This window comes from Rhipicephalus sanguineus, chromosome 1, assembly GCF_013339695.2.
Source record: "Rhipicephalus sanguineus isolate Rsan-2018 chromosome 1, BIME_Rsan_1.4, whole genome shotgun sequence".
In the NCBI taxonomy this organism is placed as follows: domain Eukaryota; kingdom Metazoa; phylum Arthropoda; class Arachnida; order Ixodida; family Ixodidae; genus Rhipicephalus; species Rhipicephalus sanguineus.
Genome location: NC_051176.1, coordinates 131213180 through 131357358, shown reverse-complemented (window position 1 = coordinate 131357358; position 144179 = coordinate 131213180). Strand labels below are relative to the sequence as shown.

Below are 144179 nucleotides of genomic sequence, written 5' to 3'. Positions count from 1 at the left end.
ATTAAATACCTATGTTATGAGCACGGAATGACGCAGTGCTGGCTTACTGATGTTTATTTGTTGTAGCTTTTTCATAATAGCTGACTGCGTAGCCCACGCAGACAAATTGAAAGAAAGAATGAACACATCACTAAAGGGTAGCCCCCCCCCCCCTGACAAACGCACAGCGATCAAAAGCGAAATTTGGTAGTAATAAATCAAGCGCTATCCTTCAACATACGAACTCACTTCGTTTCATAGGCATCACAATGTCGTGGGAGCGATAAGAAGTACTCAGTGCTGTCAGCACTTGTAAAAATCAGTGCATTTCGATAAATAAGGAGTTCCGCTGGAACATTAGAGAAATGTCGCTGGAATGTATTCAATATCAATTTTCAAACCTTAAAGCCCTTGACGTGACCCATTTTTACTCGTACACCTTGATGTCCCAGGCGCTATGTGGCAATTACACATTTGTAGGTCTCGTAAGCATGTCATCCTGAGCGAGTGCATATCGCTAGAGATCCAGGATTCCTCCAGGCTTTGGTGTATTGTAAGAAATGTCGTAGCTTGAATGAAGGCTCACCAGGTCGTTTCCAGCGCAGAGCTTCCGGATGACGCAGCTCCTATCCTTGCAGCCAAGGGTCTTCATCGCTTTGTCAAAGCTTTGGTTCGCCTGCATTACAATTGTCAATGCGGGTTACGGTCAACAACCACTTGTGAATTGAAACGGGAGTCAATCCTATCCGTTGTGAGCGCAAAACCACTACCGCGGCAAAGTGATCAATATTGACAGCATACGTGCTCGGAACCAAGGCGCTCAATTTTAACAAACAGGTGTAAAAAATATAACGTCTTTGAATCTGTATAGAACACACTATGATCAATTTCCAGCAAAATGCGTGCCTGCACGAAGCCATGTTGAACGCACCCAAGGGCCACTCCCACATGTCCGCACCCAATTATCGGGTGTTTGTTCTTAATACAGGGTCGCCCTCAGTAAAACACCGAAAATGTTTTTTTTTTTTCATTTCATGTTGTCATTATAGCATTTCTGACACACTTTTCTGCATTACTGACGTTTGCTGGCCCCTGTGCTTGCGTTTGTACAGATGCACTTAAGTGCCACCCCACAAATGTGCAAGTTGCATTTTTAGTCAACACATAATTTTTAAAAAATAATACTATGTGCGTGCTGAGTGTGACGGTATTACATAAAAGTTTTTTCCGAAGGATAATAAACAAAAGTTTGTTAATTAACTTTTGTGGCAACATTGAGGCCACTGGTTTGTATATTAAAATCGAAGGAAGTCAAGTTTTAATTATTCTTTTTTTTTCAATTTCCGAAAATCGCATCTAATTTGAGACAATTCGACATTCATACAGCATACCCGCCACGATGGTCTAGAGGTTGTGGTGCTCGACTACTGACTCAAAGGTCGCGGGGTGGAATTCCGACCATGGCGGACACATTTAGATGGAGGCAAGATGCTAGAAGCCCGTGTGCTTAGATATAGGTGCACGTTAAAGAACCCCAGGTGGTCGAAATTTCCGGAGCCCTCCACTACGGCGTCTCTCATAATCATATCGTGGTTTTGGGACGTAAAACCACAGTAATTATTATTATTACATTCAGGCAATGATGATACCGAGCGCGCATGGACTGCCGGAAAGGCAGTCCCTGTGTTACGCAAGAAGGATATGTCCAGTGACGAAAAGCACGACGAAAATTGAAACTTAAAGCACCGGCCAGACGCGGCAGGTATTGATACGACACGTTTTGCTTGGCAAGCATCTGCAGCGATATGTCGTTTCAGTATTCGCCGGGGCATGTTAATCTTCAAGCTTCGTCGTGCCCTTACGGGTGGGGCTGCCTTTTTCTTTGCTTGCCACCCACTTTCTTTTCATATTGCCTGCGATTAGCTCTGAAACTGTTTACGAATATCGAAAACTAAGGGCGACTTTCCTGATTGGATTAAAAAAAGACAAGTATTTACGATGAAACTGCCTCCGAGATAAAGAGAGAGAGAAGCAAGGAAAGACAGGGAGGTTAACCAGACGCACGTCCAGTTTGCTACCCTGCACTGGAGGAAGGGACAAAGGGGCGAAAATATAGACGGGATAAAAGAGAGAGATGGACAGAACCACGCGCAAACTTAGGGGAGCACATCAAGTCTACAGGCGTTCGCACAGACCTGTTGACATTAACTACTTCAGTAGCGCTTTCATTGCCTCCTGTGCCTTCGAGGCACATGTCCATGGTTTTATAATATAGGCTGCAGGAAATGGCCTTGACCATGGTTCTATAATATAGGCTGCAGGAAATGGCCTTGAGTCCAGTTGGTTCAGAAGCATCCGGAAGTTTGCTATGTAAACTATCACCTCTAAAATTCTAAAGCAACAGTTTGATTAATAAACTTTTAATATTTTCTCGCTGTCGTTATCAGCAGCAAAGTATGTCCGCAGCGCCTTACAATTGATTTGCAAGGCGCTGCGCTCATGGCCGCTCACACTACTTGATTCGCAGAATCACGTGCAGGTAAAAAGAAAAGAAGCAGGTGTAGTTATTCTCCATTTTCTGTTCGAAGTTTACTGCGGGAGAGAATAGATAATTGAATAAATTATATCACCTACAACCAGACCCACTTTCTGTCATGTGCCTCCCTATGCTTTGTTTCCTCCTCAGCGCATCCTCGATTCCACAAACCCTCTCACCAAAATCTCTAGAGCAGTAATTAATGCTTGAGTATAGTAGAAAGACATAACTAACACGCTCTCGATTCATGAACTATAAATGGTTCTTGTCCTACCTCAGCTGATATGTGGATTCCGATGCACTGAAGTTCAGTTTTCAGCGGTTCGTCTTGTTTCTCTGCGTGAAAGAAAATCGTGCACTGTAGTCAGTAATGTAGACACTCAAAACCTTTCAGCAAATGCTCGTTGACTTTAGCTGTATGCATGGTACGATCACATTTCACAAATCAAGCGTTGCGTGTCAACCAGAGCAGTCATTTATTTGCACATTCAACCTTTCATTTGACGTTAGGGCAAGCAAGTAACCAGAAAGTGCAATCGAGAAGCATTGATACCAGTCATTGCAAGAACAAAACATGAGCACCAGTATATCTATAAAAATACGACTTCCATCTTCATGTCGCCTTGCACCAATGCTTTATATTTGCCCGTCAGCCGGAATGAGCTTCGATGCCTCATCCGTGCGATAGCCAAAGTTAATGTCACTTTACAATGCGACCTAAGTTATCAATCACGAAAGAAAAGAAGGATTGGCTTTGTATGCAGATAGATAATCATGCATCACAACGTGTTGTTATCAGGCACTGAGAAGTCCCGTTGCTATACAAGACCCGTTCGCCCCGCACGCTTGCGAACATGCCAAACCAAGCATACTCACTGCAAAGCTCCAAGTGGTGAGCAAAGCTCACAGTGGCGACAGTGGCGAGCAGGGCGCAGATCAGAAACGCCTTCATGGTTGTTCTCTGGATCTTCGCTAGATGGACACGACTGAATCAGAAAGGCTGAATGCAGCGAGTGGTGCGGAGGGTCGATGCGGGCGAACCTTTTAAACCGGCGGTCATAAGAACCCCGCCCTCGTTCAGCCACAACCCCCAGACCAGCCTCCAGCCACGACAGACGTCGCGCGAGCAACAAGTAAAACACGAAAACGAGGTTCCTTCGATTCTATTGGTCAGACATGGCGTCAGACACGAGGTACACGTATGACCCGTCACGCTGCCAACAAACATCCTTCCGCTCTTATTGACGCAACCCGCGTATGAACCAGCATGCGCCGCATCTAAAAACTGCCGCCGCACGTGAGGAACCCAAGGACACGAATCACCCGCCACCAAAAGACGCGCGCGCATTTTCCCACTGTCTGCAATGCTGGTGTTACGCGGCGCCGTGAAATTAACCTCGCGTCGTTCCTTCCTCTTTGTATACAGGGCGAATCACGCCTTAGTCCGAGTACGGGCTGCGTAGGTTCTCTGAGCGCTGCGTTGATCATAACATGGGCCCTTTGCAGCGACGTTATTACCTTGGTCTTGTTGCTTTTATTAAGCGTGCTTCCCTGTTTTTTCACGCTTCTTAGAAACGTATTTCAATGTGTCCAACGTCGTTAACTTCCACGCGCTGCTGACCGATACCGCGCAATGTTTCTACGGCGTCACTGGCATTCGGCTCTCTCTGCTCACGATCAGCTTGCAAAGATTGAGCTAAGCTAGCCAGCGTTAACATTTTTTTAGGCTAGCCGACATGCGCTATAGGAGATCATGCCCTATTAGCCGCGGCCTGCGTTTGTTTCCAGTTAATTTTCGCCACTTGCATTTTTTGGTCGCTGGTGCATTCTTGTAAACACAGAATCATTTGTGGATTAACGGTATAGTGGCGCAAGTGTGCGCGCTGCATAACAAACTCAATCCTGTTATTAACCGTGTTTAGACAGCATTGTTGAAGGGGACTTGACACGGTCAGCCTACAATTCACGGTTTTCAGCGAAAAAATATAAGTAGAGGGTCTATTTTGCCTATGCATGTATGAAAAATGCACTGCACTAGAATGTTTCAGTACAAAATAATCCCTAGGATTCGCCGGCTATAAACCCCGCCCACTGCCGGCTAAAGCCATTTTGTCATGGAGCGTGTGACGTCAGGCTCTGCATGGATCGGAGCCGTCGTCTGGTACCAAAATTTCAGCCGTTGCAAATCATTTAATTTCATTGCCTAGCTGAAGAACACTGAAATGGCTCGATTGTACGCACAGAGTGCCAGGGAACAAATTCGTTAGCCGGAATGTAGACGCTCGCAAGCAAGTAGCTTGTTACGTCACGGTTCGCGAGTGCGCCAGTGTTGTCCGACCCTTAAGCCGCTCCCGTGTTACAAAAATATTATTAATACATTGAGTGCTCGACCGAATGCGCCAAAAAATCGCCAGCTTGCTCGGAATGCACAAAGATTAATCCACACAACACATATGATGACCGCAAATTGGGTGTCATGGCTCCTTTAACCATGTTTCCCTTTACTGCAGTTATACTTCGTCATATTTACCGTGTCCGAGTTAGATAAGTAGAAATGTGAAATCATATTCTTAGTCCGAAAAGCAGGTGACACGTGAATGTAAAACTTTTTCTTTATTTTTACAGTACGTATTCAGAGTGGCTTAGGAGATGAAGATTGCTCAGCAAAGTACATGCAACGTGCAAACATGCAACGCTATTGTTTTTTTTTTTCAAGGGCGCAGCTGTCTACAGCATAAAGTTACGGTAAACGTGAATTGCGTGATTGTAACAGCATCAGTTGTCGTACACAGCAACGTCACTTGACTATAGGCGCCCGTATAACTTCGTCATGCATTAAATACCAGCGTAATGCTTAAAGTATGGAACAAAAAAAAAACATCCATTGTCGTTGTGCTTGTTGGAATATCAAAAAGCGTTTTTTGTTGCATGTACGCAGGTATGCTGCTTGCTTTGGTTGTTGTTCCTGCAGCCAACAATGAACCTTTACTCGGAGAACCTGTTGATGAAGTTGTCATATATTCTTTAAAAAAATTGTGTAGCAATTTTAATAGGAAAACAGGCACACGGATGAACCGTTTTCCCCGGCACGTTTACCAACAGTCATAGCTATCCCTAATGCTCGGCCATCAGCCAATACTAAAGGGATTGGGGTATTGACATATTCATTCCAACAATTTGTGAATGTAGTAAGCTTTAAATGCAAATGCGCGCTGCTAAATTAGAATCCTGGTGCTCAGCCTCGTATACTGAGAGGTCGACATCTGGCCCCTTCTTCGGCATGTACCAGTCAACAGTTGCTAATTAGTCTGATATATATATATATATATATATATATATATATATATATATATATATATATATATATATATATATATATATATATATATATATATATATATATATATATATATATATATATATATATTTATATATATATATATATCACGATGGGGCATCATATGGTGACGTCATCACGTAATTTTTTTTTTGGGGGGGGGGGGGCATCACTCGTCCCCGTCGCCGCCGACGCCGACCGTCAATTTTCGCGTTTGGTGAGGCATCTGAGGCATTTCGCCTTAATAACTGTAGAAATCATAGGTCCGCTCGCAGCCGCGTATAGATTATAGGTGGTTAGAAATGATAGCCAAATGGTCTAGAACAGACTAAATTATTTTGCATGGACCAGCCCTATGACCCTATGGCTTTAGTTATTCGGGCGATTTCTTATTTTGCATCAATATTTATAATAACTTAAAGCACTGAGAAACCAGCTTGGTATAATTGTTTCTTTCGTTCCGTTTTTGTTTTTCCTTTTTGCACCATGGGAAGTCGAAGCTGTAAAATAGATTAACAATGCGTGCAGCGTAATAAGTGTAGTGGAATAAAATAACTGCAGCTGCACGTCCAAAATTTACCTACGTATAGCTAATGTTCACGCGTTTGTTTGTGTATCGCGCCTGACGTAGCACAACTGTACATGTATATACCCATAGGCATGCGCAGGGTTCCCCTTCAGGGAGGGCGAAAGCGGGCGATGATTCATCGCAGCGCCCCCCCCCCCTTCCTACTTAGGCAATGTATGGGGAAGACTTTGCGCCCCCCCCCCCCCCCACTCTTAGGTGACAAAAAGGAACGCCTGCCCCCTGCCCCCTCCCGCCTCCCCTGCGCACGCCTATATATATACCAACCGTTCCACGCAAAGAGCAACAAGGATAACAGGAAGGAAAACACCACCACCATGTCGACCTTCTGCGCCGGAGATTATGCGATTATGCCTATGCACATGAGGAAGTTATCTTAATTTCGTAGCTCTGAAATAACTTCGTTCGCTTTTCATATGTGTCACCTTTCCGGCGTAACCGTCTCTATTTCGCTTGAATGTTCGCTATTTGTCTGCGCTGATGTTCATTATATACAGTCGTATAAATATGCCTACCCCATCCCGTCTTTATATTTTTTTTATACTCTAAACACTACCCTTGTTGTCTATGTAATCGGACGGGAGCTTTGCGAAAGTGCAATAGGCTTCATTTTAAAGAAAAAGCAAGCGCAAAGCGGCATCACATCACCAGACCCTACCACTCAACAGCGGAGCTCATCGACAAGCCGTTCTATGGTATCTTGAATACCCGCTGAAACGAAAAAAGTTAATTAAAGATGACGGCTTGGACATGCACGTTCATTCTGAAAGGGAGACCAATATGTAACTATAATTTTATGGTGATTACCATAAACTTCTCTACAAACGTGTGCTGCAATGTTGGCAGAAAAAGAAATTAATTATTTTAACTAGTTTCACTAACCGATAACCTCTTCCAACTTGTCAAGAATAAAATGTCCGCATGGCTAAGTGATTCGCCTGAACAACCGTAATATTGAGTGGACTTTGTAATGTTCTAAATAAAAAAAAAGTGTACGTTCTCGAAATACTAGCTGCATGTCGAAAGCTAACCCATAAAGATGCCGTGCAACGTTTTTTAGACGGCCTGCTGTGGCACTGGAGAGTGTGTGTAGTATTGAATACTGAGAGGAACGCAAAACGAATTATAAAAAGTGTTGCGCGTAAACTGAGGTTCTTATTCTTAAAAAATCAAAACCCGAGTAGAAGACGAGAAAAAGACATTTTCTTTTGCATTTCACTCTGCCAGTGACGACACCATAGTTGTATCCAATCACTGCACGTCTCCTAATGAGGTCAGAGGTGTGCACAAAAAGTATCGAACCTGTGGTCAGCATCAATGCATTTCTTGATTAGAAGGCACAAAACCCTAATTCCCTTCAATTTAGTCTCCTCGGTAATGCACAGGTCTCTCCTAGCGTTCCCGTCATAGTTGGAAACATTTCTGTAACGCATTTTTTGATAGTGTGGTCAGCCGGCCCGTCCCATCCCATATGATGTATCCTCTTAACTCGGATCGGTCTCCTTTCAACGAAATGTTCTGCTTGGGAAACAGCCAAAAGTGACACTAAGCCATGTCAGAGGAGTAGCGAGCCTGAATGCTGTGTTTGATGCCGAAAGCCTGAATCACATGTGCAGAATGCGCGGGTGCGTTAGTAATGATGTAGCTGCGAAGTGTTAGCGGCCCACAGATCTGGTCACTTGCGGCGCACCGCATCACAAAAGAAATTGAATGTACTGATCCAATGATATCACTATCTCGTTCGCAAGTTCTCGGACTGTGAGGAGACGGAACATTATGAGTTAAACTCCGCGCCCGCTCAATGACATTCTCATCTCGGCTTCATAGTAAAAAACAGCGCGAAAACACAAGGACGAGACAGATGAAACGGGACTAGCGCTGCGCTTCATCTGTCTCGTCCTTGTGTTTTCGCGCTGTTTTTTACTATGAATGTGTACCAACAAGCTCAAGTTCGCACGCTTTTCGCCTCGGCTTGTTGAAGGCCTGCCTGAACGCGGTTCGCTGTCTACTGTTGTTCACCCATCTTTAAGGTGGTTGTGCCGCTCATTTATCCGAGACCTGCCCATGGTATAGTCACTGAAATCCTGCTGAATCTTGCCAATGGTTTCCGCTTGGGTAAAGCCAAGCTTTTGGCAAAATCTGATGTAATATCGCTGCTCATATTGTTCCGTCATTTTTCAATGTACCGGAATCCGACAGGCGCTCACTCCACGTTCTCACTCAAGGGTCATCTGCCAGAAACTGACAATTTATGCGGGCGGAAGTACGCTCGCCAAAGCGCATGAAAGTGCCCCCCCCCCCCCCCACTGCATAACTCCACCGAAGGAAACCTCCTTCATTCCTTGGTTTATCTGGGGGAAAAAAAGGAACGCTAGTTATATTTTGAACATGCCTCGTACAAATCTCGTCTCATGGTGTCCGCTGCGCATTGCACCTGCTGCCGTGCGCAAATTGTTTTCAAAATGATATTTAAAAACAGAAATCCTGCTGTATCTGGTAAGCATAAAGATTGTTTTTATGTTTTATAGCACGCAATAGTGTGGCATAGCTGGGACTACACGAATATAACGTGTGACTTGACTTGTCAAGCCAATCAGAACGCACATCCACTGGTGTCATTGTCACATGGCCAAACGTCACCTCGACTACCAAAAATCACCGCCGTGTATCGCTGCACTCGGAGAAGGTCGTTTCTCCGTTTAATTAAATTTTACCGAGGCGAAAACAGCGCGTACAGACGAGTACGAACAGACACAAGAAAAGGCACAGACACAGGCGCTGACTAACAACTGAAGTTTATTGCTCATACGCCACGAAAATAAATAGCACGTATCAACAAAAAACCAATACGAAGAGAGGCACAGCAAAAGAAGCAAGGCTTGATAGGACACTCAAAGCAGTTAGCCAGTGGGACCGTGTTTATCTAGCTCCCGATAGGAAGGCTAGCTCTTTTTCTAACAGGGCTATTGATGGGGCGCTTACGCAGTTGTCCTGTAATTTCACGATATTTTGGGCCTCCATGATTTCTCGGGTTACTTTATCGCTGGACCTGCGTAATACTTTCGTGTTGTTGAATTGGGGCGCGCATTCACAATCTCGGCAATGGATGCCCAGGTGTCCTGAAATTCGCACGGTCACATTGTATTTGTGTTCTAACAATCTCGGTATGAACAACCAACTAGCTCGAAACGTGTTATTCTAATTAAATTTTGACTATTTCGTTATCGGCGTTACTGCTTTCGAAACGTATATCCCCGCATTCCACAGTGCCATAAGAAGCGGTGAAAACAATATGCTTTATTTGTGTTGCAGAGCCCCTTCAGAGAGACGCCAATAAAAGTAATAATCATGCGTTGATTTCGGACATTATTAAATGCGAAGCATTTCTTAGCGAACTTCTGCGACTTTAAGCGTATCTATCTGTCTATCTATATAGCCGCCTACGACTTTGTGCTCTCCTGGCCGTTTCGTTAAGAGGATTTACACCAAAATTGGTATGGCGAAACATGACTTTATGACGAACATAACTGACAGGTCATAACATGAAAATCATGACATCCATGTCATGAACGACATGATTTACATGCCACTGTTTTGGTGCTCTTGCGGCCGTTTCGTTAGTTTACTATATACCAAAATTGGTATGGCGTGACAGAAGTGTATGACGAACATAAGTGACAGGTCCTAACGTGCAAATCATGACACGCATGTCATGGACAGCATGACTTACGTGCCACGCTCATGGTGCGTTGGCGGCCGTTTCGCTAGCCTGATATACACCAAAATAGGTACGTATCTCGCGACGTAACTGTGTGACGAACATAAATAGCACGAATTAACATGAAAATCATGACACGCATGTCATGTGCATCATGACTTACGTGCACATGCATGTCATGTAGGTATGATTTAGACGCCACGCTCATGGTGCACTCACGGCCATTTTGTTAACTGAATATATACCTAAATTGGTATGTTATGCCATGACAGGAGTGCCGAACATAAATAGCAGGTCACGCATCCTATATATGTAGCAGAATATATGTTTCATTACCATGGAATATACCAGATTGTAGACGCATGCATGCATGACAATCTCGCCATATATGGCGAACTAGATGTCACGGCATGAATGCTAGTTCTTCGTACTCTACAAGCCACGAGGCATTGAAAACAAAGCGTGACGAGCTTTTTCAAAACGATAATCACTGCAACATGGATTTTGGGGGCGGATCAATACATCGACTGAGAATAAAACGGTGGTTTTCGCCTTCGAGTCATCTTAGGCGAATGCGAAAGGGACCCTATGAGTTTTAGCCTGCAAATTTTTCCTTGGACATGCCGTGCCAACCCCTTGTTATCTTATCGCTAGATGTACAAGCAACTACCTTTATTTTTACAAGCACGCATGAACTGGGTTTTATGGCTCTTTGGGCTGTATAGATTAGGACAGAACGGCTCTACTTCATTAATTGGAGAAATTCCTCGTTATGTTATTCTTTATGCCGTTAACTGAGACTCTCTGGGGCTTTAATATTATACTTTTCAAACCCCCTAGCTTTGAGGATCGCAGAAAACTGTTTTAATTTCAATATCTGGCAAGGCGGAAATTAAATAAAATTTGAAATCGGACATTCAGAACATTGGGGTAAATCAGCTTTACCTGCAAACAGGTAAAAACATCTCCAAAGCATTAGCATTATTTTTTAATTCAGCAACCTCAGGTTTTGTTTGTGGTATGTTAAGCTAAGGCATGTTTCCAAACAGGTATACATAGTAATGCATTTTGCTGTATTTTCGGTTGCAATACAAGTATAGCGAGTAATTATATATATAATCACACAGCGTCACAGCTGTCTATATAAAGCGGGTGCGTGTATCTGCGACAGTTTTCAGTATACAAGATTTTCATACTTTTTTCTTAGGCATACATTTCACGCTGAGGGTTGTTTCTTGGTTACAGAGACTATTAATGAACCTGAGAATCGACTACATAAACACAAGTTTGCCACCAATAAGAGAACAATATTATCCTGTGTTGAATTCTGCTCAGCTATGCATCGTAAATTATGTCCTCGCATTACACTGAAGTAAAGAGTACAGGAAAGGAGCGTTTACGGGTTTTTATTTTTTTTTATTTCGCACATGATGCCGGCATATATTGCAGATATATCATTTTAAAAATTTTACAGATCTTACTTATACTGTGGGAATCGCTGTACGCGACGCACCTATATGACTGGCAGCAAGACAAAATACGACAGAAATTGAAGGAATGATGGAAGCTAGAAGAGACGAAATATTCTCGAACATAGGGTGTCGCTAGAGCCAACTATTCAACAAGCTGCTTTTGTCCTCAAGTTGCAGTCTCGAAGAATACAAGTCCGCTTGCCGAAACGTTGGCTCTAACGACACACCGTTTTCAAGAATTTTTCATCTCAGCAAGGCAAAACGGCATATCTGACAAGCTCCGAGCTACAGTTTTGAATAATCAACAGGCTTTCCAGCCACCACAGTAAACCTTGTAGATGAGGAGAAAGTTTTATTCAGGTGAAATTAATTCTCGGTTTTTACTTGCAAATACTACGATATGATTATGAGGCCCGCCGCATAGTGGGTCTCTTCTCAATTATTTTGACCACCTGGGAACATTTAGCGTGTATCTGTAGATATGAGTATGTATGCATGCTCTCGCATTTCACGCCCAACGAAATGGCAGCCGTGGCCTGAATTTGGTATTAAGAGTTGTTGAATCACACAACATCAAGTGCTCAAGCTTACAAAAACGCGCAACAGCGCCAAGGTGCGTACGAGAAGTCACGCGCAGCACATTTCTGCGACGAACGCGTCCCGGAACTACTATTCTCATCGTAGCCCTGGCTGTCGCCCCTCTTTCTCTTTTACACAGCGTGTTCTGAAACACGCGGCGCTCTTTACAATCAATGTCACGAGGAGGATGGCGACGACAGCGGTAAGGATGGCTAATGTTTGCCCATTTCGTTCCAGCTCCTTAAGCCTAGAGGAAACTGGCGCACGCGCTCCTCGCATGCACCCGTGCTGCGCGATGCAACACATTCAGCGATATCTCGAGATCTAGTTGGCGTTGGCACGATAAGAGAATACGTGCGATCGTGGTTTAATGAGGGCATACATTAAGTAGTTTTACAGCTCCTTGGAGAACATGCCAAAATAAGATGGCGTCCTTGCAGCTAATAAAGCAGGGTAAAGTCTGGTTTCCTATACTTAACCAGAATTTAGCAGGTGGTGTTTCCGCACGCACTTTATGGAAGTATGTCTTGGAGTATGGAGAAAAGCATTTTCCGGACTCGTACAAGCGGGTCATGCCTCGATTAAACGATGTAGACAGAGCTACGTAATGACATCTATGCGCGCTTATGTGGTTTTGTGACAGGCGACTATAATGGGGCTGCACAGTTCACTATAAACGTGCATGTGAGATTGAATTGAAGAACGCACGGTATTTTCGCAGTCCTATTTCATTCGAATCATTTGTCACCTGAGAGACACGTGCTCTTACCACGCTGATATCCGCTGTTCAACGTGTTTATCGGTCTGCCACCCTCTTAGAGGACTCGCTTCATAATTTGTCCTGAAAGGTTGCTTTGGCAGTTATGTATACATGCTTTATGCATGTAAGCTTTATATTACTATTTATACCATGGTGTGAAACAGCAAGCAACTGTGGCCTAATAGCTAAATCATCGGGCTGCAGTGCTTGGGGTACCGAGGTTCCACGATACCATCGGGCAAGTGATATAAATGTTGTCTAACTATGACCTATGTATGCGTCAAGAAAGCAGCACCCAAAAGCCACTGTCAGTCAACACTGGAGGAAGTTCAAAGAAAGCGGCGCTTTCATGTATGTGACCGAATGGGTAGAAGTGAAGGTAGGTGAGCCGATCAATAAATGAACGTGTCATAGTTGGCAGCGGACTGTTGAAGTGAATTAGCAAAAGCACGGTCTTTGGTAATTGTTCCGGATGCACTTTGTGGTTCTACCGTTTTCCTGTATCTACTCTTGAACTATATTTTCTTAGATTTTCTCGAACTACATTACGCTAGCAAAAACCTTTAGCGAGCATCCTGCAGTTTTTTTTACCCGGGCTCAGGGAACCAATGTCGGGACGTTCAGGCCTTGCCTGGTCGCCGCTTCGCGGCCCTGCTGGACGGCCTTGATTTGGTAGGCGAGCTCTGAGCTGTGCAGGCGTCGGCCCACCTCACCGAGAGAACATCGGGATGAATGCCTTGAGTACTTGCCTCACATTCCCAGAGCAGGGCTGGGCAAAGATACTTCGAAATTGTATCGCGATACAATACAAGATACTCGGACAAAAAGTATTTGACATACAGATACAAGATACTTCCGGAATAATTGTATCCGTTACGATACTTCCATATTGTATCTTAAGATACCTAAAATTTGCTATTATATATATAATAGATAAATTTTGCTATTATAGAGCTATACAATGCAGTAGCAAAGACCTATGTACAAAAGTGTTTGTTTGAAAATTTTTAACTGCGACCAACTTTGTTTACGGTCTACGGCTCTAATATCTGTTTGTATCCCGAAAGTTCTGTCTTTCTTACTCAAAGCATACTAGTTTCATTCCGAAACAACGTATTGGGATTTGTTTGGTTGCTTAACGTAACAGCTCTTTATGCGCTCCGCTGTCAGTAGTGTTTGCTTGACACTTTTGTAATTGATGGGTGTCGCTGATCTACTTGGCGACCAAGTAGCGCATTGTCATCTTTTACTTGCAAGAACGTAATTAGCAAGCCTCCGCACGATGGCGCAAACACCGATGTGCAGTCTTACCTTGTCAGAGAGCGTATTACTATTATCATAGTACCGCATCACCTGACAGGTGTGGAGCAGCAAACGCTGGTAGCGATAATTTTGCTGACGCATCGTGTAAAGACGATAACTACAAAGTCAGCGCTCACGATTCATTGAGGACATAAAACTGCAATGATATCTCATGTTGTACTGATCTGCTGGCGTAAAGCGTTCGTTAGCAACGTCTTCACTAACGTGCAATCTTTTATCATGTCCTCTCCTAGAGAGCTTGTGCCGCCCAGAAACGTCTCAGACGTATTTTAGTGGCACAAAGCGTCGCAGGATGCCACTGCTATTCACAACCATTGCCACTTCTAGCTCTACTTACCTGCTGATTTGTAACAGTAAAAAAAAAAAAAACGATTGCCGGTGACCCAAAAAAGGAAAACGGATATATCCAGGTCAAATAGCAAGGCGGTTTCGTATTAATGTGAATAAGTATACGGGGTGTTTCACGTAAGTCGAACCAAATATTTTTAAAAAATGGTTCTGCGCGACTGAATGAAACCAACGGCATATGGTTTACCGTCATGTGGCGCTCGTTATGGTATTTTTTAAATCGCGCTTAATTGGTGAATTAATAAGGCCAATTATGCCAAATTTTTAATACTCCCTTCAGAACCAAGTGCGCTTCGTCACGTCTAGAGCGCATTTAAGAACGACCGATCCAATTATTTTTTTGGCGACGTACATGTTGCGTGGTGAATATTTTATGGCTTTCAAATAGGGGTGTGCGAATATTCGAGTTTCGAATTCGAATCGAATAGTTCCCAATCGAATAATTTGATTCGGCTTTCGAATAGCTAGTATTCGAAGTTTCGAATAATTCGACAGGACGAATATCTAAAACGCGACAAAGGCTAATGGCGCAACTTGGTTAGGGTAGGGTGGCTAAAACTAACGCTAACATCGCCGTTCGTTCAACTTTCAGTGGCATCCTGGTTCAAAAGCGAGCGCATGTGGATCTTAAAGGAGATTATGTGATTTCCGCACGTAGAAAAACACATGAGAAAACTGTCAAGTCCTTCACAACTTTGCTCCCGAAATGAAGGCAAGGACTTCTTGCTTAGTTCGGTGGCATATGCCGCAAGCGCCGTAAAACGGCCTGACTTTGGCCTGCGAAACCAGGGGCGTAGCGACGGGGGGGGGAGAGGTTGGGGGTTCAACCCCCCCCCCCCCCGAAATTTTTCAATTTTACTTGCGCATATATACACGCACACATACAAACGCACGCACGAACATACATAACGTATGGTTGAACCCCCCCCCCCCCCCCGAAAAAAATTTCTGGCTACGCCCCTGTGCGAAACCCTAGGTGATTGGCTTTGCATGTAAAAATTTGTTCACGCTGGGCAGTCGCCACTGCCGCGCCGCACCACTAGTTCAGAAACTCCCATCGTTCCGGCACACAGTTAAAACGCTGCTGCGAACGGGCGCCCAAAGACTTTTGGGCCCGGAGCACCCATGGCGATGAAGCAAAACATTACAGTTGTCAGATTAGCCATGTTACGCGACCATAGGGGAAAAGAAAGACTAGCTACCGTAAATCCCTCTGTTAGGAAGTTAGGAGTGGCGCTGCTGACTGGAATGGCGCCAGCTTTTATGGGCGCCTGCGCGCCCTTGAAAGCTGAAACAAAAACCACTCCCGAACAAGTGCGCAATGAAGCTGTCAGCACGCCGTAGCGCACCTGATTTTTCCTTTGTCTTGCCGTAACTGGCGGTACACATTTCGTGTAAATATACTGTTCAATATTCGATTCGATATTCGATATTTTTGGCCACTATGCGGTATATTCGATTCGAATTCGATTCGGGATTAAATTTCACTTTTCGCACACCCCTACTTTCAAAGAAAGCCCGCGAAATGTGAAATGAAACCACGGGACTACGCTCATGCGCTACCGTACTGCAGCGCTGTCAAACGTCCTTCGAGCGAAATAGGGGCGAAGCATGTGGGGAAGGGTGTTTCAGCTCCACTAACGTGAAAACTGTCGAGGGGCCCTTGAAAGCTGAAACAAAAACCACTCCCGAACAAGTGCGCAATGAAGCTGTCAGCACGCCGTAGCGCACCTGATTTTTCCTTTGTCTTGCCGTAACTGGCGGTACACATTTCGTGTAAATATACTGTTCAATATTCGATTCGATATTCGATATTTTTGGCCACTATGCGGTACTATTCGATTCGAATTCGATTCGGGATTAAATTTCACTTTTCGCACACCCCTACTTTCAAAGAAAGCCCGCGAAATGTGAAATGAAACCACGGGACTACGCTCATGCGCTACCGTACTGCAGCGCTGTCAAACGTCCTTCGAGCGAAATAGGGGCGAAGCATGTGGGGAAGGGTGTTTCAGCTCCACTAACGTGAAAACTGTCGAGGGGCGAAGCATGCAGTGTGCGCTGGTGTTTCCCACAGCAAAATCACTGCTAATGGGCAATGAGAGACAGAACAAAGATTAGACACAGAGACCCGCAATCCGCTTTTAGTTAACGTGCACTCTGCGAATCTTTGTTGTTAAACTACGCACAAGAGAAATCTCCCACCGGCACCACATTGCAGGTCAAGATCCAGTGCCTATATATATATATATATATATATATATACGGGGTGGCTGGTGAACGGTTGTGCAGCCCAAGCAGTGAGTTTTTTTCAATCAAGAAAGCATAGGTCGGCAAACTCACTCATGAGTCGACTCACTCAGACTCACTCAGACTCAGATCGAGCCGTGAGTACGAGTAAGTAATATTTAAGTGAGTTTGAGTCCGAGTGAGTCCGGCTGAGAAAAAGTTTAGTGAGTCTGTGTCCGAGTGACTTCGGTGGAGGAAAATTTTAGTGAGTCTGAGCCCGAGTGAGCCCTAAGGGCAAAATATATTCCATGAGTGAGTCTGAGTGAGCATATTTTTTGCCGACCTATGCAAGAAACTCGCCAGCAGACGCTGCCTGCGTCGGCGTTGTCTCTCGCGGGCGCGAGCGCGTTCTCCTACCTTGCGAACTGGTAGTTCAGCGTTCATCGCACAAAGACCGTTTCCATAAGCGTGCGCAGGGTTCCCCTTCAGGGGGGGCGAAGGTTCGTCGCAGCGCCCCCCTCCCTATTATGTCAATGTATGCGGCTGCCTTTGCGCCCCTCTTCTCGCCCCCCCCTACAATGTATAGGGCTGACTTTGCGCCCCCCCCCTTCTCGCCCCCTTCCCCCCCCCCCCCCTGCGCACGCCTATGACCGTTTCCATAGTCAACGCGCGCTGTTCGCTCTCTCTCGTCACACGGCGAGTGCTGAGGCGGTGTCGCCCTCTCTTGCACTCAAGCAAATGGACCGTCCTAAGAGCAGACGACGATGCACGCCGCGACAGCAGACGGCGATGCACAATGCACGCCGACACCACGAAACCCTAAGGTGCTTCGCCCCTAATACAGGGACGTTCGGCTCTGTTTTGTCCGCCTATGCTCGAAAGTTTTGTTCAAAAATGTATGACGGACAACAGTGCACTTTTGACACAAGCTTGATGATTTGGAGACGCATATCTTAAAATCCTAGCCAACCTCAGATATAATAGCATGCATCGTAAAGTAATGAATGAACATGTCAATTTTTTGAATTTCAGTTCATTAGTCGATTACGTATTCAGATATTTTGTGCGTATATAGTGCCTGCCGCGTGTAGTAATCGAGCTCGAGGCGCCCATTGATGTTATCTGTTAAGGTGGTTTTCAAGAATACTGTGTTGTCCAAAAAAAAAAAAACTGAGGAAGCAACGCCAAATCCAGCGCACAGGCGTGATGGCGCAGTTGCTCTGTATTCGGAGCTCACATCTAAAGGCTACGTAACAAATTGGTGCATAGATTGCCTTGGTGACCTGGTGGCTATGGCGTTACGTTACTGAGCATGAGCTCACGGGATTCCATCCGGGCCGCAGCGGCTGTATTCCTTGGGGAATATAATGCAGGAACGTCCGTGTACCGTGCCTTAGGTGTGCGCTGTGCGACAAAAACTCAGCACGTGGGCCTCTTTGGCTTATCGAGAGGCAGCCGGGCGCGAATGCTTATAACCAACTGTAAACATCCGCAAACCCACGTGTATACGCCCTAGACTCTGCTGAGTGGTGCTAATCGCGTGCAGCAGTTTTGCTTCCTTGCGCGTCAGTATATCTTATCGGCTGCAGTGCAGAGTCAGTTCCTGCTCGGCTGCTGAGGCCTTCTGGCAGCCGTAAATGTTTAGTCTACCGCCTTCAACGTTTCTCTTAGCGCCGGTCATCAAAATATGACTACAGCTTGCAGCGTCCAGGGTAGTCAGTAGTTTAGGCGAATCCGAATCCACGTTTAGGTAAACGAATCAGCCAAGAGATGCATGCTTCGCGCGCCCCGCCACGGTGGTCTAGTGGTTATAGCGCTCAACTGCTGACCCGAAGGTCACGGGATCGAATCCCGGCCGCGGCGGCTGCATTTCCGATGGAGGCGAAAATGTTTGAGGCCCGTGTACTTAGATTTAGGTGCACATTAAAGGAACCCCAGGTGGTCGGAATTTCCGGAGCCCTCCACTACGGCGTCCCTCAGAATCACATCGTGGTTTTGGGTCGTTAAACCCCAGATATTAGTATGCATGCCTCGCGCGAAAGAAAGTAAAGATACTTCAGTGACAAACACATCAAAATGTTTATTTTGTCTTTTCTGCGTAAATCGCCAGCTGATGGCCAGCTCTATTCCATGTCGTATTCCGGGGGTCGAAAAAATACAGGTTACAGAAATTTTGTTTTAAAGGGTTGTACAGCCCTTAATGGCCGTCACCATGGTGGACGTCGGGGTCGCAAGCAGTGGCTGCGTCGTGGATCTCGTTGATCTGCTCGCTCTGGAAAGACATAATGTTGAGATTACTTTTTTTCATTACTGTAAAAAAGTGAACGTAGATGCAGCCATTGATCATATTGGCACCGCCCGACATGGACTAACGTATTCACATTGTACCCGACGTGGCTACGTACCCGTGACGTTCAGCAAGGTTGAGGGTTTGCATTCGACCTAAGCGGCGATATTACGGTCCAGAGCTTTGCATGGAATACTGATATACTGAGGTTTCGGAGGGTATTCGGCAATATTTTTGTACATTGACGAAATGATTCTAACTCCTGTATATCTGCGCCCCTTAGTGAACGGGTGTGAGTAAGGAATATTGCAATCGATAACTCGAACACGAGCCGAATATAATTATGGTCGGCCGCCACAACCACTGGCAGTGACATCACAGACAGACTCGGAGACAGAACGGGTTGATAGGGATTGTTCTCCATCTAACAATACAGGCTTCCATAGCTTCACAATGCCGTGTTTCGCACGCCTGTTTTGAATACTTGGCAAGTGCAAAGTTTTACATATCCTTTGTAAAACCGATGTAAAAAAACAGCCAGTCTCAGCCCTACATACCTAAATATATTGCGGTTCATCATTTGTGCAACTATTTTAACCATCGCGAGAGGATTGGCGGGTGCTTTAAAATAATCAGTGGACTACAAAGCTACCTGCCTTACCATGACTTTTCTTTCTTGTTTACTCAAACATTAATTCGCTCACTCATTGTTCACTTTGCATAACTAATAATTTCTTCAGTTACATCGCTTGTGTCCCGTCTTTATACATAGAATGATGCGGAGAAACGAAATGATTTCACGTCGCCCGTTGTGCTACTTTCCTGAGCTTTTGTTTCTACTTCTCGTGTTCTCTAATGCAGGTTGTACCGCATGGTTTCCCTTCACATTACATTGTCATTACTTGACATTTTTCAAAGGTACACCGAAGTGAAGCACTAAACCAATTCATACTGACAACATTTTCTTTGATATAATTGTGTCGTGCTCGTGAATTTCGTCGTAATAGGTCGATTAGTAAAAAAAAAATATAATGAATGTCAAAGTTCAGTTTCTTGCAGACTCGAATGCCCCTACGTCAATGTGACGTCATGGATTTCAAAAATATCTTCTTGTAATCGGGCCTGCGTCGCTTAATAACAGATCTTGAAGTTCAGTTTTTGGCTCGCTAGGATACAGTACACGCCAGATTCACCAATCAGCATTCATCTGTGCCCTCGCAGACCCTGTAAAATTATATCGCGGCAAGATATCACGGCAAGATGAGCCGATGGGGCTGCTTGAAGGCTGATTCGCCGCCCGTCCTTCGTTTCGCGTTTTTTATTTTTTCTGGCTTAGCAGGCCTCTTCGGAATTTGAATTGGCTTTTTTGCGTTCTAGTCAGGATAGTCTCGTAATGCATCTAAAACATGTTTTTTCTCTTCGTTTCCTCTTTATGATTATTCCATAATCAAACCCGAATATCGCACCGTAAATTGACGTAAGCATGTAAAGCATAAGTTCTGGTAAATGACTTCGTTACAGTGGACACGGCTGTCCCGGAATCATCGATGCTCGTCAGGTGTAGAAAGAATAGAGGTGAATGGTGGGATACGCTGACGAAGTTCCCACCATATGTGGTACGCACAAAAGCAAAAGTCATGTACTTACGGTGAAGTAAGCAGACATCGCTTGTTCCTGTATCGAAGGGGAAAACGAAAGAAAGAGAATAGAAATTGAGTCGTTTGAGGCACTTCTCGTTAACGCTTCATGAAAATCCTGGCACTACTCCGGGTTGGTTTTATTTCACGTGTACTACGTCTGCCAAACATCTGGTGGCCCAACTGGCAAAGATTTTCTTTAGTAGGTGTCTTCTGTGATAGACTGTTACAGTGTTGATGGTATCTTGTTTCGACGCCGGTGGATATATTGACGGGCGAGAGTACGAAAATGAGCCAATGATGGAAAAAGAGAAAAGCCTTACGAGAGAATTTTGCGAATATGGGCGTTACTTCAGTGGCACGAAAATTCAAAAGAATGCGAAGTTCCCGGGTAAATGAAATAAGGAAGGTATTTCGCAACACATAATACAGAAAAAGAATGGTCCAGAGCGAAGTGATTTTGTCATCGATTACTGTTTTGCCACAGCTGGAGAATGCAAGATAAGAATATGTAAGACAATTGCACATTTCATTTGGAGCAGTTTTTCATGGTTTAATCGTATCCTTCCGAGACTCATGTGAACATCATTTGGCAGAGCGTGTGCAACCGTTCTCAGTATTAACGGGGCGATTACTTAACATGCTCGCCCCAGATATGATGCCACAGCTCCATATCAAACAGAACGATATCAAGGTAGATCAACGTGGTTTTACCCTTCCCTTACCGCAAGATTTCAAGAAAACCGACAATGCCAGGACACAGTTGTGTCATCACAGCTAATGGAATAATACCCAAAATTATATAAAAATTGAGGATGCAGCGTCAATGTAAAAAGAAGATTCACTGAGAAAAGATGAACTGAAAGAAACACGTACCACGTCGCCAGTAGCACACATTTTTCGGTAGGCACAAGCACGGTTGAGGCAGTTCAGTTGCTGCACCGAAGTGTCGAAGGCTGCGTTGGTCTGTAAAAATAGTGCAGGTTTAGATGAACGAATGCAAGTCAGGCGTGACTCTGATAGCGACTGAACTAATCAAACCAGAAAATTAAGCCAAGAAAAGCATCGAATACAGTGCATGTAGCGTTTAACTGTAGTGTAATGATAATTACCTACATTTAAAAAAATTAAAGCAGACAAATAAGCACCCTTTACGTCGGTGAGATCCCAACCCACGATGTCCAAATCCGGTGCTCTACCAACTGAGCTACGATGGAGAGCGCTCCCTCGTCCACTTTGTTGGGTATTTGTGTGCCTTTTAATTCTGGGAGTGTTAGCCAGCGCCACTCGTAGCCAAGGTGGCGAGTGTGGAATACGTTTTGGGCAGGGAGCGTCTCGTAGGACGTGATCTTTGCACGAGGTAACAAAGAAACGAGTCCCTCGAAGAATTTCCCTCCTTTCGTTCATCTGGTAGTGACTTAGTAACACCGATGCGATCCAAAGCTACGCAGACAATTTTACTTACCGTCAAAAGTTTTTCGACTAGAGCACAAGTGAAAAGTTAACCTCCCGGAACTCCTCGTAGCTGTGCTGACGAAATTAAATTATGTGGTCAGTACGGCGACCAGTAGTTAATTTTTAGAAAATTATAAAGTTAGTACCAGACACCACCGAAGCTAATCCGCTCTATTACTGCGTGGACCCTTAAAATGTGAATGTGGTGGTTTATCAACTCTTAACGAACTTTTATCAAGATTTAATGTATCCTATTTAGGTAATACTTGTCTGGCATGTTGGAGCCCTTGCGTATAAGGTAAACGCTATCGATATTGATCAAACTATGTTTTAGTAAGGATACGAGGACATCTATATAGCACACTCGTGACACTTTTCTCCTGCTGTGTAGACAGTGGCGCTGCTGACAACCGGTTGCTCGCGCTCACGTAGAGCCGAATTTTATAAAACACTGCTCGTACTGAAGCAAAGCGCTAAACGTACACGCTTCCAAGGAGAATCACTAATGTGTCGATTACTGGTGAAGCTAGGTTGCCCCTATAGCTGTCTGCTGTTTTTCATTTCTACAATATGATAATTAAATTAGTGCAGAACGAGCGCAAATAATAATACTAATAATAATATCTGGGGTTTAACTTCCCAAAACCACGATATGATCATGAGAGACGCCGTAGTGGAGGGCTCCGGTAATTTTGACCACCTGGGGTTCTTTAACGTGCACCTAAATCTAAGTACACGGGCCTCAGACATTTTCGCCTCCATCGAAAATGTAGCCACCGCGGCCGGGATTCGATCCCGCGACCTTCGGGTCAGCAGTCGAGCGCCATAACCACTAGACCACCGTGGCGGGGTAAGGAGCCCAAAGCTAACCTCTTTTATTGTGACAAGGAGTGTCAACAGTAACATTTGCTAATGAGTACCGCTTGCGATGCCGAGTGTGCGATTTACTTCTAACCCGAAACTAGCGGTGTTAGTTCGATGCATGGACTTGCTTACAAGTGCGTCGTGCCGATGTAATATCGAAGCACGACATATATATATATATATATATATATATATATATATATATATATATATATATATATATGCACACACAGTCATCTATGGTACTCGACTTGGCAATATCTGGCGCCTACAATCTAAAATAGACACCACACAAATGAAAATGATATATGCACGCTTATATCTTACGCAATATTATTTTTTAAATTTTCTGTATATTGCCTTTGTGTTTGTATACATTGATCTAAGGAACCTATGGAAGATTCAATTTTTTTTGCAACTTTTATCCGCAAAATATGGGTTTATGATCGCGCTTTCAAAGAATGAAAGTGTTTAATGCAGGATATCATTGCTTATTTCTTCACTTGCAATTCATTTAAATACAACCTTGTATGAAGGTATTATATGTTATTTCTTTAATTGTCCACGGCGCTTTTGTTGCACTGCCGTGTATGTTATTCGTACTTTTCCAATAACTTCAGCGAAAAAAAAAAAAGATGGACAAGGACAAAACAGGACGACAAGGACGAGTGCTGATCGAGTTGTCTTGTTTCGTGCTTGTCTGTTTCTTCTTCTTTTTTTTTTTACTGCAGTTATTAAAAAAGATGTGCCAACACGCGCAACTCGCCACTTTAGTTGTGTTATACTTGCGTTGGGCCTCAAGTGTGTTCACACTACATTTCTGCAGCTCTTCTAGTCTGTGAGCCCTTTCCCCATTTTTGTAGTGAGAGGAAAACACGGGAAATTTCAGATGTTCAAAACCCCAGATCTTTTTTTTTTTCGTTGGATGCAGAAAGTAATTTGCGTAAATAAATGAATGAAGAGTGACCTTACCGCTGGACTAATATGCTGCTTAATGCATTCCAGTTCCGTCACCAATGCGTCGTCACTCTTCACTGCAACAACAAGAAAAGAACAGGAATAAACAAAAAATAACGTTTGTTGACAGGCAGTAACATGCCTCGAGGCGAATGGTGTTTTTATACGAAGCGAACGTTATTGTTTTGCGTTGATGCAATTAATCCACAAAAAACCAAACATCATTTCCCTTTCTGCCGGCGATGTTGCACACAAGATGCAGGAGCTTGCGCGCCATCGTTTCATTTTTGCAGATTGGGCCCTGACTCAGCCGTCAGTTTCGCTAACAGATGCGCTATCAGGCGCGCTGAACTTAGAGCACTCGATGCCAGGCATTATTTCACTGCATATTGCACGCATTCAATCAGCGAACTTGAGTATATCATAGCCCGACATACCCTTACGCGTAATGGGGATACATTGAACTATGTAGGTAATTATTTTCGTGCACACACTTCCAACGTTGTGCAAATATGAGGTATTGCTCGCAACTCCTCAACGGTCCTGCTAGGAGGCGGCCAACCGGTCTTCTTCAAAATAATCAGCGTGCAGTGTTAAAATGCAGTGACGATGACATGCATTTAGCTCTCTTTCGGCGCTGTTTGTCCCGTGCGCTGGTTGGTTCGGAGATGTCTCCACATTAAACAACGCATTCTACTGCCCATACTGTTTCGATTTTGTTGGCCACAAATGATCTGACTCGCAAGTGCCACGCGCGCTAAGAAGCAGGGACGTACGACGTGACACGTACCGCTGGCATCGCTGCCACATGGTAGGTAAGACCACCTCTGCGTGTACAAATGGCAGAGACGCTCAGTGCGGCGTGAAATGCGTTGCCTTCGGATGTTAGGTACTGAAATAAGTCATCGCATGTTTACTTTCTTATCCTCATTCATTGATAAGAACATGTCTTTTTGGGGGGCTTCTATCTTTTCTTTTTAATGCAATATGCGTGAGTATATATAGGGCACTTGCAGGCGTTTTCTAAAAATAGAGAGAATGAAAGAACTTTTTTTGTTTGTGTTCTGCAGCCTATAAAACCTTATTATAGGGTTGATACAGGTACTGCGTAGATTACAATGGCAAAAGTTGAGCGCAATTACTACAGTAGTGCGCTCAGAGAAGCGGGTTGATAAATTTAGCGTTGTGACGGTTTTCGTGTTGGCGGACACGGCACATCTACTGACCGCTACCCAGCGTGAACAAAGTTCTTCTGAAATATATGGTAAGTTGCTGACAACTGGGGTACTATGCAGGATGGCCCGAGCTTCTCGGGAACACGAGTTTGCTCCGAGCTCGCACTACGGCGGTCATGACAGGAAGACAGTGCGGAGCACGCGACAGCAGCGTTGATAAAAAATGGCTACAAGAACGAGACAGGCGTCACAAACGCATGTACGGCATTTGCGGCGGTTTTCAAAGGAACACCGCGTGCGAACGCGTCAGCACCGCCACTCAGTCAACACTTCAACAGTGCAGCGACGTCAGCGCGATTGTCGCGCTATCTTTTTGCCCACTGAACATCGCGCCTCCCACAGGCGTGTTCGTGGGCGTTTGTCCTCTTTCAGGCAAGTTCTTTCGTTCCACTGGCAGCATGGAATTTCCACTCTCGAAGGCAACAAGGGCGCACATACAGCACTCTCGTGCAGCTTGTTTTGCTTCTCTCGAACATTACAGATAATAAATGGACAGGTTACTGCTACATACATTACACGTCCGAAGATTTTCCTGCAGTAATGAATCGGTGGAAACAACGTCTCCACAAGTAAGTAAATAGTAAGATTTAATAGTAATAGTAAGAAATAGTAAATAGTAAGATTAGTAATAGTAAGATAAGTAAGTAAGTAAATAGTAAATAGTAAACGCCACCAGGGACGCTTGCTTCACGGCTGTGAGTGGTACATCGTGAGCGCAGTGAGACTGCACGCGAGACATCGTAGCCATGTGACGATATAACCTTTAGTTCTTCGTGCGTGTGCACATAGTCTGCGATTAAGCACATGGATCAATCGTGCCGCTCGCTCGCGTTGCGGCGTGAGCACTGCTCCTCGGCAAGAGCAAACGCGGCAGGCGGACCCGATCTTCGCCGCGGGCGTCTGTCAATCAAACTGACTGACGCGCGAACTCGGGTACAAACTCGTTGACTCTGAAAAGGTCCCAGTTCAACTCGTGACTGTCATAGTGCCGGTGTGCCTGTCAAGCGTTGCATGCGGTGGACGCTAAGCAGCAGCTAGCTTCTTTGCATATAAAATAATTTGGTCAGCTTGCACTACTTTTGCAAGGCTGGAGCCATCGGAGGAGCTTGTGTTCATCTAGCTTCTTCCAGCTTTTTAATGGCTTGTCTGATCGGTCTGCTTCGGAGTGAAGACCACGCCAGATCGGCCTCAATGTTGATGGTGTTAATTACCTAGGTCTTAATTAAAATGATATTGAATAGTTCTGCCTTAATTCGTAATAGATGAACTAACCGGACATTAATTAGTCAAGTATAATTAGCAATGTTCTAATTAGCGTGGATCTAATTAGCATAATCCTAATTATAACTATACAAATTAGCGTGGCCTTGGTGAGTAGGCTCCTAATTAAAGTCCTTTTAATTTGTGCACCACTAATTAGCGTCGTGATAATTAGCATTGTCTTAATTAGATCGGTCTTAGCTTTACAGGGCTTGATTATGATGATCTTAGTAAGGTGTTGCTTAATTACCTCGGTCTTAGCATGGCTTGCCTTAATTAGCTTAGTAATAGGATGTCCTGGCATAATTAGCAAGCTATGTATACCGACCAGCCAATTAGCTAATCAGTGGGGCGCATGTGCTCGGGGAGCGAGCAGACGATTAATAAGAGGACGAAAAGGGCGCGCGCCGGCCGAGCAACGCGCTAGAATGTACAGGCCGTCCATGATGATTACACACGTGGTCTCGTTGATTAGCTCTGGCCGCGGTGTTGTAAGGCGCTCGGCCGGAGCTAATCTCAGAGGCCGCTTTGCTGATTATTCTAAAGGATACTTAGTGCAGGCATCAAACGCTTGGAAAGAAATTTAAACAGCCCGTAGCTCTAAAAAATATCGTTAGTGAAAGTTTCTGACACTTTTCTTGCATGGCTGCACTTCTGCACTCAATGGAACGACAAACAAATGAAAGAAGATACCTCTGGTTTGGTGACACAACCAACTTTGTCGACCGCCCTTGACGTGACGCCGCGTTCCAACGTAACCAATGGAACGCTGCGCGTGCTGATGGGTGGATTTCACCTTTCGTACTGTTAGCTCTTTCAAAAGGGAGTGTCGCCAGAGCTCGGAAAGATTCCGAGTTTCACCAAACTCGGGCCATCCGGCATAGCACCCCTGTACTCACTTTTCATGGCACTCAAGTTAACAGAGGGAGGATTGCGAGCCAGCCGCTGCATCGTACTTGTGCAATACGCATATATTTCGTAAGTAAAAGCCTGTCTTTCGACTAAGGGAGCAAATGGAATTATACAAATGGCGCTGTTGGGCAGATATTATATGCAGGTTTAGGATCAGCACTGATCCGCGCAAGATGGGAGTCGCTGCCTTACTTACGGCAAAGCTCCTTGTGGTGGGCAGAAGTCGAAGCCACGAGAGTGACCACGAGAATGGCGGAGACGAAGACGGCCTTCATGTTGAGTGATCAGCGAGGGATAGCTTACCGCACTTCCCAGACTTGATGAGAGAGCTATACTGACGGAGCATGGCCGTGCGAATGTCTTTATATACCCACTGGACGCACGTCTGTCACACCGACGGAATAACGTAAACACTTGCGGAAGAAGGCGGAGGAAACGTGAGAAAAATATATACACAGGGGGCGCAACAATGTGCGGAAAGGGGAACGGGCCCTGATTGGCCGAGTCGTTGGGAGACACGGCGTTTGGACTCGGCGTTGGCCTCTCCCCCGGTAGCCATCACCTCGACTACCACAACGTACGTGCGATTCCTGCACGCGCTGTTGTCACAAGCCGCGCGCTCAGTCAGCATTGCGAGCTCATGGTGTTACCGAGGGAGGCTAGCCCCTGCGGGGCGCAAGTCAAGGCCGGCTTCGCACGCTCCCGGTGCGGAAAAGGACTCAGGAGTCGCCTAAAAAGTAAACGCGCCGTTGCGCGAGACGTCGCAAACTCGTGCCGGAGAGATCGTGCTGTTGACGGCTTCACTCTCTCTCTCTCTCTCACTCTCTGTCTCCGTTTTTTTTTTTTCCTACGCTACTCGTGGTCTTGTTGTCAGCTATACGCGGTTGCAGAGCAAGCAGAACAGCATAGACGTGCTGCACAAGGAAGTGCAAGCGACGGGAGAATTCTGGCCGTCGACGCTTGTAAGATGCGACAGATTACATTTTCTCGTTCCCCTGGACGGTGTAAAAAAATGCGGCTCTCCCTATCTACTTTCGTTGTCGTTTTGGTTTTAAGACGCGCGCGTCTTTGTGTGCGCGCATGGCACCTTTCTCCCGCCTTGCGCTGACCTGCAGACGAGGCTCGTAAACAGGCACATTAAATGGACTCCGGTTTGATCGTTTTAACTAACGAAATTAAGCGACCATCGATGGGCAAATGCCCGAAAATGGTGTCTCGCCAGTGCCCGTGATGTGGTGTATAAACTCCACTAACACTTCTAACGTGAAATGTCTAGGTCTGATGTCGTGCCAAGCGTAAAGTGCGAGCGGGAAAACGCTCGGTGTGTCGAAACGGTGTTTGCGATTGTTGCTCAATGAGATTTGCCTCGATTTTTATTGCTTTCATTGCACGAACGTCGACATTTGCCAAGCGAGCGAGTTTTCGCATCATATGCTTCCCTCGCAGGACAGCCGACATAGTCTTTGTAATTTTTTTTCATGAAATTCAACCTCTTTTTATCATGACGGTTGATGATATTTTGCGCATTTCGATGACATGATTTTCGTATCATATGGAAGCCGGCCCCAGAAGCAGCAGTATTATTCCGTCAAAGTTGCGATTATTCTGATGCGCAGCATCTGCTGCATCTAGGCCGTTTGCTTGTGTGTGTGTGTGTGTGTGTGTGTGTGTGTGTGTGTGTGTGTGTGTGTGTGTGTGTGTGTGTGTGTGTGTGTGTGTGTGTGTGTGTGTGTGTGTGTGTGTGTGTGTGTGTGTGTGTGTGTGTGTGTGTGTGTGTGTGTGTGTGTGTGTGTGTGTGTGTGTGTGTGTGTGTGTGTGTTTATTGCGCCATGATCGTTACTTAACCAACGCTTACGTTCTCGGCATAACAATGCGTCACTCGTCGAACAACAACGCTTAGCACTTAGAAGCTGGTCACGTTATTCTCCGGAACAGTAATTCGTGAGTCTTCAAACAAATTCGCGGTTTGTCTGTGTAATAAACCCAAGCTCCACTTCTCATGGGTTTTTGAGGATGCTGAAATGATGACATGACTAGATATGATTGTAAAGCTGAAAAAAAAAAACATGGCTGATCCCTCCGTCATAGGAATCGGTGTAACACGAAAGTGAAACGTGTGTTCACAGAAGTAGTGCTTATTGTGTAGTGATATATGAGAGCTTGTACAATGTCTATTTGTGTTTGGCAGCTATAGCACCGTTTGACGTGGATGCATCCATCTTGACAGCATGTCTCTATCGCGACGACTAACGCTCATGATCATGATTAAACCGTCGTGGTAGCTGACGGTGTGAACATATATTTGGACACAGCGAATCGTGAATCCCGCGTAAGGATGATATCAACAAGCTCATAATCAACACTGGTACCCTGTATGCACTTCTTCAAAGCGTCGTCAATTAAGGAGAGAAACGGCACGGTGTGCGCTTTCTAGTAATGGGTAGCCAACGCCTGTGCTCATGCATACATAACACACACTGCGCTCCAGCGACACGGGAGGTAGAGGTTCGTAGCCTGAGCCGCAAACGCGTGCGTCCCGCTGGCCTCTGTCTCGCAGGCGCTGCTCTCGCTCCACCAAGGCACGACATTCGCCCGTCGAAATCGCGTCCTTTCTGCAACGCATATTGCAGCAGTTTTGTTGTCGGTGCTCTCGCAATTGAAGCAGTCGGCGGCGGAGAAATCCCGTTGGTCCACGTGGAAGCTCCACTGCTCCGACGAGCCGACGCACGCTAGCACGAAGCCAAAGGCAAAGAACGTAACCAACGTAACTGCGTCAAGGGTGCCTCGGCGACGACAGCGCGGCCAGTCTACCTCTCTGGTATCGAGACGCTTTAACCATGACCTCCGATATCCGTGCAATCTCGGAGTAAGCGCTAGTAAGTGTCGATCGTGACGCATTAGTTCTTTTCACATCTCACAGACGGCGGCACCGCCCCGCTCCGCTTCGCCTACCTACACCGCCAACAGAGCACCGTGCGAAAGAGGATGTGTGAAAGATATAAGGCGCGTTCGTGGATTGCGCGTCTTCTGGCAAGTTGGTTTAGTCGGTTGAGCGTCGGGCGCTTGCCGTCGCGGCCGCAACGTCGTGGGTTCGATTCCCAGCGGGGTATCTTTTCTTGGTTTCTTTTCTTTCTCACCCGTTGGCGTCCATTTTATCAACGTCATATCCGTGACGGATGTACTTGGTGGACCCCGGCATAAAACACTTGCGTGTTAAAATTGTCTTGCGAGCAGCATTGCAACCTGGTGTCCACCAACCCGCGAAGGCGGTGGCTTTGCCCTCAATCTACCAAGGTTTTAGCCTATACTACCTACATTAGACCGGTATTAGAATACGCTAACACAGTATGGATTCTTTATACAGTCACTAACATAAAAAAAAATTGAAAATGTACAGTGGAAGGCTGCAAGATTCATCTACAACAAATATAACCACACTGATTCTCCCACAAGTATGTTAAGAAGCTGTGGCCTCCAAACAGTGGTGATTAGAAAAAAACAAGCGCTACTGATTTTTTTTTTTTGCAGCTAGTTCGCAAATATTATAAAATTGACACATCATTGTACATCCGTCCATCAGAATCCCGCGTAAGCCGGCGCGAACATTCACACACTAAAATACTACTGTTACCACGATGACACTTTCAAGCATTCATTTTGTTTGCGTTCTGACAGGGAATGGAACTGTTTAGATCCCTCGGTTACTAACGCGCATTCGTTATCAGACTTTGCCTCAAAAATAGAAAGTATCATCCGTTCCCCCTTTGTGCGACAGCGGGACACATACGTCCTACTTTTCCGTCTGCAGGAAAAATTTTCTCCCACATCACCCGTTGCAATTAGCGCAACGATAAGTCACTCATATCTTACCGAAGTCTTCGTATTCTCGAGGAAAAATCTTTTGCCACACTTTCGAAGAGCGGAAGTAGTGTTACAGTGACGTTGAATTTCGATCAATTTCTCATGATAGCTTCTGAATTTTCTTCTTCACATAGAAAGAACCTACCAATCAAAATCCCGGATAATTTCATCTTTTTCAGGTTTTTCAGAGAGGTGATTTTAGCTTCCACTCATCACGTATTTTTGTAAATTTGCGGGATAACTTGACCGATAAATGCATCGAAATAATCCCCTGCGATATTGTCACGCTCATTCCTCAGCATAATTGCGGATATTGGTGCGTGGAAATATTTTTCTCGATATCATATACCTCTTGAAAAGTGGGCGCATATTCAGGGACAACAGCTCTACTCGGCAATTTCGACAGCCAAAGCAAGGACAGCCAAATGGACAAAAAATTGGTCGGTACATGCGGTGAAGAGTGAGCTTTACAGGAACAGACCATGACAGCTCACACAGACCACGACGGCTCACAAGAGGCGCAGGTGCAGGTACTGCTGGAATGAGATCCCCACAACACTCCTCAGCACACCTTGAAAAGCGATACCCTGTGCCACTTACTTCGGCCGTTTCATCCCAAATACCCGTTGTTGTAATCTCGAGATGGTGCCTTCATGAGACAGTGGGACAGTCGTCCTCATGAGTCAATGGGAGATATATGTCCCACCTTTCTTCAGTAAACAGCTGGCTTTACTTTAATTAAAGTTGTTTTATACCATATCTTTGTAGCTTATATGAATATACCACAGCCGGTTTTTACATGATCGTGTCAATAATATAAGCAAACCCATAAAGGATTAATACAGTAACGCTCCCAGCCCCAGATGCATTTCGTCACCATTGAAAGCATATCCGTGGCCAAGTGCTCAGTACAAAGTTTACTGGTTTGCTGTAACTTGCCTGTGGATCACTCCATTTTATGTATACTTTCTGTATTATTTGTATATTACATGTATATTTCTATATTGATTTGTATATTCACGTATATGTTTTCTATATATATATTTGCATATTGATTCACAATTATCATTTCGAAACTTAAATTTTATACCTTTTTGATCACCACACTAGATTCCTGTTAATGTTTTGCTGTACCTGCATGTACAGCCTGTACGCCCGCCGGCTATGGTCTCGGAAAGAGACTGGCAGTATTGAAAATAAATAAATAAATAAATAAATAAATAAATAAATAAATAAATAAATAAATAAATAAATAAATAATAAATAAATAAATGTGAAATGCTGTTAATTTTTATCATGACCCACCATCGGGGCTAGAACGATGTAAAAGGAACTTTAAATTGACCGGTGATGAAGTTGTAAAAAAAAAAAAAATCTCTTCACTTTCGTAGTGCTTTCGTGTAGCCTGCCCCCGACATTGTGGGGGTCAGGCTGCAGGCTACACCCCAAAACATCCGTGGTGGGATCTTTTTTGAAATTATCGGGATATTTCTGTTCAGAAATCGCCCCTGAGCTGATCTCCTGCGCTTTTGAGAGATATATCAGAAGTGTGTAATCCCCGTAGTCACTCGGCTTCAGCACCTCTAAGAAGTCTGGTCTAGAATACCTATTGTAATGTCTGCATCATTCGTGCTGCCGTTCCTAAGATGTAGCTATGTAGTACAGGTCATTCGCTCTCCAAACTTATGTGTGTGAAAGGAGAACGCAAAAACTGGGGTACGCTTAAGCTTCGCCTTTCAGAGTTGAACGCGATAGCGATATCCTAGCTGCCCTTGAGGCGTACTTCGATCACTGAGGGCATGTTTTTTATTGTATGTTGTTACTGGAGAAGTTCAGTTTGTGCATTACTGCAATGTAACGTAATTGACAAAGTACACAGTGGTCGCACAGCCGTAGCACGCCGAGCTTTGGTGTCTGCCTTCTATGCCTCCGTCTTGCGTGGCCGCCCTCGTTGTCGTGCGCCACTTGACACTGATGCCCCACCAAAACTCGCCGATGAGGAAGACACCGCAGTGTGGTTGGCGCTTGTAGATGACACAGACTCCATCAGAAGCGTGTCAAGAGCCCGGTGGCGTGACAGAACGTCTGTGCGCGTGACATTGTTTTTTTCGAAGTATCAGTGCACCTACTACGTGTGTTTAACAGAATACGCGCACTAAGGTGTGTGCCTTATGTAATGGGTAGCATGCTTTAAAGCAGGAGCAATTATACGCGAGAAACTTTATCGAATTTGCGATGCGCCCACTATATACGTGGTCTTAAGGGAATACGCGAAGTAATGTGTCTGCCTTTTGTAAGGAATGGCTGACTTTAAACCACCAAGTCGTTATGATATTGGCATGGTGTGGCGCCCGATGGCAATGTACGCTTGTACCACGCAATATTAATGCGATATCGCATCTCGTACTGTGACACCTGTATACAGGACGCGTATGTTGGTGAAGCATGAAAGTTATTTTCACTGCCGGTTCCAAGCAGAGCCGTGGCTGTGTGATAGAACACCTGCTTGCCACGCACCCGGCCTGGGTTCGGTTCTCACTGGGACCCAATATTTTTATTGTATTTTATTTGCATCTTTCTCGATTTTTCGGTCCCAGACAAGATGATTTTTCGCGCACAACCAACGACGCCGACACCCACACCGTAATTTCTGCGAAACGAGCTCTTTAACGTTATCGCGTTAAAACTTTCACTATCGTCATTTCGCAGCTCAACGCAATCCAGCCATACAAAAAGTAGTTGCCTCCATTACGCTGGTACACGTTACATAAAACTCATAATAATTGGTGGGGTTTTACGAGCCAAAACCACGCTATGATTACAACGCGCACGTTACATAAAAAGTAACCTATTAAAATTGCTGTTACTTCCTTCAAAAACACAGCCGATTATAGTGATCAATGACTGACCCGTGAAAGTGATTAATAAATTACTGAAAAGTGACTGATTATTCTACGTTAGTTTCCTGCAAAATGTAGCACAAGTACAAAAAATGACTGGCCTGGCTCTTTGACTGCGTCTCTAGCAGCCCTCTAAGGTTTTTGTCCACTACCAATTGCTTTCGAAACGTTTCGTAACTTTCCATCGTTTCTTTGCTAACACGCCAGCAGCGACCCTGAAAACCCATTCGATCTGCATGGGGGAGGTCGTATTGTAACGTACGAAAACTGCGAAAACCTCGCGCACAAAACTGTGCTTCAACGTTTGCCCTCTGTCGGGTCCTCTGTAAGGTGCGGCGTTTTATATAATTGGTAGCGTTCGAAAAAGACGCTGCGAGTAGAGACCAATAAGAATCTGCAGTGAGCATCACAGTATCCAGCTGTAACAGCGCCGGTTCACGAAGTTGGCGGACATCTGGCGGAGTGTTAAACACGCGGAAATAAATACAGAGCGTCGTCGAATAGGCAGCGCACAAAAGGGCAACTAGCCCATCAGTACATTTTAAACAGAGCGTCCCGCTCTACCTGTATCTGATATGCGCACCCGCGAAACCACGGCGGCTTAATTGTGGTCTTCTTTTGTAGTTCCCGCCAAACCCAAGCGCCGAAACGTATACTTTGCCTGTTGTCAACAAAGCAACTGGCTACGTATGATTGAGTCGTAAAAAAGTAATGAAGTGACATTGAGCGGGAGTAAAAAAATAACGAACTAATCACCAGAAAATGTAATTGATTACAAATACTTACTCACTTGTGATTTGTTGTGTGTTGTGGGTCTATTTTCCTGTTAACGTTTAATTAAGGCAAAAAAGTGCTTTCTTCTGCATTATTGGCTTCTCGTTATAGGATAGTTTCGAGTTTTCGCAGAGCTGTTTAAACGAAAAGATCGCCAGAGCAGTGGATAGATATTCGCTCGTTCTCGTATTTCACTTACGCAGGAGTCTTCTCGTTTATCGTTTATCGCTTCACTTTTTGTTTTTCTTGCGCTCGTGTTTTTTTTTTTTGTTTTGTTTTTTGCCATTCTTCTGCTTACCTTCAGCGGAAAGACTTATTTTTCTCAGTAGAAACTAAGCAAGCTGCTCCTCAGTTGAGCTGCGTACTTTAATCTTCGACGCTGTCTGTTCAGTTTAACACTACAATAAGCTGGGGCTACACTCTGGGGAAGAATTTCAGTAGTAACAATCTCTTTCAAGGCATTCATCTAGTTGTAAACAGCGGGTGCAATGGTTCGCCGACGTTAACAACACACGCTTAGCCATCTTGTTTCTTTTGTTTCCCCAGTGCCAGTTTCTATTGAAATTTGTTATTCAGGCAGTCAACGAGGAAGTCAGCGTCATAATCTTATACTTCAGCGTCATAATCTTATACTGTGTGTGTCACTTCTTCCCCGGACAAGGGGAAGAAGTGACATACACAAGGACTGGACTAACACACTTAATGTGTTAGGCCAGGCCATTAAGTGTGTTAGTCCAGTCCTTGTGTGTGTCACTTCTTCCCCTTGTCCGGCGTCTTTTTGACTGGTTTTTGCCTCAGCGTCATGTACCAACTGACCCAGACTTCGACCTTATTGCATTATATTTCTTCTTCCCTGGGTACCTTTCTATATGTGCATTCTTCCGGAAGCCAGGCCATTAAGTGTGTTAGTCCACTCCTTGTGTGTGTCACTTCTTCCCCTTGTCCGGCGTCTTTTTGACTGGTTTTTGCCTCAGCGTCATCTACCAACTGACACAGACTTCGACCTTATTGCATTATATTTCTTCTTCCCTGGGTACCTTTCTATATGTGCATTCTTCCGGAAGCCAGGCCATTAAGTCTGTTAGTCCAGTCCTTGTGTGTGTCACTTCTTCCCCTTGTCCGGCGTCTTTTTGACTGGTTTTTGCCTCAGCGTCATGTACCAACTGACCCAGACTTCGACCTTATTGCATTATAGTCCTATACAGGCTTCATGTCGGGAAGGAAGCACATTAGCATATGCAATATAGCGTGGTAGAAGAGTAATATAAGCACCAAGCGTCGCACAAGGCAAATTCTGTAACCAGGCGTCACACAATGCGAATTGCGCAACGAGTAGGTTGTTGAATGCTTCCAACCCATTACAGGGCTCTGCCATAATTCTTCGTCGTCATCAGGCACAGCATCAACAAAGTGCGCATAATGCCTTACATGCGTTTAGCAGGTACCACGGCTCTCCGTAGAATGATGAAAAATGGCAAAGTTCCTGCTGCCCTACTTCTCAAAAATTACAATGATTTATAGCGCAGTGGGTTCCTCGCAAGTGCACTTGTATTGGTTGCCAAGGAAGCCCATAAGCGCATGATCCATTTCCTCGGGGTCTCAGCAAAGTTCTTCGCCCCCCCACCCGTCTCTCTCCCACGTCAACAATGTTATACAGCATGACGGGAGAGGGAAATAGCGACCGGGCGTCACCCAATGCAAATGACATAACTGGTGGGCCATTCAAAGCTTCCAACCCATTACAAAAGGCTGAGCCATAATTCTTCATCGTCATCAGTCGTCGCGTCAACAAAGTGCACATAATGCCTTACAGACGTGTAGCTGGTGCCTCGCTTCTCCGCAGAATGACGAATGATGTCTTAGTAGGTGCTTCCCAACTTCACAAAAATAGTGATTTATGGCGTAGTGGGTACCTTTCTGGTGTACTTGTATTGTATCCCCAAGATAGCTTACAACGGGCTCTAGAAACGCCACTCTTCCAGCTTTCGCTGTGACTGTGCTGCGGTTTCAGCGCAGGCCTGGCGTTTTTTCTTTCTTCCTCACCTTCATATCACTCCTCCTCACCCTCACTTCCCTTTCCCACCCACTTACTATACTATACGATGCATGTCTATGCTATGCTAGGAGGTGCTTGGCACATACCCACTGTCTGTTGCGCCTAAACTTTACTATACAAGGCTACACCATGCTTTACCCTCTCCACTCCTTCTTTCATTCCTCCTCGCCTGCAATTTCCATTCCCACTCCCTTGTTATGCTGTACTATGTATGGCTCTGCTATGATAGAAGCAGCTCGGCACATAACTCGCTTTCTGTGGCGCAGACCCGCCGAGTTTTGCGCGGACGACAATGGCGCTACTCCGAGCTTAAACAGCTCTGCTGTTAAAAAGGAAAACAATAACACGTGACTCAATTATGGACCTCTGGATGAGTGGCCCTTATTCGGAAGTCTGCGAGTGCGGTTTAATTCAAATCCTAAGGACTTTTACCCTCCTGAGTTTCGCCCCTTCTCCTTAGTGGGTAGGAGCCACCAAGTTGAGGAAAACGAAGCATGCGTGCCTCGGGCGCGAGCTGCACGTTCTCCTCGCGGTAGATACGTTCCAAAGCTGCCATCGTAAAACGGACTACCGCAACCAGCTTTCCAGTTGCTTCGATTCACCAGCTTCAAGACATGTCAGCCGTCACTGTTCCAAAGCGCTACAGAAGGAGGAAGCGCAAACCGAAGCCCTCTTTTACCTCCGACACGTCAAGAAGCGAACCCAATCACTTGCCGTTCAACACAGAGGCCAATTTTTTACGACTACTGGCCCTCTTCAAGATCCCACAGAAAGCCGAACAAGAGGAGCGTCAATGCGTCGTCGTCGGCGGTGACTCAAAGCAAGTACCTGCTTCCCAGTTCTGTTCGAACACTGTTTTCCCGACTCTACGAAAGGTGCCGAATGAAAAACCGCAAGCCAAGATAGGATCGCTCAACCTGAAGCATTTGAGCAAAAACAAATGCGAAGTAAGCTCGTCCAAATCTGCGGGAAGTGAAGCCACCTTCGTAGAGGACGATGCCATCGTGCGTGACATACCGACACCGACGCCCCTGACCCAGCTGCTGGACGTGGTAGATATCGTGAGACAGCTGCGAAAGGTGTTGCAGGAGAATGGTCCATCTCAGGAGGACGACCTGCTGGAAGCACTGGGCGCTTCACAGGCTCAAATAATTATTAGTGCATACGGCACGATCACTGACTTCCTGGTCCGGTATCCAGGATTTGAGGTTCTCTATGAAGAATTGTACACGTTCGTCTACTACAAGTGCACCGATAACGAAGACGACATACTGGACGGAGCTGCTGCCGTGTCGTGTGTACGTCACTCCAACAAAAGCAGGCTCCAGTACTCGCTAGCTGGCGGTGATGGATTTCGACGAACAAGTGTCATTTTTTCTAACAGCTTCTCTGGAGGAGGTGATAAACAGGAGAAGTGCCGCATGAAGCATGGCTGGAGCCAAGTTCCTTCGCTACCTCGTTGCAGCTCACGAGCCCTGCAGGCTGTTCGGCAAACGTGCGAAGCCGAGGTCCAAACCGAAAAATGTTCCTCTGCCCGGTTAGCCGAGATGAATTCCATGCTTCAGGAGCGCGAAAAACGAATTGCCGAGCTCAAGGAGAGGCTCAATACCACACGAGAGCGTCAAGCCCGTCAAGCGCAGCAGCTGCGTGAGAAGATTGAGCTGCTCAAGGCGGCGGCACCACCACCCCGGAGGGTCAAAGAAGTAAGAAATAACGAGCAGCCCGCTGGTACGAATACGGCCGAGGGAAGCTCCCAGCTGCCACGACCAAGGCTGCCACAGCGTCAAACGTCACCACGTCGGCCCAGGGTCGAGGAAAAGCCACGGCTGCTTTCTTCTGGACAAACCGCCAGGCCAGATCCCCCACATCGTGGGGGAATGCAAGCACCTCGACACAGAGCCGAGAAGCGACGAACAAGCCCTGCTCGACCGACGGTCCAGCCGTTGTCTCCACGGCGTTGTAGAACGCCTTCACCTCGGCGAAAGACCTGGGTGAAGCCACGTGCGCTTCGCTTTGGACAAATGGCCTGGCTAGCGCCCCCGATGCGTGGAGGGACACCACCTCGACCCAAGGCAGAGGAGAAGTCACGAGCACTTACCATTGGACTAAAGGCCCAAACACTGTCTCCGCTGCGTCGCAGGACGTCATCACGGCGACGAAAGGCAGATAAGAACTCACGTGTGCTCGCCTGTGGGCAAGCGGCCCGGCTAGGGCTAGAAATGCTTCCGGGAACACGATCACCTCGATCCTGGGCAGAGGAGAATCTACGAGTGCGTCCCCTTGGACAAAAGGCCAGACTGTTATCCCCGCCGCGTCGCAGGATAGCTTCACATCGACGAAAGGCCGAAGGGAGCCGACCTGTCCTTCCGTTTGAACAAGAGGCCCGCCTAGTGCCTCCGATGCGCCGGGATACACCGTCATCTCGACCGAAGGTCGAGAAGCCCCGAACATGTCCCCTCGGAACAAAGGCGCGGCCAGTGTCTCCACTGCGTCGAACTCCATCTCCTCGACCAAAGACTGAGAAGTCATGTTCACTTCCGTCTGGACGGACGACCCAACTTCTGCCCCCGTTGCTTCGAAAAACACCACCGACACCTAATGTGAATGAGATGCCACGAGTGCGTCCCCTTGGACCTAACGCACGACTGCCTGACAGAACGCCTTCGCCTCTACGAAAGGCTGAGGGGAAACCCCGTGCACATCCCCTCGGTCAAACGGCCCAGTTAGTGTCCCCGAAGTGTCAGGAAACACAATCACGTCGACACGAGACTGAGAAGCCCCCAGCGCTTCCTCTTAAGCCAACGGCCCGACGAGCGTCCCCGCTACGCCGAATATCATCACCTCCATCAAACACTGAGGGGAATCCACATAGGCCTCCCAGTGGCTCAACGCAACGACCGATCCCCCCTAGGCTCAGGAAATCAGATGAGCAACCATCACTACCCGTGTGCGATGAACTGAAGCCTGGCCATCGGAATCGGGTCAGCACTCAACGCTTGGACGTCGAGTCCAAACCATCCGGTCAAGTAGCATCACGCGTTAAGAGCAAGGCTGAACAGCAGATGGCAAAGCTTGTACAGATGGTAAAAAGGAACAAACCCGAATACACGGAACAGGAGATCCGCATGCACCTGGACGACTTGCGCCGCTCACAGGGTGGCTTCTCCAGCATGATCCTTAGGGACATCGTCGCCCTGATGCTTGGCCTCCTTGAAGAAAAACGGTAGAGAAATGCGGGGGACGATGTATAGGAAAAATAAAAAATCCGCCTTCGTTTATCTCCTCAGGTTGATGTTTTCCTTAAAAGTGGAATTACACGTTCTCGCCAATTTTTTTTCCGGTTTTGGAATAAGCTTTTCCTCTGCCAGCTTGCCAGGTGGCGTACTATGTAACTGTTTTTCTTAATGGTTAAAACAAGGTATGCGTGGATGTTAAGTATACCATACTTGAAGTAGAAATTGAAGCCCAACAGCAGCTTATGCGATGTCTCATAGGGTGGGCGTGCAGCACTTTCTGGATATAGGGAGTAGGTTGTGCAGCAAAACACATTCACGTTCCAATTAATAAAAAAATACGGCAGATCCCACGTACCGTGGGAGTCGACGTTATGCGAAGCATGCGGCGGGTAGGTGACTGTGGCGTAACTTTTTTTACTTAGCGACACGTTACAAAATGACGCTAAAGATTTGTATAAATTTTATACGCACAGATATATAGGTGGAAGAGACGCATATGTGTTATATAAGCAGTTGTTTACAGTTGGGTAACGCTGCCAATGGCAACGTGGGTATTACCAACACCAGAAGCGGTAAGCTGATATGTAGTGCTTATACGTGTCCCGAGAACGCACGCACGTTTCACGAACCCGTGTGCATGTGTGCAAGAAGTTCTTGACAGTTCTTGAACAAGGGCATCATCACCGTGATCAGTGAGCACCAGCAGCTGGTCATGACTTGTTATAGGATTCGGTCGTGATCGTGGTGACGAAGGGGGGTGCACAGGTAGTGAAGTAGGTGGAATAGTAGAGCTGTTGAAATTCGTGGATGCCTCGGTCATTTCGTCGACATATTGTCTGTCGACAAAGCCAGCGAAATGCCGGAACCTGAAGCCACCCTTCGCGTTGATGAGGTATAGGCCGTCGAGGCTGGTAGGCCTGGATAGTGCTACGCAGACCAACATCAGTGGATGATGGTGTTTGTCGTATTCGTAGACTACCTGGGCGTATGTGGCTTACGTAGCCTAGTCTACAAAGCGGCAGTCATTCAATCTGGCATCATCCTCGGTCAGCATAAGGCCATCGCCTAGCCTCTTAAGAAATGAAGAAGACAACGCGTCGTTCTGGTGGACGAAGCGCACTTTACGGTGCGGTGATGTTGGATATCATATGTAACTTTCGTTAATGTATTCCTTCGGGGTCGAGCAATGCTTCAATATAGCTTGCTGAATCATAGAAATACAAACGTAATGTTTATTAGAATGCTATAAAAGCGTAGCCAACACTGGAACTACAGATGTTAATTTGATATGACGCCTGTATCGTACGAGTACACATCGTAGGAGTATCATGTAGCGTTTATTGCTTTCTTCTAAAATTATATAGCCAGCACCACAACCACAATTGACGTTGCACCGATATTACGCCTGCGTAGGCTGTTTTTCCAAACCAGTTCATAGACCTGGCGTGGCTCAGTAGTAGAATACCTGATTGCCACGCAGAATGCTTGGGTTCGATTTCTGCTGGGATCCTAATTTTCATTTTTTCCATTCGTTGAATCGACGCTGCCGATGTTGGTTTTCCTTAACGCTATAGCATTTAAGTTACCAATGTCTGTTCTCGCCGTTCCTGGGTAGATATAAACTGTCAATCACCTGTGGCGCATACCCGTACACCGCGGCCCGTGGTAAACGGGTATGTGCCACACGTGTCTGGAGGAACGGGTTTGACGACGTACTCGACAGGATTTTAAGGTTATTCATGTCATGACCCGGCAATCATAATCGTCAAATCCTCTTACCCTCTCATGCAAATTTTGGTGTACACCAAGTTAAGGAGGCGATCATGAGAGTATCCAGACGTAGGCGGCTAGATAGATAGATAGATAGATAGATAGATAGATAGATAGATAGATAGATAGATAGATAGATAGATAGATAGATAGAAACGCTCAAAGTGCCAGAGGTTCGCTAAGAAATGCTTCGCATTTAAAATTATGGCAACTTCGCACTATTGGTGTCAAGTCTGAAGGAAGAGCCAGCTGGGGGGTGGCCTTCCTTGTTTCTCTTTATATCTATCTTTCTTTTTTTTCTTTCTCTTCCTCCCTGTTTCTATTACCTATTTTTTTATCTGTTTATTTCAGTTTCTTTCTTTCTCTCTCTATTTCTATTTCTCGCTATTTCTATCTTTATTTTCTTTCTTCCCTTTCTTTCTGTCTCTCTTTCTTTGCTTCTCTTTCTTTCTTTTTCTGTCTTGATCTCTGTTTTTTCAAGCTCTTCCTATGTTTTTATCTTTTTATGTCTTTATTCCCTTTATTTCTCTCTATATTTTTCTTTCTCTTTCGTTCTCTCCCTGTCTATGTTTTTCGGTCTTTTCGTCTTTTTATGGCTCGTCGCCGTCGCTCCGTAGCCATTTCTTGGGCTAACCGTTGCCTTCTTCATTTTTAGTTGACCAGTGGTGAGTAGTGGGATTTGCCAAATTTCTGTGGCAGATACCCGTTGGTGATGATTCGGGTTACCATGGAGATTTTACGGCCGGCTATACCAGCTTCGCTGTTAAAAATCGTTAGCCATTCCGCTCTGTGAAGGTGGATGTGCAGCGAAGCTGTGTAGCACACCTGATTTATTTCTTTCACCGATTTACTTACGCCTTTGTTTTTATTTTTAAATTTAGCGTATGCTCTTTTAAAGCACTTGCAACTCAATTTGCATGGGCCAGAAATGCAGGGCAGAGGTTATTTATTTATTTGTGCATTTATTAAATGCGACAAATTTCTTTGCGGACCAAAGACGCTTTGGCCGTTTCGATCTATCTGTCTGGCCACCTACGTGTGGACGCTCTCGTGGTCGTCGCCTTAACTTGACGCATACCAATATTGGCATAGAAGGACATGAATATATGAGGAACATGACTGACGGGTTAGGACATAAATAACATGACATGGCTGTCGCGTACGTTAGGGAACGCTTTCTCTCAGTCACGTGTGGCGAATAGCTGCTTACCATGGCTCTTGGAATACGGGTATGCGCCACACGGAATTCACAGCCAATACCCGGCCAGGAACAGCGAGAATAGACTGCAAATCTCAACGCGACAACGTTAAGAAGCAAGCCCGTGTCTCTGAAAAAGTCGTGGCTGCGTCGAGACTGTTGTCGGTGAGTGAAAAATTAGACGCAAAGAATAAAAATCATGGTTCGAGCTGGAATCGAACCCAGGCAGTCCGCGTGGCACTCAAGTAGTCTGCCACAGAGCCACACCAGTGCTTGAAACTGCTTCAAGGAAATGCCCTGTGCAGGCCTCAAGTCGCGGCTATGTCAATCGTGGTTGCAGTGTTGGCTATTCGCTTTTATAACTGTGTGATAAATATTACATACGTACTCCTATGACTCAGCAACCTATAGTCAACCCTTGCTCGGCCCCAGAGAAATACGCCGAAAACCGCTACTTATAATATGCGCATCACTGTACCGTAGCGTGCTCTATCTTTCGATAAAACTGACGTCATATGCTTTAACGTGAGTGCCGACGTTCCGTCGGAATATAAGCTACCATTTGGGCGTCAGTGTAGTCGACGGGTTTGGTAAGCCAACTATATGCGCGCAACTATTCGAGGTGCAGAGAGACGTCGATGCACCTCGCAACGTTTGGCTGTAAAAAAAAAAAAAAAGCGGCATAGGCTGCGACTCACTTACTGCTGCGCATGACATCGACTCCCCGCAATGCGTGGGATATGCCGGAATTTTTTGTTGACCGTATTCTGTTTACTTGTTTATTGTCTTAATTTTTTTACTTACTTCTTTCTGTTTATTTTTAGTGAAGCAGTGGTGAGTGATCGGGTTTGCCTAATTTCTGTGGCGCGTACCTGCTAGGGGTTTTCTATTGAGTAAGTAATTGTTGACTAGGTAACTCTTCGTAGAATTACGATATGTTCATATTTCTTATTACCCTCAGGGTCGCAGTCAGGTCAACCAATTCGGCCAGTAGGCCAGCTGCCACTGAGTTCAGTCTGGGTGGCCATGTCCATCTTTGTTTTTTTAATTTTAATGCAAAGGCCATACATGGTTATGATGCTTTTCTGTTGTGTAGGTAACTGATCGGGGGTTACCAAAGGCATAATTATATTCGCTGTAACATATTGAAAAACAAATTGGCGAAACTTACACTAAGCCGCGCGAGCCTTCACTCAGCGAAACTGGACGATTCTGAAGACTAATCTGGTTGCTTCTAGGTTGTTTCTAGGCCTCAGCTACGTGACGAGGGTTGTTTCTAGGTTGCTTCTACGTCGTTGCTAGGCTTTATCTAGGTGGTGCTAGCTTGTTTCTACGTTGATTCTCAGCGCAGAGAGGTTCGAGTTAAACCACAGGCAGTCACCGACACGACACGGATGTCCAAACTCCAGAGACACAAACTCGCGCTGAAACCAAGCATTCGCACCTCTTATACAGTCACAGACACGACACTGATACAGTCACAGACACGCAGGGGGGGGGGGGGGGGGCGCCCCCTAATCATGTGCAGGGGGTGCCAATTCTGCCCCGTACCTTCACTCAGTCGGACCTTCTGCGCCAAATTTTAATGCGCACGGTTATGGCTACGCAAACTTTTTGGCGATAACGACTACCGAGAAAGTGTTTACTTCCCCTGGAAAGCCGGGAACCAATGGCAGGTCGTTGTGAGAAGCGCGTCATCGCTTCACTTTCATATTTGGATCCATGGCGGAGTTTGTTTTCTTTCGGACGCGACCAACGGGAGGGGGGGGGGGGGTAAAGCTTGGCCCCCCTTAATTAATGGAGAACACTGCGCATGCCCATGCTGTACACCTCTTTGGGGATTTCTGTGCGTGTAATCCCTGGGAGTGCTGGTCAGCGCTGCTAGTATCCCAGGCGGCCAGTGCGGAAAACTTTTTTTTTTTTTGCCGGAGTGCGTCACGTGGCACGCGATATTTGCTCGAGGCGGCAGCTGACAAATAAACCCTCATAAGCTGACTTAAGGCATTAAGTTTGCCGTGGTGAGGCCATCGCTATGACTGGCACGAAAGCAGGGGAATTGTTTTCGAGGGGCTCGTTTATTTTTGGACAAAATCAAATGAATCGAACAGTCAGTTAGGCCAGGGAACATAGAGGACGTTAATGGTTGTGTTCAACTGTAGTGTACTAATTGTGACGCAAATTGAAATGAAGTGGATGAAAAATCACCCGTTCCGTCGGTGGGATCTGAACCCACAACTTTCGAATTACGCGAATTGGTAGAGCATCGGACGCATAATATGAAGGTTGTGGGTTCAGATCCCACCGACGGAACGAGTGATTTTTCATCCACTTCATTTCAATTTACGTCACAATTAGTACACTACAGTTGAACACAATCATTAACGTCCTCTATGCTTTCCCTGGCCCAGTTGTCTGTTCGATTCATTCGGTTGTGTCTAACAATGAATGAGCCCCTAGAAAAAAATTCCCCTTCTTTCATTCAATCTAACATAACAGTAACTTTCCGAAGATCTGTAAGAAAAGGTTGTTATTGCAATACGAGTGAAGTACAAGAATGATACTATACGGCTTTATCATATATGCGGTGAGTCAGTTGTCCTCTTCCTTCCACTCGACAAATCAACTGACTTGCTTACACTGCCCAACGTTATGGGCTATTGTTGCACCATTTCCCGCGGTGTATTGCAAACAGTCGCCTCTGCTGCTGTCTGATAACGCGAATACATATCCTGCGTTCCGGATTTTTCCAGCCGTAAAGAGTGAGCAAATTTCCTTTCTGTTAACGGTCTCTTGCACTCGGTTAGAGATAAAAGTACCGAAACCAGTACATGCATCTCCACGCCAACCAACCCCCGCGAAAGTTGTGCGCGATAAGGCATGAGGAGATTTCTGGGTAACGGAGAGTTGTGCGTGACTCATGAGATGAATCATTGCACGAGAGATAGATTTGGCTGGGGGACCAGTACGTGCGTCCAGCTCCGTTTCGTTTCATACAGATGCAAATGCGGCGTCGTTGATAAATTATGAACGTTTGAAGGCGTCTGTCCCCTTCTGCCTTTTAAATGCGAAGCATTTCTTAGCGAACTTCTGCGACTTTGAGCGTATCTATCTATCTATCTATCTATCTATCTATCTATCTATCTATCTATCTATCTATCTATCTATCTATCTATCTATCTATCTATCTATCTATCTATCTATCTATCTATCTATCTATCTATCTATCTAGCCGCCTACGACTTTGTGCTCTCGTGGTCGCTTGGTTCATCGAATGTGCACCAAAATTGGTATGGCGTAACATGACTGTATGACGAACATAAATGACAAGTCATAACATGAAAATCATGACACGCATGTCATGTACAGCATGATTTACATGCTACGCTCATGGTGCGCTGGCGGCCGTTTAGCTAGTTTGATATACACCAAAATTGGTATCTTGTGACGTGACTGTGTGACGAACATAAATAACACGAGTTAACATGAAAATCATGACACGCATGTCATGTACAGCATGACTTCCGTGCCACGCTCATGGAGCGCTGGCGGCCGTTTCGCTAGCGTGATCTACCCCGAAATTGGTATTGCGCGACGTGACTGTGTGACGAACATAAAAACACGAGTTAACATGACAATCATGACACGCATGTCATGTACAGCATGACTTACGTGCCACGCTCATGGGGCGCTGGAGGCGGTTTCGCTAGATTTATATACACCAAAATTGGTATCTTGTGACGTGACTGTGTAACGAACATAAATAACACGAGTTAACATGAAAATCATGACACGCATGTCATGTACAGCATGACTTACGTGCCACGCTCATGGGGCGCTGGCGGCGGTTTCGCTAGATTTATATACACCAAAATTGGTATCTTGTGACGTGACTGTGTAACGAACATAAATAACACGAGTTAACATGAAAATCATGACACGCATGTCATGTACAGCATGACTTACGTGCCACGCTCATGGGGCGCTGGCGGCGGTTTCGCTAGCTTGATCTACCCCGAAATTGGTATTGCGTGACGTGACTGTGTAACGGACACAAATAACACGAGTTAACATGAAAACCATGACATGCATTTTTCTCAATGACATACAAGACGACGTATGCAGCTCTTTGCTGGCTGCTGCGCATTACATCGATTCCCACTATGCATGGGATCTGCCGGCTTTTTTAACAGCGCAAACTGGCGCAGTTTACTCGTTTACCGCAGTTCTTGTGTCAAGCATTAGCGGTGGCTATTTTAAAGGAAAGAAACAGTTAATCGACGTAGTACAACGCGGGAAATGAGCAAACAAGCAGTTAATGATGTAAGTCACGTTTACTCGATAGCTCTAAATTAAGTAAATAGATCCAAATAAATCTATCTGAATCGATAGCTCTCAATAAGGTGCGTAAGCGGTCAAGGCTTGACGATGCAGGAGATTCGCTCGTTTCCCTCACGAGGGAAACATGGAGGGTGACGCCATCTGAATGTTCTGCACTCACCTATATCTTTCCGGGTCAACATATATATCGGCAACCGCTGAAAATTTTCTTATAGCTTTCTCATTATTATGTGATATAGCTCGAGTGATACGAAAATAATAAGAAATTTGCTGAGATTATATTGTTAGGCCTTCCCCTCTATTTTCAACATTGCGTTATCAAGAAATACTGAGTGCACCTTCTGGATAATTTAGGAGTGTCTGTTACGAGAAAGTGGAGACTTGGAGTATTCTTCAATATCCAACAGATGGTGTGTCCACGCTGTAGTCATTTTTTCTACATGGAAGCTTCTCTTAAGCTGAGTAACACACGTTGGGCCTTTGTGACAACGCTGGTTCCAAAATGGGTCTTCCTTTGTACGGCCACCGTTCCTCATTTACCGTTCAGTTTTCTCTGTTCAACGTAATCACAATTTTGGATATTTATGAACGTCGCTACGTATACATTATACGCACACGCGTTCTTATTACTCTACTGAAAGGCAGAAGGGCCTCAGAAAAAACTTTGAAACGTTAACACCTCGCAAAAGCTCTACATGAGATTCAATTGTATCTCTACAAAAGTGATTAAAGTGTGGAGTTGGGCTTGTTGGTACATAATTATGGCACACTGCAGCGCAAACAACACACAAGGGACGGCGCCACGGTACAACGTACGGTGTTGTGTTTTTTTGCGCTGCAGTGTGCCCTAATCTATAGGAAGTCTATTGAAATGACCATAAATTGTATAGAAACGGAACATAATTTTTATGGAGGTTTTTGCAAGCGACCCACCGCTTTCTTTGCGAATGTGACTATGCGAACGTGATTATGAACAAGCTCACGTATACGTGTCTGATTGTACAACAAGGGTGAATATTCGTTGTCGTGCTTTCGCGGCACTGATAAAGGCGTAAATACGACCTAGGTAACTGCAGACTCTAAATATATTCGCAAGCATGAGCACATTTGTTTGTGACCGGTTTCGATGGACTTTCACCCCTGCAATTCCTCGCCGTGCGTGTCGCATGCACCATTCAGGCGAAGCCGCTAGTTCGGGAAATATAAGATACCAGTTTGGGCCGCAAGAAACGATTAATTATTTCGCTATTTAATGGACTAATACTACAAAATAGGACGCGAAGGCAATTCATTTAAGGTTTACGGGCAGTTACTCTTCAAAAATGGTAAGTTCCTTGCAAGGTTTTGTGGGACGACTGAATATACGAATGCCGATGACATAGCGGAGTGCGATGCCGCGAAAGCGAAATTCTTTTATATATAGTGAATATTTGTCAGCATTACCATGAAATCGCGTTCCGCATCAAAGTAAACACTGCTCTACGGTCGAAAAAAAAATAAAAACAATGTAGTGTATGAGTCCCCCGACGTTATCCAAGATAATTAAGTGCCCTTGGCTGTCAAGATGCATAAACTGGTCGGCGTATCAACGCATCTTCCCAAAAGCACCCGATTTGAACTGCTCAGGAAACGTCCATGAGTCTCAGCTTCCGTCTTGTTACATTTGCCAGAGAGTTACATCCAATAAAAGCGATTAACAGCGCATACACGGGACGCATAAAACCCGAATACCCATGTTTGCGCTGTTAACCACTTCTTTGAGACATGTACACACCAACTATAGCCCGCCTTTCGCCGCTTGTTCACTTATATTCCACGCGATTCGTCAGGTACGTCTGTCAGTACTAACAGCGATTTTTCCGCGAAAAACCTTACGCCGGAGCGAAATGTTCAGGTGTTAAAGCTCCGCACACGCCTACTTATTTGAAGGGAAAGCGTGAACCGCTATAGTAAAATGAATTCGCCCTGTACACTTGCACATACTTCGCAACCGTTGTGAAATTCGATTGCAGTCTCTGAGCGTAAGCCAGCGGGTAGTGTTGTGTTTGAGGAAATCATTCCTCTTTCCTCGCCGCAGGACACGAAGCGGTGGGTGGCGCGGAGAAGGGGAGCTGAGTCGAGGGTTTGGGAGGGCCCGGCAGTGAACCGACAGACTGATTGTCCGCAGCGGCAGTCACCCGCACGTCTGAGCTAGAGCACTGCACGGGCCCGGGCCAGCCCGAAAGCCCGGGCCCGGCCCGGCCCGCGGGCCGGGCCGGGCCGGGTAAGGGATTGTTGGATCGGGCTCGGGCCGGGCTCGGGCCCGTGATCTTCGGGCTCGGGTCGGGCTCGGGCCGGAGCCAGGCCCGTATTAGGCCCGGGTCTCATACGTATCTGTATAATTGCGTGTGTACGTCGTTCGGCTTTGTTTTTATTGTTTTGCGAGGTTTAACTTCCCGAAGCGACCCTGGCTCTATAAGATGCCGTCGTTGAGGGCTGCGGGTAATTCCTGTGCACGCCACAGCACCTGGAGTGCTTTGGCGTGCACAGAAATTACACAGTGCAAGACGTCTACAATTTTGCTCCATCGGTATGCTGCACGTAATTTCAAGAAACGCCTAACATAGGTTTGCACCATTATAGTGAGTGAAAGACGTTCTTGGGTACCGTGTAAGGAAAGCAACGGTAAACTGCCTAGATTAGTGTATATAAGATGTGCGCGTTTGTATCTACGGAAACATTCTGAGTGTGCAGTTACGCTCGCATGCCCGCGCCGAGCCTGTTTCGCGTGCGTGACTCCGTAGACTGGTCAACGCGACTTGTGAGTCATTAATGTCTCAGGAGCTGTTTTTCGTGCAGTTTAAGTTCAAAATGCGGATCAACTCTTATCACAGGGCGAACGCCGTTGTTGATTTTTCCATTACTAGTGGTGAGGCGCCAGGCCATAGCGACACTCGTTTCGCCGAGTGTGACTCACAACTGGAGTGATGAGTCTAGAGAAGCGATCCGGGATTCTGGGAACAACCAACACACACACAGACTGATTAGTTTTATTTAAACCACCCTTTATTCAACACACCGTTATGGCACACACGTCTGACACGAGTGTTTCGTTTTAAATAACTTCGCAATGAAAACAAATTTTCACGTAAAAGATGGCGGGGACCTCGTTTCGCTTAGGCACTGGCTATGCACGAATGAAAGCACTTCTATCTGAGAAATCGCTTCAAAATTTGCAAAATATTTTGCGTGCCGCAGGTATCTTCACAATAACCGAAGGTTGGACAGTGCCTCCTTTATGCTCAAGGCATAACTAGCGGAAACGGACCGGGCCGGGCCCAAACCTTTCGGGCCCGGGCCGGGTACGGGCCACATTTAAGAACACCGGGCCGGGTTCGGGCGGGCCGGACCATGGCGTTTTCGGGCCGGGCCGGGCTCGGGCCGGAAAAATCGGCCCGTGCAGTGCTCTAGTCTGAGCCCCCTTCCGTTCCTCTCCCACGTGTATTACCACCCGCGCTTCCGATGCGCCGCTGTACACTGGGAAAGTTTCCCGCCTCTTCTCTGACCCCAGAGCGGCTGGCCTATTGGTGTGTTCGCGCCTTTTCTCCCAAACACATAAAAAGGACGTACGCTTCCTGCCCGCTTGCGGTCCCCGTCATAAAGAGATCTCCCGACACGTGTGGTGCGCATTGCACACACTGACCCCAAACTGTTACCTACCCGGGGTTGTATTGCGCCTGGTGTCTTCACGCTCGTGCAAACGACGCAATGTTTTCTGTGGAAAAAGCATCTGTTGAGGCCCGTGTCACCTTAGCACCCTCTGCGAAATATTGCCAACTCACTTGCTGACGTTATAGGCAGTATGCCGAGGCGTTGTCGACACTAGCGGTAGCCTTTTGGGGCTACGAACTTTTTTTCACCGGACTGGAAGTTTTAGTTTTAATTTCTCATCATGTAGCGCAGATAGAAGGTCCAGATTCCGTGAGGAGCTTTCTCTGACATTTCAGAAAAGTTCGACAAATAAGCATCGCAAGCGTAGCGGCTCAAGTGAACCCCCCGCCCACTCCTCCCCCATGTAAAAGCCAGTTGACAAGCACTCGAGAAAGGTTTTATTTACTTTAACAGCGGTCAATATTACAGGTAATTCTGTCAACAGCTGCACAGTGCATGTCCTAACAACGTTTGAAGACTATGAACGCTAACACGACCGAATTAGGATAATAACAGCAGGCACAAGATGGTAATGACACTCTGGAAGCAAACGAGCATAGGACGAAGCGCAACGTTAGACAAAACCCAAATAACCGCTATATGTTTTCGGTGTGTTATTGATTACGGAGCAAGACAATGTACAGGCGGGATAAAACGGAACTCGAACAGCGCGGCGCGCTGTTTTCATCACACGCTGACCTTAGCGGCAATAAAAATATGCTAGAGTGGTTTTTAATTGCATCATGGATGATTCTAGTGTTTTTTTTTTATTACCATCCAGGCTGCAACCGCTCGAAAAGAAATGCGAAACAGCAGAGGATGTAGATGCCGCACTGCTCACATTTCTTTCCAGACCCACTGAACACATGAAGCGCGTGTGGATCGGCAAACCGATTTCATTCAACTTTACGTTTCAGGAAACTATATCACGTCACTGAAATGGGTGCCAAGTGCTTGTAAACTGATGGTACAGGCGTAGATTTTTTTGCGTAGAATGGATACCCTACGCAAATCCACACCAATGCGTTGACACAGTCAACGAAAACTACTGAAGATATAGGAAACGCAACAAAAAGCAAGGGAATTTCAGTGCACCTGATGTTGTACACGCACTATAATATCTAAAAATAAAGAACAAATTATAAGGAAGCGACATATAGTTCGCAATCATGAACACGCTCCGTTGTTACACGCTGATAGTCTTATCCAAACGATGCACGCACTCTTACGTTAAACAAAATACTCCTGTGAACGAGCGGGAGTATTCTACGAATGAGCCTTTATTATCAGGCACGACCCTGTTTGTAAATGGCACACACAAAGCGTGACGGTCGCAGTATGAGCGAACTAGGGTTGCGTGTACATGACGGAGAACCTCGAAGCAACAACGCAAAACTGCAGTGCCTTGCCAAACCCGTTGTCACTTGTCGTCATCGATAATATTTAGGTCTAGCTGATACTCCTGAAAGTCGGTTCTCGTTCGTTGAAGCCGCTTCCTTACTTTTTCGTTAAAATCTCTGCGGCAAATAAGCTTTCAGTATTGAAATTTATGTGTACTTTGAAGTCGGTAGCTTTACCAATTACCTATTATGTATTCTGGATTGCAGGTGAAGGCAAATGGCTGAACAAGACGCGATCGTCACTCTGAACTATAAGAGTGGACAACGGCGCAAAAACATTTCGGCCATATCACTAAAGATGCCAGCGCAACCTTTGCCGACAGACCAAAGTGAGTCAGTATAGATTACTTAATTTCAGAAAGTACTTGCATTCCTTTATCTTGACAACCTGTGCCTTCTAGTAGGAATCAACTGTGTCAAGTCGGAAGTCAAAGGCCCACACACGCAACAATTTCACGGAACAAAAAGTATACAGTAAACGCAGGGTCCCGTCATTGTCGCGCGTTTGCAGCGAGTCGGGATCGTAAGTGACGTTTCTTTAATTCGTATCTAGTTTTGTTTTTAGCTCTTAGTCTAAGAGCTAACTTCAGCGGCTAAGATGCCGACGGACAGTCTGGGCTTCGTTAGCTGGCGCATTAGGCCGAATGACTGCATTTTTCTGTGCTTTGTGGGGTGCGCTGCAGTTGTTCTACATCTGTCCCTACGTAATTACTTTTTTGTAAGCGAGAGACTTTACAGCGTATCACGCCCCTTGAATCATATTTACGCCATAATTTTCTAATGCCATTTTCTATTTCGGTTGTTCGGTCTTGGCTTTCGATTGTTTTGTAAGTGCAATAGGTTAAAAATTCTGAAAATATGACGCCCGTTATCTCTGAGAAAAACTACTTTATTTTGAAAACACACTACTCATACAGCACACATACAGCTTTACGCAACACAAAAATTATAAACTGTCTCCACGCGAATACCTATTTCCTGACTTCTACTTGTCCCAGCGAATAAAATGCCGAAATACGGACTCAATAGTCGCAGTGTATTATCGGTATCGCGATTTTTCTCATCGCAGTCTCTCTCGCACATCGTTCAATACATGTAATTTCTGGGACACCTAGGCAAAAAAAAGTAACTGTAGACTTTATTGAAAACAGACGGGTCCGATCTCGAATCCAAAGGACTGGTGTTCGCCGCCGAAGTCGAATGGTTGGAAGTCTACAATTGGCAGTGTGGCGGGCTCCTTGGTCTTGAACACGAACACCGTCTTGCCATCCCGGTACTGAAATTGACGAGTACAAAGCAAATTGAAACACTAAATTCTAATTATACGGGTTAATTTAGCACTAATATCTGCAGCACTAAACCAGAATTTCTCGCCGTTCAAAGAACAGACACCTTAGAGAACCGTGACGAATCTTCACGCTGTATACCATTCGCACGGACACCTGCTTGGGAAGAGCAGCAATGATAATGTTTCCGAGGTTTTAACGTGTGCGTGGGCTCATCATGCGCAGACGTGGTCAGCAGCAAGCTTCTGTCAGCTGCAAGTTACTTCAGAGTCATTACGACTCCTACGTGTTGCGATTGTCAAAGTCTCTGAACTACCGTGACGTAATTAGCAACTAAAATGGCTACGTTGTCCATCCTGAATTCCAAGACGCTCAGAAGACTGCACGAAAAAAAGCAAGCAGCGCGGAAGTCTGTAAATGTCTGCTAATGAAGTACTGGTATACATATGTGGAACCTTCCAATTCCGCGTTGGAGAGTACGCTGTAACATTGTCTTATGGTTTTTTTATTCTGTGATAGGCTTCCTATTGAGTTTCACCACCGACATGCATGTGGTGTTCACCAATGCACCGTAAAACCTTCTCAGCCCTATCTCCATCCCACATATAGCTTTATTACAATCGGAACGCCTTCCTCAGGCATCACTCCCACTTGCTTTTTTTTTTGTATTACGTTGCGAAATTGCAACTGTATCCTAAAGCACATCTCTTTCTTTCTTTCTGTCTTACTTTACCTTGCACTAGTTAGACCGAACGTGAACGAAGAATTGGCGACGTGTCCCCTAATCGCGCTAAAGGATGGGAAGGAGCTGTTTATAAGCCCACCACGTGCACTTGCTTACTTCGGGCTGGTGCAGTAGTGTCCGCGAATAAATAATGTATGCTCGCGTTTACTTATCATGTGTCGCTGTACTTATAAGAAATTGTTCCGCATACATTATAGAACGTTTATGATTAAATAGGACGAGGTCTGCTAAGCATAGCGCTATGTATGACCATCGCAGGCTTTGCATCGCCGTCTGCATTTCTGGTATAGCCGGGTCTACACGCAGTCTCATTCATGGGATGTAGAACTTTCACTGGATTTGTGGAAACCATTGTCATGTGAATTTATAGCCTGCACAATTATACATTTTTTCTTTTGCACGCACTGTGTCCAATGAGTCGCTCTGCTCATTTCCAGACATAGGCGTGCGCAGGGTTCCCCATTAGGGGGGGCAAAGGTTCATCACAGCGCCCCCCCCCCCCCCACAATACTAAGTCAATGTATGGGGAGGATTTTGCGCCCCCCTCTCTCTTAGGTGACTAGAAGGGTCAACATTCGGGTCGGATTTTGCGCCTCCCCTCTGAGATGATTAGGGGGGGGGGGGCGCCCCCCCCCTGCCCCTCCTGTGCGCGCGCCTATGTTTCCAGACAAGATAATTGAAAGTGCAGCTGAGGAACTTTAAAAAATATTCACTATGGTTTGAATCCCGCCTCGCCGAGAAACATTTTTTCGCCAACAATTTCTGCCTTTATGTATTTCTTTCTCTTTCTTGCCTTTCATTCTCTCTCTCTTTCTCTCTCTCTTTCTATGCTATGCTTTACTATCTCCCCTCCTCCTCCCACTCACTCCCCTTTCCCACCCCTTTGCTATACTCTACTATACTATATAAGGCTATGCTATGTTCGGCTCGCGTGCCAGGATAGTCGAGTGGTTACAACGCTCCCCTTCGGATCGCGGGTACGCGGGTTCGATTCCTGCCGCGCTAGGAAATTTTTTTCGCCAAACTTCTCACTCTTTCTGTCTCTTTCTATCTCCCTCTTTCTTTTTATTTCTCTGTACTCGGTCTCTCGCCCATCAGAGTTATTGCATCGCACGCCGGACAAATCGGCGCACGTATTATGGGCGCGCAGCAGAAGAGGACGAAGAGAGTGCGTGCCGGTTCATGATGATGATAGTTTTCCGTTCGCTCTTCACGGACTAACGGCAGGCCTAAACAGCTCCGCTGTTGAAAACTGTGATGTCGGTTTATTTATTTTCGTACGTCTCCATTTTCATCAGTTACAGCACAAACACTTCGGGGCTTATGCCAGGTTCGTTCCCCGCGTGATGTCAGAGCGCATGCCTTACGGGGCTCAACGTACGCGCTCCTTCTATCCATGAAAAAAAAAAAAAACTCAGCCGAAGTTTTCAGTTCGTCCGAAGACTTTCACCTGAAACCGCTAGAATGCAGTTCGCGCTGCATAAGTAAACCTTGGAAGGCAGGTGTATGCGCGCGTATTCATAGTCAGACATGTGTAGAGTATTGCGCGGAACGTCACAATATACGCAGCCAAAGCTGAATCTATACTTTCTCGCCTTTTGTCGTTGCCTTTCTCTTTATTTGTTAGTGTCTCTCATTCTGTACGTGTCATTGAACGATTAGAAATGAATCCCTGTACTCATTGTTTCACGTCCAAATAATACCTATTCAATGGGACAGTTGAAATACTCAACATTGTACGGACTATCAAAGCTTTGTACGCATAATGCAGTGCATCAAGTTCATTCAAGAACGTTTTAAGTGGAAAAAAGAAAGACAGAGCTTGTCTATTTCAAGCATATTGTTATTTTCCTGCCCGTGTTTCGTGATCCCGTTTCTCAATGGTGAGCCTCAATGGCGTGCCTCGCCTTTTGTAATCGCATGTACAAGTCCAGGGTTAGATATTTGCTCTTAAGAACACACCTACTGTAACAGCCTACTGTAAATACGAATCGTGTTTTATTGCCTTGCGTGATTGTCTTTCATGAGCTCTATAGTTTTCAGACACGCGTATGCTCTAGGGAGCTGACCTGCCGGCTTGTGTAAATCAATTATCTGTGTTAGTTTTTTTCGTTTTCTTCGCAGAGAAAAAGGCTGCAAATCGGAAAAAGTGGCATCCAACGTAGAAGAACACGTGGGGTGTATACCGTATAAGCTAGTGTCAACTGCAACATACAAAATGCGTTTTCATCGGGCAGAAACCAAGGAGTTTCAAGGTTCACAAAACTGCCGTGTTTCCCCGTACCTGGCAGTCGTCCACGGGCACCGTCGGGCTGTTCTTCTCGAAGCTGATAACAGCAGCGTCGCGGCCTCGGAAGCGAAGTGCGTGTGCGTGGTCTTTAGTCCGTTGGCTGTACCAAGCGTTCACGTTGTTACACACGAATGTAAAGTTCTGGTAGGCTCCGGTGCTCAGAAGTCCCAGAAAGCGCAGTTGAACATCGCCAACGGTGCGATAGCGCACCCTGAAGCCACCCTTGAGGTGGCTGAACCATGTCGACGAGCCATTGCCAGCTGCGGAGGTTGGGGGCTTCTCCCACCTGTGCACCCAAAATAACAGTGACCCCATAGGTACTTTATAATAATCCGCAGTCAGCCACTCGATGCAAAATTTTGCGAACGTGGTCTCTGATAAAATGAAATCCCGGCAACAAAAATGCCAAGTCTCGCGATTGTAGCCATCTCGATGCCGAATGTTGCATGTTCGAAGCAAACAACACACTCTGTGGCTGCAGCCAGCGCGTTCTCGCTTTTGTGCGACCTCCGGTACTTTAGCATCGAAACTGGGACACGAATGAGTTTATGAAATTTCGCATACGGTCTTTCTGCTTCTTCATTTCCGCCTTCACGCACTGAGTCTTTAGGGAAAAAGATAGACAACGTTTAATAATATTTGTGGAGGTTAGCTTGGCGACTGGCTTTAGCATACCACTTCAGGTGAGATAATTAGGGGTGAGAGGAAGGCAATGAGAGAAAGAGGACACGCACGCTAACACGTGCAAGCACACGAAATTCACTTCACTAAAGTTATTTACGAAGTCTTATTGAGACTTATAATTAATCATGCAGGAACGCTATAATCAATAATCGAGTCACCTCAGCAGTCCAAGAACCTTCCCGCAGTTGATGACACCTGTCTTGTCGCATATTCAAGGCGTTTTTCAAGATAGCTGTTAATGTTGTGAAGCGTCTTGAGATACAATTTATGTGCTATGTGGTTTATACTTTTCCGCAAACTTTGCGATGATGTAAAGGGGATTGAAAATGTGAGCTTGAAACATGTGCGTATAAACAAACCGATAAGGCGCCCGCACTTTGTTTCTATACTGATGACACTGATTACCCTGAAGTGCCTGTGCGTTCAGGGTTACTCCAAGGTTCTGTTCTAAGCCCACTGCTTTTTGTAAGTATACATTAATAAGTAAACTGATATATAAGTTTATTGGCTCGTATATTTACTGATGATTGGGTTCTCCGCCGCAAGATTACTAATTATCCCGACGTTGAATCCCCTCTTTAGCGGACCTTAATAATATTACGCAATTGGTGCTACTTCTGCGGAATATGAATACAGATTTTTAACTGTGAAACGCTGAAAGTTTTTCGTAACACGCCTTTTTCTGACTACTCATCCTCTTTGAGCGCAATCACACTCAAATCTGTTCAGTCCTGCAAGTATCTTTGATGTACACATTGCTCTTCGCCATGGTCTGGCCACATCGACGATGTAACATCCAAATCCAATTGTTTGCTTCATTTCATGCAACTAAAATTGGCCCTTGCATCATCGTCATTAAAAAAAAAGGAACAGATATTTGTCACTTACACTCATCACATGCTACACTGAAATTCATTGGTACGGGTATTTGTGTGCTACCCGACCCCGGCCGGGTAGCACATAAGTGCAAGCTCGAAGCTGATCAGTATCGCTCGGCAGCCTTCACACCAGCTAACTGTACATAATGGAAAATCCAGTGTAACTGCCATGAGAGCTATCCTTAATCTTCCTTTTCTTGCCATTCGCAGAAAGTTCTCTCGCCTCTCCATTTTTCAAAAGGTCTATGTCACAAACGCCTATGAAATCGCTCTGGATTCAGCCTGCACCGTTGATATGATGTCGTCTTGATCACATTTACAAACTTTTAACAGCAGAGCTGTTTATGCTCGGCAGACCCCGGTATAGCGTTCGCGATGACTATCGTCGTCATGACCGGCGCGCGCTCTATTCGTCCTCTTCTTCGTGTTCTGCTTCGCTCCCCGAACACGTGCGCCCGGCACGCGCTCTCCCGCTGCGCCGATTTGTTCGGCGTGGAATGCAATAACTCGAATGGGCGAGAGAAAGAGCGCAGAGTGAGAGAGAGAAGGAGATAAAGATATACAGAGAGAAAGACTGAGAAATACAGACAAAGAAACGAAAGAAAGAGAAAACAGGTAGAAAGACGGAAAAAAATAGACAGAGAGAGAAGGAGATAGAAAGAACAGAGGGCAAGGCAGAAAAAGAGAAGAAAGTGTGGAAGAGAGAAGAAAGTGCGAAAGAAAGAGGAACAAAGAAAGAAATAGGAAGAAAGAGGGAAGCGAGAAATGGAGAGAGAAAGAAATGGAACAAAGATAAAAAGATAGAAAGAGCGAGAAAGAGAGAGAGAGAAAAAAAAGGATAGAAAACAAAAGACAAAAAGAGATACAAAACCAGAGAGAAAGAGAAAAAAGGAGAGGAAGAAACAAAGAGGAAAGTAAAGAGAAACAAGGAAGGCCGCCGAGCTCCGCTGTACTTTCAGGCTCGGCACCACTAGTGCGAAGCTACCTTAATTTTTTCCCTGTCGAGCAAACGCATTAGGTTGCCAACTTGTTTTCTGCCTGAAACTTGCCGTGACGGGAGTCACCTGGCTAATGAAGCAATCGTCAAAGTTAAAGAAGTCTTATGAATACCGACCCTGGTGCTCCAAACATGAAATTAAACAAACACTACGCTAACAAACACTACGCTCTGGGAAACTCGGAAGGCATGTCATAAAGATTATGTCTCTTGATATAAACGTTCGAATCACAGACGGTGGGCAGATTTACTAGGTTAAACTCTTTTTCTATGGTTGGTCCTGCTGGCCAGCTACACAACCCATTGAGTTGTACAGCGCATTCGGTACAGTGGCGTACGTGGCCAGCGGAGCTTCTACGTTCGCACGTGTACTTCCCGCCATGTTCATTTAATTCACATTTATAAAGGCCCTTGCTAAGTAAAAATAAGCTTCACCAGTATAGATTCAATGCGGCAAAATAAAAATGTTCATTCATTTGCTCTCCGCTATTCTTAATATTCATTTGGACTGCTTAATTGTTGTTTGTGTAAGCGTAGAACCTCTGAAGCCGTTCATGAAGCACTATTCTTTTGTCGTTACCGGCACTACCAGCGCGTACTTCTTTCATATGGGACCATCGACTATTACATTCTCTGCACCATGCTTTGAACCCGTTTTTTTTTTCTTCTTTTCGTTGTTTTTTCTACTCCGTGGTCTGTGGAGCCTCCGATGAGGCTTGGTCGCCACAGTAAAGTTTATTCCTCATCCTTTTCGAAGGTCTTCTTCTAGGGAAACGTCAAAGGAACTGTTCTTGGAGTTGGTGACAAGATCGAAACGAAAGGGTTGTAAACTCGACTTGCTGCGCAACCAGCAGGAATGAAGGAGGGAGACAGGAAAGAGCGCTCCACTGCGCTCTTTCCTGTCTCCCTCCTTCATTCCTGCTGGTTGCGCAGCAAGTCGAGTTTACAAGTATGAACCAACTAGTCTGCAAAGAAGTTTTGCTGCGAAAGGGTTGTTTGTGATATCCTTATATAAGAAACGTATGCATGTAACCGATGAAAGAAACACAACAGGGGGTATTCAAAAATATGTAGCACTTGAATCTCCCAACAGCGAGCACACTACAAAAAAGGAGTCCCGTTATATCGTGAACTTGCGCTATAGCACACATATCCAATTCTAAGCGTACTGACGCCATATTACTTAACACACAGAGAACTATCGATCAACCAAGATACTTCGCACCTGAAAATGCGGGCAGCGTGTGCTTCTTCGTCGGCGAACACGCAGGTCTCGCCGCCGGCACGCATGCCGCAGTAGGCGCGCACTGCGTCGTCCGACGCGCCCAAATTGGGGTCCACCCAGTACCAGCCGTCGGGGGTGTCCGGGTGCGCGAGTCTCAGGTCGCGGCATGACCTGGCCGGATTGGGCTGCGAGCCAACGGGCCGCCGGATGTGTTCAATCTCGCGCCGCATGATGTACACATTGGCAAAGATGTGCGTCAGCGTACGGTTGATCTTCTCGAATGATGCTTCGGTCAGTGGTTCAGCTGTCATCGTGGAGTTGTGCTCGTCGACGTCGTCGTCGTCGTCGCTCTTACCGGTGGCAACAGTGAAATCGTCTTCATCGCTGCTGTTAAGTTTTTCAAGGCTGCGCTTGAACCTGTTGTGGCGATCCCTCTGGAACAGCATCTCCGGAGGTATCTGGGGTCCTTCTCCTGGCGGGCCCTACGTAAAGGCCACGAAATGCTAGTGAGAAGCATATCCGGCATCTTAAGCGGTATGAATGTGTTTCGAAAGTCTACGAAGCCGAGACAATCAGCGCGCGTTCTTTATGTTGACCGAAGCTACTACAGAGACAGTTATATAAAGACGAACATCACATGCAAGAACCTCCTACATCATTCACTCGTACTGTGGTAAAATAATGCGTAGGAAATATAAACACTGCAAGAACGCCGCTAGCCTGAACAATCGGGCTGGTATACGAATACAATCTTAAAAAGACTGCTCACCGGAGGTCCTACAGGTCCCTGAAAGAAAGCAGAAACTCAAATTAAAACGGACGCTATGCAGCTGGTATCATCATACGTCCTAGAGTCAAATATATTTGTTGCGTACTGGTGGTCCTGTTTCTCCCTTTATTCCTGCTGGTCCCTGTAAAAACAAGGGGCAGTATTACGACGTCGTCCTCTAGTGAAAAAAAATGGGAACCGATACTCGCATGACAAAAATAATTATTCACCTGAACGCCTTTAGGCCCCGGAATTCCTTCGGGTCCCTGCGAGGGGAGTTTTAGAAAATACCACTATATTAGTCATCGAGATTGCTGATTAGGGCTACTGATGGCGAATAATACAAATGCAGAGCATTATTTCCATTCACCAAATTCTTTTTATGTGTGTGACATTATGACAGCCTTCCAAGCTTACATATATGCCTAGTAATAAATATGTGAACTTAGAGCACACATTACTGTGAAATATTGTTAATATTGTCACTTGGATGTTGGGGTGAAGAAGGCGGCAGTCGAGCTGTTCAAGACGAAACTCTTTATTGGGCGAACTTGTGCCCAGCAAATAAAATTCAAAGTACAAACAATACACGCTGTACACTGATAGCGGCGACCACAGTCGTCGGCCGTCGGTAATGTCATCATCGGTAGAACGCGTCGTCTTTTATACATCAGGGATTGAACCTTCGAGTGTTATCGCTCGCGTTCACGTAAGCGTCCGACTAAACTTGACTACTGGCGTCCTGACCGCGATCTTAATAGAACAATTTGAAGCAATCGCTCGGCATGGCCTGCGCGGAGCGGTGGCTACGTTTTTTGTAGGTGAAACCCGAATGAATCAAAATAAAGCAATAAGTGCACGTGTAATGTACTGCCTCATTTATTGGAGCCGAGCAGATTTACTAGATTGAGTATTGACACGGTCACAACAGCCTGAAAATTTCTCGCCACGTACCGGCTCTCCCTGTGGCCCATCGGAGCCTTTAGCGCCTTCCATGCCGATGGGTCCCTGAAGGAACAAGAGAAGCATACATTTAGCACTCAAGCAGTCGCGACTGAGTCCCTAGGATTAGAGGCGTGGGTTACGGTGGGGGCAGCGTACATAACCAAAACAAGTTGAGTGTCCTGTACAATAATTCCGTTTTATTGTTGGGTATTATTTTTCTTTAGCGATTAGTGTTCCTTTCGCAGACTTTCTGAACAGGTGTTTACCAGAAAGTAATATTCAGGTCATCGCAGCGATCGCGTGTTACATACTGTACCAATCAGCACTGCTTACATTTCTAAAGCACGCAAGACGGTCCCTTATGCATTCGCCTAAACGACTCGAAGGCGAAAGCCATCTTATTTCGTTGTTCTTCTTCTCAGTCGACTGTATTGATCAGTACACTGTATAGCCATCACATGAGGGTGATTATTTGCATCATTCTTGTTGACGCCGACGTCGACGGTCGCATTTTGCGTTTGATGAAGCATCTGGGGCTTTCGGCTTAATAAATAAAAAATGTATATTAACTTTTTATCAGCGCATAGACAATGGGATATAAAGCGTAGGTCAAGTAGCAAGTGTATACGGAGAGCTTGCCAATGACCTGGGGTCCCGGAGGTCCTGGAGGTCCGGTGTCTCCGCGCTGACCTTTTTCTCCCTTTTCACCGATGTCGCCCTTGGCACCTGTTCTTCCTAGCAGCCCACTGTGACCCTGCAATCCGGCACAACGGATCGCAAGAAATGTGCAGCCTCACAGAAACAGTGGGTACAAATATCTAGCCGCAAGAAGTCCTTCTTCGAGGAATTAAGCGCTAAATGACAGGAAGGAAGGAAAGTCGCTAAATGACAGCGATTTGGTTATGTCAATAGGCAGCTTTCAATAGGGCTCACACGAAGAAATTACGTTAGGCTTGCTCATAAGTAGCGCTGTCTGCGCTAGGTATACTGTCTGTAACACTTATGGAGTTCGCGCGCGGCTCATGCATCTGCCTCCAAAACTCGTGTGGAAGATATATTCGCTCCTGTCGCGCGCCATCATCATCACACTTGAATCGATCTCGCTCGTAACGCAGCATCTATGAGCTAATGGAATTTTTTTTTACTTATTAAGTCAGCTTGTGGATCAACATTCAAGAATTGTCAGCACTTCTCTCTGTGAGTAAAACCAAAAGTGCACATACAAAGGAAAAAAAAGACAGAATTCTTTTCTTCCACTAATATGGCAGAGCTTTGTTTGCGTGAATCATACCTTGAAGCCACGTTTTCCTCGATCACCCTTCATGCCCTTGTCGCCTGGCGCACCCTAAGACAAGCATTCAAATAGGACAATTAGAGGTTGGCCTAAGTTAACGTGCGTAGAGAGCCAGATAGAATAAAAAAATGAGGTAAAAGGCCGTTAAGTTTACCCAGAAGACAAGCTTCTAGTTTGCTATCCTACACTCAGCGAATAATAAAGACGGAGATAACGGTGGAGAGAGAAATCAAACGCTGCAAAAAATTAATAAATAAAAAATAGAGGGAGTGGTTAACGTTCGCGGTGTATCAATCTCTTTAATGGACACCCGCACGTAAAAACTTCAGTGCTTCCACAAGATAATCGTTAGTGACACTGTAAAGCACTGCATGATGTTCCCGTTTTTCTTTACTTTTGCGTTCTTACTTTTGATACTCGAGCATTTGTTTGCCTGATTCTTCTCCTACTTGCTCGTTTTCGGGTAGAGAAACGTCAGTGGACCAACGTCCACGATAATTCAATATTGCCACGTTTTCTAGCTAGCTGGTACTAGAAGAGGATAAAGATATAAAATGTGGCAAGGAACATGTTTAGAGAGGCTGCTACTTGTGCGCTCAGACATACATGAAGTTTGCCTAACGCAGTCAAAAGCAATCGCGCAGACTCTTGTCGTATTCAAGGGCCTCTGACACAGCCTCCGACACAGCACGGAGAGATATGAATTCATTGCTTTCCACGTACCGTACTTCCAGGTTGGCCAGGCGGCCCCACTAAGCCAGGTGCTCCAACGTCACCCTGCAAAAGGAAATTCGTGCAGTTGTAACACTTTCTCGTTAATTATACATAATACGAGAGGGACACAGTATGCCTAGAAGGCATCGGTATAGTAAACAAAAACGACTCACGATGTTTCCCTGTCATGCATACGCCCTCGAAAAGGCTCAAAATAAGAGATACTTTTCTGCTGAACACCAAGATCCGACCATATATATAGAATTCACAATTCTTTAAGACCCTCTCAAGAGATGCGAATCGTTGACAACCCCAATGGACGAATGTGAGCTAGCATTCTTTTTTATCAGAATAGTTTCTGATCTTCAGAGAATGGCGCACTCATTGTCACACTCACTGCAACGCCCGGGGACCCTCGAAGACCTTGTGGTCCGGGTGGTCCAGGTGGACCCTGCGATAAAGACCACGATGCGATAGTTTTTCATCAATTCTTCAAAACAAAAGCAAATAACCGATAAGTAGGAAATGCCAACCGGTGGTCCTGTGGGGCCCTGGAGTCCTGGTGGCCCCATCTGGCCCTTGTCACCTTTGTCTCCAGGAAGGCCGACGTCACCTTGCAAGCCGGGAGGACCCATTGGGCCCTGGGTAGTCATGGAAGCAACACTTTGGCGACGCAGCAAGTAATACCACGCCGTTTGACAACAGAAATAGGCACTGGGAAGGCTTGAATAATTGCTGCTCAAGAAAAAGCAAACAACCTTATACAGTTGTAAAAACACTAGAAGATCTCTCGATACAGTGTCTTGCAGGGAAAAAAATCGCCAGGCCTGCGCGGAACAACCAGCACAATCACACCGAAAGCTGAAAGAGCGGCCTTTCTAGAGCCCGTTGTAAACTCCCTTGGGGCGACTAATGCAAGTACACTTGCAAGGTACCCACTACGTCATAAATCATATTTTTGTAAAGTAGGTAAGCACCCACTATGCCAGTATTCCTTATTCTGTCGAAAAGCGAGGTACCCGCTGCACGTCTGTAAGGCATTATGGGCACTTTGTTGATGCTGTGGCTGATGACGAAGAATTATGGCTGAGCCCTTTGTAATCGGTTGGAAGCATTAAACGACACACTCGTTACGCAATTCGCATTGAGTGACGCCTGGTTGTTATTTTACTGTTCTACCACGGTATATTACACCTGTTAACGCGATTCCTTGCCCGACATGACGCCTGTACAGGCTACTTTTTAGAAAGCAGTTTCAAGCGCCGGCGTGGCTCTGTGGTAGAATACTCAAGAAGACACGCAAATTGGGCGAGTTGGTGAGGTTCCATGGTAAAAATATAAAACAGGGCTTTCTTAAACACAAGACGAATGAAGAAGAGACGCACACGGCACTGAATACTCGACTGTCACATAGAGAGCCTGAGTTCAAATCGCATCCAAGTCTGGATGCGACTGAACTCCGGCGGCGGCGGTCAACTACGCCGTCAAAATCGGCTGCTGTTGTGATCTCATAAGAGTTTTCGCTGTACAAAGACAGCAGAATGACACGCGTACCTCGCGTCCAAGACGGAAATGAGTGTATTGTCACGGTACAGGAAGTATCTCTCTATAATGAGCGCAGCCTCACCGGCTTTCCAGGTGCTCCAGGTGTTCCCATTTTCCCCATTTCGCCTTTTGGACCCTGGAAAATGCGAGAAGCACAGAGTTAGCACACACTGCTGCCAAGGTTTTGCAACGGGGTCAAAATAGCTGATTCAGCCAAAATAACTACGCATTATCTAGTAGGTCTTAGCCTGAAAAGCAGGCGTGGCCAGTGTCAACACGTAGCAGTAAGCTCGCAGTTCCGAAAGTTTAGTTACCAACCGATACCGTGCATCCACAATATTTTGTTCGTACTACATTACGCGTTCGTTTTGATTCGCAGTACAAAGAATCAAGAGGGTAAAAATATTACCATCTCACCAGCCGCGCCTGGTTGGCCGTCGACTCCGTCAATTCCTCTTTCGCCCTTAAAAAAAAATAAGAAAGCAAAACGAAATTTATTTATTTAATTATTTATTTATTTAATTATTTATTTATTTATTTATTTATTTATTTATTTATTTAGAATGCTGTAAGCCCGTACGGGCTGTTGCCTGGTGGGATTTGCACATACAGTAGAGCGAAATCTGTCACTGCAAAATAGAAAACTTCACAAGAGGAGAAATAAACACACAGGCAATGGTAATCGAAAAAAACCGTAAACAGTAGGTGGGTGCTCCAGGCGACGTTCCGACAAGTGTACTTGTCTTCTTCGAGGCTGGAACTGGCAAATCAGTTCCAGCCTTGAGGGAGACAAGTCCACTTGTCGAAACGTCGGCTCGAGCACCCACCCCCTGTTTAGGGATTTTTTCATCGCAAGATTCCATCTTCCCCTTCCTGCCGTTTTGTGAAGCAATAGTAATTACAACTCAGGAAAAATATAGCTCCACATTTCCTTCAAAATAAGCCAAGCTATAAACGCTACTGAAAACTTCCGGCCCAAGGCTATTTCATTCAGCTATTGTACGAACAAAGAAATGAGTATTTATCAAGAAACACACAAACAAGAAGTATATAATATCAAGAAATATACCCCTGTTTAAAAAAATAATGGCGACGAACTTTACTTCGGTGAAACATCGTATGCAACGACTGATGCATAGCATTATTCGCACTATGAAACTGCTCTGAAAACCAAAAGTAAATGCAATATCAGTAAAATCAAAACGTCTTAATGTAGCCCTTGCTTCACTCTGTCGTCAGAAAACCGGTGATGCATGCAACCGAACACTCTTGCTTTGTGTTTTGGAGCGTCAGAATTTTGGACTTGGTAGTCTTTTACTTCATTCTAAATATATAATAAATAATTAATTAATTTCTTGACGTCGATACAGCGGGGAAGTCACTAATTGCGCAAGAAATGCCGAACTTACGAAAGTAGGTAAAGTTAGGGTATGTTTGTTCGGCTAAATTATGGAGTTTCGGACTTCGCAATCATTTGCGTCATATCCGTCAACACAGTGGGGGACTTACCGACCAGTTCATCGACATTGTTCTTGTTTCGATAACGCAAACTTTATGCCGTGCTTTCCGTTTCCAAAGTCATTTATAGCCAAATGAATGTTTCGAATTAGAAAAGAATAACGTGGCTTAAAACGAGACTAATGAACACGGCCTTGATCAGCCCATTTCATCATCTCACCTTTATTCCGGGCAATCCAGCTGCACCAGGAGGGCCAGGAAAGCCTGGCGGGCCCTGCAAGAAGTTTCAGACACCGTTAAAGTGCAAAGTAATCGTCAGCAGACCACAGCTTCCGTACGATAGATGGACGAACGTGAACGTAAATGGTTGTCACCAGTGGCAAACTCATTTTAGCAGGTATCAGGATCCATTTCCCGACACTTGCTCAATTTCGCTTTCTGAGTTTGTGGAAGCATGAGTGAATTTAAGAGCGAGACATCTGTTATGAGAAAAAAACTGAGTCTGATGCTACCGAATATTGGATCACGGGAGTATAAGGACAAAGAGAGAAAAGCGTTAGTGATAAGGATGAAAATCGTGGCGAAAGAAGGCGACCAGAGAAGACTCTTCTATGTCTCAAATGCAGACCATTTTCGGGCAAGAGATTGAGAGCTTGTAGAATACTCAACCAAAGGCCACGGTCCGGTTAAGGTTTCAAGATGACCTTTTAGAGTCATAGGTTGATTTATAAAATTCAACAAGGAATCTACCGTCACTTGTCTTTCGGTCACCTTAACGCGGAAAGGTGCGCAAGATTCACAGAAAGAGAGAGATGATAATGTGTTCTGTAGTCTTGAGTAGGCCTCACTCCTTGTATTCTGCAAGATGAAACATGAGAAAGGCCGAGGCAAAACGAATAGACTCACGGGTGAACCTTTAGGCCCTTCGAGGCCAGGAGGTCCTTTGACACCAGGTACACCCTGAAGACCAGGCTTCCCTTCTTCACCTTTAGGACCTGGAGGACCTCTCGGTCCCTGAAACGGAAGGATATCGATTATTTGCAAGACAAGGCAAAGTGTCTGAAATGTGACAACTGCACACTGTGCTGCACGTAACTCAGCATACGCGTTCGTCTCTGTTATAGCATTTGATGCCCTTTAGAGAAATGACGAGCCTTAGCTACGTTCGGTATCCCATTTTAATGAAGCTTGTGGTAATGCCATTCTAACTCGAGCTGTCCCCCTCACTTGCCCTTGCCGATATGCTTTATTTTCACTCATTTTCTGTCTTCTTTAAATGCGACCTGAAGTGTTGCTCTTTCAAAGTAATCATACGACACATTTTTTGTCTACAACGATTGTTGTAGGTCGATCTATCGTATCAAGCTTATAGAGAGCAGCCTTATTAGCCTCTGATTATACTTGTCTGGCACCACCAGAGATACAGAAATTGGCGCAGTAGACGAAATGCAGTCAGCAGCAACCTAGGCCGTAAACGGTAATAATGCAACGATGCGAGCGTCGTCAGTTATTAGCCCCACTCCGCCTACTGAACACTCAAAACAAGGTAGTCTAAAGCGGTGGATGATCGGAATGGAATAATATCAAGTGAAAAATGTAGCCAGAGATGATAACGACCTTAGGCAGTCGTTATCAAAGTCAAAGGGCACATAATATAGTGTGTTTTATTTATTGCTGGGCGAGATACATTCGAAAAGGGCTACTGGAATAAGGGAACAGTACAAATCAATGATTGGCATAGCAAATAAGAGTCAGAAGCAAGCGCAGAATATAATTTTTTTAGGCTACCAAACATGGATCAGTCAGCTGTCCCTGTTATAGTACGTGGAAAAGTCATCCTCCTGCATTCTATAAAATCTTGTAATTACTTTCAAGCAAGATAGAAGCGTGCACACAACATTTGATAACGGGATCTCTTGAAAGCTGTTTCTGGGGCGCTCTTTGCGAATGGAGTGTTTATAGTAGCATTTACGCAAAAGAAAAGAGAATGAATGAAGGTATTAACTCTCATGCGTTTTGTGTTTCCATCCTCAGAATTTTATAATTTCCTCAGGACTCAAATGAAGTTCTTGTCATGTCATGCCATGTGTCGTAATTTTGTCATATTTTTGTATATATACGAATTTGAATAGCAGAGGAGTTAAGGTTCCTTTCTATTCACTGTTTGCCGGTTGAGAAGGCTTAAAATTTGACATTCTCATGGCATCGGTCGCACATACAACGGCGCAACTGCACCCTTCCGCTTCTTCTTGTAATATCTACGCTGTATTTTAAAGCGATAGCTGTTAAAAGTACATAGGCCACACCAGCCACGGTGGTATAGTGGCTATGGTGCTCGACTGCTGACCTGAAGGTCGCGGGATCGAATCCCGGCCGCGGCGGCCGCATTTTCGATGTAGGCGAAAATGCTTGAGGCCCGTGTACTTTTGATTAAGGTGCATGTTGAAGAACTTCAGGTGGTTGAAATTTCCGGAGCACCCCACTAGGGAGTCCCTCATAATATATCGTGGTTTTGGGAGGTTAAACCCCAACCATTATTATATATATAAATACTTAGCCCAATTTCGTGGCTCTGGTCACGTCCCCATATCTTCCTGGCAGAAGAAAAGGTCAACGCAATAGAAAACCATTTGACCCCATGCATCCATGGTTCAATTTTGCGTTTTCAAAATTTGAGTCGTTTTGCCATCTGCGCAGCTGCCATGACCTCGTGGAATTCATACTGCGATCACTGTCCGGTCGTCTTCACCATTGTCGTCGTGTTGTTGCCGTAGTTGTCGCCAGACTAGAATCGGTGTTTTTGGGTTGTACTCCTAACGCTTCTTTGAGGAATCCTGACACCTTTTTCTTCTGAGGTAACCGGGTAACCGCCGTTTCCGAAGAGTTGATTCTAAAGATACGTATACAGATGTACTTAAATTGGAAACAGCTGTGCTCATGAAGCAATAATAAACAAAATGACATGAGGTTGCATAGTACGCACTTGTTCGCCGTCTTTGCCCGGTGCGCCAGGGAGGCCGGGCGCTCCGTCATCACCCTTTTGGCCCTGAGGACCTTCGGGTCCTGGGGAACCAGGAATTCCTTCGCCGCCCTGTTGAAGTACAAATATGGGGGGTTTTGCAAGTTTACACAACTGCCCTGTATAAAGTGAATCCTCTCACATGACACATTTAAGTGGTCTATAGAACGTGGAAGTTGCTTGTTGGCGCCAATCAATTCAACACCGCTCCACTTACTTTGCATACAAGGGCTCTAGAACGCGCATTAGTTCTGCAGCAAATCATCAGCTTAAGCGCTCAACAGGTGGCGTATCAAGCTTGCCGCAGTCTGTGAATACAGACAGACATTCACTACCACAGTCAACCTCTTATGTTAACTTTTTTCAAGCTTGCCTAACTGACCTTCGAGTCAGCTGTAATTTAACAATATGGAAAACTTGCCAGTATTATTTCCTTAACAAACCGCATCAAGAATCAACCTCGGCCTCGTGATATCGCTGCGTTGACGTCTCACAGTGTGCATACGCCTAATTTGGAGTGCGCATTTCGGCGTACCTTGTAAGCACAGATGAAAATTTTGCGTTAGAATAAAGCAGGGACCTTCGCAATAGATAAAAACAAACGTTGCATGAGATATTACACATCGCACATAAATCACAGCGTAAAGGGAATTGTACGCATTGCGTAGCACTTAAACAAATTCTTTCCTAAAACATCGCTGTCACATAAAGAATACCAACATGTTCGTTGGACCTGGACAATTCTTCTTTTTCTTTTGATATTAACAACTATACTTGACCATATCCCCCCCTTCCCCCGCGCAAAAAAAAAAAAAAAACTCTGCTGTTAAGCCCAGGTATCCAACAAGTGTGCATTCAGAAGCTCAGCACGAGGACTTCACGGCCTTGTTTCTCACCTTGGCTCCTATTGGGCCCGGCTCGCCACGCATTCCCGCCGGTCCAGGAGGACCCTTCTTGCCTACGTCTCCCTTGTCACCTTTTCCACCGCGAGGACCGGGAAGACCCTGAAGAGGCACAGACAGATTGAGCAACATCGTTTCACAGAGAAAGATGCTTCGTTGTTTATAAGTATCCGCGGTTGCTATTAGTGCTGGCACACAAGGTTTTACTAAAAGAGCATGAGCCTAAAAACGAGCTGCCGCGTGTGAGTTCTAGAGCATGGAGTACGAAAAGGCATACCTGAGGTCCAGGGGCCCCGGCACTGCCGGTGGCTCCGATAGGACCATCCTCTCCTTTGCTTCCTTGAGGTCCAGTGGGACCTCGAGGACCTTGCTCGCCTTCTGCGCCCTGCAGTGTGATGATGGGCGAAAAGGAAAGGTCGTCAACAGGCCGTGCGCATGATGTTCGTTCAAACAACGCACTGACTACAAGAAAAGGCTTGTTATTGCACTCTCAGTGAGTATTCAATTAAGCAAAATAGGCCACTTATGAAGCAGCAAGCAATTAACCTTTATGAAAAAAAAAGGCACGAGTATAATGAGCCAAAAACGAAGTGAAAATTTTTTACATTATTCGCTCCTGCCTAAGTGTTTTTTCTTCCTCTAGCGCCCGAACTTCTGTCGTCATAGCCCTTAACGACGTGATAAAAGCAGTCTGCCAATTGTTCTGGTCTAATGACAAGCCTCACAACGACTACCAACGAAGTTTGAAACAGTTATGGCTTTCCAACTTTTATAGATATGCAATGTGCAACCTTTCATGCAATAATGAAGTTGTGAACTTATCACTGCCGCTGAGGGAAATGTGCATGAAAGTACTAACTTATGCACACCATAAAATACGACGTGTTGTCATCTGTTCGTACATATTTTGACACAGCGAAAGTTATCGAAGGCGTTCTTCAATTCATGAGGCTTGAGTTTATCCACTGACTGACTGATTGAATGGGCTTATGATGCAAAATATTTTCTTACGGAACTCGTATTGGTAATAACTGACTTACTGCTAAAAATGAAATCACCTTTTTAAGAAGGTTGCGGGTTCGGTCCTTGCCGGCGGCAAGTTGTCTTTTCGTCCACTTTACTTTCTTCACATCTGTATCACAATTACTGCAATGCACTTAAAACACTACAATTAACGTCCTCTATACCCTTATTGGGTTGATTGTCTGCTGGTTTTTATTAAAATTGTGTTCGACAAAGAAAACGAGCCCTCAAATTTCCTTCCTTCATTTATCTTCAACTAGGTAGTTGTTAAAAGAAAACTTGTTTGCTAAAACCACAATATAATTTTCAGACAATCCCGGAGTGCGACACTGCAGACTCACTTTGACCAGGTAGTTTATCTGGCATGCGCGCATAGCAATTGTATGTACAAGTGTTCTCGCGCTCTGCTCCCATCGAAATGTAGCGGCTTCGGCTTGAATCAAACCGGCGTCCTTGTTTTCAACAGCGATGAGTTGCGACAATATTTCCTCGAAGTTCAGCTTATAAATCGAGGACTACGGAGCCGTCGTCGTGAACTTACTGGTACGCCAGGCTCTCCCCTCAGTCCTTGTGGCCCAGCCACACCAGGGGGCCCCTAAAACAACGGACAAAACATAATGGCTTTTACTTTATTTAGAAGTAACAGCAGGGGTGCGCACTGAATCTACGAACCTGATCATCCTATTAAAGATACATCGAGGTAATTTGAATATATTATGTAAAGTAGAAGGAGAACTTCGTTCCAAATGTGCCGTACAAGCAACCTTCAATAACTATATTGGCGCAGTTATCTACGAACCAGCCAGTTTATAAAACTCATAACACTAGTTGTAACGTAGCGTTCAAGGGGCACGCATTAAATAGTTTTTCGTAGGATACACGTAGTCGAATATCTGAAGGTGAAGGTTGTAGAAAAAATATAGTAGTCGCAATTCGTCTAAGAGGAACTCTGTTTCCCTACGTGAATTGCTGAGGCTACTTACCGTATCACCCTTGGTACCTTTCAGCCCTTTTTGACCAGGGAGGCCAGAGTCACCCTGCAAGAGAAGTTTTAATGTGCGAGGTTTAATTCACTTCTTGATTGACACATCGCCTGTCTACATTAAAGTACGTAGAACGAGTGTATTCAAAGATTTAGGAACAGTTACAAAAGAAAGATTCAGGAAATTTGAGAAGTAAAGCGTCCATGTAGAGGAGTTTTCGTCAAATGGTGTGAGACGAAAAGCACATATTTTAGGAGAGGTGCAATCTTTCGACACGGAATACTTCGTTCAACAATGAGCTAAAATATGCATAGTCAAGGGGTACACGCTGCGCTAAATCATTTTAAAAGCAACAGGGCACTGTCATTTTCACTCACCTTGTCTCCGTCCTCTCCTGGTGCTCCAACGGGTCCCGGCGGTCCCGGCAGCCCCTACCATCGAACAATTAAATAGCCACATTAGGCAGGCATACGGTTTGTGTAAAATAGTGCAGTTAAGGACAGGAACGAGGAGCAAAATAAATGACAGGTCATTTATAGACTTGTGCAGAATGCCAATGGCGCTTTTGGTTGTGAGCTTTAGCGTGAAGTAATAAGTATATCTGTGTTGGCTTTTGTACCCAGCAATTGAATCGTTACAGGCGATAATCCGAAGGTTACTGCTATACCGTGTGTACACAGCGACCTTCATGAGCTTTAACGGCGCCGCGCACGAAAAGCCCACCAGGCATTACCTTGTTCGCACAATTACAAAATGTCGTGATGGTGTTATCGCGTGAGGGCCGTTCTCAGAACTGTAGGGACGATACATGTGTGTATATTGGACGAATGTGCTTTTGTTTCCTCGTTTCTTCGTGACGGCATTCACCGTCGACTTGGTAACAGCAGTGTGCTTGACTGGGCTGATATATATATATATATATATATATATATATATATGAAAGGAGGAAACTTAGAAGACAACAAAACAAAAGCAGAATATGCACATGCATTTCTAACAGGTCATACAGCAATGCTAATCATCTTGATCACCTTCTCGAGAAGCTGTCCAACAGGCATCTAATTTCACTGTTGTGAAGAGAAATCGAAGGCACGCTTACACAAGCAACACCACGTTGTCCGGGTGTGCGTCAACAGCTCCGCGTTGACGCACACCCGGACTTCCAAAGCCCAGGCTGTCAGCTATAATAAATTAGTGAAGCTAGCATCACCCCATAAATATTCTTATCGTGGGGAAGCCAACTTTCAAAAAAGCTTTTCTTGATGCGCGCTCACTGATGCGCGCTCACATAGGAAGGTTTCGAGACGATGCCCTTCAAGCATTATAATGCGTCTATCACTTGGACAATCTCGGAAGTAGCGTCGGGATTATTTGTTATTTCTGGAATCCACTGCTATCCCCAGGGATTGTGACGTATAGACATGTCTATCAAAAGTAGGATATGTCCTAACTTGTAAAACGTTCTCGACTTGCAAAATCCGATGACGCCGGCGAATAATACGGCGTCTTCGTCTATATACGCTCGCATATGACTGCCTTGTGTTCAGTTCTGAGATGTACAATATGATGGGGTCACGTTTCATTTAACAAGCAAGTGATTTTTTAAGCGTACGAAATCGTTGCTGGCGTGTATTATGGCATGAACACGTCGTTTTAGTAAAAAATAAATAAATAAAGTGTGTATATGTGTGTGTGGGAAGGAGGGAGGGGGGGGTGCGTGGAGCCACATGGAATTTTTAACGAGCTTCACTAGATAGAGCATTGTAGTTATTTAAAAACGGGTTACAAAAAAGACAGAGGCTACAAAAGCGAACTAACTCATAAAGTTAACTACTAGAGAACGAAATATACTACACGTTTCTGCGGATATTTGCTGCCGTTGATCAATCAAGCAACATGTGTAATGAATCTAAGGGCACCCTTATTAAACGTCCGTTATCTCTCACACAAGAAGTAATAAATAAAAAAATTCACCCTCGCTCCCGGAAGTCCGTCTCTGCCGAGGGGACCAGGACCTCCCAGGTCACCCTGAAATAATAACCAGTTTTGTCATGACAAAAACCTCCGCTAAATTAAACATTTTTTGTGTGCGTGGCAAGCGCAATTTTACAACGACATGCTGCTTCACCAAGCAGCAGTTTTTATCGCGAGTGAAGTGAAAAAGCATGCAAGCATCTCGTAAATACTGCTACACTACATACAAAGCTTCAGAGCGCAATTTTTTTTGTAGAATTTTCTCTCTTTTACCAAGTGGGCATTTGGTTTGTCCCACGAAGAAGAACCATCAGTTTAAGAAGGAGAAGAGTGCGTGGGTATGTAGCATAATACTGCCAACGCAAACAGTTGATGACCGACGCAAAACCTACAAAAATGAAGCTCACCACGAAGCCGGTAAAGACAGCCACGATGCGCCTTCTTACCTTGTCTCCCTTCGGACCCAATGGCCCTGGTGGACCGACCGGACCGCTGCGTCCCTGGATAGGGTGGAAATGCAGTGCTTGTCTGCAATACTTGTTTACAAAAAGTGACACGCACACTCAAATTATAGTGTGAATTTTGTACCAACAAGATCAGAGGCACAACGTCCAAAAATACGAGATGAGGTCAATATATGAGCTGTACGGTAACTGCCAAAAAAAAAGTACAAATGCCAAGACTCATCGTCGAACACCTTACAGCAAAAGAATAGTCATATTCCACTATGAAAGCTTTCAGAAAACTCCGAATCTGAGTCCCTGTCGCCTTCGACCACTGCCTTCCTTCCCTTAGCCCTCATAGCGTTACGCTATATTAAACAGTAAGTTATCTCCTCTCTGCATTACAAGACTATCACAACTCCACTTCTTCCTCTAAACCCTGACTAAAATATAATCTATATTTGTCAACCCTAATGCATATCACCTGTTTCTGTCTCCTAGAGATACACCTGGCGGTGTCCCTACCATCACTCCTTGCGCGGTGCCTGGATTGTTGTCAAACCTTTTATGATTCATTACCAACAAGCTCAACTCAACTTTCCATTCTCTTAAGTGGGGCGTAAAGGCTAAAGATCGTACCATACAATAAATACTGTAAATAGCAAGTAAGCAAGCATGTACGTGCAAGTATTCGTAAGGCAAATGTATAGCAAAGGTAAGATTTTATCTTGAACGTGTGGAACGAGCATGATAGGAAACGAACGATACGTTTGTTATTAAAGAAGCTTACTAAACATAAAAGAGTGAGAGAGATATCTTTATGATAACTCAGACAGATGAAATGACACTTCTTTAGACCATTCCACGTACGCCTATGACCAGCTAATATGCTGGCTAGACTGGAACATGAGCATCCCAACGCCTATTGCGTATAGTCTGAACTGTATATGTTATCAATGTGATATGGCATACACTTCTGTGCAGCGAATACAAGAGTTAGAAAAACATTGTTTACGTAAGCGTCATTATTAGCCGTTCCGGCATTCTGCATGGTATCGCCGCTTAAGAAGGTGATCAGCGAAACGCTGCATCTGAAACGTGAACAGCACTTTACATGGACTGTTACGGTTGGTGAAATCTAAGTTCTGTGCTTTCGGAACGTTTTCGTAGACAGAAATGGGCTTCCGGAACATTTTCCGAAGATGTTCAGAAGTGATCGTTTTAGATCTTGCAGCACCTTTCGAAAAATTGCCATGTTGCTCCTTTATTTGCCAAAGAGTTACGCAGCGTAACCAACTACCCCTACAGCGGTACTGTTGCTATTCGTCACGATCTTGTGTCGGAAGTGATGAGAGTGCAGAGAACCATAATGGTCCGTTTCAAGGCTTGTTTCAACATTAAGCATGGTCATAGATCAAGAAAGCCGTGCAGGTCGTACATGATCTTTCGGTTTGAAATGGCTGTAGATTTTTGTGGGCAACTTGTCAACCTGGCACGTAGGCCAGGTGAAGTTGAATTTAAGGCGTAATTTTATTCCTCTATATAGTAAACTTACGACGACATTTTCTTGCAGAGTCTCAAAGCGTGGCAAAATACGGTGCTTTTTTTTTTTTGGCTGCCAGCACGCAGCAATCAATATACCAACCTTTTCACCGGCAGGTCCAGGGTCGCCAGGTAGGCCGATGTCTCCTTTTTCACCCTGCAAGAAGACGGGTTTACCCTCCACTGATTGTTTCAGTTTTATGGGTTAATCCACGAACAAATACACTCTCACGAAACCAGTGGTCTAACAAGTATAATAGCCTTACAGAGAGTCGGCTGCCCCTTGCTATATGGTGAGAACAAGTGCCTAGGCAAGCAAGTGCTCCTTCACATGCACCTGGTACGCTCCACTTCACACCACTACTCTCAACACTTCTCACACGCCCCTACCGAATTGTCGACATAATTGAGTGCACCACCTTATCCATCCCTTCTATTCCGGCCCGGCGGTTTCCACTTATACTCTTTTTAACGCGCATGAGTCTTGAAGAACTCCTACACAAGATAATAATGTACCTGACTGGGCTAGTTGGTTATTCATACTGAATATAAACAACGCGAAAGAAACAAGGCCAGCGAAAAGTAAGCACACAGGGCAAGCAAGAGTTGGAAGTCAGCGCTTGACCTGTATCATCGTACCTTAACATCATCAGCGTGACGAATAGGTACATGTGATGACTAGCGCAATTTATTTCATTTTAAAAAAGCTTGATGCACCTGCTTTTTCAGTATTTCAGGTTTAATGCGCCTGCTTGGTCGTTCTCACCGGTAAAGTTCAGTTCAATTTCACACTATCTCTAGGAAAGACCTACTACTGAGGCTACCTCGAATCACTTTTCTGCAACCCGATAAACGTCTGCCCTCATATGCGTTCACACATTGCCTGATGGTACAGTGGTAACATCGTGACATTTGCCAAAGCCGTGAAGTAGTCGTTGCCATGTACTACCACTTTCTCTCCGTCTACTTACCCACTCAAAAGTTTCGCCGCGGACGCATGTGCCCCGACACCTACTTCGCACGCCTACAATTTCCTGAATTTCAGCCGCAACTTCTCTTGCAACTGCTATTTCTTTGGTCTACTTAAAGCATTTTTCAAAAGTCCTTGTAATGGTCCTACTGACATTTTAAAACCACTATTTAGTTGATATCATCTATCTTTCTGCAATGTTCCATACGTCTAGGCTTTGTAACGTTCATTCAGGAATTATTTACAAATCTTTGAAGTTTTCTATGCTCCCTGAACGGCACGCGAATCTCCACTTATCCTTTATTTAAGCAACGCCAGGTTAGTCTTATAATTAATTTATCAAGCTTTTATGATCTGTAAGCATGTCATTAGATACGTGTCGTACATTTCCACGATGGTAACATCGATTGTTTCATCTGGTTGCGTTTAAATGGACTATACACTTGAATATTTCGCTAAGAGCAGCGCACGGGTGTGCACCATTTGAAATGACGTACTAAATACTCGTGCCACATGAACGCGCCAGGGGAACCAATGTTGATACATCTGTCACACCTATATAGCAGGAAATAAGCATAAAGTCAACAAGTAAGTGCATTACGAATGGTAGCACTAGTGACTCTTGGAATAAGATTTCCGGAAAACACTGATTAAGTGTATTATCCGTTGTAAGTTGTATCTGTTTCATTTCATCTTATTTTGTGTATCTTTTTGTAACTTGACTCATGTAAGTTTCTGCAGCATCCATGTGCACCAGCGGTGAGGCGAACGCCCTTGCACGTTCACGGCTCAAGCTACCAGCTCTGCCTGAGCGCGTTGCAACCCCACAGGCTGCCATAATTATGGTCGTACCTTCGCCGAAGGAACCTACCAGCAGGACGCCGCGCACCAACACGACGCCGCGAGAGAAATAAGAGGTGGTCATCGATCCGAATTTCTTGAATGATGCAGATGAGGTGATAAACGACCATGCCACTGTTGTTGGTCATAGCCGTCGACGTTAGTCGTCGGGATGGAGATGTGCCACGAGGCGTCAACGTGGGTTAATGCATGTCAAACGGTGCTATACCGGTCAAATAACCAAAGCAATGTGCGAGTTTTAGATGTTCAATAAACATTCAACTGCTTCTTTCAAGGCCCATTTCATTGTCCTGTTATACCGATTCCTATGACAGAGGGATCAACAAGATTTTTTTTTTAGTTGCAAACACACAAATGTTTTTTGGACATTCGTTTAGATGGACTTTCTTTTTTTATTTAGGGCCCGAAAGCGACGATTCTCCAGCATATTCCGTGAAAGATCAGCCACTGAGCTTCCCAGTGCGAGCTGCCCCAATTACCATGCCTTGACACATTCACTTCTAGTTTAACGTTCTTGTTCAAGCTGACAGTTGCGTCCCAACGCCGAATCACGAACTCCAACAAACCGGAGTCTTTCAGAGTGTACCAGGCCAAATTTGACAGCCTATTCACTTCAGTATGCGTACAGATTTTTATCTTTCTTCACATAAGCTTCTTCGCCCTATTTCCTTCTATATGCTGGACAAATTAACGATATAACGAGCTCTATGAGCCTATCAAGGTTGTATACTCACGCGCGGCCCGAGTGCTCCTGGAAGCCCAATTTCACCTTTGGGACCAGGGAACCCCTGTGAATAAAATAGGAAGAAAAAGTGCAAAAGTGTGGAAACGTTTTGTACATCCGAACTAATATTATTCTGTTTAATATCGCGTAAGCTAATGGGCAACTTTAGGATGTATGGCCCAGCTTAGCATTTTAATTATGGAGAACAAATGCCACTCGCCTTCGATTGATGTTTTGTCTAGAGTTTATTAGTTTAATGAATAATCATTGATAAATATTTTCGCTTTCCAGAAATTTAATATTTAGCTATACTTTGGCTTTTACTGTACCAGAGTATAATCAGCAACAAAGCTTACTGCCTTCCCGTGTGATATTAATAACCACAAGTGATCATTTTGCTCTATGTATCCGTTATACTTTACAATTCGCTCGCTACAGCGGGAAGGTTACCATCACAAAGGTAAGGATACCACTTAATTTTGAAGAAATCTATGAACTTCTCAAATGAGTTTAACACCTACGAAATGTGCGCAAGTGCTCGCCTTGCGTTGCATTTCTTGGGCACTGCAGAACTTTCAAGAGTGCAATGCTTCAGCTGAATCCTTGGTGCAACAACCAGTTCTCTAAGCCGATTATAATTTAAACGCGCAAAGATACTGGAGTAGCCGCTTTTCCAGGCTGAAGTTTACCGCATATTCTACATCACAATTCAAGAATCAACTGCATCACTTTTTCTTCTATACACCATCATCGGCGTGAATATACAGAGTAGTTTATTAATATACGGACTATTTTATCCAATAACATTTAAATCACGGAAAAGCTAATGGCATCAAGTGGTTTCTGCAGGTGCATCGACATGATAAGCACTGCTAAGTCGAAAGCTCGTCGCACATAGACAGGACACTCACCGGCGGTCCCATGTTTCCCCTTTCTCCTGGAAAACCCTGAGGGCCTGGAGGCCCAGGAGGACCTTTGTTGCCCGGAAGGCCGACGGGACCCTGGAAGGATAGAAACGTGCGTTTGAAAACGAAAGTTATTAGTAATTTGGGCATAAGCCCTCTCTGTTCCAACGCGGTCACTTTCAAGACTTTCGCTTATGGTCACTGCTTTTCTGTGGCGCTTAACGTGACAACTTTGTGGGGGGATCCATGTGGTGAAACTTCGCCGCAGACCATCAGAGCGGAAAGCTCAAAGAATGGCAAATGGCGCTATCTCGCTGGGACACTAAAAAGACTAGCATGCTCTTTTAATGACTCCCTACGGAAATAACGTCATTATATTCTTAGTGGTCGCTGCTTAACTCGTAAAACTCTTCCGTGTTAGAAAGCTTACAGCTCACAAAAAATTTCTCAACAGAATAAATTTTCTTCAAGCGGAAATATTTCTACGAAATTCGTATAGATTTCCTATGTAGATTATCGCTGCAAACAGATGGACGACAATTTTCCCCTTTCTTGGACCTTCCTACAACTTGCAGGCTCCCACAGGACCTCATTTCTGTGGCGGTTATATGCATGACCTGTCGGTCAAATGCATGTCGCGCGGACATTTTCAACAAAACACATAGACGTGCGCGTATCAACGGCCAGATACATCACGCGAATGCAACGATTTCTTGCAAACATTACTCTGTACTGGCTGAAAAATGTTCTTCCATGAATGTGTAGTGAATGCACTGGCGCGGCTCCTTCTCAGTGAAAACATATTAAATGCGAAGCATTTCTTAGCGAACCTAAGGCACTTTGACCGTTTTAAAGACGATAGTCTTTCTTGGGGAACTTAAACGCAGAAATTTTGGTCTGTCTTTCTGTCTTTCTGTTTGTCGGCACGTCCCTCGATTCAGCCACTCGGCCAAAGTTGAACCACTTGCACAAGGGCCAGCCATCGTGAACGGCTCACTAGGTTCATACTTGTGTACATGGTGTGTACATACTTGTGTACATGGTTGATCAAAAAGCAAACATTACGCATATCTGAGGCGCAACATCACTAGGTAAGTATTAGGTGGTGTGTTCCTTTAATAGAAAATACATAGATACGTAATTCTAGAGACCCTAGTTTCTTAAGCTGCGCTGAAAATGCGACTGCGCCGAAACTTGGCTTCCTCCGTGCCCTCTGCGCGAGCTCATTGTTGTGTTTCGGTTTCAGTTCAGTATTGCACTGTACGAGTGCCATGGGGCGCCGCTCTGGCATTCCTGCTTTACCCAGGCGACGTGAATGTAAAAGAGTGTGTGGAGAGTACTCGTTGAGTGCGGACGTTTCTTCTGCTTCGGCGCTTTGCGCCAAACCGCGTGTTCGGGCTGGCTGGCGTCCCCGCCGGTCGCGTTGGTCACCGCCGGTCTTGCCTGCTGCTGCGCCGGGACTACCAGCCCGCAACACAGCATTCACGTTTCCCGACGTATTGCCAGATGGCGTTCATATCTCACGCAGCGCCTCTTCTGTCGTCTTTAGACGACATTTGCAGCGAAGCACGCAGATACGCGGCCAATTTTTATCTATCTATCTATCTATCTATCTATCTATCTATCTATCTATCTATCTATCTATCTATCTATCTATCTATCTATCTATCTATCTATCTATCTATCTATCTATCTATCTATCTATCTATCTATCTATCTATCTATCTATCTATCTATCTATCTATCTATCTATCTATCTATCTATCTATCTATCTATCTATCTATCTATTAGCCGCCTACCTCTGGGCGCTCTTGTGCTCGTCTCCTTAATTTGGTTTGTACCAAACCGGCTTAGGAGGACATGAGTGTATTACGAACACGACTCACAGGTTAGGACATGAATAACCTGACTTACCGGCCCCGTACACGTCATCAAACCCTTTCCACCAATCACATGTGGCACATACCCGCATAACACGGCCCGCGGTATACGGGTATGCACCAAAGGTGATTCACAGGATACATCGACCCAGAAACACTGATAGTAGACCTTGGAAATCTTAACGCGAAAGCGTTAAGGAGTTCGTTTCGCAGAAAATCCGGTGCCCCTATTAACGGCGTTGTCCATGAGGGAAACATCCCGATGGAAACAAAGAATTAAGATCACAGCTCGAGCCGTAATCGAACCCAGGCATTCTACATCGCAGTCAAGTATTCCACCTCAGAGCCATGCCAGTTCTTCAAGTTTCCTAGGAAAAAGACCCTACGTAAGCGTCACGTCGGGGCAACGCCAATTCTGGTTGCAGTGCTGGTTGTCCCCTATTATAACAATGTAAAAACGTCGACTACGCAAGCTAAAGTCAAGCGTTGCTCGAATACGCCGACGAACGCTGCTTATCATATGCACATCATCGGTCCGTAGGGTGCCCTCCTTTGCGATAAAACTTACATCTCTGATCTAATGTTAGTGCCGACGTTACGTCGGACCATAAGTTAACCTTTACGTGGAACAACTAAATTTACACAATGGCGTCCATCCACCTTCTTATGCTTCGCTCAAAGCGAGAAATCCGGCTTAAGCTGCTACTCGCTGACTGCTTCGCATGTCCGGCAGATCCTACAATGCGTGGGATCAGCCGGATTTTTTTTTGTTTTTATAACATTATAGCGCCTATTTCGGGCTAAAGGGTTGTGTGAAATAAAAATTACAATATGCTCACATACTATACAGCGCGATTGACGAAGTACTAAAGGTACTGTTAATTAACATAGTCACAAAACTTGGAAACGTACTAAGCATCGTTGTAGCTTGCTTTGATGAAGAGCGCAACCAAGTTCGCCGCACTTCGCATCAAATTTCACAATAAAGCCGAAGTTCAACTGGGGGAGCTACTAGCAGCAATGAATTTTACGCGACATAACACATAACTGCGATAAACATAGGTGTGAGTAACTTACCGTCGGGCCCTCTTTTCCAGCAGGTCCAGGCAGGCCGGTCTCACCGGGAAGACCCTATGCAACAGACATATGTCACGTGAAGGTAGCATTAAATTAATATTCATACCAAGAAGTCATATACGGCTTTAACGTTCAGGTTAATGAGACACAAAGCAATAGGTTGGTGTCCTTACTGCACACGTGGCACAATACAGTATTTGCATTTGAATGGTTGCTTCACGTAGCAGATTATAAAGGCTGAAGAACTCACTGAGAATAGAATTTGTTACCTCGTGTTTGTCTGCAGGACATGACATCCACTAAGGCATAGATTATGAGTTACGGCTTGAGAAATATTAGCATTTGAATACGCTAAGGAAACGTTACCAATTTCTTGTTAAATCATTCGTTACAGCAGCTGCTGTATTTTTGTTTAGGAATACCGCAGAATAATTTTTTCCCGCATAACGTTTGTTCATGCATTGATATTTAGATAAAGAAAAATTATTGATATGCAGTCTTATTTTACCCTATGCTATTTGTCTGCTATTAGTTGCTATCATGGCCTGCAACAGTGATATGTGAATCAGCGTATCTTGCCATGGCATGTCAAGAACATTGCTGCCAACTTAACTAACCAGCAGGGCGCTGCGCTCTCTGGCTTCTTCAGCTAAGTTAGTCTGTTTGCATCTTTAGTTTCTGACTGAACTTCAAGGGCTGCTCTCTCAATTTAGTGATTTGGATTTGCTTAGGGATTTAGATAGCAGACACTCTGCGAATCACACGCCCAAGTGGCAACTGACTTGTCTAGCACGAAACTGTGCATACTCTGGAGGGTAATTCTTTGGGCGAATTGCATTCTGCAATTTGTGCATTAACTGCCATTTCTGTAATCTGTTACATTGACTGAAAAAGAACATTTTTTTTTTCACCGTGCGCACGACCGACACATATGATGTACTGTAACAGTAGATATTTTTATCGTGGCTTGTGATTTTTTTTTGTCCTTTCTTTTTTTTTCGTGATGTTTCTGCAATAAATTTCAGTTGTAAGTCAGCGCCTTGTCTGCTCTCATCATTCTTCTTTTGTCTTTTTTTGTGCTTTTTTTCTTCTGAGCTGTAAGCCTTTAACTGTGTATACAATACGAATCTTTGGCGAAGTTCATTTAATGTGACTGAAAGGTACAAGGATTCCTTGGCGCTGGAAACCTGCCTGAAGGTGTTCGAACTCGACCGAAAACAAGGTCAGTCTAGACATGCATGTTACTGTCTTGTATGCTGCAGCTTTTCAGTCAGAAAATGACGATGATAACTGTAGTAAAACTACTAGATGCAGAACTATTCTGTCGCAGCTTCAATTGCGTCCAAACAGCAACACCGATAGCGTCACTTTGTCACACTGTAGATTAATCGGCGGCACTCCTTGCATTGAAAAGAGTGCAAGAGTTTACGAGTTCAGTTTACTGTAAGTTATAACTGAAATGTGCCTTTTATTTTTTTAATAATTATTAATAACTTGACCTAGGCCACCGTAACCTATGAGATCCCATGGTAGTTCCTCATGCAGAAGTTTGTCAAAGGTGGCTTCACCACGGGCCTTTAGCTGTCATTTTCCAGCATACCAACACTCTGCATTGACTACAAGTAATGTTTTTGTTTTGTTTTTGTTTTGTTTTTGTTTTGTTTTTGTTTTGTTTTTGTTTTTCATGAGCCTAGAGTACAAGAATAGGAGCATATAATTTTTGGTGGTGGCCCTTAAACTTTGGCAACGCAGTAGTTTAAGAAGCGTCGCATCAGTTATCACCAATCTGTCTCGCGAACTTAAATGCATCAACAATACTTAGAAACTTATAATAATCTCGTCCATGCGACTTGATAATGTTTTCCTAAAAAAAACTGGGCGTCGCAACACGCTAGCTACAGTTAACTACCAATTCATGGAAGCAACTGATTGTTTCACAGTGCGTCTAGTAATCAGAAATAAAGCTCCCGTGCGTTGCAGCAGCTCAAAGAGAGAATAACGCTTACGTTTGTAATCTTAAGCTGTTCCCTTAATTTCTGTAGCGTTCCCTACAATTTAATCTAGGGACCTCTGCATGAAATAGGACAAAATGAGCGCAGTAAGAATGGCCCATTGCACGTTTGGAAAACGCTGACAAGGTCATGAGATGTGAGCACAGGATGTTTACTAAAGCCGAAACTCGTCAGATGCCACAGTATCGATTACCATAAGAAGCCCAGAAAATATCGATGACAGAAGCTATAAAAAAAACCGTGCCGTCTCGGCGCATTCTCACCGGACGACCAGGCGGTCCGATGTCGCCGGAGGCTCCTGTTTCACCGGGTGGGCCCTTGAAAACAAAAGTGCTTTTTAGTCAGAAAAATAAAGCGCGAAATTGCGTAGCTATGTGCGCACGTAGTAAGTGACTCAAACTAAACAAAATAGTTTATTTGTTATTTCTTTGTAGCCTACGAAGACCTGAAACACCCACGGAATTCGTGTGCACGTACACGACTGACCAAGCGATTACAACGGGTTGAATCAGCCAGATGGCACATATTTTCGCTCAAAACTGTTAAAAAAAAAAAAGTTGTAAAGTAAGTAGTAGTAATTAAATGATGCAAAAGTAACTCGTGTGGTAGGGACAGGTGCCATGTTGTAGCCTTCTGTACAGAAGAAAAACAAATTCCCTAAAAACCTTAAGATGTTTCAATTAATACGCTCTTTCTTCTAATGCGGCTGACTGATGAGCACTATGAAAAAGAAATTGTTGCTGGGCGAGTTAATGAATACTTGACGACATCTTGATGTTAGCGCTAAAAAGGAGGAACACAAGAGAGACGATAGGACAAGCGCCTGTCCTGTCGTCTCACATGTGTTCGTCTTTTGTTAGCGCTAAAATCAAGATGTCGTCCAGCACTACGAAGCTGACTATAAGAGCTAGGAGCTACGCTTATATTAAATGCGTAAGCATTTCTATGCCGACTTAACGAGAAAACTGTCCCTCTGTCCCTATTTCACGTAAAACAATCATGCCCATAAAAATATAACAAAATGTATATATATATATATTTTTTTTTGGCGGGACTGGTTTGAATCCGGGCCCCCACGCTCCAAAGGCCAGTGTACTAACATTGGGCAACACACCCATGCTTGCAGAAAGTGAATATATCTGAACCATATAAGTAGGTTGTACCCTAGGTGCAAAACAAATATGAACAGAGAACACTTCAAATGGGGGCTTCGTTGAATTTAGTGGTAGTTGAATAAAAAAGCCCTCTCTGGGACAACATGTAAAGCCGACATGGAGGATTGTGCACATCAAAAAAATTGACGCCTTTCGTTTCTGTGGTCCCAAGATGCACGCTCTGAGGAGGCCGGTCGAGACGCTGACGAACCGCAGCAAGAAGATGAAAGATATCGGGCAGATGCCCCAAAAAAGATCTTTCTGGGTACGGCCTCAACCTATAATAAATTTTTACGCTTACGCGTCGCTTAGACAACTCGCAAAGCAGATCCTGCGCGAATTTTTTTGCATCGGATTGTCATATCAAGACTTTTGGAATGAATGCCCCTGTTGCAATTTATCTCATCGAGTGTCTTTCACACACGAACAGCATGCTTCTCTCGATAGATGGCGTATTTCAAAGAGCATCGTGACACCAGCCCGCTTTAAAGCGTGGATGGACACATCATCATCGCCATCATCATCGAAAATGAATGCCTCGAAGGAGGGTAACTTTATGTACTGCGGCAAGTTCAGTGGCAAAATTGCTAATGGGAAATATGAGAATGTTTTTTGAAGAATTTGAAGTAGACGTACCGCCGGTCCGATGACGCCAGGTGGCCCTGGAGGTCCCGCTGTGCCGGTTTCACCCTGAAAACGGCACAAGGAATGTGATGGGTGCTTGCCAACACTGAATAACTCACAAAAGTAAACTTGCGGCGAGGCTCAGACACCGGCAACTTACGGGTGGCCCTCGCTCTCCTGGAGTTCCCGGAGGCCCGTCCTTTCCCGCCGCTCCCTGCACCGATGTTTCGAGAAAGAGAACAGCCGTATGCGGGCATTGTTCCAGAATGTCGCAGCGACTTTCTTAACAGACTACGAAGAGCCGTTAGCCCTTCTCGAATCTTATGAGCTATAGCTCGTATCGGGATGCCATGATACTGTTACCGACGAAAGGACCTATGCAGGCTTTTTGGGATTTGAGTGCCAACTGACGCAGGCAGACAAGGCTGACAAGTGCCAGACCTATTAGCAACCCTCGAGTTCGATGGGGACAAAATGCAAAGAAAACGCTTAAATTTAGCTTAAATGCTTAAGTGTCGGTACACGACAAAGAAACCGAGGCGGTCATAATTTATTCAGAGTCTCCCACTACGGCGTGCCTCATAATCACATTGCGGCTTTTGCTCGCGTCAAAACCCAGAATTTAATGGTTTTAGCTACCCAGTATTCCATTAAGAAAGCGTACACGTGTGACAGCAAAAGGAACGAAAAGGCTCATCGCCAAAGATGAATTCATCTTGGAATTCCTTAGATGAATAGCCTTTCCATACTTCAATCACGCTACAATACAATCTGTTCGAAAAGAACAGAAAAACGCGCGTAACACATGCCGCGCCCAGCCTGTGTAATTCGGGTTTTGTCATTCGTTTCAACTCCCACCATCAGATTTCCCGTGACGCCACACGATGGGCTGCTGTTGCTGCTGCGAAACGAGCAAAACCTGCGTCTTCTGTCACGAGCAAGAACGTTTGGTCACTAAGCGTGATACCAGCAAAGTTCACATGCAGTATGAGGTCACTCACGCTTTTCTCTTGTGCTTACTGCGAAGTTGTTTAACACCTAGTTTGGCGCTAGAATCCATGAGGTATGAATGGAGCCCTTTACTTATTCAGCTGCACTAAAAAATTAGCCTTCGCTGTGCTATTAGAACTATACTTACTTGCAAGCAATGGAATAAAAATTGCTTGTGACAGAACAGAACGTAAAATACCCGAATGCAAGAGAAATTGCGGCTGAAGAATATTATCTTGCTTCTTATGATGTCTTATGCCTTATGCCCTGCCGCTTTTTTCGCATTACGTCAATCAATTTACGTCTACTTACACTCACTTAGAGGAACACCAGTTCAGGAAACTTAATGTTTCTTAAGTTGATAGCTCAAAGAGTGATGGCGTTTCCCGTTGCCTGCCAATATATAAAAAATAAAACACTATTCGCGGCGAGATCGACCTATAGGTGGCAGCACCGTCACCCCGCAAGTGTGGATACTAGTTTCGTGTGGTGTGTGTAGAAGTGCACGGGGCTTCTGTTTTCACGTCGTGATTTTGTGTTCCGTACCCGCAGAAAACTCTTCGTTATCGATGGTGAGGTTTTGTTCGGTGCCACAATGCCGCACATACTGCACAGAGCCAGGGATAAGCTTCCATTTTTATCCGAACGACGCGGAACGTCGCCGACTGTGGCTCGTTAGGCTTCGTAACGGCAAGACGCCTTCCAAATACGCGATGGTGTGCAGCAAGCACTTCGACGACGGTGCATTCAAGCATTCACAGACGAGAAAGAATGGTGACAGTCAGCGATAACTTCGCTAATGTGTGCATTTATATGCTTGTTGCTGCTGTGCACTACGAGTGTGAAGACGGTCGCAGTGAGCGAACGCTGGGGGAAGCTTCCCTGTGCTTTGATTTTCGTACACTTCCGCAGGAAAATTAAGCGAGAACCAATCGAGAAAGAAGAAAATTAATTCATGGAATTTATTCTTTGTCATTCATGTACCGTCTGCGGTGTGAATGCAAAGTTTGTTCGCGCTTGGCTATGAGTCTGTTTAAACGAGAGTCCCCGAGCCCTTTTGTAGTTCGCGCATGTTCCATTGTGTTTACAAGGCCGCGAGAACAGTTCTCAGTCTTCCGCAGGGCAAGTACGTGCACCGAAACGCGGCAAGTGCGTATGCATGATCTGGTGCATAGTAAAGGGTATCGTTTTATGAGCCCTCACTCGCCACGTAAGCGATGAAAATGCGCGAGCGAGTTTATCGCCACTGCTGATCTTGATGAATATATTTTTCTCGCTTGCTCTCTCTTTTTTAAGGGTTTTTGCGGAAGAGATTGAAGCCGGACGCACTTCCGACATTGAACTTGCCAAAGCGCAAATTTGACAGGCATACGCTACCTCGCAAGTACACGGGTGTCTTTGTATACATTTCGCCACAAGTTATAATTGCGCAAGGCAACTCAGTTTTGCGATTTCCGAGTCATTCCATTTTCTGTTCTTTTTAGGGGACAATTTAAGTACCGAAGTGTCAGACGTGACTTGACAGAAGTATTTCTCTGCAGTGGGACCAGGACCGTACACAACTAAAGCTCGTCGCGTAACCTATAAACGACAGTCCCGAAGTTATACACTTAACCACAACGCGCAAGTGCATGAGAGCCTTTTTTTTAACCACCGAGCCTCTAAAAGGCTATATTAACATGAGATTTAATACTTCTCATCTTTAGGACGACGCCAAGTGCACATTGCAATGCGCTTGAACCACAGAGCGGCACCTACACTGATATGACTCTCGTGAACGGACGGTACGACGACCACACACAGCACTCTCGACAAGTGCACTCACTCATCTTATTACAGTACATATACAGCCGATCAAGGCCAAATGCTTCTTTACATCGTGTTAGTCATACGTACGAGCGGTTAAAGTTGCACCAACGCAACGGAACAAACCACCTTTTGAGGCCCTGCATGACGTACGCGCACATGCAAACACAACGCGGCTAGCAGACGACGCATGGAGCAATCCACACTAGGCACGCTTCAGAGAGTAGCCGCCAGGCGGCGACTCCGCTCGATCTCGCGGCCAATAGAGTCCGCCGCGTCCGCGAGTATATTTCACCCTTCTTAGTGTCATCGCAGGGCACACAGAATGCGGTAACTCATTGCGCCAGTAGGAGAGCTACCCGCTTCCAAAACAGTTTCTAGGCGTTTGCAATGAGAACGATTGTGAGAAATGCGAAACGCTTACATTCAGCAGTGATAGCTATCCAGAATTTAGGCCCTAGAACAAGCCCTGAAACTGTCCGTGATGAGTGAAATTACATACAGGTATGGTCGGGTACAACTTTAGACTGCAGCGGCATTTCCACCCCAAAGGCGGATTCACACAAGCTAGCATCATTCAGCGCGCGCTCTAGACTGACGTTATAAGCCGCATGGTCGGTGATCTTGCCGTCGAAGAATGGCGCTGAGTACATGAGTGGAACTATTTCTTCAACCGCGGAAGCAATCGGCTGCCATGCTTCGGTCATCAGGCCGGGGCCTTCCCTGCCTTATTGTGATGTACAGTAGTACAAAAAGGTCGATATTGAACATTTATATGTATGTAGCCTATCATCATGTGTATACGTGACCACTTGTCATTTACCACGGCCTGATATTTCTGTTATCTCCTCGTCCCCCTTCTCTCTGCATAGAGTAGCACTGTACAGATACATGTTTTCTTTGTTTATTTCTTTAACAATTTCTCTTTCTTCCTTCTCTCTGTCACACAGCGACAACGAACGCGCATTGACATCCGCGTAACTCACAGGCGACCCTGGCACACCCATGAAGCCTCTGGCGCCTTCAGGGCCTTGGGGCCCCCTCTCGCCCTGAATGCCAGGAGGTCCGGGCTCACCGGTGCTGCCCTGAAATGGCGTAGAAAAAAAAAAACACTGAGCCGAGCGTAAGTGTTTCGACGGGCAACACTTATTCGTGCGACAGTATCCGTAAGCAAACATGACGCTGAAAGACGGCGATAACATTACCGCGGAAGGGAAACCCCGGTTCACAATGTTAGAAACTGAGCTTTACGAGAGTTTCAATGAAATGTAAATTGCGCTGGCGTGCTTCTCACGAAAGGGGGATACTTGTAATGTCGCATTATCATTTACCGCATGCAGGCTTGTGCAACACGAATTCTCTTTGCTGCGTTTCGGACGTCCACAAAAATTAAAAACAGGAGATCCCCCTTGGTCGCTGAAGAATCTTCTTTCTTTGATAGTGATATCACCGCTACAAGCCTATCTCCTTTCCCCAAGCGCACAGAGAAATCATACCACTCCCGCTTGCTCGTTCATGATATCCACTTAAGGAACGACAATGGAAACAAGTTTGCTTCTTTCATCTTAGCGAAGCCACTTATGCACTTCTACTGCAGATTCGCCGCGGTACCAAGCGCAACCGGACGTGCATGAACCAAAATTGACGCAGGTTTTTCCGCAATACGACAGATTACAGGCTTGAATATTCCTCAAGCCTGGAGGCGTATACACCAACCTGTCTCTCCGCTTGCGCTGTATTTCAACGCAGCACTAACCGACAATTATTCTCGTTTAGCATTATGTCGTCATTTGTTCGCTTTACCTAAGGCGTTACTTGCACACTAGCCAACCGGATGTTAACCTGATCAACCTCCTTGTCGTTCATCTCCTATTTTCTCTCTTTCTACTGTATCATCTTCAATTTCTACATTTTGAACATGAAACATAAGGTGTCGTTGACTGCGTGTCCTGAGGTATGAACAGAGCCTAAGCGGTAGCAGTCGTCACAAATTGATTTTACACATCTTCGACTTGCGCTGTAAAAACTATAAAATCCGCGGTGGTCACCTTTTCTCCGGGTGCACCTCTTTTTCCGACTCTTCCTCTTTGGCCCCTGTTTCCCTTGAGAGAATAAAAAACGATAAACATCATGTTTCGTGAACCGCAACTAATGGCTACAGTTAATCGACTTGAATGGCATCGTGAAATCGCGAGAGCTAAATCAAATCTAAAAAGTTTAGTCCAGTGACAGGCCTCACATGTTATAACAGTAAGATGGTGAAGGATAAAAGAAAAGGAGTGAAATAAAAGTTAGAAAACACGGACACTAACACAAATGACTCTTTAAATTTTTATATTTGATAACGAGTTGAACGGTCTTCAGAATATTACCAAAAACGGCAGCTTCACTAAACAGTGCTAAATTCCACACTTTATCTGTGATTATACATTAAAATGGCTGCAGTCAATCAAACTGTCGTGTTGGAGCGGGCTGCGGCAACCCAGCGACCAAGCGCTTGACGATCAAAGATCACTTTTTTTTAATCAGTCGTCGATAACCATCTGCCCCAACTACACTTAATGATATAGACTGGCATACATCATAGAACTCGGTTATTTTATTTTGCATTAAAGAAACAATCCTTCCTTAGTCCCCCTTTTGGCGTGTAATACTGGATGTATCTTTCATATTCCCCTGGTCACTCATTACACGTAATTGTTGTTTATCGCCCGTAAATTGTCTCATAGAGATGATGTCACAACAAGATAAAAATTTTGATCGTGTCTTCATTTTTTACCCGTGGTCCCATTTGTCCTCGCTCTCCGTGTAGGCCTGTTGGTCCCTAGAAAATACAGAAAAAGAGGACACAGTTGTCGCCACAGCGAGGATAACATATTTTTTTAAGTCGCTTGAGCAACACAGCAACAAAATGAATTAATGCATCGTCTGAGCCCTGACAGCAATATTTATCTTCAGATATTTAATTTAACGCTTTTGAGCACCAGCTGTGACGTTTCAACGCATATGTGCGGGATTCAGTTGGATGAGTTTTGAGACTCGTAAAATTAGCAACTATGAATCTAGATAGTCTGAACATTTCTCTGTTTTACGCAGGGTGTCGAACCGAACTCGAACTGAAAACCATGCCCTGATCGGATTTTTTGCCGGAACTGGACTCACACGCAAACCGATATTCTTGAAACGTGCCTTAACCAGGACCAAATCTTATCCGGAAAAGGTAAAGGTTATAGCTTCGGAACAACGCAGTTGAACGTATATAGGCGAAATATCTCTACATGGAGAGACCGATTAAAACTGAGACTAAGTAATTCTTCTGGATTGCTGTTGCGCACACGACCGAGTTCTATGAACAAACGCACGAAGGAAGCCATAAAAGCGAGGCAGTATATCTCGCCCTTATGCAGCCGGTCGATTCGATGTCTCACTTTCTGCCAACTTAGACAAGCACCAATCTCAACGTGCTTGTATTCCTCGGAGATGATCAATATGGCCCATAACTCATCGAGCATGGCCCTCCACACTACACATGCATCTACGACGTACTGCTCCTTTTTTCATCAATAATTTTCCTGCGATCATTCGCCATATGCAATCCTGCCGTGTCTCGTGTGGTGCACATGCATAAATTATGTATAGAGTTTTGTTGTCGAACGAACCGTATACGAAACTTTTCAAGTGACTTCATTTCAATCGATATTTGATGGTCGCTTTTGTCTAACGTTATTATTCGATCCGGCTCGAAAATTTTGCTCTTCGAATACCCGTATAACTTCCTGCTATTTTACCCGTTCTCGGTGTGATTACCTGTACAAAGAAACGCGAGAAAAAAAGAGCTCAGTGATTGACGCGTCGAAGGACCGCACACGCTTACCATGCAGTACAGTGTTCATAGGATGTCCGTATTTGTAAGTATACCTGCTCTAGCTATTTTCATTATCTTTCTCTGATATATTATGTAAAAACATCGATCGGTCTTTGCAATCTGCCAACGGGCTTATTTTTCTGACCTCCCAATAAAATCGCCAATGCACCATGCACTTGGCTCAACACATACTTGTGAATTCAAATGAAATTAAGTAGAAAATTACAAAGTCCAAGTTCTGCGGATATTACTATAATACAGTCACTTGAGTACAGCTGCCTGCAGAGTTTGAGCTTACCGCATATAAATCAACAGCACTGCGCAACGTGTCGAAGATAAAGTTTATTGTTACGAACCTGTTCGTGAACCGCTTCAATGTTGCGAACCGATTTGAGAATCATTATAGATTTTTATTTCTGCGAATTTGAACTAAACCAGAGCCAAATAGAACGCGCTGAACACGAACCGAAGCACTACTTTTTTCGGTTCGACATCCTGGTTTTGCTCATCCTTAATGTTCATATCTGGGCATGTTATTCGCTCCATTTGGTACCCAGTTTTTTTAGCGGAAGTTGAACGTACTTTAGTAAAAGTATCGTTATTGCGCATGCCGTAAATAACACATATTAGAATATCAACCGCGAAAAAAAAAGGTCAGGTGCGTACGTACCCGGTCACCTTTGTCTCCCTTCTCTCCGGGCTTCCCGTGAAATCCTTTTTCGCCCTGCAATGGAACGCCTTCAAGATCACGTTATCCGCCAACAGCCATAAGGCGCCTTCGACATCGCTGATGTTTCTTTGAGGGAAGCCGTTGCAGAGTTTCGAACTTCGAGATGCAAACAAAAAATTAGCGCAGCTCGCACTAAGTCGCGCAAGGCTGGGTTACAGCAGAACTGGTGGTCACATAGCTGGTTCTGGCTTGGCTAGGCTTCTGACCTCTCACCTTTCGTTTCCACCCCTTGCTATACTATACTATACTATACTATACTATACTATACTATACTATACTATACTATACTATACTATACTATACTATACTATACTAGACATGGCTATGCTTGCCCTCTTTTTGTTTCTGTTTCTTTCTATCTCTTTCGCTCTCTATTTCTTTCTGTGTCTTTCTCTCATTTTCTCTTTCTTCCCTTTCTCTCACTCTGTATTCGTTCGTCCCTTCTCCTTTCCCTCCCCCTCACTCTCACGTCTCTCCTCACTTCCCTTTCCCAACCCCTTGCTATACTACATTATACAAGGTTACGATATGATCTGCTAGCGTCGTGCCTGGATAGCCGAGTGGTTACGACGCTCGCCTTCGGATCGTGGGTAGACGGGTTCGAACCTCGCCTCGCCAAGAAATATTTTTACGCCAAGATTTTCTCTCTTTCTCTTTATTTCTTTCTTTCTCTCTCTCTCTCTGTACTCGCTCTCTCGCCCGTCAGAGTTCTTGCATCTCACACCGGACAAATCGGCGCCCGAGTTCTGGGAGCGAAGCAGAAGGGAGGGGACAAAGATGAAGAAGAGGACGAAGAGAGCGCGTGCCGGTTCATAATGATGATAATTTTCTATCTACAACACACGGCATACCTCGAGCATAACAGCTCTGCTGTAAAAACCAACTAAAGATTGCAAAGTCGAAGATACAAGAAAAGGTCTGCTATTATCATAGCAGGCCTTTAACAAGCGCCACTCTTACAGAGCTCGTATGCATAGCCTCTAGGAGTGCATTTCCTTCTTACCACTTTGTAATACTAAACGTGTCGCACCAACGACAGTGAATTTCAATCCTCATTGCACCATGCTCAAGCTGAACTAATAAACGTGAATGTTGCTCACAAAATACAGGCGTCTAGCTTCCAGCAAAAATTGCGTATCGAGTTTTTATGCCATCAACAGCTTTTACCCTCATGGCAGCAAGAGCAATCAACTATCAACTAGAAGTTGTACAAAGCTTTTGAAGCTCGTATATTTCTTGTGCGTTGAATTGTCATTCTCAGTTCCCGTCATAGCGATGCTGTACTTGTTTTCATGCATTCTGTTTCACTACATTAAACAAATTCTTGTACACTGATTTTTTGTCTTCGTGCCATAATTAATGCGACGTGCCATAATATTTTTAATAACTGAACGTATTGATAACCTTGTTACTATTCACGTATTGAAACATTTGTCAGCACGGGGTGTCGCTGGAGCCCATGTTGCCGATGTTTCGACAAGCGGACTTGTATTCTTCAAGGCTGCAGCCTTGAAGAAGACAAGTACGCTTGTCGAAACGTCGGCTCCAGCGACAACCCGTGATGATGATGATGATGATGAACAAACATTATTTAATGGGCTGAAAGATTCCCCCTCCCCCTTTCAGAATTGGAGGGGGGGGGGGGGGCTCAACCTAGACACCTAGACGTCGCTAATGATCCCGTGAGCCTTCCCTCGCGTCGTCGGCCTGCCGTATTTAGCGCGCTCGTATTTGTGGGTCGGAGCAGAGGAGCGCGGCCTTCCACCCACGCCCGTCTGGGAATCCGCCCCTCATCCCGGCGTGTCCAGAGCATGCGGCTCAATTGCACCATGCTAGTGAAAAATTTACACTGCTCCGAATACATTTCCGGTGCGCAGTGGTTCATCGTTACCTGACTAGGTAAGGTCTGATGTAGGCGCCACGCCACCGCCTGTCCTTTGTTCAATGACGCGTGTGCTGGAGGATAAATTCTCCTACTTAGCCTATACTGTGTGATCTCTCTGTAACTGAAGGAAAGAAGATGGCTTTTAAGGGCTCGTTTTTCTTTGTTAGACACAATATTAATGAGAACTAACAGACAATATCGTCTGTTAGTTCTCATTATTATTCTCTCTGTAACTGGTAATCCTTTCAAATTTCTCGTCTTCCTCGCAGCTCGACCAAGGCAAACCAGAGGCTCGATCTGTGAGCCCTCAAGCTGCCTGGTGTGCAGCCGCATTGCCGGGTAAGGAAGAGCGAGCGGGTCCCCAAATTATATCTATTGTTCGCTGGTCTTTTTGTTCAGCCAATATTCTTAGTGCCATTTTTGATATACGCCCTCGTGGAAAGATTCTCACAGCCGTCTGCGAGTCACTAATGATTAGTTTATAGTTGAGTTGGATGCTATGACCAGTGCAACGGCTGCTTCCTCCGCCTCTTCTGCGAAGCTCGTTCTAACTGAACCACTGACCTTATGATTTCCTTTGTAGTCTACTACTGCTGTAGTCACGTCGTTATTTCCTTTATATTTGGCTGCGTCTACGTACGTTGTTTCCTGGAAATTTTTCACGTCCCTCGTGTTGACGAATTTTTCATCCCTTCGAGCTTCCATCTTTCCCCGAACTTCTGCCTTTTTTGGATATTTACGTACTTTGTTTTATTAAAATGATTGTGTCTTTTTAGATCTGCACCACTTGGACGCAATGCACTGCCTCACTTTGTGCAGACCCCAGCTTGCGGTTACATTGCAGCAGCACCCACTGTAATTCCTCAAGAAGAACTGTACGCGACGAATAAACAAAGAGCAGTACTAGAAAATATTTCGATTGCGTTGATTGCGAAAAAAATATCACGTGTATTCTTTTTTCCCCTGAGGCTGTCGTTTAGCGGTAAGGCCTGAATGTTCTTACAAACGCGCACCATTTCTCGAGAAAATTTCCAATAGTTTTGAACACATCGTTTCCGACAGCCAATGCAACTTTCTTATACTAAGAGAGAGGAAGGCGAAAACTGAGAAATGCACGTTTAGATTGTTGCCTTGCTCTGGCAGTAAGGTCACACAGAGACGAAAAGAGGGAGAAACAAGTGAAAAGAAAGAGCACAAGAGTACTACGTCAGAGCATGCATGAATACGCGCAACAAGTCTATCAATGGTCGCTGAGACCTGTAGAGTTGAGGCTTTGTACAAAAACCATATAGTCCCTTTCTGCGCCAGCGACGTACGCGGGCGTGGTTCTAGAATTCCCTTTCACGAGACACCATAATGCCAGTTGAAGGCATGCAGACATCGGACGCAGGTCGTCCAATGCTTGCACTGCTAAGTTAACGCTAAAATTATACGCATAGCTACTTGACCTTGGGTCCAGTCGATCCCGGATATCCTGGGAATCCCGGAATGCCCAGTTTACCCTGAAGAAGAAACAGGAGATATAAATGCACAAGAAGCACCGAAAAGACATTAAAAAAATCAAGGTGTACGTGATTTTCCACGGTAATTCTCACGCAAATACATATATATACAGCATTATTTCACAAGCACAAAACAAACCTTTTCGCCTGGTGGTCCTGGCGGCCCTTTCTCTCCTCGGGGCCCTTCAAATCCCTGCGCGAGTTTTCAATAAGTTAGAGCGCAATAATTGAAACACTCATACGAAAATAAAACGAACACATGGCGAACATAACGTTACAGGTCCACCAACTGTCACCACCACGCGTGCTTTATTTTTCTCATTTTTTGTACTGTCGACAACTATACGAGCACCATAGCCACTAGACCACCATGGTGGGTTACAGTATATAAGGCGGAAGGAAAGAAGATGACTTTTAAGGGCTCGTTTTCTTTGTTAGACACAATATTAATGAGAACTAACAGACAATAACGCCAAGGAAAGTATAGGGGGTGTTATCTGTAGTATTTAGAATATAAATGTGAAGAAAGTAAAGTGGACGAAAAGATAACTTGCCGCCGGCAGGGACCGAACCTGCGACCTTCGAATAACGCGTCCGATGCTCTACCACTGAGCTACGGCGGCGGTCATCCTCCCGTCCACTTTATGGGGTATATATGTGCATTTTTAAAGCTTGGAGTGTTAGTCAGTGCCAATCGCAGCCATGGCGGCGAGTGTGGAACACTCTTCTCATTTCTCATTAGTATATTTCTCATTTCTCATTAGTTCTCATTAGTATATAAGGCGGGTATTACAAACACAGCGCGGTAGTTTGCTCTCTATAGCTCCGCGCAAAATAACGTTTTTCCATTTTATTGTGTGAGTGTGCCTGTAACGCATAAAATCACGATGCAGCTAACTATCATTTATACAAAAAAAAACGGTACTGCTCTTTGCTGCGTGTGAGCGCTACAACAGGCGCCACAGTATCAAGCTGTTATTTGCCATATATTTCGCGCGTCGTTTCAGACGAGAAGTCACAACAGCTCGTGGAAAAGCGCCACACTTTCCACATTATTTTTGGCAGCGTCACCCGAGTATCGGTCAGATTGGGGTTTGTTGCCACGCGCTCATGTGCTCCCTTTCATACTGCTCACGATTGTGCACGCATGTGGGAGCATGCGCCGTTGACGTATGCGTACTTGCCTTGGGGCCTTCAGGGCCTTCTATTCCTTGGACACCCTCGGTACCTGGAGCACCTCGGTCGCCAGTAAGTCCGTGGTCACCTTTTTGGCCGTCCACTCCGGGAGCACCCTGAAATTACAGCCGTCACGCGCAGTCGAAGATTAACCTGCTACACAGTTGACTCTTCTGGGCGCGCCTATACTAAGAATTAAGCGTTGTTGCCCGCCAGCCAGCTACCAGCGGAAAATGCGTGATAGTTCCTTTACAACCGCATGTTATGTCACGCTTGTCTTTTTGTTTTAATAATGCTTCGCTGCTAGTTTTGTTTTGGAAAACATGCTTATGTACAACACCCGCGCTGTTGGCAGTAGCGCAGCCTTGACGTCATTATGCTGCAGCACGATCATTTTGTCCACCGCGCGGTTATAGCCCCGATATCGGTTCCAGTACCAAGTATTCTTAAGAACCTTGTGTAGTGTGGACGCCCAGTTATGTGATTGAGTTAACCTCGCCAGCGTTTGCTACCCAAACTATCATAATTGGCGTTCCTTCATTCCAGAAGAAACTGTACATGAAAAATGCTCGGCGTGGTAGTTCAAGAAAACACAAACCTTATCACCTTTGTCACCTTGCGGACCTCGCGGACCGTCGTCACCCTGCAATGCAAAAAAAAGAGAGAAAACAATCGAGAATATCTTAATGAGACCCTAGGGCACAGCACGGACATATTTTATTGCGATAGCAATTATATGGACATTTTACGCGGGTTTTTGCATCGCCGTGCCGTTCCGTATATGTAGGTATGTACTATCGTGAGCAATATGAGCTCGAACACGCGAGCGCGTGTCTAATATAGCCGCGAACCCTACATCGGCTGATTCGCAGCGGCCGGTGTAGGAAACAAAGTGGAAAGGGCGCTGCGCTTCCGCTAGCTATTGACACTCCCTCCTCGATATCATTGCTGCAAAACGTCAGCTTATAGTGTGTCAGTGGCCGCTAGCGGTGATATGAATTCACATCAATGCGCACAGCCACACCCATCAGGCTATGCAGCTGCTGAGATATCAGTTGTGACGTAGCCTGCACTGATGCACAGGCCATGCTTGCATTATAACTAGGGGGTGTTGGCTGAGCATTTTGATGTTCTCGTTTTTTTTTTTTTTTGTTTTTCGTGCAATTTCTTTTGGCGTTATCATTGCTAGCGGCCGATAGCACGCAACCAGCTGCCATTTTGCAGCAACGATAGCGAAGCGGGAGTGCCAACAGTCAGCAGAAGAGCGCCCCTCCTTTCCCCTCCGGTTTCGGCAGCGCCATCCACGTATCACGTTATCTCGGTTTTGAGGCTATTTGCCACGCGGCCGCGTGTTCGAGCTCATTTTACTCACGATAGTACATATAGTAAAACCCACAAAGAAAAATAGTTCAGTAGAAACTTTTTCTGAAGCGAGCGACCGGTGATTCGAACCTGCGGCCCCACGCTTCGCGGCGGCCACAACGCATACATCACCCAGTATGCTAACGGCGAGCTATTTATATACACCATTTGCCGTTGGTGGTACGCGCATCTTCTAGGTGCTTAAGCGAGGCAGAGGCTTGTTCAGTATCACCGGCGAGATGCGCGCATTAAAGGGTCTCGCCCCCTCCCGTCTTTCACCGGAGTGAGGCTGTGCGCACGGGAGGCTCCGTACTTTGCCCTACAGGGCGTGGTCGCCTGTGCTCGCGCGCTTATTTCTTAAAGGGGCCCTACAACACTTTTTTTCATTTAATCGTTTAAAGGCTTTATTGAAAGAGATTATAGCCTCACGAATCGACTGCCGCAATTTTTTTTTAGAATCCGTCAAGTAAGAGCTGAGTTACAGGGATTTGCCGCACGCTTTAAGCACTTTCTCTAGAGCTTCGTACCAGCAAGCGCGCTGAAAGCTACGCAGGGAGCGGGATGACAAGGGGGCAAGAAGATGCGTCCCTTCGTCAGAGCACGTCATGAGCTAGAGCATTTTCTTGTCATTTTTTCTTCGAACGCGGGCCTTTGCAGTGTGATCGCGGGCACGTGGCAACGTCCCCTCGGCGGCCACAGTAACTAGGCAGCTCGCTATGCCTAAATCAGTCAACGGCCGTTGACCTAGGTATATGGCGCAGTGATTTGGGTATATGGCATCATTTGTCGAGAGAAGCGGGAACGATTTCTAGCTGATTTGAGAATTAATTGTAAATTGCGGGCCTCGTGCTTCGCTCTAATGTTTGGCACGCGTATTCTCAGGAGCCTCGACTGCCAATCGGCAGCGTTTTTTGACCATGCTGCAAAAGTGTTGCAAGGGGGAAGCTTTGTACGTCTTGTGCTTTCATCGCAAAGTTTGTGTTGAAGCCATAGATCACACGAAGGTCAATTAGCTCGCTGCAGCGGCCGTGTTTACTGACGAAAAGAACTTCTGGCCTTTCTTCTTATGACATTCCAATTTGTTGCTATCGCATTCATTGCTTCGCCCTTGCTGCAAAACTGACTTTTTTTTATTCATGCTGGTTCTTATTTATTAATGGCTGGCGCGTTATATGAACTAGATAAATCTTTTTTTTTTATTTTTATTTAAACACCGCGGCCGATGCTGACTGTAGCTTTATCGTGAATATATAAGGAAGGAGACATCTAGCCCTTTATGTTTGCAGTCGTAAAACTCTTATACTAAGATAGGAAGATTAATGAGCACTAACAGACAATAATGCCAAGGAAAGTATAGGGGATATTATTAGTAGTAAATGTAATGCAAATGTGAAGAAAGAAAAGTGGACGAAAAGATAACTTGCCGCGGGCAGGGACCGAACCTGCGACCTTCGAATAACGCGTCCGATGCTCTACCAACTGAGCTACCGCGGCAGCCATCCCCCCCCCCCGTCCACTTCATGGGGTATATATGTGTATTTAAACGTGGGAGTGTCAGTCAGCGCCGCCAGTAGCCATGACGGCGAGTGTGGAACACTCTTTTTGTGCCTGTTGGCGTCACGTAGCACGTGAACTTATTACGAGCCGGCAGCTGACCAATAATCCCTTGCATACTACCTGAAAGCATCAAGTCTGCCAGAACGAAACCCTAGCTATGAATGAAGGTAGAGCATCGGACGCGTTATTCGAAGGTCGCAGGTTGGGTCCCTGCCCGCGGCAAATTATCTTTTCGTCCACTTTTCACATTTGCATTACATTTACTACTAATAATATGCCCTATACTTTCCTTGGCATTATTGTCTATTAGTGCTCATTAATATTGTGTATCGCAATGAAAAACGAGCCCTTAATATTTCCACTTCTTTCCTTCAAGATAGGAAGATGAAATTTTGTGCTTGTTGTAATTTGTCATCCTACGATATTCGAAACAGACATAACAGGTATACTTTTGGTTGTGTGTGACGATGATAGGTAATGAAGAAATTAGTGTATGCCTTCACAAGAAGTGATCTTAAGAATAGGGTAAGACATATGGAGATACATCTCCACACGCATTTTTCATATGAGGGGGATATAGATATTTTGCATAATCGCTTCTCAATGAATTTTCGAACAGTGTTAAAGCAATCCGTAACGTGATAATAAAAGTTTCCTTAAGATTATATAAGACGCACGAGCATATAATGGACGCGCCATATTTCAGACTTCATTTTCTTTTTTTTTCAACTTTTCTCATTTACGCCTGCGCGCGGCCAATATTGCCGTAATAAGTCACTTTTTGCGATGAATGGTAAGAAAGAAACCTATAACTGAAATACAGAATATTTGCGGAATGCGCTTTCTTTCTTTTTTTTTCTTTTTTTTTCATGCCAAACATATTGAAGTAGTAAGCCATGTGCTTCGCTTTAAGCACGTATAAACGGATAATCATGACATCGTTAAATCTACAAACGATAAGTTATGGCACTATCCAGAAATTTCGGGCACGGATTATATGCCCTACATCTGGATCCGTGTTCTCGATTCGCCGCAGCATTGGCGCAATGGTTACGGTTCTCGGCTGCCGGCACGAAAGACGCAGGTTCGATCTCGGCCGCTGCGGTCGCATTTCGATGGAGGCTTAATGCTAGAGGCCCGTGTACTGGCGATGTCAGCGCACGTTAAAGAACCCCATGTAGTCGAAATTATCGGGAGCCCTCCACTACGGCGTGCCTCATAATCATACCGTGGTTCTGGCATGTAAGACCCCAGCAATTATTAATTAATGTTCTCAATTCGAGAATTTCATATCGTCTTCTTCAAGTACGCGGTTTTACCAAAAATATGAAGCTTCATCGAATACTTTAACGTGGTCGCGTGTAAAGAGGATTGTGCCTGTAGAAGTTGCCCGTTGGACGCTTAGTCGTTGCCATTTTTCCACTTCACTGTTCTGGAAACTCTTTACTGCTTAAAACATTTTCGCCTGCTACACAGAGGCAGCGGTCACTGGTCAGGTATCGTTAAAGAACACCAGGTGGTCGAAATTTCCGAAACCCTCCACTACGGCGTCTCTCATAATCATATCGTGGTTTTGGGACGAAAAACGCCAACAATTATTATTATTAGTGATCAGGTATATATACCTATATATATAGAGAGTAAATAATTTACTACAAGATAGTTGTATTCCGTTTCGAGCGGCCTGAAATTTATTTCGCATATCTGCGCGAATTTTAACCCCACGAGGTGGCTGTATTACAAGGTAACATAAAATATTTGATCCAACTAAAGATTGGAAGTCGATCAAGGGCTCCTTTGCTTTGTTAGCGAACGAGCCTTTGATTTCGTTAGGTTGTGTTTATTCCAACAAGTCTTTTTAAAAATAAATCCAACCGTCACTCACTAAATTAATATATAACATACATTAACGCGCGCAGGTATTTTTTTTTTTCTTTTCTTCCGTCAATCGTTGCCATTGTCAAGAGTTCACTAAATCAGATATCTTCTCAGATGGCATCGTAATGATAAACTGCACTGCAGATACACGTACAAAACATTAAAAATGAAAATTTTGCCTGTTTTACTAGCCTGTCTTGTTTTATTACTGTCATGGAATACAGAAGTTAGACATGTAGCACAATCTATTCATCACTTCATCACTATTCATCATTCTTTTCTGTTTCACAGATGGCTACGTTATGTTTATATACGCTTGTTTCATGCAACATGAATCAGCGCTGCGTGCGATATTGTGCTTGCTTTTGTTCTAGAGGTGGGTTCGATTCCCGGCCACGGCGCCGCATTTCTATGGGGGCTAAATGCAAAGAACTCACGTGTACTTAGATTTAGACGCACGTTAAACAACCCGAGGTGGTCGAAGTTAATCCGAAGCCCTCCACTCCGGCGTGCCTCATAATCGTACTGTAGCGAAGCATTGGAAGTCTGTAATGGGTCTGTAATAAGCAACCGCTGCCGGCGCAGCTCCTCGTAGCTTTGGCAGAGCGTGATCACCTCTGTCACAGTAAGAGGGTTCTTGGCGAGCAGCATGGTGAAGGCATCGTCGTCGATGCCTTTCAGGACGTTGCGGATCTTTTCAGACTCAGACATAGTTACGTCGGCCTTCTTGCACAAGTCGAAGACGTCTTCGATGTAGCTCGTAAAAGACTCACCGGTCTGCTGAGCTCGTTCACGTAAACGCTGTTCGGCTTGCAGTTTACGAACGGCAGGGCGGCCAAACACGTTGATGATGGCGGTCTTGAAATCAAACCACGTGAGGAAATCGGTTGCGTGGTTGTTGTACCACAGGCTTGCCACAACCGCGAGGTAGAAAACCAGGTTGCTCAGTTTTCCTGCCTCATCCCATTTGTTGGGTACGCTCACGCGCTCGTATACTGCGAGCCAGTCCTCCACGTCAGTGCCATCCGTGCCGGTGAAGACAGGAGGGTCGCGAATGCGGGGGACACCGGGGCATGGTGTCGGTACAGGGGGAAGCGTTTGCTGGGCGGCGTCTTGAGGCATGGTAGACGGCACGGTACGGGATCGAAGCGCCAGGGGCATCGAACGGGGACCGAAGCTGGTTGGACGGCACAGCACTCTCCACCAAATTATAAAGGCGTTTATTGACGGCAATAGTTGACGAAGCACAACGGCGACAGTCAAGACAGAGCGCGGACTCTGAGCGCGAGAGACATGCTCTAAAAGCCGAAGAGGACGACCCACTAGAAGGCGCTCGAGAGGACGACCCATTACAGACTTTTAATGCTTCGCTACAGTACCATGGTTTTGGCACGTAAAACTCCAGAATTTATTATTATTATTTGCCCTCCGGCTTCGTCCCACTACGTTCCGTGCATATGGCTGCCATGGTCTCGATACAGTGTTTCCGCTATTATCATGCGCCACGAGTGCTGCGCATAATATCAAAGCAACCGTATGGTCCGCTTACAACTGACAACATAGCCGTAACTACTTATGTCCTAAGCAAATACATTCTAAATATATTTAGCTTATTTCAGTCCTCATGAAAAACTACAGCCAATATCGAAGTTCGTTAAGTATAAAACTGAGAGATGTCATGTTACGAAAAGAAGGAGCTCTATATAGCTAGGGCAAAATGTTCGTATACCTTGACGCCACGGGGACCTGGGAATCCTGTTGGTCCCTGCTGTCCAGCTTGTCCCTGGGCACATATTTAGAGCAATAATCAGAGGCGTGAAATATTAATTAATGCGAGCCTAATATTACTGGGTCTGCGGCGTGAGTGAGAGAACAGACAAGTAAAACCGTAAGCGTGTTATCAAGGCTCCACCTTGTTTAATGCGAAACATTGCGGAATGGGTACAAAATGTAGCAGTTCCGCCCTAAATATGATTCAGTGATAGGAATATCAAGGGTATAAGACTATTACATGAACTAAGGCATGTAGTTTTGTATACCATGTCAACTGCAGTAAGCAGTCATGCATTAATTACAACAAACATACGGTGTCATGAGTGTACAGACAAATATGAACCAATCTTACTCGGCAACCGCGAGCACTCGCCGTTACACCGACGGTCGGATGGAAAGCGCCAGCGACGAGGAAGGCGTGCACTCACCACACAGGGAATGTCTCGCCCTTTCGCTCGCATCCACATTTCAATTATGCATGCTGCACCTCGAAAATTCAAATCATGTGACCTTGAACGCTATGCAAGCAAAAAGAACGCGAACATGAGGCCATCGGCTATCCTGGCTCGTCGCTCCTTCTGCATACGCTCTCCAATATACGGCGCGCAGGCCGCCCAGACAACCACGCAACCGTGTAGATTCACGGCCGGGTTAGAGGAGGAGACGCGCGCTCTCCACCCCGTGTCTAACCGATCGGGTGCTCGATTGCGCGACTTCAAATACTGGGCTTGCTGGAAGACAGCACGCCCCGAACAACCATCCCATTCGGCTCACTTGCTAGCCTTTGATCGGTAAAAGAGGCTAGGTTGGAGTTACGTGCAGTTACCTGGAGAAATCGGACGCAGTGCGCCTTTGGCCACTCCGATTGAGCAAACGGCCCCTCTGATGGTGAGGCTACAGAGGTATCCTGGCACACTTGATCGGCGATCTCTTTTAATAATGTATCTTCCCATATCATGAACGTGATTCGTCATGAGTCTATCAATTCATACTTCCGCAGACGTGTTTGTGCACTATTCAACTTCTGACACCACCTTGCGCGCTAATTGTGACCCATGCGGGAAAAATACCACATGGGTACCATCTATGTGCCGCAGAACTAACCGTATGCTATGTGGGCTATGTAGTATTTCATTTGGTCGTTCATGCGCTACCGTCCTAAAATAAAGAGGCTCATGCTGGACAGCATGACCAGAACACTGTTTCCTCACGCTTATGCAGGCCATGAATGTCTTCCCCTCCTCACCATATCACCTTTACCGCCGGGTGGGCCAGCATTTCCTGGCGGTCCCTGCAATTGAAGATAAACATACTGAGCCATCTTCAGGAAAAGTAACATGTCACATGTACGCTTCGACAGTGTCCCGTTACATTTTTATCCATGAGCCTTCCTCTTTCAGTCTTCAAACCGATTTCGGTTGAAGCACGAGCAGCACCCTATGGGAGGCCAAATTTGTCAGAAGCCAACCGTAATCAATATTTACTCAATTAAGGACTGCGGTGCTACTTTTCTGTTTTCTGTACAATGACGGCTACCAATAGAAGCGTACATGTTTGAATTGAGGTCGTTATTATTATGTGCTTAATTATTTTGGTATACCCTCAGTCTCAAGTTGGATACTGTAAGAACTCGTATTTTTCATACTAGGCGCCAATCACTGTCAAAGTCAGGCCAGCAGTCTCTATGGTAATATTTCACAGAAATCTCTGCCATGCTGCTGCTCTCGGCGATGCACTGCCTGCTCATTAGCTTTCCAAAAAAAGGAGTACTAAATATACAGTACGCAAGGATGTATGACGTAATCTGGAGACTTGTAAAGAGCACGCTATGGAACTGGCTTTCGGCTCAAAACGCAACACTTAAATCTGTTCGCAATGTTTAACCATTCTAAATGCACTCAGCAATGCGTTTTCAGTTCATCAACGGTCGGCATAGTAGCCCATCTGTGCTTAGCATTTAGGCATTTTTCTTGAGCTTTGCGAATACTTACACGGCCGGACTATGAGCATGTTCAAGTTGGCATGTCTCAGAGCTGACGTATATGCGAAATACCGTACAGCAACGACAACTTCCGCAGCAGTGTTGCAACAAGATAACAGTCATTTGCTCATCAGCTATCTTTGGGTTTGATCATATAAACACAATTCAGTAGAGTCGTCGTCCTCAACGTGACTCCTATTCACTCTTCAGAGGAGCCAGGGAGATCAAGGTGACGAGAGCATGGGGACTCACTGAGAGCATGCTCTCGTCATTTCGTGTCGCTGTATTATCGCGTCTGTTTGTTAAATATTATGGCGTACCCCTGCAGGCACTACCAATAAATAGAAGAAAATTAGTCTAATCTGAAAGCCAAGGCAACACCGATTGTTTTCTTTTTCTCTTTGTTCACAAAAAGCGCAGCAGATTTAATGCTTATCTGAAAGACAAATTTGCATGTTGCACGCTTGGCTGTCTACTCACTGGCATTCCATCCGCTCCTGGAAGACCTGGAAGTCCTGGTTTTCCTCGAGGACCCTGAAAAGCGGCAGTGAGTGGAAATTTTGACTAAACCAAAGTACTACTCATATAGCTTTTTTCTTTTCTACTCGAAAAAGAAATCGTTGCAGTTAGGCTCAGTGAGAGTTCTCCCTACCAACATAGCTGTCACATTACAGGATACAAGTCGAAATTTCGCACGTCGCGACGGTAACGCCGATACCTCCAATAAGCATGGCCTTATCGCTCTTGATGGGCACTGGGTGTGTTACTACCACATATACTATGCCACTGAGATTAGAAAGCAATTCAAACATATCTCTATGAGAATCATGCAGATACGTTTTCATCGTGGCTTTCGGAGATAGTCCTTTAAGCGTAGTACATTTCCCAGTGGTAATCGTAAGTGAATTTTCTTTTAAAAGCTGTTATGGAGTACGCGCTGCCGTAGGTCTAGATATAGCTTTATAAATAACTTTACGTGCTTTCCAAACAAGGCAGAAGTTAAGGGGGACGTGGTAGCTTGAAGAGATGAAAAATTATTGAAGACGTGATGTCGCTGGAGCCTCGACAAGCGGTCTTGTCTTCTTCAACTGCTTACCTTAGCGCGTGCATGTGTATGCTTCGTACCCTCTCTCACAACAAAAACAGAAGGGGAGGAAAGGGCAAGTAAGAAAAAGTGGGTGGGGTTGGAGGAGAAACGAGGGTTGGCTTGCTGAATTAGGTGAGTAAAAGGAAAGAGGAAGCAATCAGCAAAAAGGAAAAACAAAAAGGAAAGGAGGGGGGTTGCGTCGAAAGGGTAGAAGGGGATGTGCGCATTTCAATTTCGCTGAATCATGGTTGACAAAAAAGAAAGCACCACTTGACGGTGGCAATTTCACGGTGATAAGAATGGCTAGAAATTATTGGAAGAAAGGCTTAAGTCTCACTGGTTTTCGTTGTGTATCTAGAATATCGAATGGACTCGAGAGCCCCCTTTGACTGGACTTTGACCCATTGGCTGGAGTGTATTTAGCTTGTGAATAAGGTGTGACACTTTAATTTATGAAGCTTAACTGAAGTATGTAAAGTTTGAGACGGTCGATGGTATGACCTGTCACATCAGAATGATGTGCCACTGCTTTCGGCAATTTCTTCGCCGTGTCCGAGCGATCTCCGTTTAATCTAACATTAACAGGCTGTCCTGTTTCGCCACTGTACCGTTTGTGACAATGTGAACAATCGAGCAAGCAGATAACGTTTGAACTAGTGCAGGTAAAACTAGATTTTATACGACTGACGTATAACCACTTACGGTGCTTCTAACTATAACGTCATTTTGGAGGTTGAAGGCTCCAGCGACGTCCCGTGTTCAAGAACTTTTCCTATCCTACGTGCTTTCGTTTGAGGTGTAGCCAAACATTTACCCCAAATATTACCGGGGGGAACAGTGACCGTTTTGAGACGGATATCAAAAGCGCACATATGTGGCGTTTCTTTGCTTTATAAAGGAACAAATTTAAGCAAAAAAAATTGCAGGCTGTCCGTCACAGACAACATGGAGCCGGCTAAAGGTAAAACGCTGTGCAAAGGACAAGTGACGTATCGCGACAACTCCGTAATTTCTATTCAGTCTGCATATGCATTGGCTTCATTCCTGTTGCCTTTACAAGCTGCTACGGATACAGCACAGCACATGACAGCGGCTTCGATAAGCTCTTTCCACATCGGCAAATCACACGGCAGTACATAATTTTCTGGCAATTAGACACTGCATGGATGGAGATCTTATGGTATTCTGCGCACATAAGGCGATACAATTAGGACGCTTTCTGTTTTTAGGCAGAACCTGAAGGAGGTTCTGCTTCTCCAGGTTCGACCATTGAACAAGTAGAAAGTTTTTACCGGTTTTTATTGTTTGTATTATTTTGAAACAGTTCACATACCTGTGGTCCCAGTGGTCCTAGGAGGCCCTGAGGGCCTGGCGATCCCTAAAATGGAGCATTGGAAAGCTTTTAAAACCTAACAAATGACATCAAAATAGGCATTTTCTTTTGTAAACCGTGCACACGTATGCACAGAAGAATACTATGTGGGAGTGCATCATGTCCAGTATTGGAAACAGGCAAAAAATGAGGTAGCGCAAATATGAGACGTCCGAGGCGAAACCCCAAGGTTTACTGCAGGCAGAAAACCTCTAGGTTTAAACCTCAAGGTTTACTGCAGGCCCCTATGATATTTTACAAAACCATTCTTATTATAAGGTGTGGGCCCGTATAACGTGATTATAAGGTGGGTGTCCGTCATTGTGCGTTTTAAAATGGCGCTTGAACTACATAGCCCTTCAAAAGGCATAGGTTTATCATACGCGGAGAACTTACGGTCGAGTATAATTTTCTACATGCAGTAAACCTGAACGTTTACTGCAGGACATGATAGTTTACAAAACCATTCCTATTATAAGATGTGGATCCGTATAAGGTGATTATAAGTTGGGCGTCCATGACTGTGCGTCTCCTACTCTACGATGCTAAATTCAGAAAAATATTTCGATGTTTTGCGTATTCTTGTGACGAAAATCATTTTTAATTCTTACAAGGCACAGATAATTCCAAGCAATTTCCTGATGCACACATAACAGGCAACAATTTAATAACTGTACTGGGAATATAATGCTTGGAATGCAATATGTGCAGGCTTTTTACGCAGTAAAGAAATACGCGTTGAATTTCAAGAACCAAAAATTTCGAAGAATCTCTTAAACTTTAGGTAAAGAAAGTGTAAAACTTTCACCGACACTTTTCTATGCTAGGTGAGTCAAGAAAAAACTACGTATAGGCCGCGCGATAGCCGCACCTCGGTCGCATTTTCACCACAACTTCGACAACCACCTGCAACACATGCCTGTAACATTTGGGCATACGCTGATGTCATGACCGAACGATCAGGCAAGACCAACAACGCGAGGTACCGATAACTTACCCCAGGACCCTGCATCCCTTGCTGTCCTGGCTGCCCAGGTCCACCTGGAGGACCCTGCAAATGACGCATCAATTCTCATCCAATGCTTTGCGCGCCAAAGCAATTGCGATCGTAAATAACGCTTTCGGATGCACAATATACTGTCATTTCATGCAGCAGTCACTAAGTATTGGTAAGGAATACACTAGCCTAGGAAAGGCTAGTGCCGAAAGCCTTCGTGGTGGTCTTGAGGGAGTACGTCTTGAGGGAACGTTTATGGTGGTCTTGAGGGAATGTTATAACTGTCAAGCGAACGAAAGGTTTTGCGGAACACCCGTGTCATATGCGATCTCATTGCTGTCGATTTGCTTTTACCTAATAACGTAATAAAAATTGGGGGACGCTTAAGCTTCCCCTTTAAGAGTTGAACGCGATAGCGATATCCTGCCCCTGGTGCGCACTTCGAACACTACGAGTGTTTAACAGAATGCGCGCACTAAGGTGTGTGCCTTATCTAATGGGTAGCATGATTTAAACCAGGGGAAATTATGCGCGATATACTTTTTCGAAGTTGCGATGCACCCACTACGTGGTCTTAAGGGAATACGTGCAGCAATGTGTGTGCCTTCTGTAATGGGTGGCTGTGTTTAAACCACCAATTTGTTATGATACTAACATGGTCTGACGCCCGATGGCAATGTACGCTTGTACCACGCAATATTACTGCGATATTACATCTCGTACTGTGACACCTGTATACAGGACGCGTATTTTTGGGAAGCATGAAAGTTACTTTCAGTGCAGCGCCAAGCAGAGGCGTGGCTGTGTGGTAGGACACCTGCTTACCACGCAGACGGCCTGGGTTTGATTCTCACTCGGACCCAACATTTTTATTATTTATCTTATATGCAGCTTTTTCGATTTTTCGGTCACGGACAAGATGATGATTTTTCGCTCACAACCAACGCTGCCGACACCGACGCCGACGGCGGAATTTCTGCGATACGAGCTCTTTAACGCTATCGCATTAAAACTATTAGCGCAGAAAACCCATGGAGCGGCGTTAGCGAGAGTCCTAATGACGTGAGAAAAGACATACGGGCATAGAAAATTACTCGGTCTTTTAACTTGCTTTATATTTCCAGCAGAGAGGTTCTTTATGTTTTTACTCTTCCTTGACCTGTTCTAGTTAAAGTGCTAGGACTGCTCTACAGAAAAGGCTGTTTAAAAGTTCTAGTGAATCGGGAAACTAGTCTGTCTGATTACGTCGCAGCGACACCTTCAGACGCTTGTCAAATAACCTGTTTACTGCTCGAAGTAAACAGGTTATTGTCGCTGGAGCCAACGTTTCGTCAAGTGGGCTCGTCTTCATGAAGGCAGCAACGTCCAGCAGCAACTTGTCTTCTTCAGGGCAGTTACCGTCTCCACAAAAACAAGTTGACTTGTTTTTAGCGAATATCGGCACCCCCGCAATATCGCACCGGCGATATTCCCTTTTAGACGCTTTCTCATTCCTTCGAGCTTCCATCTTTCCTGTTTATTGCTTATTAGCTCATTTCCTATGGCTATATTAAACTTCAGAATGGCTTTCTCACGACCGGTAAAGACCGGTCTTATATTTGGCTTTTGGTATATTAACGCTTCTAAACTTTCCCGCTGCTTGTTCTGCGTCAAAACGCAGCTTTTGGTGGAGGCAGGGCTTGTTCTCATTATCTTATCGCTGCCATTGTGCGTTTCAATTAACTCATCATATTTTTTTTTATTGACATGATGTAAGGAGATGTTGGCGCACAAATAAGGCGCCGGCAATTAAGAGTCGTCTTATGCACCAAATATCGCGATCTTTTTCAAGGGTGCGTCTTATCAGCAATAAAGTGGCATAAAAATCGACAGCTCTAGCTTAGCTCCATTTGCAATCAGAAAGGCTGTTATTTGTAATAATCCAACATTTGAATGCAATCTGCCCGCCTTTGTCCCATTAAAAGACATCACGATAAAATGCTTTGTAAGTTACAGGATGGCGTCACTCTATCACCTTTTTTTTTTCATTTTCTTACATAAATCAACCCTGTTCACTAGGTGATTGGGATTTCTGTCATTACAGAATTTCATTGTACGAATTTAATTGACACGACAGTTTTTACTCGTAATACCCGTTCAAACTGTCCATTAGATCCTCCTTATCTCAACACGCAGTTTGCTAAATGCAACGCCTTTTTTTTTTTTCATTCCTTCGCGCGAAAGTCTGCGCGGCAGAAATTAAAATGTGAGTAGAATCGACAAATCGTCACTCAACGTACCGTGTTACCCTTAGGTCCCACAGGCCCTTCGGCGCCCGGTATTCCCTGTAACGTGACACATACAACTGTCAGCTTCCACATTTTTCATTGTCATTAGATGTCACTGAGATAGGAAAAATTGCGTGTCAGTAATCACAGGTGGTCCTGGGAGTCCAACGAATCCGCGGGGGCCTGGGAATCCTCGCGGACCCTGCATAGCAAGATATGTGAACGCGCGAAATTTTCAAAACTACAAAATAGCAACTGACACAAAAAAACGACTACAAGGAAGCGGAATGAGACAGTCTCAACGTAGTAGAATCATTTATGAGTGTGTTACCAGAAACTACATGTCAGAACTCTTGGTATGCTGCGACAGTCCACGCAGGCAGAGTAATTCGTACGTTTAGTCTAAGCATACTGGCATCTGGAGAGTAGGAGGAAGAGGAAGCAGAAGGGCGAACGTAAAAGTTACGTGTGTCAAGGCTCGTTCACACATGTGACTAGCAACGGTCGCGCGACCAAGTTAGTCGCAAAGCGACTGGTCGCAAATGGCTGCAAAGCGACTGCTTTGGCTCAGTCTCTCGCTGCTCGATTTTTCAGTCGCGCGACTGCAGTCGCCAAGCTCTGAACCAATCACACGCGTAGGAACAGGACGTCAGCTTATTTTACGGGGCTGTGTGTGGCGACGGGTACAAATCGTATGCAGACGTGAACATTCGTCGCCTTGACTCACTTTTTGGTCGCCAGTCGCAAACTGTCGCGCGACCTGTGCTAGTAGCAGGTGTGAATGAGCCTTAAGACAACATTCAAATTTTCGGTACAGCCACGTTTCGAAAACCATATTCGAACAAGTTCACGTCATTGCGGAGAAGTGCGAAAAAGTTATCGGTGACTGCTGCTGCAATTCTGACGGATGCAAAAATTTATAATCATGACTTGCTACTCGTAAATTCGTTACTATTGTTTACTTCTTTTTATTTGGCAACCTGACTTTCCGCTGTAATTGTAATCATCCGTTTTTGTGTACATATAAGGAAGCTCTTTCCTATTGCCGTAATGGCTACTTTGCAGCCAAGTTGTGGACAGAGCAACCACTCGCAAGCACTGGTCGTGAATCACTGAGATTCCGCGCGTATTCTCGGAAAAAAAAAATTACCATTTCTCCGGGAAGTCCGGGCAGTCCTGTAGCTCCATCATCACCCTGTGGTTTGCATCCGGAAACAAAACATCAACTATCATTTCAAATTACCATTTCCCTTTTGAACAACTATCATTCTGCTCAAAAGTACAAGGAGCACGGTTAGAAAGAGGGGTGAGAGCATAGCAGGTTGCTTACCAGCAGTGTCATGCTATGCCCGCACAGAGATCTCGGGAAATTCATAGTGTCACCAGTGGTTAGAAAGGTAAGGCAGTTAATAACATCACATGGAGTCAATGTCGCATCCACAAGTTGGAATAAACGATCATTCTGTAGTAAGCAAAGTATCTCGCGCAGAAATTTTGTCGCGGGGTTCTATGTGAACACAGTGACCTAACCTATAGTACATGTTAAAACACTCGGACCAGTTGTCAGAAATGCTTTGCAGGGTTAGGAAATTCTGGGAACAATGGAAACATCGGTGGAACGACGTGCTCCGCGAATAATCACCTTCAGCAACGATTAAAATTGCTAACATTGCTACTCATTCCACCCTGTTTTCGCAATGATAATGCAACGCTAGGAAGACTTGATTCCCAAATCTCTTCCTTGGTAAGGGTTCCTTGGCATTGACCTGTCAGGTCGGCTAATGTGTCCGCCGTCATAATAAGGTAGCGTCTGTTCTGACACCTGTTTTAGGATATGAAAGCTTTGCAGATATGGGCTCTGCTTCCCACAAATAAAAGGGGCAAAGCGTAGAACGCTGTTCAGCGATCTTCGCTTGCTTCTCGTCTTCGAGCGATGTATAAATGATTTGATTCAATTTACCACTTTGCTTTTAACGATCGGTACGCGATAAATCGAAGAATACACACCGGGGCCCCTTCGTGCCCGACCAGGCCCTGGTCGCCCGGAGCGCCGATGAAACCCTGAAAGGTTAGCAATGTAGACGTGATTATTTCAGAAACGGTATCTCTCGTTATTTCGAGACGCTCGAGCAATGCGAAACTTGTTCGTTGAAAAGGTTTGATGCAATGCTGACCCTTTCACCTTTCTCTCCCGGCAGACCTGGAAGACCCGGAAGGCCTATATCGCCCTGCGTCACAAAGGAGAGAGAGAAAGAAAGCGTATATTGGCAGTCCACTGCAAAACGGGCTGTTGAGTCGGCTCACTGTAACCTGATGGTTACAGCTACATCTTTATTGCGATGGTTATTCCTGTGTAAACAAGTGAGGTTTCGCTGTTCACAGAAGCTGGTACATTTTCGCATTTCAGGGTCGAATTATATTTATTATTCCAGTCGAATTCACTGAGAGAGATCTGAGTAACAACTATGCGTGTCTGTAATGAGTGAAGTTCCAAGAAGCTGCAGTGAGCGCTTCTTTTAGGCACTGACCTTCGGACCCAGGGGTCCTGGCTTTCCACGTTCCCCATCCTTGCCGCTTCGTCCCTGCGACAAATCGACACTCACAGATTAGGCAGCCACTGCAAAGTTGACAAATTCTTATTGCTTCTTTGAGTAAGATGTAACTTCTTCTCTAACATTTTCCCGAAGCGCTACGTCTTTATTTATACTATGCATAAAAACATCGGTCAGCACTTAGTATTATAAGCCAGCATTATCTTATTCTCATATATAAATTCGTATCTATTGTCATTCTGTCGCAGTTATCTCTTATTCGGTCGCGATTATTGGGAGAGCATGTGCGCCGTGGCTGTGATATTACGTTCGTCTGTTATTGTCACACTTATGTCATACTGTCACTTGAATAAACGTGGCATAAAGGTAGTGTCGGAAGCTAGAGAATATGACATCCCAGCGACAGCGCTTACCCGTCTTCCCGGTTTTCCAGATGTTCCTTGCTGGCCCCGCATTCCTCTTGGCCCCTGCAAGCGACCAAGTATACGGTAAACACTTCGTTGAAACATCTCATCAGCTGACCGCTGTATGTTTCGACACGTGTCGCTAAACCGTCGCCGAGATCAAGAGGCAAGGTTGTCCGCCATATTGCTGTCTGAGTCTGCCGTTTTCGTTAACATTTTCTCGAACATTTTTTTCTCACTTTTTCTCGAACATTTGTTCGTTGTTTCCAATAAGATACAATCGTACACTAGAACATTCGAATAACTCTACTAAGCTCGAAACATTTACAATAACTGCTCCTGCCAAGTTCTCAACGACGCAATGTAACTTTTTTTGTTGTTCATTTAAGCACGCCGACAGGCAAGCGCCGAGGTAATACTTAATCAGACGGCTATGCTCATTGATATGCTTCCACTTTCAATTAAGCCATCCATTTATCTCCCTAATGAAATGATAACACCTTCGTGACGACGTAGAACCTATTGATAATTTCCTATCCAGGAGGCCGCATGTGCTTCGTGTAGAACTTTGAAAGAAATCTTTTGGCGTGTGTCTTCGTGCTGAACTGCTGCGTCGTCGTACAGGCTGCGTTGTCGGAACGCTTAAAATGGACATAATGGTGCGCTTTTTCATTCATCCTATCGCTGCACCACTTGCTGCGAGGTATTCGTTCGGGACTAAGTTTGTCCAGAAAGCGATACCCGCGAAACATGTCCGTCTCGGAAATGCGCTCGCTCTTGCCACCGGTCATCGAAAACTTTTAATTACACATGCTACATTTCAAGTGGTGAATAACACACGAAGTTCAACCGGTTAATTAGTGACTAATACATGTTGTATAGCGCACGAAATTGGTTGGCGCATAACGCACATGGTTGTACCCCCTAAAAACCTCTGTGCCACAATATAGCCAGCGTGCGTGTAATAATACTTTGGGAGTTACCTTTCATATTAAGGTTACAAGTAGGTTGCTTTGTCGTAAGCATGCAATTTTCACATCATGTAATCAATTGCTCACCACATCGCCTTGCTCTCCGCGCTCTCCTTTCTCACCCGGCGGTCCTGTGGGACCCTGAAACAAGTAAACAGATGCTACAGGTGCACTTAGCAGCATGTTTACCATCGTAGAATTTGACCGTAAGCATGGTGCTGCAACAGCTCTTGAACAAAACAAGTCTTAAAAAATTATTCTCTGCTTTTCCATTCTACGGTTGTATTTTAGTGCAACAAGAGACATTTAACATTAACGAACACAGTTTAAGATCCTAAATGTTGCCAAAAACAGACGTTTTATCGCCTGCATCCACGTAATGGCGTTTGCGTTTCTCTACGGTGCACTACAATGGATGCGTGCATCGCTGGGATACTACGACAGAGACGCCGGAACATTGGAATGCAAAGCCATTGTTTAGTTTAAGTTCCGCCTATTTGTTATTTTTCTCTATGATTCCATTTTGGGGCTTACTTCTCCATCAGATAATAATTACGCAACTTCTTTTGACTCAGGAGAGCTAATATGTATAAAATGCATGTCGCCAATAACAAGAAAAAAAAAACACGGCAAAATTCGAGAGCATTTGCTCAAAGCGTTCTTGCGCAATAAATAAATGCGCATGAACGAATACACTTGTTTAAACGCATGAAATAGATGACTTTACGGTATTCAATATAGAATAAAAGCCGCACATTAAGTAAAAATACACTTACTAGTGTATACCTTAAGTACTTGTTTATAGGCCGCTTAAATCGTCATCAAATGCTACTGGATTTATCTGTCACAACTACACCAAACGTGGTATTTTAAGCGAAGAGATGCAATAGTCTGGTAAACGATAACTTAAAGAGGTCCTGCAACACTTTTCTAAGTAGCCATGGAATGGCTTCACTAGAGGAGCTTATTGCCTCACAAATCGACCGCCGCAAAAATTTTTACAATCCATCCAGTACGAGCGGAGTTACAAAGATTTGTCGCACGCTGTAATTGCTTTCTCTCTTCTCTCGTCCCGACGAAAGCGCTGGAAGCTAAGCAGGGAGGGTTGGCACGGGGGAAGAAGGTACGTCACGTGCGCCTCGTAACCTTGAGCACTTTTTCTTTTTTTTTCTTTGAACGCGGCGTATTTTCAGTGCGATCGCGCGCGGGCAAGTGGCGTCCTTCCGCGGCAGCCGCAGTAACTACCGAGAGCGCCATGTTCAACTCAGCCATTGGAGGGGAACTTGAGTAAAAGACGCCGTGATTTTGAGTAAATAGCAACATTTGTCGAGAGAAGAGGAAGAGATTTTTAGCTGACTTAGAATTTATTGTAAATCCCAGGCCGCGTGCTGCGCTATAATGTTTGGCTCGTGTGTTCCAGGGAGCCTCGACTACCGATCGGCAGCGTTTTCTGACCAAGCTGAAAAAGTGTTGCAGGGCACCGTTAAAGGGGCCATGGCACCCAATTTTCCATCATAATCTGCGTTATGCGGATTAATCCTTGTGCATTCACAAATAAGCTGGCGAAATTTTAGCGCACTTGGTAGAGCACTTAATTTATAATCGAATATTTTTATAAACACGCGAGCGGCCCCTGAGTCAGTCAACACTGGTGCACTCGCGAGCCGTGACGTAACAAGCAGCTAGCTGTGCAAGCTTCTGCACTGCGGCGAACGATATTGTTCCGTGGTCAGCTGCACGTAATATCGAGATATTTGAACTTTCTTCAGCTTGGCACTGCAAATTGAACGATTTGCAGCGGCTGAAACTTTGGTAGAAGACGACGGCTCCGTTCCGTGCTGCACGTGACGTCACACGCGCCATAGCAAAATGGCGGTCGCCGGTGGTGGGCGGGCTGTACAACCGGCGACTTCTAGGTCTTGTTTTGCACTGTACTAGTCTTTTACGGCCCACTTTTGAAATCCGTATAGGCATAACAGACCCACTACTTCTAGTTTTCGCTGAAAACCACAAATCTTTGGGCGACCGTGTCATGGCCCCTTTAATGCCATCTTTTTAGAACGACTAACAATTTAGCAAGTTGGTAGTTGTGTTGTTTTTCTTGTAGTCGTGTGTATGCGCGCCTGCCATTTCATCTTTCAGAAGTAGCTGGATCTTACCTGCACGTCATTTATTGTGCAAAAAAGAAATAAACAATATATGCATAGGACAGTTCCATTTGTGCTTACTCCTTAAACTTTATCGAATCACGATAATCTGCGATTTAGCGTTCGCAAACCTGCCCCATGTTGCAATGCTAGTGAAAATGCTTATGAGACACCTCTTCAGCCCTCATATCTGATCGATCCTCATATATTTATGTCACTGGAATTGATATCTGGTAAAGGTTTTACTTTTTTTTTTCAGGTACTATATAATAAGTTACATTGGCTTTCAGCATTGATGGACAAAGTGTGGAATATTGCGGTATACGCACCACAGGCCCATGTAGGCCAGTCAACCCCATAGGCCCAGGGGCGCCCCGCATCGCCATCTGAAAATAATGAGCAGGGAATTGGCAGTGTGAGTCGTGCTAGGAGCCGCAATAAAACACCGATGCAAGGACGAAGCCACCGAACGGACCATGTGCTGGCTGAGCATCTGTCGCAGTGGTTCGGTGTTGTCAGGACCTTTGATGTCTTCTGCTCTCGGATACTGCAACGAGATAGTGAAGAAAATTGGTAGCAGCAAATATTTTTTCTTCATTTTATTCCCCCTTTTTACTGCCCTATGGCACAACAATAAAATAAGCTTGTGTGTGTGTCTTCTTTATGTGTGCGTGAACGTGTATTTTGTTTGCTGCTTCATCAATATCATGGCTCACCAACTAGCCCATCAGCACATATTAAATAAAGTGAGAACGTCACGTAACATAACAGTGGTCGAAGGCCATCATCTCAATTGAAACGTTCCGAGGAGCAATCAATAGCAACATTGAAGGGATATCCCTGCTATGATACATGCAGTGATTTACCCATCCATTCAATGGCATCGAGGTCAACTTTCTTGGCCTCGACTTGCCCTCCACTAATGGTGGTCAACCCTGCACACGCCTGTGTCCACACCCGCAATTACTTTGGTTTGGCCGCGGGTATGGGTTATCGTATGGGTTATCCATACTCGTGCTGCTGCATCTATGATGCGGCAACATAAGTATATTTATGCCCACGTAGTGTTCTAAAAACAGACAAAAAAAGCAAACGTCTTAGCTGTACTACCAAAGAATGGCGGCCACGGGCTACTTAACACTCTAACCCCAACTTGTGGGTGTGCACTTCCACGGTTACTTACTGGAATCATAAAGACGTGTCCAGGGGCGCCAGGCTGCCCCGCCGTGCCGGCAAGTCCGTCCCTTCCCGGGTCTCCCTGAAAAGGCGTGCAGCCCACACAGGTCACACGGACACACTCGATCACTGAGGTTTGTTGGCATGCATAGGGCCTAACTCTCACTAATCAAGTACATCGAAAATAAAGTTGGAGCAGAGTGTCCTTGGCGCGACCACAGACCAGGCACTTCACTGCGCTTCTCTCACCTTGTCGCCTTTTAGTCCAGGAAATCCAGGAGGACCGGGAAAGCCCTGAGGACCCGGCGGCCCCTGGCGATAAAGACGTAAACACACAGACATTTTAGAACGTGCAATTAAGAATGTCAATGTTTGCCGCTTAACTACTTTGCTTAAATCGCTTATGTTAAAGACTTAAAGACAAGAGTGCAGAAGCGCTATGCGGGATTATCTGACCTTCTCGTGAACACGAGTTTGCTCCGATCTCGTACTCCAGCAGTTATGACAGGAAGACAGTGCGGGGCGCGCGAGAGCAGCGCTGAGAAAAATGGCTACAAAAATGCGCATCTCGTCACAAACGCATATGCGGTGTTTGCGGCGGTTTTCAAGAGAACAGCGCGTGCGAACGCGTCAGTGCTGCCACTAAGCCAACATTTTAACAGTGCAGAACGTCAGCGTGATTGCCGCCCTATCTCTTTGACAACTGAACATCGCGGCTACCACAGGCGTGTTCGTGGGCGGTTATCCTCTTTCGGCAAGTTCTTTCGCTTCACTTGGAGCATGGAAATGTATACTCTAGGAAGCAACAAGGGCGCACGCGCCGTGCCCTCGTACAGCTTGTTTCACTTCAATTGAATATTTTGTCGATTATTATGTTACGTCGATTATTACGAAGCTGTGTCGCAGTTCATAGCTGAATCGTGCCGCTCGCTGGCGTTGCAGCGTGGGTACTGCGCCTCGGCAAGAGCAAACGCGGTGGGCGGGCCCGAGCCTTGCCGTGGGCGCCAGTCAATCAAACTATACTTAACACTCGAGCTCAGTTTCAAGCTCGTTGATTCTGAGAAGGCCCCAGTTCAACTCGCGACTGTCGTAGTGACGGTGTGACTCTCAAGCGTTTCATGCGGTGGACGCTAAGGAGCAGCTTCTTTGCACATAAAAAAACACCAGGCCTGCGCTGAAACCGCAGCACAGTCACAGCGAAAGCTGGAAGAGCGGCGTTTCTTGAGCTCGTTAAGCTCTCTTGGGGCTACAATACAAGTACACTAGAAAGGTACCCACTACGTCATAAATCACAATTTTTGTGAAGTTGGGAAGCACCTACTAAGCCATTATTCGTCATTCGGCGGAGAAGCGAAGCACCAGCTACACGTCTGTAAGGCATTATGTGCACTTTGTTGACGCGACGACTGATGACGATGAAGAATTATGGCTCAGCCCTTTGTGATGGGTTGGAATCTTTAAACGGCCCACCAGTTATGTAATTTGCATTGGGTGACGCCCGGCCGCTATTTCCCTCTCCCGTCATGCTGTATAACATACGTTGACGTGGGAGAGAAACGGGGGGGGTCGAAGAACTTTACTGAGACCCCGAGGAAATGGATCATGCGCTTATGGGCTTCCTTGACAACCAATACAAGTGCACTTGCGAGGAACCCACTACGCTATAAATCATTGTAATTTTACTGAGACCCCGAGGAAGTGGATCATGCGCTTATGGGCTTCCTTGGCAACCAATGCAAGTGCACTTGCGAGGAACCCACTACGCTATAAATCATTGTAATTTTTGAGAAGTAGGGCAGCAGGCACTGTGCCATTTTTCGTCATTCTACGGAGAGCGTTGGTACCTGCTAAACCCATGTAAGGCATTATGCGCACTTTGTTGATGCTGTGCCTGATGACGATGAAGAATTATGGCAGAGTCCTTTGTAATGGGTTGGAAGCATTCAACAACCTACTCGTTGCGCATTTCGCATTGTGTGACGCCTGGTTACAGAATTCGCGTTGTGCGACACTTGGTGCTTATTTTACTCTTCTACCACGCTATATTGCATATGCTAATGTGGTTCCTTCCCGACATGAAGCGGCTAAACATTGAGCGGCTAAACCCAGGAAAGTCACCTGGACCAGATGGGTTGAGCGCAGCCTTTTACAAAACGTTTAAGTCCGATTTGTCCCCAATTTTGACTTGTCTCTTCAATGAAGCTTACAAGTATAAGATGTTGCCTCCCACCTTTCTGACGGCGCACACTATTCTAATCCCCAAAACAGATGATAAAACTAAACTCCGCTTTATAAAATCGTATCGCCCCATTAGCTTAACAAATGTAGATTACAAGATCTTCATGAAAATATTAGCTAAGCGATTACAAGGTGTAATAAAGGAAATAGTAGGTCCACACCAGACGTGTGGAATCAAAGGACGCACAATTGCGACCAATATACATAAGGCCAGATCTGTTCTGGAGTGCTGCGATGCGACTGAGACATGTGTAGCAATGCTTCAGTTGGATTTAGAGAAAGCTTTTGATCTTGTGTCACATGATGTCCTGATGAGTGTCTTGGATTTTGTAAACGTAGGCTGCATTATCAAAGAGGGAGTGGCTATGGCATATAAGGGCTGTACAACGCAACTCATTGTTAATAAGTTGGTGGGGGCGCGCATTAACTTGCAACGCTCCGTGCGTCAGGGTTGCCCTCTTTCACCGTTGTTGTTCAGTTTGTATTTAGAACCTTTCTGTGTGAGTGTGATGAACAGCAGTGCCATCCGCGGATTCAAACTGCATGAGAATGAAGTACGATTACTTGCATATGCTGATGATGTGGCAGTTTTTTGTTCAGATTGCGAGAGTGTTAACGAAGTAGTCTATATTGCGAAACAGTTTTGTACGGCTAGTGGAAGTTCGGTAAACTGGGAAAAGTGCTTGGGATGTTGGCATGGGGATTGGCCTTCCACTCCAGTCGTTTTTGCCAACATGCCATGGGTGAATCAGCCTGCGAAATATTTGGGTGTACCACTAGAATTTTATCGTGACAGTGAGCCGTACTGGCGGCGGCAAGCCACTGAAATGCGTGAAAAAGTGGATAAGGTTAGAGGATGGGACTTTTCTATTTTCACGCGGGCCACCATATGTAACCTTTTCTTTGTCTCTAAACTCTGGTACACATTACAGGTTTTACATTGCTCACGTATAAACGTGCAAAAGCTGCACCGTGTGTTTGCAGTATTTATATGGGGATCAGTGTGGGAACGGTCTAGTCGCACTAATCTTTTTCGTCGTGTTCGGTTCGGTGGTCTTAGTCTGTCACATTTGTTTTTAAGACAGGTCGTTAGTCGTTTTATGTTTCTGCGAGACACAAGAGACCCGTTTCTACGTGCAGTTATTCAGCTGAGGCTTGGAAGAGTTTTACCTTCACTCGTTGTCAGCTCGGACTATGTGCATGGGGCGCTCTATGGTTATCTAAAAGAAGTAGTTGGCGCATGCAATTTTTTATTGGCACGTTTCTCTAGCGAATATCTAGCGGGAGTAAAACGAAAAAGGTTGTATAGAGACCTTCTCGACATTGTTTTACCGGTACCACTTTACAGGAGTTTGTACCCTGCTGGACGTGGCGAAAATGTACTGGCCCGAGTAAAAAAAATGGCTGTCCCATCTAGTTCAAAATCATTTTTCTTTAAGCTCCATACAGGGACTCTAGAAGTTAAAACGTGGATGCATGAAAGGGGACTGTTTGTACCGTGGGGAACGCACTGTTTTCTCTGTTGTAAACCTGAAACCATCGAACATGTCTTTCTGGATTGTTGGGAAGGGATGTTCTTCTGGGACATTCTGCAGAGAACTATAAAAAAAGATTTACCGATTGATGCCTACGGGATCAGGTTTCTACCAGTTAATGAAGAAGACGATGGAGCACCTTATGATACTGTTATGTTGCTCGGCCTTCACAGTATTTGGAAAAAGTACATGGCAGTTCGCCATGCTGATATCAATACACTCCCCATTCGTGAATATTTCCGCCAAATGGTCACGAAGTTTATTGAAGAGTGTAAAACTAAAGACCCAATTCCAGAGTGGCTCGAACATCTTGAGCCACTTATCCGTCTAAAGGAATTCTAGTCACTATGTAACCATTCCGGTAATTACCTCTGTATGTACTGTTTGTGCACTGTAATATTATTGTATGAGGTGCAAAAGTAAGTAATAAAGAAAAAAAAAAACCGGCATGGCTCAGAGGTTGAATACTGGGCTCTCACGCAGAGGGCCCAGGTTCGAACCTCGTTCCATCCTGGAATTTTTCTTATATATTTTTTTTTATTTCGAGCGATACTGGTTACGGACACCGGCGGCGGCGGCGGCGGCGGACAACTACGGCGCCAAAAACGGCCGGTGAAATGATCTCATAACAGCTTTCGCTGTAAAAAATGTTGCAATGGCTTAGCTGGGCTATGCCAGGATAACGTAGCGTTAGCAAAGGTTCAGCTGATCATTCTTAGCTTTCCCGATTGTCTAGGATTAGCTTGATTATCGTGCTTACTGCTGCTCCAATGACACACACACGGTATACGTATTATTTGGCACATGCATATTTATTTTGCCAGGGAACTACTTCGGGATCCGATGAGTTAAGCTTCTCCGCTCTTCTGCGCCGTTGAGCAGCATTGGCGCTCTCCTTCTCCATGGCTATACCACACTGGCAAACGCCAGTCAGAGGCGCTATCAAGCGGCTCCAGCGCAGTGTCAGACGGCGGCTGCGCAGCGAAGGCGAATAGCTGCACGCGCGCCGTCGCCAATACGTCTGCCACGGCTACGACCATAGAGTGGCTACGACGTCACTCCTCTAGAAAGCGCAGACTGGCAGCGGCGAGTCGCGCGTGGCGGCGGCGGAGTGCACGGGAGGTGCCGGCTCCAGTGCGTGACATCACTGATCCTCGCGCATGCGCAGCACGGTTCTTGAGGAGGCACGCGAAACTGGCTCGGCCAGGGTACGGTGGCTAGAGGGGGAGGTGTCAGCATCGGCCAGGCTGCGCCGTGCAAGCCGGTGCGGCACATTTTCATGACGCCGACAGGTGGCGCGCTCGTCGTCTCCGAGATGCCTAGAGCGAGGTCTGTCGAAGTGGTCTCGTGGATTCTCTCCGGCAAAGCGCGTGTTATGTGACCTGTTGCTTCGCCTGTTCGGCTTTTGTTTGTGCGTATTGGTGCCCGATGGCAAAAGGCGTTCCCGTAACCAGCGGCGCTTCGCGGGAAACGTGAATTTCCTAGTCAGCAAACGCGTGTATGGCACGCTGTCTACTAAAGCGAGAAACGCATGTCGCGTTTTTCGTGACCGAGAAACGTATGTATGTCGCGGATTTTGCGAGCGAGAAAAGCATGTCACGTTTTTCGCGAATGATAGACGTATGCCGCATTGTTCGCGAGCGAGAAACGCATGTCGCGTTTTCTCGCGAGCGAAAAAGACAATTGTGCGGCGAACGCCAGTGTTGCTGCCGATCTCGCCAGCACACAAAACGTTTTCTGTCGTGAAGTTGTGTCGTCCCGTCGATAGATTATCCCTTGGCGTCAGCGGACCAGCGTGCCTTAGTTACTTTATGTGGTCGACCGAGGCTCGCAAGAAAGCCGAAAGGCGTCCGCTACAACGCGCCGACGGCTCACCTGCGAGGTTGTTGTTTGCATGTGCTGAAGCTACGTGATGAAAAAGCAACAGAGACAGCAGAGACATTGTTTCGCCTATGTATCCACTACGGGATACGTCTCAGACAGGAAAGATGATAGAAATTAAGGTCTCTCTCATCGCCGTTATCCCGCCCAGGGACGGGAACGTTCCATTCCACGAGCTGATAAGCCACTGAACAAGAACAGAGTTGTCTGTGAACTTCACTTCCACGAGAGGTTTATATTTCGCAGCTTCACACACGTGATCAACAGTGAAACAGTGGAAATTCCCCGTGGTCGCCCTTCCCTAACACCAGATTCGGTTCCAGCTTTGTTCCCCAACGTCGCTGCGTACCTTTCCAAGAAGTTGCCAGCGAAACGGGGGCCAATACTCCCGCAAACGACCACCCACTGCATAAGCCTAGGTGCAGCGTTTTCCAATCGTTACACTCCACACAAAGCTTCAGCAGCCCGAAGCAATTACCAAAGCTCTTGTTGGGCCAGCTTCATTGATATGTTTGCCTAATCTCGAAAATTATTTGGTTGCATGGTTAGTGTGCGCCGTAAGACGTCGTGGACGAAAAACGCGCCTCGCGTCCGTACCAAACACCTGCGCGAACCTAAGCCAGCGCGCGGATGAAATCTGGGAGCCGAGCTCAGCCGACAGACGCGCCCGAGGACGCGCCCATGCGGCGGCGCTGCTATCGGCACCGAGATGCCTCCCGCGCCGTCGCATCGTCATGAAAAAATGCTTCGTCTCCGGCGCGCCGTTGCTGACACCTCCCCCTCTAGCCACCATAGCCAGGGGAGTGAAACTTCCTATACCATCCATGGAACGCGATATTCGCTTGCAGCGCCGGACGAATGCCTGGTGTTTGGGGGCGGTACTAAAACATGGCGGCGCATTGCAGACACGCACTGGGGGACGCCATCTTGATGAGGACTGAGGATCCGAGTGGCGGGGGGCATAGAGTTTCCTAAAATGACCTAGAGGGAACTCTGGCGCTGCGATCGTTCAGCCACCATGGGAATGATGGGTAGTACACGGATTTGCCTAGTCTTCGTGCTTGTGGGCTTCGAACGCACTTGTGGCTTTGTTTATTGCTATGTTTTGGTTTTCTTTCGGATAAAAGAATGGATCGTTATGAACTTCGTGACCAGATTTGAATCGGTGAGCCTAAAGAAGTTAAAGTGGTGAAGTGAAACTGCTGATTTTTGCTGAACTTCGTTTTTCGACAAAGCAGATGCAGGCGACGCGGAGCCAAACGGAGCCGAAAGAACGAAGTTTAGACAAATCCGTGTACTACCCATGATTCCCATGCTGGCTGAAGCGCGATGCATTGCAGCTCCCATAGACACTAGCGCCAGAGTTCCCTCTAGTAAGTATTGTAGGAAACTCTATGACGGGGGGGGGGGGGGGGGGATTTAGCGCCAACTTCAATTGGGATGCACCAGCAAGCCAAATTGAGTGAGTGGAAGGTATTCATATGGTGAGCGCGCGACATTCTTCCTGTTGCGCAACCCGCCACATGATCAAAACGACAATCGTTGCGTTCTGATTGATGAAGGTTTGCCCATCCACCTATTTTTGCACCACTTATTCTAAGTAGGACTTTGTTTTTGTTTACGTGTACACATAAATTAGACACGAATAAAGAGCAGAGTTTGTTTGAATGTTTTGTTGCCTAAACGTACCATTCATACAGTAAAAACACAACTTGAATATTTTACGTTTTTAGTCGCATACCAAAGTCGCATCCTGATATGCCGTGTAAGCGTAGAAAAACAAAACGAGCAGCATGCAGATCGTACCTTTCGTCCGCCGGGATCCGAAAGAATTTTATGCCGGTGTGGCGGAAAAAATTTCGACACCACTCAGCACAACACGATTTGTGATGACGGCGCGAATCCATTCATGCGTCTGTTTCGCTGAAGCTTGCAAGGGTTTCGCTGAAACAAACTTTACGGTGGTAAAAGCGGCCTTTGGGACACCGTAGGCCTTAGCATACATGGGCGCGCCACAATAAACGCCCGTTTTTCGCCGTGAGAGATAGGACGGCACAGTTCCCGTTTTCCACTCCGGGTGGCGCTCGTATTTTCGCAATCTCGAACTGCAACCTTTAGGTTCACTTGCGTATTAAAAACTTCGGAGTTAATTAGTAACCTGGTAATAAATGTAATATGGGACAACAACGTTCATTTATGCTCGTAGGTACTGCAGCCCCCAAACATTAGGATCGCTGCGGTCACGGGACAGAAAAACTGCGAAGTTTCATCCTCCTGGCTCGGCTAGGCCAGTGTAGCTAACGCTACAAAATTGTCGGTGCGTTGGCACTGCGACGACATAGCCTACGGCAGACGCCTTGCGCGTTTGAGACTCTAGAAACGATGTTGGACTTGGTCTCAATTATCAAGGTTCAAGTTAACAATGTCTTAATTAGCATGACATTAGTTAGCCAGTTCATCGTTAGTATGGTCTTAATAAGCAAGCCATTATTTAGCAAGGCATTAATAATTACATCATTAATTAGCAAACTCGTAATAACAATTAACCTGACTTAATCTTAATTAGCAAGGTCTTAAAAAGATGAAGAGGACGAAAAGGGTGCGCGCCGGCCGAACAAGGCGCTAGAAAGTAGAGGTCGATCATGATGATTATACTTTCTGTACACACTGCTCGGCCTAACTTCGCGCTTAAACACGCCGATGTTAAAACAACGCCGTGTTATCTGCTGGCTGATAGCACAACCGTAGCGTTCCATCGCAGTATATTGCCGAAAGCAAAAGATTACACGTGGCCTCGGCGACCAGCACTGAGAACGAGCTGTTGAAAGGCGCTCGGCCGGTGCTAATCTTGGAGGCCCCGGTACTAATTATTCTAAACAACATTTAGTACAGGCATTTCACGCTTGAAAATGAATTTACACGGCCCTTACCTCTAAAAAATATGATTAGTAAAAATTTACCGACGATTACGATACTCCCTAATGCGAATTCTGAGCGCAGCTTTGTGTTGGGGCTACGCCAACTGCGTTTGAAGTTTTGACTAGCAGTGTAACACTCGTTACATATTACCACAGAAACTGCCAGCGCTCGAGCGCTACGCACACCACTCTGTGCACTGTAGGCGTCGCGAATCAAGCGAAACGCCGACAGCCGCGTTACGACAAGCGAAGCCAGCCGTACTGCACGTGCCAGCTCCGCATGAGCACGAGCTCCGGCCGAGGGGCCAGCGCGCGTGACGGAGGAAGAAAGCGAGGTTAGAGGCCAGTGGCTCGTAATATCGACGGACACCGCGTTCGCTTTCTTTCGTCCTCGTTCGCTCTATCGGTTACGCCGACGGCGACGCCGCCCAACGCAGGAACGGGAGCGTAAGAGCTGCGCTCTAAAATTGTGACACCTTCCTTGCATAAGTTCACTTCTGCATTCAGTGGAACAACGAACAAATGAAAGATGCCGCTGGTTTGATGACGCTATCCCAACTTTGTCGACCGCTCGTCATGTGACGCCGCGTTCTATCGTAATCAATGGAACGCGGCGCGCGCCGAGGGCTCGATTTGACCTTTTCGTACAATTAGTTCGTTCCACGGTGTAAGAAAAATAGTTTAGGTGTGGACACTCCGCCCGACGGCGCGTCCACATAATGTTCGCCTCTTTCCTCCTCTCGGCCCCCATGTCGCAGCGCCTCCCACGCAACCGCGGCCAGCGCATGTACTATAGAAGACGAGCTGCGTGCGTAGCGTCCGTAACGGCGTTGCGCACGTGAGAAGTCAGCGAGCAGAAAGACTGCTCACGCGCTCTAAGCAAGACGCCGCGCTTTTACGTACGCAACGGTGTTAGGGACGCTATGTGCGTCGGGTGCGCCGTTTACACCGTGGCCGTATGAAAACTCGCCGTTCAGTTGCTCTATCCTCCTCCGCGTGCACAGTTAAAAAAAATGCAATGAAGTGAAAAAAAAATGAAGAAAAACGCGCGTTCGCCTCGTCGCAATAGGTTTCTTAAGCCCCCATGTCGCAGCGCCCCCCACGAAACTGCGACCGGCGCATGTATTAAAGGCGAACATTATCTGGACGCGCTCTCCTTCGCGGCGGGCGGAGAGTGTCCACACCTAAATTATTTTTCTTACACCGTGGTTCGTTCAAAAGGTGGTGTCGCCAGAGCTCGGAGAGATTACGAGTTTCGCCAAACTCGGGCCGTCCTGCATAGCACCCCAGAACTGCAGTATTCCAACATTTATTGTCTGTAGTATCGCAAGAATAAAAAAGAAAGTTTGGGCGAGTTGGCGAAGCTGCCTAATGTAACAGCGTAAAAGGATGATAAACAAAGACCAAATCCACGGGTAAGCGCCGACTCAAATAAACTTATTCCCACAAAGAAAGGTACGTAACACATATGAAAAAAAAAAAGCTAACATTTATATTTTTATACATTGTAACGGGCGCGCAAAACAGCATAAGATAGTTTATGCGGGAACTACTTACAAACAGAGATAGCCAAGATGGCTAAAGAGGAATGATGGGCAACGTCCCGATTATTCACACGCAGTAGAGCGCTACTTGCAGCAAAGGAGTTATTCCCTTTTGCGCGGAATGAATGCAGGAAGATAGTCAAACCGGGGGAGACAGACAGACAATGAACTTTGAACTTTATTAAGATAGTCCTGAGGAGCACCGCAGCCGTTCAGGGCGGCAGCGCCGCGGGCCGCTCCCACGTGGGGACGGGGAGGCCAAGCCTCACCGCCGCGTCGTGGGCCCTCTGGACGGCCCTTAACTGGTGTAGTAGATTCGAGCTCCTTAGCTCGGAGCGAGACGAAAAATATAAAAGTAATGTCTGAACAGTTTGTTAAAAGAACAAGATTATAACGTGAAAAGAGCAATCTCCAGACACAGTTGGTGTCCATTGTAGAAATTTAGGACGCCAACCAATCTTTGAAAACTGCAACATTGTGAGCGATCATGGCTATCAAATGACGCGTGACCTTATCGAAGCCGCTGAGAGTATGCGGCTGGGCGTCTTGTGCGTAAGCATGTTATCAGTTGCCCTTAGTACACAGGAATAAGCCGTAACCTAAAATTGCGCATCCTTGTTCGTTTCCGTCGATAGCAGGAAAAATGCCAGCTGGCATTGGTGGATGATTCTTTCATGCAAAATTCTTTGTTATTGCTTGTATAATTTTTGTCGTTCTGACCCCTTTTGTTTGACTCCCTGTATTTATTCTGCCGAAAAGGGAATAAATCCATTGTTGCAAGTACCGCTCTGTTGTATATGAATCTTTCCTGTGCGTGCCGTCGAATTTTTGCGCTATCCAACTTCAATTATGCAAAATAGGCGGGCGACACGAGTTTGCTCTTTCATTACCAACGAAGAAAGAAGACAGCGATCGCTCCGCTACTTGTGATATTTCTGCCCATGAGTACGCGAGCGTATTTTATGGTGCGCTGCAAATAGCTAAGAAAACATTCGAAGTCGTCTAAGCACTGGCGACAAGAATGACGCGGTCGGAACTAACCATTCTGATCGGAGCGCCGGTCGCAAACAGGCGTTTCCTGCACCTCCTGAACTCCCTAAAGGATCTCCCTAAAGAAACTCCCTAAAGAAGTTTCACATACATTTACCGACGATAACAAGCGCTAATAGTCTTAAATATCGATAGCTGTATAGAGTATAGACTACCATATGAAGGGAACTAACAATTAAGATTGCAATGTAGAAAGACCGAATAAAAGAATAGTATATTAACGCTTCCTCTGCAGCTTTAACCAATATATTGCGACGGAACGCCGCTCAGTGCTCACCGTGGTGGTCAAAATAGCGGCTCTCTGAGCGGTGTATGCACCGTAGCCATTGTAAAAAAAAAAAAAAAAACAAGCAAGCGTCAATCACAAGCTGCGCGATGGCGGGCGCTGTCACGCGACCAAAACCACGGTTATGGTTCTCGTAAAGGTCTCTATACTTACTCGATGGGCCACTTCTTTCTTAAACTTGTTTTTATTATACCAAACGTCACGCCCCATAAAGTGACTGGTCCAGAAATAGCCACTTACATAGGCTAGTTGGCAGAAGATTTCTTCCAACCTTGCGCTATTGATGTGGAGCTCTCAAATGACTGAAAAGTATTGCCGGTTCTTGTAAAAGGTGCTTCAGGAAGCAACCCAAGCTTAACTACTAGTGTTCTATAGAAAAAGTTTGACCATAAAAGCTGTACGTTTCATGTCCTATATAATATTCCAAAGGATCATCATTCCGTCTATTTTATATCTGTTAAAAGATTAGTGATTAACTTTCAAATGGGTCCGGAGGAATTCACGTACGTCGACATGAGTTAGAAGCACAAAAACGTACCTCAACGGGATAGCTGATCCCCGGATAATAGGGTGGGACCGGTGTTGTTCCTCCATCCGGATAATACGGAGTCTGAAAAGTGGTTCAAGAACAAATATACCAACGAAGGCTAATCAGTCAATTAAGAATCAAGAAAAGCTCATTCTAAAAAGACAGGGCGTGCAAATACGGACACAAGAAAGAAGTCAGGACACCACAAACACCGACTAACAACTGAAGAGACGCACAATAGCTGAAAAGAAAGAAGGCACGAAAACTTGTCTGCGCATGCCCATGCAACAGGCGAACCTATCAACCGGCACGCGTGGCGGTCTTCGTGGAAGATAACTGTTAAGGCATTTGATTTCATCTTTATGCAAGTTAATCGACGGTTGGCTCACGCATGCGCTACCACTATTCTCGATATGCCATGCTTCAATCATCAGGCGCGTTTCTTCATTTCTATGCCGGTACAACACTGCGCATTCATCAAATTTTGGCGTGCACTTACAATCTCGACAATGTAAAGATAGATTAGAAGGTGAGCCTCCTGTTAGTGATCTCTTATGTTCCAACAATCTCTGGTTGATGCATCGGCCCGTCTGTCCTACGTAGAAGCGGCCGCAGCTGAAAGGGATCTTATACACCACACTCGCGCGGCAATCAGTGAATTTGTTGGTGTGCTTTACGAAACAAATATCGGTCCGCTTCTTTCTTTTACTCCCTCATTCTTCCTCTGTACAGCGGCACAAATCTTACCTAGCTTATTGGCAGCCGTGAAAACAACATTAACGCCGTATCTAGTTCCTACTTTCTTTAGACTGTGAGATACGCGATGAATGTACGGTATACCTACGACACGTTTCTTCCTATCGCTTTCTGCAACCATGCTCGGACTTAACACTATAGACTTCTTTAAACGTTCAGCGACCGTGGCCACTGCATCACGAGGATACCCTACATCTAAAAGACGTGTAACCTGTGCGTTAAAGCTATCACTCATTTTGTGCTCATACGACTTGTTAAGGGCTGACTTAAGGCAAGACATGGCGATGCCGTTTTTTACAACTTTCGAGTGCTTTGACGAAAAATTTAACAGCGGTTTCGAAGGTCTAGGAGAATACTGCCAACACACGTGGTTCTTCTGGAACGTTAAAGAAATGTCTAGAAATTGTATTTCATTATTCTGAGGCACCTCTTTAGTAAAGTTCAGCCCTCCTCCATTTAAGTCAAATTTTTCGCTGACGGAAGTTACCACCTTTTCAAAGTCCTCACCACTACAAAAAATCAAGTAATCGTCCACATAACGAAAAACCTTAATAACCGAATTACCTAAGGCGCCTTCCAAAAAATTGTCAATCTTGCTAAGGTATAAATCACTAAGAACCGGAGCAACTTTAGAACCAATAGATATCCCTGATTTCTGCACATAAACGCCTTCCTTCCAACCTAACAGCGTCGACTTTAAATACATGGAAAGGATTTCTAGAAATGCCCCGGTAGAAGCACCACCTTTTTCGGTGAAAACCGTCTGGTGCTCTTGTTCGTTAATACATTCATTAACACAATTTATCAAGTCCTCATGCGGCAAAGAATAATACAGGTCTTCAATATCCATACTAAAGGCCTTACAACAGCCGGGGTTCTCCTCTGAGAGGAACTGAACTAGCGCCTGAGAATTACGCATACGAAAAGGGTCTGAAAAACTCAAAGAGGTTAAGCAGTTCTGCAAATAACTAGATACAGCGACTTGCCAGGTGCCTTGCTCTGAAACGATTGCTCGAAACGGAATCTCGTTCTTATGTGTTTTGGCTGAAAAAAAAACAATTCTAAAGTAAGTGATTTGGCCTTCTTGACATTACAAGCTATTCTCTCAAGATTATGACTTAACAAAAGGTCGACAGCACGTTGCCTAACTACCGATGGCTTAAGTTTTACCGTCCTAAAATTTTTTTCTATGGCTGTTAATGCTTTTTCTAAGAACAAACTGTCCGGTTTAATTACAAAATACCCTTCCTTATCTGAAATTACTGGCCTGAGTTTCTTCTCGACACAGTGATTAACCAAAGGCCGGATAGGATCAGAACACTTGAGATGCATATTAGAACCCTTGATGCTAGCATGGCAGTCTGAAATGCAGTGGGAACGCTCTTCTTCGGGAACAAGTCTAGTGATTGTACGCGGCAAACTTAAGACGTCTATTGGTTTCAGGTTCGGCTTAAAACAGTATTTAGGACCTAAGGCTAGGGTTTTGCAGTGACTATCATCTAAGGCAGCTCCTCCAAGGACTCCTCCAAGGAAGATGAAATCAAATGCCTTAACAGTTATCTTCCACGTGGACCGCCACGCGTGCCGGATTGATAGGTTCGCCTGTTGCATGGGAATGCGCAGATAAGTTTTCGTGCCTTCTTTCTTTTCAGCCATTGTGCGTCTCTTCAGCTGTTAGTCGGCGTTTGTGGTGCCCTGATTTCTTTCTTGTGTCCGTGTTTGCACGTCCTGTCTTTTTAGAATGAATACTTACCAACTAGCTCAGCTCTCTGATATTCTAAGAAAAGCTCTCAAGAATGTTTTATCTTTCGCTTAAGTCTTGTTTATCGTTACATATTATATTATCAGTTCTGGAAACCTTGCACAGATGGCAGAAACTTGTCTCAAACACATACTTTAACGTGGGTTTTCATGACGCAAATTGTTTTCCTGCGAATGCTTTACTCTATTTCCCGATGAATCTAGTGGACTGAAATATCTGCGAACAGAAGCACGCGCAACAAATCACGGTTTCCGGTACCAGCTATATCTTCAGTCTGGAAATCCTGACACTGAGGTAAATATTTCGGAGCTTATTATTTCTAGTAAGTAGTAAGCATGCTACCTAACCTTCGGTTCTAAATGACGATTATATTCATTGGCATTCAGCTTTGAAATGGCGCGGTGACAAAATAACCACACAGTCTTTGTAATAACAGGTGTGAATGCATTGCTGTCGAACATTCTGGCTATATTTTTTTTTTTTTCTGTATGCGAGCCGCTACATCTATATTGTACAGTTATGTGTATACACCTACAGAGACTATAATCCTGTCAATATCGCTCCTGATTTTTTTTCGCCAACACTCTAAATGTATCTTGCATATCTAAACCGCTGACTAGTTAATGCTTTCATCCGCTTTAAATTAAAGCGCCTCTGAAAGATGGACGCCATCTACGGGTCTTGCTTCATGAAGATCTTGGCATTACACTGCAATGAGCTGAGTATTTTCCGAACTTTCCTTGCAGCAGACGCATGCCTAATTCCGCTGTGAATATTTGCCTCGATATGTTTTTTCTTCTCACGCAGCAAGATCTAGCTCCGATAAGCAAAGTGTTACCCGTTGTGTTATCATGCAAACTTTCTCTTCTGACTCCTTTCTTGTCGAATTTGTAAATTTCCATAGTCTCATTTTATTTCCATCTTTCGCGTCAATTTACCATCTCCGTTTCTTTCATTTTCATCTTTATGACTCATCTGCTTACACTTTCTCTGTTAATTACTCCGTGCTTGGTGGCCGACTTCATGATATCGTCATCGATTGCGTGCCCATGTCCATGCGTGTCCATGCGTTATTGAGATGCATACATTTGAGCACATTAGCTCGAGTTTCTCCTTGCACTCGTTCCTGAGTCTTACGTGAAAAATAATTTTCTTTCAGCGCTTCTTACACTTCAAACGAAGTCCAGTCCATATCATACTTCACTGCCTCATTTGTCGCTTTACCATATGCCCTAAATGCCAATTGGCCGATTGTTCTTTGGTTAAATCCCAACCTCGACAAAACAGGAATCGTTGACAGCGACCCGAGGCGGAGGAAGTGGTTCCCACCAGAAATCGGAAGCTAATCATCAAGGCAAGAAATCAAGGTAAATAGGACGGCTAAAGTTGTAAGCAAGACTTTCCGATTCATTTTATTCAGGCTTCAGGAGAATGAGCGTCTCCGACGGGAAGTAACGTTTTCCCCCAGATAATCTAGCTGCAGAAAAAGATAGATTATTCCGTTCTGCATACAAACTGAGTCGTTTCTTCCGGTAATTAATATAACTGGCAGAATTGCTCTATCTGCCATATTCATTTTTTGGCGTCTGTGTAGAAATATAGAAGACACAAGCTTAAAATGATATTGGGAAAATTCTTTTAGCACCTTTCAATCTATTGAGAAACCTTGCATACTCAAAGTCAAAGTTACATTATGATGATGTCTTTTTAGATTAAAACGCGAACTACCAAGTTCGTCAAACTCACTAGCTCGTGCAAACAATAAGGGAATGCGTCAACGAGACATAAATGGGCAGGCGAGTAAGCGAGTGATCCAAATATAAGTGAGTTGCCGATCTCGAGGTGAGTGAGTGAGTGAGTGAGTGAGTGAGTGAGTGAGTGAGTGAGTGAGTGAGTGAGTGAGTGAGTGAGTGAGTGAGTGAGTGAGTGAGTGAGTGAGTGAGTGAGTGAGTGAGTGAGTGAGTGAGTGAGTGAGTGAGTGAGTGAGTGAGTGAGTGAGTGAGTGAGTGAGTGAGTGAGTGAGTGAGTGAGTGAGTGAGTGAGCGAGCGAGCGAGCGAGCGAGCGAGCGAGTGAGTGAGTGAGACAAAGCTGCATACCGTTTCGTTGTGGTAGGTTCCACCCGGTTGCGGTTCCCTCTCACCAGGATCAGTCCTGTTGAGGAGTGGGTCTCCGTAGTCGGCATCTAGCGGCGGCAGCGGGATGGCGCATCCAGGAACGTAGCTACTGCACAACTCGTAAGCCGCGTCTGGAGCGGGGACTATCAGCAGTTGCTGCAGGTCTCCCTGTAGGCACGCGTAACCACCACATGCCGCTATCACGCCCCGATAAAATAATGCACGCCTTTCCAAATTTAGCGCATGAACTTGTTTGTCTATTTCAGTGCAGTTTATATCGATAAAAATCATCGCAATTTTCACCCATCACGTAGGTTCAGAGGTGCGCGTCTGCCTGTGAGCACAAGTCAGCAGCTTCAATATGGCGGCCTCGATAGCTACGTTGTGATAAAAGCGTTAAATTTTGTAATATCCGTGTGTGACGATGTAGTTTATATTACGAGCCCCAGGTAAATTGATCCAGCTTCTGTAGTGCCACATTTCATAATTCAGATTGACTCCAGAGCGTCGAACTCCACGGTAAAAGCTACCACTGGGACTAGTTCTTGTTTATCTTTGTTGTATGTGTCTGTGTGAGGGGGGGGGGGGGGCTGCGTGCGTGCATGTGCGTGCGTGCTTTCTTCGCTGTCTTCGGTTGAACGCGAAGACATCCTTGTGTTTTTGGTGTGTAATCAAAACTGCGTATGATCGCCACCTAACCTATAGATGCTTAAAACGTTCTTTTTTTGCCACCATTAATTAAACAGAAGGAACTATCCAAGTGTAATGACAAAGAGCGGCAACGTAGCTTGGGCCCTCGTGCTCAACCAGCGCGAGGAAGAGAAAGACGAGTTCAGAAACAGCCGGCTGAGCGAACGGGTGCTGTGCTTGTGTCTCTTCCTTTACATTAAGCTTTTTCTTTTAACTATCAACTTCAACGGATTTACTACGTCCAAATTCTTTATCCGCAGAGTTAGCACAGTAGCTGTGCCATACTGGTGAAAGCACACGGTCGCGAGCTCCAAGACCCTCCTCTCCGACGGTCTCTCGTAACGTTATTCTAAGACGTTAAACATTATGAACGTACAAAATTATTTCTTACAATTCAAAGCAACACTGTTTACTTAAGCCTGTCATAATGCTTAGAACGAGCATGCGCCTATTATGGGCCACTCTATCTACTTGTGAAAATGCGCAGCCCACTTGGGAGGCGTGACACTCTACAATAAACAAAACATTAGGGGGAAGAGTGTGCAGAACCACTAATGCGTCAAAGCGTTGGCAAACTTTTTGTTCGAGGAATGCTACTGCGAAGTCCAAGGCCAGGTCCGTTATAAAATGCTGTGCATTATAAAATGCGCATTATAAAACGCTATAAATAACTTTGCCTAAAGTTGCCTTTGCACATTCTGTCAACAAACATGCTGGACTAAAATCCGTGTAAGAGCATTTGCTGCTGAAATACTGGAGTGATCGCGCAGCCCCAGCTGCCTTAGCGTGCAGATTCGTACAATTCCACTTAGGTGTCTAGTGGTACCTTTTGTTCCTCTAAACAAAAGTTTCCGACAAAGTTTCCTGGCCAGAAGAAAAGTATTTAAGCACTAACACTGTGTGTACTATAAAGTACTTGTAAAAAAGCGCTTGTGCACCCTACAAGCATGCTCGCACCTGGAAGGGGTCGACAGTGATGTTCAACGCCTGTCCGACTAGAGTGACGCCCGAGGTGTCGACGAGCACGTCGTCGGAGCGGGCCATCTCCTCAGTCTCTCGCACCACGCAGTCTTTGATCAGGGTGACTGCATCCCCTTTCACGCTCAGCCCCATACGGTGCCACCTGCACTTGGGGTCACGAAAAAACGTCACTCTTCATGAGCCGGCCCTGCATCGCTTTGACTTCTCGCACGCGAGATTGAAATTCTGCTATACATGCGTGAGCAAATTTTATTCGTGCGAGCTTTCACAAAAAATGCGTGATTACTTGTGCCACCTCCATCGTTAATCGTAATGGAAAGGTAGCGGCACATAAACCTTGTAATTTTCATCGGTACCTGACAATTCCGCTTCGAGCATTAGCGTACCGTTGCAACGGTAACGTTCTCAGTTGCACGCATCTACGTACTTACAGGTATCGTATAGTATCAAGTGAAATGCATCGCATATGAGCGTTTTCCTCCACAATTATTCTGTGAGGAAGCTATCATAATGGAAAGTTTTCTGGAGAGTAACTCATCCACGTACCACATAGTTTTCGAGCAGTAGATGCCGGTAACCTACTGAGATCATTTTCGTTCGTTGAATAGCGTTATCCACTTAAGCGCGAAAACGTATCGCGAAGACGCTCAGTGTAGTGCAACAAGCGCACGAACGCAGAAGAACAAGGCACGCAAATGTGTGTGTCTTTGTGCTAGTTGCGCTGCGTTAAACGTCTTCGTGATGGCATATATGCCGACGAGCCCAAATCGCAATCCTGACAGTAGTACCTCATCAGGGGATAAGCAAAAAAATTCCCAACAAGACCAGTGAAATGCACTTCGCGAACCACGTTACTTGGGGATACTTGCTTTCCGTCGTTAAAAGGCTCAGCGAAGACCGCCGAGTAGACGGTGCTTGCGTTGCTGCTGTCGGAGCGCAGCGAGAAGGTCAGGTTCTCGCCCGCGTGCAGTGTCAACTGCTCCTCGTCATCCCAGTCGTAGACAGCGAGCAGGTAGCCTCGCGTGTTCTGTTGCATGCGAAACGTGGCCAGCACCGAGAAGTCTCGAGGGAAGCCGTCTGCGGGGCGCTCAAAAAAAAATAATTATGTATGAAGCATTTTCTTCCTTACACAAAAGGAACAGTTTTTTCAACAGAGAGAAGAGGGAGAAGTTTATTTGCTGATAAACGGAAAGGTCGGCCCCAGCAGCGCACGATACACTGGCGAGATGCTTTTTAACGAAGGACATATATCAAACGAAAAGCAGGCATACACTCAACCCGAATCATTTTGAAGCAAATCTTTCTCGCACTAAGAAGGTCAAATGGAAGATATGGACAAGCAATTATCCACCTTTTTTTTTTTTTGTATGGAAGGGCTGCGTAGTCTTATGTTTCTTCTGACTTTTATGTGTTACAATGCATGTACCTCAAGTGAGAGGTTTACAGTCACACGACGTACAATTTCCAGAGATAATTTGCTGGTAGCTACCAGCAACGGCACATGCTGTTCCACCCCACTTAGGAAAAAAAAAAAGGTGGGCATAGGAAGGCCGTCGTCCGCTAATAATACCGGGGCATATGTTGGAAAGCCCGTTCCGGGCTTTCCCGGTAATCGAGCCAGTGAAAGAACGCTGAAAGGAGCAGACGGTCGCTGTATTTCCTGCGTCTCTCCGTGTTCGGGGTCGGGATTTCTGTGCGTTAGCTTCATTCCAACAGAGAAGTCAAGCATAGCGTACGCTTGCTGCGAGAAGTATAACTCTGCTTGCATTTTCTGAAAATCGGCAGTTTAGCAACATTATATATTATACTTCTGCCGTGAGTCCTTGAAATAAATTTCTCGACAAAATATTTCCGGAGGTTTTTCTTTTCTTCGTTCTCAACCGAAATACCTCACGACAATGTTTAGGGCACGTCCTGTAAAATGTCCATTGAATTATACGTAGTTGATTTCAGCGCGTCCTGCCGAATACATTGCTTCTAAACCTTTCTGGATCGCGGGGCCTGAGTGAGCACACAGGGACGCGTCAGCATTGCCGTCACATTCAGCAAACGTTCACGCGTTTACACGCTCTGTGCCTAGCGCTGGTACACGTGTAAATATCAGCAGATGCCGCCATGTTTGTATGATGCAAGCGCCGCTGCAGGAATATTATGTCTCCCGTAGCGAATCACACATTCATCTGTCAGCTAACGTTATAAAACCTGCAAATACAATCTGTACACTCAAACATTCTACCGCCAAAACAGCTGATGACTTGTTTGTTTGTGTCTTTTTGCGTTTGTTGGACCTTTCACAAAAAGTTTGATTGGTTACTGCGACTACACGAACTGAAATAAGTCTATAGACCAGAAATATTCTCGAAAGAAATGTCCTGCCTTCTAAATGCGCAACTGTCGCAAACGCCTGCAGTTTAATGAGGTGCATACTATGAACTATTATCGCACAATAAGTCGACGGTGGGACTGTGGCTCGAAACGCTGGACTTGTGTTCATCAAATGAACCGGGCTTACTTAACATCGGAAAGTCAAGTGAGCCCATTACATTATACGTCCATCTGTCCTTACGTCTTTGTGCTCGTGTGCGTGTGTGCACTTGTGTTCCAGGAAGTGTGTCTCAACGCCTTGTCTAGCCAAAACACAAAAATGATGAGCAAATATCTTGCCAGCTAGCGGCACGCACATGGAAATGCTTCCACCGTGGACACCGAGAGGTTGGCGCCGCGCGAGATGCCGTACGCTGTGTCTGGACCAAGAAACATAGGCGTGCCGTCGGCGTCCAGCCAAGCCGGTCGTTGATCGCAGATACCCGGCCGCACCTCCACACCCGGAGGTACCAGACCCAGGTCAACACGGCCCACCAAGTCGACAGTATCTGCACACAATACCAAACGACACGCTGTGCTGAACGCCCATTTGGACTTCCTTTTTTTTTTTAGTTGCGCGAAGACTGCCCTAAAGACACTGAGGCGGCGTTCGTACGTATAAGTAACATATTTACGTTCGAACGGGCCCTACTACTGCTCATGTAGCAAAGTTCAATGGGTTCTGTAATGAGGGTCCACTTGAACTCACGTGCTCGATGGGATCACATCTTCAGTACGCTCTTATACACTAATTCCCTGAGTTCTGCGAAATATCTACAGAAAGTCAGCAAAGCTTCATTGCTCTGTTAATATGCATAAGCTCCCTGATGACTTATCCTATAGGGCTCTCGTGTAGACTAGGGTTTTACGGGCCGAAACCACGCACGATATGATAATGAGGTGCGCCGGGATGGGGGACTCCGGATTAAATTTGTCCACCAATAGGGTTCTTCAGAGTGCACCTAAAGCTAAGTCATGGCTGTTTGTGCATTTCGCCCCCATCGAAATGCGACCGCCCTAGCCGGGACTCTGCATACCAGGATGCAGCTATGACCTTTTCAATGTAATAGCGGTCATGCCAAGACTGTAATGGCAGCTAGCGTTTAGCCCATCGGCTGAGGAGCACTTTGTAGTTTCCTCAATAATTTCTAGATTTCTTGAGGACCCGTCAACCCACCGCGAGCACAGAGACCCCACAACACAAGCCACGCTGATGTCTGATGGTAAACCGCACATGGTTCTTCTGATGTCGTTTTTCAAAGCGCCGTCGAGGTAGCTGGAATCATCACCAAGAGTATCGGGACGAAGTGACATTACAGGACTCATAGCAACTCGATGTGTTCTCACGCGCCAGTGGACAGGTTCGTTAGAATTATCTTTCTTCGGATATTCACTGGAGCCGTAATACAGGTCGCATAATCAAGTTATAGGACAACACAATAATTACACTATAGCTATGGCGATGGGTAGTCGTGAATGGAACGTACGTGTATGCGTCCGACGCAGGTATATGAGCCCCATGTCTTTACCCGCGAAGCTTAGAAAGGGTCTCTTCCTACCATAATGAGAGAGAGAGAGAGAGAACAGAGGAAGGCAGGGAGGTTAACCAGAAGTTTGTATCCGGTATGCTACCCTGCACTAACGAGAAAATTACAAATACGATTGTATGCCTTAGCCAGCTCAGCCAGAATACTATTAAATAAAAAGCAGCAAATGCGAAGCTTACGTCATCTCGTGAACGCGACGGTGTTGGCACGCAGCTGTTGCTGCAAGCCAGGGGCGGACGTAGTGCATCTACCTACAGTTGGCCCGCAGTTCACGCTTCCATCCAACTCCAACTTACTGCTACGCACTCTGGAAGCGCTCTCTGCATGAGGCTAAATCTATACAGGTACTTCATTCTGTTCATCAGTGACCCTTTCTCTGATTTATCACAGAAAGCAATGGCAACAACCGAGAGACGAAGAGGCCAGTTAGTCTGCAGAGACGAAGCAGACTCTTTACGTGCACATGCGCACATACAGCACATTATAGATTAAATTTGTATATTCACACACACGATATTTACATCATCTCTATACGTTCGCGACCAAGTTAAGGGGCCACAGACATGCATTACAGAGATTAGAGAAGGACATCAGAAGCTACATCGTAACGGATTCAAAGATCCCAAACCCAGCTGGTTTCCACTTCCCATCCCCCAACCGTACCGCAAGCAGATACATATACAAGCCAGGGACGTCGTACAGCCTCTTGAGAACTGACGGACCGACAAACCTGAATATTTTGATAAGCAGAGTGTTTAAAGAAATGTGTCCAAAATCAACAAAAATCTGGAAAATGCGACATTTGCTCGCTGCCTTCACAGTTGCTTTTCCTGTAGCGGAAGTCATTTTAAAAAAGACATCATTTGGGACGAAGGAAAGAAGTG

General features: G+C 45.4%; 4 protein-coding genes across 7 annotated transcripts in view; all 4 read right to left on the bottom strand.

The window, feature by feature from the left end:
* Positions 1–26076, bottom strand: part of LOC119398162 (antimicrobial peptide microplusin) — a 104974-nt gene extending 78898 nt beyond the window's left edge. The window contains exons 1-3 of one of the 4 annotated variants that reach the window (XM_049416473.1): positions 3392–3623; positions 2790–2851; positions 566–655 (exon numbers count right to left, since the gene is read on the bottom strand). In XM_049416473.1, coding sequence (XP_049272430.1) covers positions 566–655; positions 2790–2851; positions 3392–3467 — 228 coding nt within the window. In that variant the 5' untranslated portion in view covers positions 3468–3623. Of the gene's footprint in view, positions 1–565; positions 656–2789; positions 2852–3391; positions 3624–26063 lie in introns of those variants that run through there. The other 3 variants (XM_037665333.2, XM_049416470.1, XM_037665335.2) reach the window with 3 other exon arrangements.
* Positions 18928–27909, bottom strand: LOC119398146 (antimicrobial peptide microplusin). Its single transcript, XM_037665332.2, has 5 exons — positions 27671–27909; positions 24083–24144; positions 21668–21757; positions 20802–20828; positions 18928–19139 (listed from the first exon to the last, which is right to left on the bottom strand). The coding sequence occupies exons 1-5, from the start codon at positions 27747–27749 to the stop codon at positions 19065–19067; spliced, it is 333 nt and encodes a 110-aa protein (XP_037521260.1). The 5' UTR covers positions 27750–27909; the 3' UTR covers positions 18928–19064.
* A 25910-nt stretch (positions 27910–53819) lies between these two features.
* Positions 53820–139520, bottom strand: LOC119379216 (collagen alpha-1(V) chain). The gene is made up of 59 exons (XM_037648450.2): positions 139361–139520; positions 137696–137881; positions 133090–133161; positions 121349–121411; positions 121107–121181; positions 120399–120470; positions 120253–120309; positions 117864–117917; positions 116815–116868; positions 116378–116431; positions 116024–116077; positions 115857–115910; positions 115000–115044; positions 113998–114051; positions 113862–113906; positions 111583–111636; positions 110547–110591; positions 108607–108660; positions 107392–107436; positions 106102–106155; positions 100174–100218; positions 99584–99691; positions 98539–98592; positions 98346–98399; positions 94953–95006; positions 93197–93241; positions 92466–92519; positions 91404–91502; positions 87782–87835; positions 87634–87687; positions 86107–86160; positions 83832–83885; positions 80880–80969; positions 79979–80032; positions 77517–77570; positions 75875–75928; positions 75429–75482; positions 73832–73885; positions 73455–73508; positions 73013–73066; positions 71726–71833; positions 71443–71550; positions 70511–70618; positions 68434–68541; positions 67748–67801; positions 66479–66532; positions 66152–66205; positions 65058–65165; positions 64922–64975; positions 64534–64587; positions 63808–63861; positions 63163–63270; positions 62526–62579; positions 61802–61837; positions 61678–61713; positions 61572–61589; positions 60803–61284; positions 57013–57304; positions 53820–53973 (listed from the first exon to the last, which is right to left on the bottom strand). Exons 1-59 carry the CDS (start codon positions 139514–139516, stop codon positions 53836–53838), a joined length of 4572 nt encoding a protein of 1523 aa, XP_037504378.2. The 5' UTR covers positions 139517–139520; the 3' UTR covers positions 53820–53835.
* A 569-nt stretch (positions 139521–140089) lies between these two features.
* On the bottom strand, positions 140090–143269 carry LOC125757032 (collagen alpha-1(XI) chain-like). Its single transcript, XM_049412091.1, has 3 exons — positions 143236–143269; positions 142066–142257; positions 140090–140461 (listed from the first exon to the last, which is right to left on the bottom strand). Exons 1-3 carry the CDS (start codon positions 143267–143269, stop codon positions 140097–140099), a joined length of 591 nt encoding a protein of 196 aa, XP_049268048.1. The 3' UTR covers positions 140090–140096.
* Between the last annotated feature and the right edge of the window lie 910 nt (positions 143270–144179).

Bases quoted from the DNA above. Each gene is read 5' to 3' on its own strand.
- LOC119398146 (XM_037665332.2), bottom strand. From the start codon at position 27,749: ATGAAGGCCGTCTTCGTCTCCGCCATTCTCGTGGTCACTCTCGTGGCT. The intron at 24,145-27,670 runs GTAAGTAAGGCA...TTGTTGTTGCAG, and splicing joins CCACCACAAGGAGCTTTGCC to TGAAGAGTGACGACGCATTG. The intron at 20,829-21,667 runs GTACGTGTTTCT...CCTTCGATACAG, and splicing joins TGTGTGCTACTGGCGACGTG to GAACAAGCGATGTCTGCTTA.
- LOC119379216 (XM_037648450.2), bottom strand. From the start codon at position 139,516: ATGGGGCTGAGCGTGAAAGGGGATGCAGTCACCCTGATCAAAGACTGC. The intron at 120,471-121,106 runs GTAAGTAACCGT...ATCTCGTTGCAG, and splicing joins GACACGTCTTTATGATTCCA to TATCCGAGAGCAGAAGACAT. The intron at 83,886-86,106 runs GTGAGAATGCGC...TCTGTTGCATAG, and splicing joins TCGGACCGCCTGGTCGTCCG to GGTCTTCCCGGTGAGACCGG.
- LOC125757032 (XM_049412091.1), bottom strand. From the start codon at position 143,269: ATGGGGCTCATATACCTGCGTCGGACGCATACAC. The intron at 142,258-143,235 runs GTACGTTCCATT...TATTGTGTGCAG, and splicing joins CCTGCGTCGGACGCATACAC to ATACTGTCGACTTGGTGGGC. The intron at 140,462-142,065 runs GTGCGTGCCGCT...AGCGCCCCGCAG, and splicing joins CACGGTGGAAGCATTTCCAT to ACGGCTTCCCTCGAGACTTC.